Genomic DNA, 120,149 nt, shown 5'->3' with positions numbered 1-120,149 from the left:
AAAAACCTTATGGCTAAACCAAACTATTAGGAGGGGAAAATAATGGGGAGATTGTGGGAACTTTGGAGGTTATAACAGCACATTTATCCTTTGTTTAAGTTTAACTACTAAAGATTCATAAGATCTTTTAAGCATATGGCCAAATTACTAAATGCCATTCAAACTCCGTGCCACAACAGAGTGATTTTCTAATGAATCCATTAATTTATCTTATATATATTATATCATATATTTTTTTGTCCTAAATGACACTTCACTACAAATCTACTTCTGAACAACAGAGCTTTGTCAGATTTCTGTCTGTGCCCAACTGTAAGACTCCAATAAACGGTACTGCAGTAAATCAGCATCATAAAACGCCTCAACACGGCGTGATTGATTGTGAGGAGCAGGATTCTTTGAATAGTCCCCAAGCGGGTTTAAATTGAGGGGAGTTTGTTTGTAAAATGCAGTTTGGTAATGGAGGGGACTGAGGGCTGGTACCCCCTGTGGAGAGTTTAGGTTAACACAAACATCTGTAGGAAGAGGGCAATTAGAAAGGGGCAGAGTGTTGCACAGGAAACAGGGAGCCCTACATTTAAAAAGTAAACTATAATTTGTATGCATAAAACCACTCACTGTAAACAAAATGAATCCAACTGGCAGCATCACTGAAGACCTTTGTGTACGAAGAAGAGCCCTCTTCTGTGCAAATACGTAGGCGACAAATGGTGAGAAAATCTACAGATGAAAACAACCTCATCTATAAGGAACACCCATTTTCCAACCGAGGGCAATGAACACAGCCAAGGATGGATCACACAGCCTGAGGTCTGTGTGATCTCTCCTCGACAGTCTGCTGTCTCAGCTGCGAACCCAGATCTTAAAGGAACAGCAGGGCTTTAGTTTAAAGCCCCAAACCACATTTAAATCTCAAAGCTGATGATAGTAGTGTGTCCAAATGTCCACTTTAAATCTCCTGAAGGCCAGTTTTCCTCTTTTACTTCTCAGGGTCATTATCAAGGCTTTGGTATACCATCCAGACTTGACCACGTTTATCACGGCACCATGGCACCCTTTGTAAAAACATGAAAAAGGCTTAAAATATTGTTACTGCAGCACCCTAAGCTCATCATCAAAATTTAGGAAAAATCTGTGTCTAATATTTTTATTGAAAAGCCAAAGAAAATACTACAATACACGCATTACTTTTAACAGTCACAAGTTGCTACGCTTTTTTACACAAACAACACATAATTACAACCTAACAAACGTACAGTAACAAAACAAAACCAAATAGCTGAAAAGAAGTAGTCCTACCCACCCCACCCTTGAACCCATGGTGCTATCTGTCGGTTAAATCAAACTTGCCTCATCACACCCACATTTATCACAGATTGGTGAAATCTCGGGGAATATTTTATGCAGCCGTGCTTTTAAATAGCTTTTAAATAATACGATATTTTAAACTGAATTTAAAAGTGATGTGCATTTATAGAATCAAAATGTTGCTCCAAACATCATTATGAATTTCTACCCCAAGTTATTTTTCCCATGCAGACTTTACTTTAGACATGTCAATTTGTGAAATAGTTAACTATATTTCATATATGAATGAAACAGAATTTTTCCCAGTCAAACAGTCCACTAAACATTGATCTAACTTGTCTGGCATTGTAGTTTCAAAAGCTTCAATGTGGGATCTTGCAAAATTCCTTATTTGCAGAAATCCCTAGTCTGCAAATAGTATTTGTCTTTACGCTGCTGAAATGAAGAAAAATCGCCTTGCATATACAAATGACCAACATTTTTGTAAGAATGTGAAATCGATAACCTTAGGGAGTAAATGATGGGTTAGCCGCAATAGATGCAAACGACAAATCTCTTAATTTAAATACCTCCCCTTTCTGCCTCCAAATTCGAATAGTATTGTGAATTATTGGATTTTAGTATTTCTGTTTAAGCAATAGGACTCATTGCAACTGCCCCGAGATCATAAGGTGCATAGTCTTCCCGCTCCCAATCCAGCTAGCTCCTCACTATAGTAGAGTCATCCAACCGTTGAACTATGAACTATATATCGTATGTTAGTAGCAAAATAATAGTACTTAAATTCTGGTAAAGCCAGTCTGCCATAAAGTTTTGTTTTACACAGGTGAATATTTTTTTATTTGGGAAAAATCTAACCATTAATCTGATCCAACACTGATTTAATGGGGATAAAAATCATTCAAATGTTAGGAAAAAAAGGCAAAAATTGTTGGTCCCCCCAATACCTAAATAAATGCAACTGAAGCATTTGTTTAATTTATACCTTTTTTAATGTAATCGGTGCCTAGGAACCTCTCAGTGATACCCTATGACTTTGTTTCCCTGGGGTATAAACATGACGTGACACGGAGGCCAATTTCTTTTAGTCACTGGCCACAAGGCTAGACGAGGGCCCATATTTATCTTCCCATAATGCACAGTGAGGAGGAAAGAGAGGTAAAAAATATTCTTCAAAGATCATTGTTATAGAGAACTGCAACAAATAGTGGTATCCTGGGGTCACCATGTTTCCATAACAACCATTTGTTGATATCTATGTGCAAACTGGTTGTCTGAGTGTGATGCAAGGGGAAAAAAAAGTTATTTCTGTCCTAACTGTACAGCGGGGGCTTACTGGAACTGGGTGCCTTGGTCAAAACACCAAGTTGGAGTGCTATGAAAGGATGAATATGTGGAAAAACACATCACCGTTAAGTATGGTGAAGGATCTGTCATGTTGTGGGCCTGTTCTCCTTCCAAAGGCCATGGGAACCATTTAAGAGGGCATGGCAACATAGACTCTTTGAGATGCCAAAAGATTTGGAACAAAAAATCTTGAAAACTGAAAATGGGTCTTCAATAAAATAATGATCTAAACTATGTGGACAGCTCAATTAAGAAAGGATTCAGCATACAGAACTTAACCTTCTTCCATGACACATCCCCCAAACCTAAATCCTGAATAAAACCCACTGGGGGGGCTGACAATAGGAGAACATAGTACTAGGACCAAGTACTCTGGATGAATTAGAGACTTTCTAACAGTAGTTCCTTTTTTGCCTACTAAATAAATGTACTGTTTAAAGTTTGGATTTTTCTAAAGAAAAATCAGTGTGACATTATTATCCTATAATAAAAGACTTATTTTAAGGCTTTTTACACATCTTTACCAAGGGCACTGTAAAAGGTTGTCTGAGAAAATTGTTTATCCAACGAAGAGCCTTTAGCATTGATTATTTATGGAAAAGAATCTATACTCATCTTTACTCCCTCAGGAATATGCTGTTTTAATGACAACATGTAGAGATTTCATCTTTAATCATTTTTTCTTAGAAGTTAAAAAGATTGACCTTCACATAGTGCCATGACGTAAACCTTATTTTCTCCACAGGAGGGCAGTAGGGAGCATTTACTGCCAGGAGTGAAGTTGGCACATAAAAGATGAGACTATAGAGTGGTTGTAATTTTAATAAGTGTCACAAGCACAACTCTCACCAAACATCACATTTTCACTGTTTATTTATTTCAAGTCATCCACTTAATAAATAGAAACAATTCAAACACCAGACTGAAATGGGAGTGAAATAGCTTGGGTCAACTAGACTGAAGACAGGCACTTAAAGAAAAATAAAGATTAGTGTGCATTATCTAGTAGGATTACAGTGAGTTCTTTTTTTTTTAATAACACCAGCAGGTGGCTGCTTAGAATTACACTGGAAGTACAGATACAAGAAAACTCAGATCTAAAAGGATATAAAACATACAAACTCACAACAAAAGGATCTGCAAATAATCAAAAAGCAAAAGAAAACAAAGATCGCCTGAAGAATCAATAAAATATTAGCATGCATCTGAAGCAAGTGACTATGCTCAGTGTTTTATCTTTATTGCAAGGCTGTTGGTGACTTTTACTGTTGTTTAGTCAAAAACGCATACAAGTTCAACACTTATCTTTTTCAATTAATATGCTGCAAAGCACACAAACCATGGCATACTAAAATGTAGTCTGGAAACGAAGCTGTTTCAGCCTCTGATTTTGTTCCTAATACCAACGAGATGTGGAAGAAAGAACACTGTACATATAAGATGTGAGTGGTTACATCTGTATCCTAAAGTCAAGCCCACATAAATACCAGAAAACAAAGAGGTCAGTGGCAGATTTTCAAGCAAGAATACATTTGGCTGCAAACATTTACTTCTTACTGTTTTATCCAGTGTTGGTATAATTAGTGTGAAAATGACCTGGAGAGTCAAGGATCTGCAGATTTGAAGAAAAAAAACAAAACAACAGAAAGCCAGTCCAAAGTTTAAACAACCTTCTCAGTCACTTACGAAAAAGCTTGCATTGTTAAAAGCTCCCTTATTTCATTGGCAAAAAGTCGTTTATAAAAATCTCTGGGCTGTGTGTGTTAAAATAAAGCTCTGATGTTGAATTTTATTCAGAACAAGTCAAATATGTAGTTTGGATTTGACAGCATCCAGAGTGCAGGAGTTTAGGTGAACACTAGGTTGCCTTTGGCAGACGAGAGCAGCTCAGCGGTGTCCCTGGTTGCACGCAGATGGATCGCTCTGAAGATGAGCTTGTGTTACGGCTTTGTTTAGTAAAGCCTGGATTCGAAGGGTTTCCTGTTTATTCAAGGGGTCAATGTCCATCAAGAGTTGAAGGCTTTCAAGTCCAGCTTAAAGGAGGTCAGACCTCACTCACTGGCAGATCAGCATCATCAAAGTCCAGATGTGTTAGGGGAACCTGGGGCTCGAAGCTGCTCCGACGTCTCCATGGTGACTCCTCAGAGTTCGCCATGTTGACCGCAGGAGGTTGGGAGGTCACTTTGCGAGGCGTGTCCCCTGCTGGGACAGGCGTGCTGGTGTGTGGCTGTGAATGGGGCGTGGCAGCAGGCTCATGAAGTGCTCGCTGTCCCACGCTAGGCTGCGAGCGTGTGCTGCACGTGACAATATCCCCCCGCTCTGGGTAGCATGGTGGCACGGCAGATATGGGCGAGCGAGGGACGGGGGGACCCGCTGGGCTGCGGTAAAACGTGGAACGGTTGCTGTGTTCCTGCAGTGGGAGAGAGCGGGGTAGAGGGGTGTGGGGGAAAGAGGCCAGCTGCTATTAGTGACAAAAGTACATTTCTGGGGAATGTAGTTAATTTAAAAAGATTGGATTTAGCACCGGCATGTGGAGACTGAAGCAGCTTGAAGGTTGTAGAAGCTGAAGAGTGTGGAAATAAGACTGGAGATAGTGGTGGTAGTAGTGGTAGCAGGAATAGGAGTGTCAGCGGGTTTAGATTACAAAAGAAATGTAAAACAGAGAGCCTTTGGAAGCACTGTTTGGTTGTTGCTTAATATTTCACAGCTTTTCATTGTCAGTTTTCAGTCTCTGAAAAATAAACAGAAGCAGGAGAAGAAAGAAAACACAGCAGAGACGGTGAAAGCTGAGAAGTAGTTGCCACTGAGCAGCTGGTGAAGGCTTAGTTAGACAAACATGGCGGCGTTAGAGCACCACAAGACCGCAGTGTTGGCATCTGGCACCTCTGAGCGTCCATAATTTAAACAGAACTTTGTCTCATACAATACTGCCTCTCCAAGCTTAGACGTTTACTGATCTATTAATAGAGCGGCAGAAAAATTCGTTGTTATCCCTGGGAAAGATGTGTAAAAAGATTTAAATTCATCTTTTATTGCAATATCATTATCTTAGATGCACAATATTGGGAAGATCCTTAAAGTAAAGCACATTTATTCTGTGTGGGAAAAAAAACTTAAGAAACTGCTTTTACTAAAGTCTGAATTTGCACAATTATTAGTGCCTATTATTAGTAACAACTGATTTAAAATAAATATGACTGAAACATTTCTTATTGATTTATCCTTTACTTTATAAAGTCAATTAGTGTTTTTAGCAACTTTTAATAAGTAATCCAAGATGGTGAGTGGGGTAAAAAAGCATTTCCAAAGCTCACAGCAGTGAAGAAAGTCATGTTAGTGTCACCAAGTCTCGGTAACAACCATCAGACTTTCTACATGCCAGCTGGTTGATTGGGGGTGATGGCAAAGACACACCGTCTCAATTTAAACATCACATACATGGAGTTTACCAAAGTTTAGCAAGAACAAGAGTGGGGATTTTTTAAAACATGGGATTTTTCCATTTATTGAATAAGGATGGACTTGTTAGTATGAGAATCTGCTGTTGCGATGCATGATTAAGTTATATTAAATGTATTTACACATCTTTACCAGGCATGTCAACAAATTCTTCCAGCAACATTTATCAAGAGAATCCTTATACTGATCCAAAAGCAGTTTAAGCTCAATATTTCAGGTGAGTTCATGAAAATTCTCACAAATTAAAACAGTAAAGACATGAAACGCAGCTCTGGTTAAGACATTTAACCACATGTTAACATCTATAATGACCCCGAGTCTGTAGATTCAGCGATTACAGTTTAATATGCGGCACTTAAAATGTTAAACATTTAGCACACAAAGGCAGAGGGAGTCAACAGGTAAAACACGCATCTCGCTATCACGTGTGTGAGATAGAGGAAAGTAAAAACATACAGGCAGCGCACAGGAGGGAAGAGGAGAGACAAGCAGGATGTCACACATCTAAGACAGGTACACAGCTGCAGCAGACTGCAGAGAGAACAAGGCATGGAGGGGAAGAGAAGGTGTGAATGACAGAAACAGTATTTACAGCCAAGCTGCTGGGAAACTTCAGACAGTCACTGTGCTCTGTGTTTGTGCAAGGTTTGTACATATACAGTATGCAGCCATTTAAACATCACTAGAAAAAGGTGAAGACAGACAAGAAAAGCCTGGATGTCTGGATTTAGCAGTGAGTGGTTTTTTTTTTGCCTTTGTTCACCCATTTGATCTCTTGTTTTTCTCATGCAATGCCTGCATATCACTCACAAGTTACAAATAAACGTTTTAAATGAAACGCATGATTGTGTATCCAGGGTAAACTGTGGTGTCTTTTAAAAAAAAGGAAACCGTTCAAATGTTTCAGTGAAGCATGTATGTTTGTTCTACAGTGTTGCTATTGTGCATGCACAAAATTTCATATTGCTCAACTTTGTTCATGATGATATATTTACGTTCTCTAATTAAGCTTTACACAGACGATCCAAAACGTATAGCAGACCTTTATGGGAGTTTAGCAAAAAATAAATAAATAAATAAAAAGAGAAAAGAGGTAAGTGAAAAAGCCTTAAGGAAAAGAGGATATAGTGAGAGGGCTTGCTGAGTTATCAGCCATATTTAGGTTGTGGTTGGAATTTACTGAGCCGTGAAAAAGGATTGGACTCCTCACAGATTTCCTCTGGTTTGGTCTTTCTGTCACACTTACATTTTTCACATAAACAAATTGTAATTTCTGAGAAAGAAAACTAGATATAAAAAAGATTTAAAATGATTTCATTTAGCTTTCAAAATCAGTCCACAGCCTATGTGGGAAAATTAACTGCCTCCTAAACCTAATAACTGGCTTTGCCTCCCAACTACCTTTGAGCTTTTGCAGTCTCTGGCAATGAGTCTTTTACATTTCTGTGGAGGAATCTTTGCGCACTCTTCTTTGCATTGTTTTAATTCAACCACAAGCATGAAAGGCCTGTTTAAGGTCATGCCACAGCATCTTAATCCTAACCCTTTGACTAGACCACTCCAAAACCTTCATTTTGTCTTTTTCTTTTCAGAGGTGAACTTACCAGTGTGCTTTGGTCATTGTCCTGCTGCAGAACGTAAGGTCACAAACCTATGGCCAGAGACTAACTCAGTTCCATCCATTATAGCAACTCATCTGAGTCCTGAAGTTGTAAAGCAGCCATAGATACAGCCAGAAATGCCATTCCTGTGTCACCGATCGACTAAATATTTCCACAAGTCCTTAAGGCAAAGGTGAGGACAGCCTTTGGGTCCTTTTTTGGTCAGCAGTGTTTTTGCCTTGAAATTCTCTAATGAATGCCCAGTCTCTGTTTAATCTGGAACAGTGACCTTAACCGAGGCAAATCAGGCCTGCAGGGCTACAGATGTTCTGAGTTTTTTGTAACCTCCTAGATGAGTCACTAATGTGCTCTGGGAGTAATTTTGTTAGGTTATCCACTCCTGGAAAGGTTCACCACTGTTTTTTCAGTAATGGTTTTTGTGACTGAGTCCCAAAGCCTTAGAAATGGCTCTGTAATCCTTTCCAGATATTTAAACAGTTTCTCATGAACTTCTTTAGATCAGAGCTTGATGCGTTGCTTTCTAAGATCTTCAACTAACCCTTCAACTGTTGTCAGACAGGTTTTATTTCAGTGGTTTCATGATTCTAAAGGTCTGGTGGTAATCGGGCCTGGGTTTGGGTTGTGGAACTGAACCACAAAGTGTGATTAATAACAGTTAGTGTATGAGGCTATTTCAAAAAGGGGAACAACTGCTTTTTAACACAGGGCCATGTTGGTTTGGATAGCTTTCTCCCTTAATAAACAAAATCATTTAGAAATTGATTTTTGTATTTATTTGGGTTATCTTTGTCTGATATTGAAATTTGTTTTGTGAACTGAAGCATTTAAGTGTGATGAACAAAGAAGACATTTCTAAGGGAGTAAATACCTTTTCACAGCAATATACAAGTTTAAAAAAAAATAAGAGCACTAGATCTGCATTTAGATCTCAGCTGCTCTTAAAGGAGCCATTTTCACACATTCGATGCAGTCCTAAAACATTCTCGAAATGTTCTAATGTGGTGCTACGTGCAATCAGAGATGTCCACAACCTTTGCTCCAGAGTCTCTTGGTCGTAAAATATCAGGAAGATGAGTGGCTGAAAAAATATGCAGATATAGCTGCAAATTTTCCAAAGCACTGACTGTGAATGCTGGTCAAACCTGTAACTTCACATTCTTTTTTCTTCCATAAATGTCTTACTATTGTGAATCCATTTTATAAAATGTTTGCTTATTTTAAGTTAATAGAAAAACCTTTATCTGTCTACCCCTAATTCAAAACCAGGATATTGATTAATATCATCAGGGTTGTTATCTGACTTATATGCTTCTTGGATCTTGCGTTTGCGCCGTTGTGCTCTGGCCAGATGTTCTCCATGTATCCTTTCACATTGTGTAAGCAGAAATCTCCTACTGTGTGTCTAAACAGCAGCAGTAGAAAAAAAAAAAAGGGCTAACCTTCAGGGAAATTCAGTTGAACAAATCTTGTGTTCGATGTGTGAAAAGGGCAAATATCTACAACCAAAGCGCCAGCCAGTGAAAGGGGGGAGAAAATAAAAGGTACTGGAAAGGTGAACTTATAGTTTGTAAGGGGAATTTAGACGAGCTGACATACGTGCTGCTGCACTCCCCGATTCGAGATGTATACCTCTGTATACAGGGGTTCGACAGCCGTCTGGCCTGCCGCATCTGCAACAACATAGTGCACAGCAGGATTAGAGCAGACGGGCGGGGTCCCGATGCGACAGGACGGAGGTAGAGAAATTGAGGCAAAGTAAGAAAAACGAAAAAGAAGACAGTCAGAAAAGAGACAAGAGGAACAACAGCGAGAGAAAAACAGAGGTGTTCAGAGAGATGTGGTGCACAGAATGATTCCAGTGTAACCAGAAGGTACCAACCGAGGTAAGCAGAGGTGTCTTTACTTCTCGTGACCTTCCAGCTTTAGCTGCTATTTTTTGTGTCTCCTTACAAAAACATACAGAACAGACCAAAGGTTTGGACACACCTTCTCATTCAAAGAGTTTTCTTTATTTTCATGACTATGAATATTGTAGCTTCACACTGAAGGCATCAAAACTATGAATTAACACATGTGGAATTATATACTGAATTATATACTGAACAAAAAAGTATGAAACAACTGAAAATATGTCTTATATTCTAGCTTCTTCAAAGTAGCCACCTTTTGCTTTGATTACTGCTCCACACACTCTTGGCATTCTGTTGATGAGCTTCAAGAGGTAGTCACCTGAAATGGTTTTCCAACAGTCTTGAAGGAATTCCCAGAGATATTTAGCACTTGTTGGCCCTTTTGCCTTCACTCTGCAGTCCAGCTCACCCCAAACCATCTCGATTGGGTTCAGGTCCGGTGACTATGGAGGCCAGGTCATCTGGTGCAGCACCCCATCACTCTCCTTCTTGGTCAAATAGCCCTTAAACAGCCTGGAGGTGTGTTTGGGGTCATTGTCCTCCTCCTCCATGCTTCACAGTGAGAACCAGGCATGTAGAGTCCATCCATTCACCTCTTCTGCGCCGCACAAAGACACGGTGGTTGGAACCAAAGATCTTAAACTTGGACTCATCAGACCAAAGCACAGATTTCCACTGGTCTAATGTCCATTCCTTGTGTTCTTTAGCCCAAACAAGTCTCTTCTGCTTGTTGCCTGTCCTCAGCAGTGGTTTCCTAGCAGCTATTTTACCATGAAGGCCTGATTCACACAGTCTCCTCTTAACAGTTGTTCTACAGATGTGTTTGCTGCTAGAACTCTGTGTGGCATTGACCTGTTCTCTAATCTGAGCTGCTGTTAACCTGCGATTTCTGAGGCTGGTGACTCGGATGAACTTATCGTCCGCAGCAGAGGTCACTCTTGGTCTTCTTTTCCTGGGGCGGTCCTCATGTGAGCCAGTTTCTTTGTAGCGCTTGATGGTTTTTGCGACTGCACTTGGGGACACTTTTAAAGTTTTCCCAATTGTTCGGACTGACTGACCTTCATTTCTTAAAGTAATGATGGCCACTCATTTTTTCTTTACTTAGCTGCTTTTTTCTTGTCATAATACAAATTCTAACAGTCTATTCAGTAGGACTATCAGCTGTGTATTGTATCCACCTCCTGCACAACACAACTGATGGTCCCAACCCCATTTATAAGGCTTGAAATCCCACTTATTAAACCTGACAGGGCACACCTGTGAAGTGAAAACCATTTCAGGTGACTACCTCTTGAAGCTCATCAACAGAATGCCAAGAGTGTGCGGAGCAGTAATCAAAGCAAAAGGTGGCAACTTTGAAGAACCTAGAATATAAGATATATTTTCAGTTGTTTCATACTTTTTTGTTCAGTACATAATTCCACATGTTTTAATTCATAGTTTTGATGCCTTCAGTGTGAAGCTACAATATTCATAGTCATGAAAATAAAGAAAACTCTTTGAATGAGAAGGTGTCCAAACTTTTGGTCTGTACTGTACAAAATACAAAAGAAGGTAGTTCTGTGTTGTTTGTATTCAGCTGAGGACCTGCAGTACAATCTGTCCGTATCCCAGACCCTTAGTGGCATGCTTCGTCTGCTGATGGTTTAATGGATGTAAAATTTTAAAAGAAAACTTGAGTTAAATAATATGGATATGATTTGTTGTCGGTGATGAGGATGTGTGGTTAAAAATGAAGAATAGGCTTTGCAAGCTTCCAGGAACCCACTGCAAACGTAACTCTTTAATCATCCTCATTTTCTGGTCTATTTTTAAAAACAAAGCACTTTGCAACACTGTTCATACTCTAAATCTTTTCCCTATTTACAAACACAAACTATTGTATTTTCTTAGGATTTTATGTAACTGAGCCACAATAAGTAGAACATTTGTTGTTTGTTTTTTTTTAAGAAGAAACGTCTTCTGAAAACTTTAGGAAGAATTTCTATCCATCCCTCCCAAGTAAATACTTTGTAGAACCACCTTTCTCCAAACATTTGGTGCAAAGGGGCCTCTTAGCTGCTTCTCTGAGTAATGCTCACCTTGCCAGTCTGTAAGGTTAGGTGGACGGCTATGTCTCAGTTAAGTTTGTGGTTGTACCCACTCGATATCTAATTGTAAAAATTGAAAGCCTGGGATAATGTTTTATATTGTAATCTTGTGTTAAACATCTCAGTAACTTTATCCTTGACCTGCTGACCTGTTTACTCACTGCATTCTCTCACAACCCTCTGAGGCCTTTACAGCTGTGGTTAGACTATGAATAACTCACACACAGGTGCTCTATTTACTAATTAGGCGACATCTGATGGCATTTTGGATTTTATTTAGGGGTCTCAGATATAAAGGAGCTAAGTGCATAAGCATGCCACGAATGTCTGAACGAATTTAAGACCATGTATACTTTTCCTTTCACTTCACAGTTAGGTGCTACTTCGTCTCACACCATCCCACGAAATCCAATATAATACAGCGAAGCTTGTAGCTGTAGCTGCAGAACATGTAAAAGGTTAAGGGTTATAATTACTTCTGCAAGGTACAGTATGCTGCCAGGGTACACGTATACAGACCGATACTTACTTTCAGCTCACCTGTTTTTAGACTGTAGAACTGCTTCCTAATATGCATTAAATTAAGTTTATCAAGAAGACACAGGTTCATTAACTGTGTTTTTGCTTGTGTGAAATTAACAGGTAATACTAAAGAAATTCCACTAAAAAAGCCAGAGATTTTAACATGTGCTCATTCTTCCTACCACTAGATGTCAGTGTAATTCTCAGGTTCTGCATGTGTTCATGTGCCACTGTGAATGATACTTACTGTGGCAGCTGACCTCCCAGGTCCCCGCTGGGCTACTATGGCCCCTGAGACAGCCTTTATCCAGCTGTGCATCTCCTCTGGACTGTCCGCCTAGTGGAGATGTAAAAAAAACATGAAGTGTGGCAAAATAAAGCGTGAGAGGTAGAAATCATCTGGGGAGAGTTGATTAGATGTGGAATTTGTAGTCGGTAAAAACACAGACAGAGCTGTTAGTGAGGTCTTGTGAGCTTAACAAGCTAAAATCTTTTCATGATCAAAGAAAACATACCTGGATATAAAACGTCCTTGATGTTGTGACGACTTCAAACAGGTTATCTCTCATCATGATGTCACTACAGCAAAGTCAAAAACAAGATAAATCATTTTTACCTCATCTACAGCTGATAGAAATCTAACTTTATCGAGCACAAAGAAGTTTATTGTACAACAGGAAAATGTCAGGGCATGTTGAATACCTCTGTTTGCACTCTTGGACTTTGTGAATCTCCTTCAGTGGGATCATTCTCAGAGGCTCTTTCTCCTAAAGACAGTCAAACAAAGAGAACAAATATTATTTGCTTGTAGATAACAAAAGCATCATTGCTAAAAATCAATCCAAGTTTGGTTTCTGTTCGACAAGAAAAATATCCAAACCTTCGTCGAAGGAAAAGCTTTCAAAGGGCTAAACAAAAATGATCATGAGAGAGAGCGTCTATGTTCTTCAGGATGTTGACAGCGAAATACACAGATACATTTGTCAAATAGAGGCCGACACTGACAAGGACAGGGTATGGGACGTGCAGGTTGTCCTGAGGACAGTGTGTGTGTGTGTGTTCCTGTCTTGGCATCACAGTGAGAACCATTTTCCTGATTTCACCATCAAATTGAGGAACGTTTGTACCAAAGTGAGGACATTTTGCTGGTCCTCACGACCTATTTTGCTAACGGTTAGGTTTAGGACTAAGGTGTGAATTGACTTTAGGTTAAGGTTATGATTAGGTATGCACTGGTAATGGTTAGGTTTAGGGTTATTGTCAGGGTTAGGGCATAGAAAAGGGTTGAAAATAACTGAAAATCAATGGACGTCAATGGGAGCCAACACATGGTCCTCACTACATATAGCAAAACAAGTGTGTGTGTGTGAGTGAGAGTAAAAGTGGCTGGGGCTAGCAAGGCATGACAGGACGTGAAGAGAAGACAGTGAATTCCTTAGACTGGGAATAAAACAAGCTGAAACTTGGGACTGTGAGTGCGGCTACTCCGCCTGCCACAGTGAGGTAGAAACTATTCCATATTTAACCTTTTTTTTTTTTAAGATTTTCATTGTAACTTAAAGTTAATTACCAAATCTGACTTGAAGTAGCTCATTGCATTTTCTTCAAGGAGGAAGTAACGACGCTTCCAGTTCCTCATCTGGGAAGAAAGGAGAAAACATGTTGAGTCTATTAGCATGGTCTCCAAGAGGATAGAGAAAAGTGATCTTGTCCATTTGCATAGTTGGCAAACAAACGTTTCCATATAAATATGAGATGCACCGTCTCTGCCTGCAAAGCAGATGCTTTATTAATTTAAAACAAAAAAATATTACAAAATTGATACATTTCCAAATCCAAACACAACTTTTCTGCACAGCTTAAATGTAGGATTAAACTGGCGACATCAACAGGTTGTAGGAAATCGTTTCTTTTTAAACAGCTTCCCACAAATCAGGCTAAAAAACTGGTCAACAGCCCATTACTTGGACCTACCTAATATATGCACGCACTGATTTGATGAAAAAGAGGCACGCCTGCTGAACCATGGCAGCTTTAGAGAGTTTACATTCTTTCAACAACTAAAATGTTTACCACTAACTAATCCCGCATTTCTGAATAAGGTAACACATTTTAATTAATCACATTATACTTTGAATGTCAACGTTTCCCTATGACCATAATAGTGTTACATATTTCAGCTTAATCTGGCAGAAAAATAATGTTCAGAAAGATGTAAAATAAAGACGTGAAGGGTTGTATCTGAAGGGTAACAGAAGATTAAATAAAAACTATTGGAGATGCCTACCACGGCTCCTTGCTTCACACAGTAGCCTGACTTGATGACGCTGTGTTCCTGAGCCGGCCTGCACAGGAAGTATGGCAGCTGACTGTGGGAGCGTTGCAAGGCCTCACGCTCTGATCTGTTTGCGCTGTCACCAGCTTCATGCTGGAAGGTCAAAAATGTACAGGATGCTGAAATTTAAAGTAAACTCTGCGACACAAACACAATCTTTATAAGATGGAATTTGGAGAAAAGGATCAAGTCCTTGACCAAAATATGTGTAAACTTAAATAAAAATATAATCAAAAGAAGAGTTTTACAGGGCTAAATTAGGAGTGAGATGATAGTTGAAAGAAAAAAACATGTTTATTAACCAACCTTATATCCTTATTTGGGAAAATGACAAAATCTCAAAATGTTCTTTGCACAAAATGTGTGCTTACGAAGATTTATCTGTTTACAGATAACTTTATTTATTTTATCTTTTATTTACTCCCTACTCATGTTTTTTCCCCCCTTTATTCTTAGGCAAATGACCTGGTAAAACAAAACAAATTATATTTCACGGTTATAAAGCAGGATTTATCTGAGCAGTTACCTTTAATACATTTATTTTTCCAGTTAGAGAGATAATGAATGGTGGAAAGCTTTGCTCAGCCGAATGGGGTTGATCAATCAGATCAGACCGGTGATCAGTTTAGTGGATTTATATGCTACTATAAATGATATTATTGAACATAAATAATCAGTCTCATAATCTATCCCATCATTGATCAAACATTGGTCTGAAAGATGCATCATTTACTAATGTTATTGAGTGAGTCATTTAAAGAAGTCTAGTTGTTGTTTCCACTGTTCATTTACACAACGGTGCACATTTTCTCTGAAAATGGCACAATTTGAGAAGGGGTTCCAGACTGTGATGGTTTGACAACGTCCCGGTTAGAAGACAGGGCTTGCACCCTTTAGGTTCATCTGAGTTGAGAGCGTTTGTCAAAGAAAAGGAAAGGCAGGAATTCAGTGTTTAAGAAGCACATCCAAAGAACATCATGTAAAAGAGGCTCTCATTATCAGCTAAATCAGTCATTCAAAAGAAACTTTGACATGTATTCAAGGCCAGTCAGACACGACCCCTTTCGAGTGCAACACTTTCATTAACATTGGGGAAGATGTAGGAAAATGTTCAGTGTTTGTTTAGGCCAACTATAAAGTCCAGCAAGGACATTGTCAAGCTATGCGAAAAGAAGCTCTTGTGGGTGAAAAGTCAAATCTGGGTGTTTGTTATCGCTACATAACAACACACGTGTAATTCTGAAGCTCAGAGAAACCTTTTTTAAACATAGAAAATAAATCACATATTTTACTTTGTGATTCTCATGTTTACCATGAAAATTTGCAAACCATTTCATTTTAGGACATGTATGTAACACATTGTATGGTTGAGCTGATGTTTACCTGGGTTTGGGTAATGATGGGGACTCCTCCAATTATATCTGTCCTATAGGAGACTTGTTTCTTGGACCCAACAACGTCTGGCAAAACCTTCTGGTTTTCTGAATTCTGCTGGTTTTCGGACGACTTTGGCACCTGAAGAAAGAAAAAAACATGCTGAAAAAGACACAAATGCTGTACAGACAGGTGGTTTGTAGTAATTAGCTGCAGGTCAAACTATACTATGTTCCTCCATAGTTTAGGTAGAGTACATAAATTTGCATATGCAAAATATGCCCATAGTGTAACACATTTTATATCCATTTCCTCTCTGCCGGGCTAGGATTTGATGGAGAACAATGGAAGCAGTCCATTATCCCAGAACCCAGGAAAACAATACAGCATCCTGTTAGTCATATGTTTATTCACTTCTAATTCCTTAACAGTCCCTTTTAATCAGTTCAAACAGAACAGGAAGAAAAAAAATAAAATAAAATATGAGCCAGAAAGAACAGATTCATACAGGAAAAGCTGTAGGTTTTGTGTGTTTGTGTGACTCACAGTGATCTTGGTCGCTTTATTGAGAGCGTTGACCCAATCCACAAGGTCCTGCTGATCATTGGCCTGAAGGAAGAACTTCCTCATCCCAGCATTGATGACTAACAGATCATAAAACAGCAGTGGGAACAATAGAAAAGGCAAAATCAACTTCAGGCCCAACTCCTTTGTCACAGTCAGAGCACATTACTGAGACACCACCACCTTGGCCACTTGCCACTTTGCCTTTCTTGCACAATAATGAATGTCAGGACAGAGGTGCTGCCACAGGTGTCTCTGATAATGAAAACAAACTGAACTGGGAGTTTCCTACACAGCACCAACAAGATTTTATTAAATCGTCAAAAAATGAGTAAGAACCCACAGCTTACAAGAACTAAATATCCTCACATGATCACACTCAAAAGAAAATGAGGGAAAAACAGCTTAATTCTAAAAAATTGTTATTCAGAAGCTGACAGGCCGAGGTTTAGACGCTGAGAGAACTCCTTTCTCTCTGCCATGAATCCTTCAGTTCTGCTATTCAAAGCTTCCTTGTGTCTTCTGTGTCCTTTCCACGCCTTTGTGATAAATTACATTATAGCTAGGCTGGTATACCTGTTAACAGTGAGCTGTAAAAGGCACAAGGCAAACTCTTTGGCACAATTAAGATCATTCATCCTAGTTGTGTGTGTGTGGCCTAGCTCAGAGCAGAAGGACTCTTCTGTCTGTGGCGAATAGAAGATGGGTGGAAAGAGTGATAGTGTGCGTGTTCTTGAGTGCAACTGGGTGCATGTGGCTCTAGTGCAAAGCGCTTCGAGTGGTCGGTAAGACTGGAGAAGTGCAATATCAATTCAGTCCATTTACGCTCTAAGGATGTTTTCAGCAGAGGTGTTTAGTCCGTTTAAAACAAACTCTGGTTTGCGTCCCCGCATTGTGTAGATGTGAACACAGCAATATCACTAGGGTGCGGACCAAAACAACAGAACTCTAGAGCGGTTCATTTGTGGTGTGAATGGGATCCGATCTCGATCCGACACAGCTCCCAGGTAATCGCTGTAAACCAAACGCCTTCCAAATCCTTCTATGAGTACATTTGGTACTCCGGCCCCGGACACATCTGACCAATAAACTGAATGTTCTCAGGTGGGTTGTAGTGACAGGTTTCACTTCGGTTGGACTCTTCTCTGTGTGAAAAGAAACTGGACCACCAGAAAAAGTTACAAGTTAATAAACTCATCAACAGCTATGGCCCAAAGTAAACAAACTATAGGGGTGAAAACGCCCTAAATAAATCTGTCTGCTACCATTTATATAACCAGGATCATAAAGTTATACAGTGTTAACCTTTTCACGTATGAGAAGGTGTTTTGGTCTTTAAAGCACTGGGATGACAAATCTGGAAAAAGAGGCGTCAGATCTTAGCTGTAAAACTATGCATACTGGTAGGAAACCCTGTTAAGCATCAAAGGTCATACAAGTACTCTAAACCAATACAAGACACCATCAGTTTCAAAGACCCCTGTTCTCGGATTTCTATCAATACAATATACTGTGATACATGCACTAGCTAACTTTTTTTAACACTACTAGGTGCCTGGAGAAGGGGATGCAGCAGGACTCGCAGATATCAAAATGTGCTGCACAAATGGCCTTTTCAAAATAACTTCATGCATCTCCAAGTCAAGCCCCAATTAAGATGCTGGCATCCTGCAGAAACCATAACAAGGCATTTGGTGCACACAGCTGGACAATATCTATTCACACAGCAACATCAACACAGTTGGCCACTCGTCACACTAATATTTCCTGTGACTAAATGGAATTAGAGGAGGGGGGGAAGTAAACAATAAAAGAAAGGGAAGTTTATCCTAGAGAACCCGATGATGGTTATTATTTATGCAACTCTTCTCACTTTCACGAAGCCCTCAAAGGCGTGTGGAGTCAAGGAAAGATCAAGATCATTCCTTGTTGAAAGATATTTTCTATGGGATGGGAAGACAACTCAAAGCACATGTCCTTGCGTAATGTTAAACTTAAAAATATAGGTTAATGAAAAAAGACTGGTGTATTATAAGTATTTTAAGATTAAATCCATAGTAATCTAATAAAAACTATTATGAAAAAAGCAATGCTTAAATTTAATTTAGCTTTAATAAAATAACAAGAGCAAAAGAAATGTGACTTTTTACAACATAGTCATATATAGTATACAATAGATTATATTCTTAAATGTTTCCATTATACTTATATTTAAGTCATCCACCCCTTTTAAAAGCTATAGTCTGTTGTGCAGCACTCACCAATTGCTTGTTCACACTGAACTGACTGAGCTAGTGTATCGTTTGTGTGTGTGTGTGTTTCAAACACAACCCTGCCATTGCACAATCAGAGGACAAACAATAACTGTTATGTCTGGAGCCATTATATTCCACCATGCTGGCTCTAACTTAAAAACACATATTGATGGAGCTCTGATTACCTCCACTGCAGCCTTAGACACAAATCAACAGTATTGTGCTGACACAAGGAAAATTTTAAACGTTTTTCCATTTGTCTTTGGAGGCTTTCAAGATGTATAAAGACAACATTTGCTAGTTTACAGTAAAAACTCTGCACAGTATAAAACTAAAATAAGTTACACTACAAGCATCACTAAAATCTGAAACTAAAAACCATTGCAAAAAGCTTAAGATCATCTCCTGCATTTCTTTGTTCAGCAATCAAACAACAGTGAACAAAGTCTTCCTCTTAAGTTTCGATGAAGTATGAGGGGAAAAGTACTTGTTCAAGTAAGTAGCAGAGAAGTAAATACTACAGTTCTTGTACTGACTATTTACAGAGGGATTCTGGGGGATACAAGTTATTTGAAACTATGTTGGTTGCAATATACAGGTCCTTCTCAAAATATTAGCATATTGTGATAAAGTTCATTATTTTCCATAATGTCATGATGAAAATTTAACATTCATATATTTTAGATTCATTGCACACTAACTGAAATATTTCAGGTCTTTTATTGTCTTAATACGGATGATTTTGTTTGGCATACAGCTCATGAAAACCCAAAATTCCTATCTCACAAAATTAGCATATTTCATCCGACCAATAAAAGAAAAGTGTTTTTAATACAAAAAACGTCAACCTTCAAATAATCATGTACAGTTATGCACTCAATACTTGGTCGGGAATCCTTTTGCAGAAATGACTGCTTCAATGCGGCGTGGCATGGAGGCAATCAGCCTGTGGCACTGCTGAGGTCTTATGGAGGCCCAGGATGCTTCGATAGCGGCCTTTAGCTCATCCAGAGTGTTGGGTCTTGAGTCTCTCAACGTTCTCTTCACAATATCCCACAGATTCTCTATGGGGTTCAGGTCAGGAGAGTTGGCAGGCCAATTGAGCACAGTGATACCATGGTCAGTAAACCATTTACCAGTGGTTTTGGCACTGTGAGCAGGTGCCAGGTCGTGCTGAAAAATGAAATCTTCATTTCCATAAAGCTTTTCAGCAGATGGAAGCATGAAGTGCTCCAAAATCTCCTGATAGCTAGCTGCATTGACCCTGCCCTTGATAAAACACAGTGGACCAACACCAGCAGCTGACACGGCACCCCAGACCATCACTGACTGTGGGTACTTGACACTGGACGTCTGGCATTTTGGCATTTCCTTCTCCCCAGTCTTCCTTCAGACTCTGGCACCTTGATTTCCGAATGACATGCAGAATTTGCTTTCATCCGAAAAAAGTACTTTGGACCACTGAGCAACAGTCCAGTGCTGCTTCTCTGTAGCCCAGGTCAGGCGCTTCTGCCGCTGTTTCTGGTTCAAAAGTGGCTTGACCTGGGGAATGCGGCACCTGTAGCCCATTTCCTGCACACGCCTGTGCACGGTGGCTCTGGATGTTTCTACTCCAGACTCAGTCCACTGCTTCCGCAGGTCCCCCAAGGTCTGGAATCGGCCCTTCTCCACAATCTTCCCTCAGGTCACCTCTTCTCGTTGTGTAGCGTTTTCTGCCACACTTTTTCCTTCCCACAGACTTCCCACTGAGGTGCCTTGATACAGTACTCTGGGAACAGCCTATTCGTTCAGAAATTTCTTTCTGTGTCTTACCCTCTTGCTTGAGGGTGTCAATAGTGGCCTTCTGGACAGCAGTCAGGTCGGCAGTCTTACCCATGATTGGGGTTTTGAGTGATGAACCAGGCTGGGAGTTTTAAAGGCCTCAGGAATCTTTTGCAAGTGTTTGGAGTCAACTCGTTGATTCAGATGATTAGGTTCATAGCTCGTTTAGAGACCCTTTTAATGATATGCTAATTTTGTGAGATAGGAATTTTGGGTTTTCATGAGCTGTATGCCAAAATCATCCGTATTAAGACAATAAAAGACCTGAAATATTTCAGTTAGTGTGCAATGAATCTAAAATATATGAATGTTAAATTTTCATCATGACATTATGGAAAATAATGAACTTTATCACAATATGCTAATATTTTGAGAAGGACCTGTAATATCAGTTTTATTTTACATGTTGTCAACAAGACTTTGAACCAAACAAGGCGACAGAGAAAGATACATCTAAATAATGATAAATAGGAAGATGTGACTGTTCAGTTGCTAACTTACCAAAGCAAAACTCTGCTTTAGGCCTCAGCTTAGTGGCATCGCTGACCTAAAGAGGGATTAAACACAAATGTTTTACCTTCATACTTAACTAAATACCACATATTGAAACAATATCAGTGATATCACATCAGTGAAGTGTAAAGCAAGTTGCTGAGATGCCATTTTCTTTACCTTAGAGATGTAGGTGAGCTTGAGTGAACCAACACAGTCTGTACCAACGGGGAGGTTCTATGGAATAAAAGCAAAAAGGGAAATATATGCGTTAAACCAAAGTGCAAAGACACAAAACTATTGTTGGTTATAGGGATGTCACAATCTGATCACAAGTGTCTGAACAGATTATCCGGAGTCCCTGACAAAACTCAGCTCCTAACAATTGTTTTTGGTCTCTTGTCGAGCATCTACCATGGCAAGTGTTTAAATGTCAAGGCCTATTTTCATACAAAGCTTGCAAAACTATTAAAGTTTGCAATGATTATTTTATTAATCAAATATTGGTTACCTGGAAATAATCTAAGCCCTTTTTCATCCATTACTATGTCTGTCACAGTGAGAGGGAGGCTTCAGTGGCTGGAACTACACTGAAATACAGTATGTTACCCTGGTGTAGATTCTCGTCATCAATGACAATCCAATGTGCTTAGGTAGTCCAGCATACCTATACTAGACGCTGTGGGAATGGACAGGAAAGGTCTCCAAGAAGACAAGCAGCTACAAGACAGGACCAACTTCACCCCAAACCAGATTGGCACTCTGTTGGTTCTCTGTCTCTCCACCACATATGTTAAAAACAAAGTTTTACAGACAACAGCATGGATGTGCCATAGGATCCCTGGTGTAACCATTGAGCCAGTCTCCACATGGAGGAAGTGGAAAGCAGAGTGCTGAACTCCTACAAAGGAACAACATCTAGCCACTGGTTTAGACATGTGGACGATACCCAGGTTAAAATGCAAGCCTAAGAAGTCTGTAAAGAACACATCAGCTCAGTGGACAACATTATCAGGTTTATGAGGGAGGATGCCAGAGATAGCAAGCTACTACTGTATTTTGGACTGGTTCACATTAAGAAAGATGGAAGTCTCACCAGTGAAGCCTATCGAAAACCAACACACATGGACCAGTACCTACTATTTTAATCTCACCAGCTGCTGAAACATAAACTGTCAGTCATCAGAACTCTGTAGCATCGAGCCGGACAGATCCCCACAAGGACAGAAGTGAAGGAAGAAGAAGCAGAAGAACATTGTCACTCCATATGTGGCTAGAGTATCCGAGAAGCTAAGAAGGATATTTTTCAAGTCCAGTGCATTTTGGCCTCCATAGCCTGATAGCCAGAATAAAACATATATTGCTGTCAGAAAAATGAAGATTTTGAAAAACAGGAGAGGCTGCAGCGTCTAGAAGGTCAGTGGAGTTAAATAAAATATTAATGAAATGTATTTAGAAATGCATTTAGGCTGATATCGGTATCACTGTTGCCGTTATAGCCACTAAAAGATATTGCTCACAGTATGCACGACTATGCTCTGCCCTTAAGTTTCTTGGCACTACACACAACTGCACAAGCGGCTCATTGCTTCAGTTATATCCTGTGGTTTACCTCTTTCATTCAGTTTAAAGCCAAAGTAATCCTAATTGGGCGACATTGTATTTTTTTGGCAACTAGTTCCTCTGTTTTTGGACATTTGTGTTCTAAATTGGCAAATCAGTCCGTGCATGTGTACCTTGCTCCGTCTACAAAAAAGTCCTACCGTCACCTGGGAAAATATATCACCGACCAACATTTGTTGGACCGACGAATAACGGTTGGAAAAATGTTACATATCGCCTAACCTTATTAAACACCCCACAATCCACCATGAAACGCACACAAACGGCAGCAAGATAGAAATAAACGTTGGTTATTCATCTCAGCCCAGTTTTACTTATTGGACCGATACTGATATTTTAAAAATGTATGTGGTACATCCCTAAATGTGGTGTTATTGTGCTGCACTTTGAAACATACAGTTAAAACCAAAATTATTCATACCCCTGGCTGATTTAGGTTTTAAGTAATATAAAAGTGAGGTTTTGGACAGAGTCCTGATTTGAATGAGATGGAGAATCTCTGCAGGGAGCGAAAGCCAAGGGTGATGGTGAACAGTTGGAGCTCATCATTTAGGATAAATTGTCAAAATCCCAGTGGAAACTGGTGAACAATTATAAGAAGTGATTGATAACTGTCATTTTTCACAGATTATTAAAAAAGATATAATTATTTTGACCCACCATTTTGGTAATTTGATTTATCCAAATAAAGTATCAGACTACAATTCTGTATCAGCTGATGCCTGTTATTTTATTTTAATTGTTGAGGTTAAAGTTTTAGCTGAAAGTAAGTACTGTATAAAGAAGGACGAACTGCATAAACGGTTTTGTTATGCACAGCTTTACTTTGGTTGCACTCCATTACCATTGTTTTCATTGCATTGCTGTGTTGCTGAAACAAGAAGAAGCAGATTCAACAGCATTAAAATTTTAACTTCTGTCAACTATAAAAAGAGAAGGACTTCATTATTTAGCATTTCTCATGCACTGCATCATTTATGAATACGTTGCATGACACAACTCTGACAAATACAGCAAATCAAAATCAGCATGAGCACAGAAAAAAAACCAGGAGTGTGAGTAAAATAAGAGTTTCTCCAACCCTCATCCTAAATGATTTACAGCAGTGTCGGTCAACAGCTAAAAGCCAGACACACTGTTTGCCCTGAGTTACTCCTGGGCCTGAAATATGTGCTTCCCAATTCTGTCAGCTAGATTTACATAATTACATGTTCTTTTATCCTCGTGAGGCTGCCTGGCAATGAAACATTTACTATACTTAATTCTGTGCTCATGATGAATGAGAGAGGCTAGCTTTAGGTTACTTTAGTTACGTGATTGCTGATCATCTCTACAGATAAATGACAAATGGCATTCAAGTGCTTAAAAATGACCAATGCTGCATCACCATGTACAACGGCATGAAGAATTCCTCATTTCTTTTCACCATACTTATATCTACAAGATAAAAGCTAAAGAGCTAAGCTAACACCAATAGCTGCAGTTACCTGAGGGTTATCCATGAACCACACCAAGCTCCCCTGCTGTGTGTCCAGAATGAAGTACCGTCGCAGGAACTTGCCACTGTTCTCATTCTCCTCAATGTCCAGGAAGCCACAGATGCGGTTCTGTCGGTCCACATAAGGCATCTCGCCGTCGGGACATTCCCCGGCCTAACGAGGCCGGGAGTGGAGGAAGATGTGAGGGGGTGACTGGGATCGAGAAGAATTCCTTCAGGACATACAGAAAAGAGTGGAAGGAGAGATTTGTGAGGTGGGAGAGATGGAAAAGAGGCTTTTCAGTTGTCTCTGTGGCGAGTATTTCTCCCTCCTTCGTCTTGCATCTACTGTGGTCTAGCTGCCACCTGAAGCTCAGATCATGTGACACAAACCACAGCCTGCCTTCACCCTTTTATATCAGCCTAACCCACTCTCTCGTCGCATTTTTACTTTCCTTTGCTCCTTTTTTTTTCCTGTAACACATACTCAACACTGTCACTCTCTCTCATACTTCCTCCCCCTAGTTGCTTGCTCTCTTTTTTTCCCCTTTTCCTTTGCAGTCAGCTCCTTTTTCACTTTCTGAGCTCTCTCTCCTCCTGACTGCTCACTCATCTGATTTGGCAAGCCTCTGTCCAACCCCTTCTATCTCCACCCTCCTACAGCTCAGCACTCACTTAAGCATAGAGGGAATAGGCAATCCGTAACCTGGTTAGCCACATCCCTGAAACTTTCTGCATTCTGTTAATCAACAAAAATTGGTCAATGATTAGGAAAGACTCGGCATCTATGCGTGCCAATGTTCACATCTCAATGTCAAAGCCTGCGTGGGTGGTTGCAGAGTCACTGTGGACATATTGTCAGGCTGTTTAATCTGTTGTCTTCTTGGACCAGGCCTAAAATATGGAACCGATGTGCGTCGGTGGAAAGCAGAAGACAAAGGGGTTCTTTCTCCACAACATTATGTGCACTGTGTGGGTGGACAGGGGGCAGAGAGGGGACAAAAGGCTTAGTTGTTATGCATGGACTTTGGGCTGTGAGCATCTCAGTAAGTCCCTGCATGCAGTCCCATTTGACACACAGGCATGAGAAAGAGGCAGCAGTAAGAAGCATCTATCTCAGCACAAAACAAATACTGATCGTCTCAAGAGAAGCAGCCTAGCTGAGTCTAGTGGTTCTGTAAATGAGGTGTGCACAAATCCAGCTGCAAGCGTGGATTTGAGATATGATCCTAAAGATAATGAAATAGTAACAAAACCAAGACCACTATTTAGACTACAGTGATTAGAGTGAACGGATAATAAAGGCTAAGTTTTTACATTTAACTTATTTTCTATAATGGTGCATACTAATAGAACTCAGAAGTCGGATTTGAAGGGTTCTCCGTCAGAAATTCATAAAGAACGCTCCTTGAAGTTGGTATTCCCACCTGGAAAGTCAGACCTTACCGAGCAGCCATTAGTTCAATAAGCAGTATGGCTGCCACTTGTGTAGAGTAATTTACTAAATATGACTATATATCAAATCAGTGTGTGCTGTATCGCAATAGCAAAGGACTGCTTGGACCCAATATTTTCTACAATACTATAAATCATGTATGAGGCATTCACACTTTGTAAATAGATACAATATTTGGCCAGTTGGGTGGACTTTTAACTGCCCGTAAAGCCCACACAGGATGTATAACTGAAATGCTAGAGCTCAGGGAGAGTGGTGGGCACATTGTGTAATTGTAACTAAACAAAAGTGGCTGTTAAATGTAACATATTTGTAATGCATATCATTGCAATTTTTCTAGCAATAGTATCCCAATAAAATATATTTCTAATATTGTGAAGCTCTAATCCTAATGCTGGGTTAATGTGGCTGTAGTAAAGCACTTAGAGTGGCCGGTATGACTGGAAAAGCACTATATACATTTTTACCATTTACTTGTAAAATTAGTAAATGATATATTCAGCTTATATCACGTGGTCCCCAAATTACCAGTAAAGCAGCACAGCAAGAAATCTGAACTCACAACTTTACCTGACAGAACAGGTTCTCTCTCTGGCTACTGGTTGAATACTTTTTTCCACATTATAAGCCTGGCTTGTGATCATTTTTGTGTGAACATGGCAGGCGATCCAGACACGTTTCTGTGTCTGGATCGCCTGCCATGTTCACACAAAAATGGGACTTCACTGGGACTTAAAAATGATCTTAATGGAACACACTGATGATGACCATACCGATTTTATCACAACCCGGCTAAAAATGATCACAGAAGTTCTGTTAACAAAATTTGGTTTTTCCTGTTCGCCTTCTTCCTCCTCTGCTTCCTCGTGTTAACTTGTTGCCAAATCTTTCTAAAATCCATACCAACTGATGCAGCCACACTTAACACAGGGGAAATAATGGGAACACTGTGAATATTGAAAAGAAAGTGACGAGTGAGGGAAATGCAGGTTATTTGCATTTGGTATCATAACTGCAATATTCAACAATATTAGTGTTTTTCTCATATTGTGTAATCGATTTAAACTGTCTATTATGAGGGAAATATTTGATTGTGGCAGCATTGATGTATATTGCGATAATATCGACTATGGCTAACCAATACCGGCAATCCCCAATGAGCTTTAGCATCTCAGCGCTAAAGATATTCGCCCAAACATTCTTTGTGAGCATTAAGGGCAGATAGAGTCTATTCAGCTGGCCGATCATATGTATCGAAATGCAGAACAATAAAACCCAGGTGGTTGAAATAGATCGTCGTACCATATACTGCATTCATTGGACAATAGAAGATTGGAAAAACGTTGCCTGGTCTGATGAGTCTCAATTTCTGCTGTGACATTCGGATGGTAGGGTCAGAATTTGGTAACAACAACATGGCAGGACGGTGGTTGGTGTAATGTAAAGCACGAATCATCTCAGACTGGTTTCTTGAACATGACAATGAATTCACTGAACTTAAATGGCTTCCACAGTCACCAGATATCAATCCAATAGAGCACCTTTGGGATGTGGTGGAACGGGAGATTCACATCATGGATGTGCAGCCGACAAATCTGCAGCATCTGTGTGATGCTCTCATGTCAATATGGACCAAACTCTCTGAGGAATGTTTCCAGTACCTTGTTGAATCTATGCCACGAAGGATTAAGGCAGTTCTGAAGGCAAAAGGGGGTCCAACCCGGTACTAGTAAGGTATTCCTCATGAAGTGGCCGGTGAGTGTAGCTGTGCACTTTGACTGGCAAATGACTCCAAAATTGGTATCTTATTCAACTTCTTTTATTAGTTTGGGTAGACCTTAGATTGGCCAGGTTTAAAAACTGCAGTTGATTGACCAGTGATTCAAACATATTCAATGTGAATTAATCCACAATAAATATGGCTTCCTTAAAATACAATTTGTAATTTGTGAAACCTTTACTCATTTTTTTTAGAACATTTTATTGCTTTGTTGAAGTTCAGAAGTTCTCTTTTCCTCTTCTCTTTTCCAATGGTTGTAATCAGTCTGGCAGAGAGAGGTAGGTACCCCCAATCCTTGTGTTTTTTAGCATAACAATGGCCACCAGTGGACAAACTTTATCAGTGTATTATTTTACTTAGTACCCCTACACATAGCCCATTCTAAAATGGCCAAACTCTAACACTCAGTAGTTTATTCTAACCTCCCCAACAACCCCACACCATTCCAAACTCTTTATGAAGTGCCTTGAGACAACATGTGTTGTGAATTTGCGCTATATAAATAAAACTGAATTGAATTGAATTCAAGTAGTCCTGTGCGATTGCGACATTGCAAACAATGATATTGCAATAACGTTACTGATTCAATACATTTTGCAGCTCTAATTTAAACTGAGCCGTTTTTATCATCAACAGCTGGTACACAACCGACATACAGCTTCTGCCTCTCCTTTGCAGCAGCTTTACCTGAACAATGATTGCTGACTATCCAAACAGCAAGCTGTGCTGGAAGGTAAAGCCTCCTGTAAAATGGCAAGTATCTCTGGGGAAGATTGTTTCTTTGGAGGTACTATATCTATGAGGCAGACAACCAAAAAAAGCCAAAGGTCTTAAAATAATTTAACGTCTTTTTATTTAAAGTCCATACCCTGTCAACTCTAGTTTATCACCAAACAAATATATAGCAATAAGAACAGAAACATGAATTTTGTCTGTTACTTTGTTATATAGGAAAGTACCACTTAACATCTTAGCTTAATTTTTTATCTAAACTGCTGCAGACTTGCCTAATACTTGGTTTTCATTAAGTAAAGACAAAATATGATCATATGGTTATTGCACTGCAATACTGAATATGATAATGAGTATTTTCCTTGTATATTTTACTATAGTGCCAACCGTAGTCACAACACAGGTCTGCGTGTGGCTCCCCTAGTAAGGAAAGTAAACGCGGCTTTAGCTCTTACGCTCCTTGTCTTTTGATTCCTCCTCTAGGTTTGGGTCTGTAAAGTGGTCGTTCCACTTTTAGGTTTAAGGTTAAAATATTTTTGTTGCTGTTGTTTTATAAGGCTGAAAGCTGTGGATGGCTCCGGTAACTCCAAACTATACCAAACAGTTGCTCAGAGAATCTGTAAGACACTTTAATAATGTTTCTCTTCTACTATCCCCCAGTCGTTGGAAGTGTATAATGTAAGTTAAATACTTCAGTACATAACATAACATGTTCAACTTTGACTTTTTTTAGGAACTAAAAACATTCTAGTACCAACCTCACATTTTAACTCTTTCATTCGAAGAACAAGTTTCATTTTCCACAGCCAGTGTGTCAGTTTGGAGTTTTTTGTACAAATCTTTCTCAGTATATCCACACAAACATCCCCCAAAATCACCAGCCTATTTTTTTAGAGCCACTTTAAGACTCAGTGCTCATAACACTTTGAACAACTGGTTGTTGGGTTCCATGAGCCCCACTTGAGGTGTAGGCGGTCCTTTCCTCTGTCTGACCCAAGAAAGACTTGGTGGTTCTATAGCGGCAGTTTTTCAGGGTCGGTGTTTTGTGGCGGTGGAAACAAAAGCACCAGCACCAGTTTAGCAATGAAACCGGTTTGGTGGAAACCCCCTCCCCCTTTGTTTCCTTTACAGTCTTTCAGTTTCTATCTTGCATACCATCATTAAATGAGTCTTTTCAAGTTCAAAGCATAGCTACTGACCTGACCTTGAAACCTTATTGCAATTTTGCTTCTGTTTAAACTTCAGCGTAATGAGCACTGTACTGTATATGCTGTGTGGACATGTCAGGAAGTAACCATGTAAGCTAAATTTGTTTGTGACGAATGCATGGCATTTAGAGTTAAACACCCGACCTAACACTCCATCCAATCAGTTTGCTGCAATTATGACATTGTGCACCCCAAACGCTGGAATAACAAATTCATGTAAAACCTGTAATTATGTATTTTTATTAATGCATGTAAAAAATACTGTAACTTTGAATTTCCTTCAGACGAAGACCAAGATTGGTCCGCAAGTTGTGATTTCAGATGGGGGCCGCTTACAAGACTTTAACAGAAGGCATCATCAAAGGCTACCAAAGCCTTACCAGTGAAAACAATACATTTTTAATACAATAAAAATATTTTATAGATTTGTATTACCTGTCAAATAACTGCATGAATTTCCAATTTCCCAAAAAAGTACTAGTTATAATGAAAAAAATTACAATAATTAGTGTTGCAAATCATTCCTTAAACCTGCTCTGCAGTAAGTGATGGGATATTATTAGAAATTAACCAATCAAGCTAACCCTGCCGATATCAACTCCTATTTTAAAATGTTCTGCAGGTTCCTCGATAGATTTTAGAAGTTTTTAACCCAACAGGAATTACTTTCCCTATTTATGTCTAAAACAAATAGGGTAATAAAATGACACATAATTCATTACTGTGTTCACTGACGAAAATTGAGGTTCTTAGCTTTGATGCATTTAATACATATGAAAACAACAACTATTTAATTTGATAAAGAATATATTATATAGTTAAAAACTTAATTGGTAGTAAGATCTTATCTGGCAATACCATTGATCAACAGCCTCTAAAAGTATAGTACAAAAGTAGTGTACAAAAAAGTTTAGTTTTTTTTCTTCACGCACTGAAAACAAAACAAACGGTGTATTCTTCTTTGTGTGTTTTTGGGTTGGTGGTGCTTCACACAGAGCACAAGAATCAAGCTAATCAGCTGATCCTGGAACACTATATGGTGGGTGAATGACTGTTGACACATTTCAACATCGTTTCTAAATAATTCGACTTGTGTCGCAGTTGTAACTTGCGCTGCTTTGACTCTGATGATCCCCAAGCCACTACTGATGCTACAGTGATCATTAAAGCTGAGGCAAACCGTGACGATAACACGGATCACCTTAAGAACTTTAACTGGAATGACCTGTTCATATTTCTGTTCGATTTTTCCATCTGACTGGTTTCTGTACATATTTGCCACATGAGGCGACTGTGGCTCAGTAGGTAGAGTAGTCATTCAGGAAGCAGAAGGTTGTGGGTTCAATTCCAGATTCCCCTTGTCACATGTTAAAGTGCCCCTGGCCAAACCACTCAACCCCAAGTTGTATGACTGTGTGCGCGTTAGGGAGTGCAACTGGGTTAATGTGGCTGTAGTAAAGCACTTAGAGTGGCCGGTATGACTGGAAAAGCACTATATACATTTTTACCATTTACTTGTAAAATTAGTAAATGATATATTCAGCTTATATCACGTGGTCCCCAAATTACCAGTAAAGCAGCACAGCAAGGAATCTGAACTCACAACTTTACCTGACAGAACAGGTTCTCTCTCTGGCTACTGGTTGAATACTTTTTTCCACATTATAAGCCTGGCTTGTGATCATTTTTGTGTGAACATGGCAGGCGATCCAGACACGTTTCTGTGTCTGGATCGCCTGCCATGTTCACACAAAAATGGGACTTCACTGGGACTTAAAAATTATCTTAATGGAACACACTGATGATGACCATACCGATTTTATCACAACCCGGCTAAAAATGATCACAGAAGTTCTGTTAACAAAATTTGGTTTTTCCTGTTCGCCTTCTTCCTCCTCTGCTTCCTCGTGTTAACTTGTTGCCAAATCTTTCTAAAATCCATACCAACTGATGCAGCCACACTTAACACAGGTAAACACCTCAGAAGGAAAGATTTTATTAAAAACTATAGATTTACCGTTCAGTTTTGTGGCCAATATCCAATCCTATTTTGGTAAAATATCAAACTGTCAATACCAATTTAAGCCAATTCTGAGATATCTTTAAAAACTCTTAATATAGAAAGAAATAAGGCCATTCAAAATATTCTTTCTAGCTATCTTGCCCTGAGCAGTCATTGATTAACTAATAGGAGCACCACATGTGAGGGAGCAGTTGCCGATTTGAATTTTATTTTAAAAGAAAGACAAAATGACTATGGAGTTGACATTTTAAACTGGCTTCAGCATCATATAATAATGATTATCGTTGCTGGTTTGACTAATATTAAAGAAAAATCAATCTTGATGAGTAAATCCTAGAGAATGTGATCCTTTTCTTAACTATGCACCTTCATGAGGCATTCTTTACACCTTATCTGTGCTGCCATCACTCTGTGAGCTTTAGCATTTTGGGCAAAGTCATTTGTGTCTGATGTGAGGATCTGCTGCCGTGACACTCTGTCCAACTGGCTAAATATTACAATAGCATGTAAAATGCACGTTCATAAGACTTGGAATATAATACGCAACAATTATTGCCCTCCAAACGGTCCTGTACGATTTGAATATTGTACACTCCGCAGACAGAGCAGAAACTAGTCAGAACTAGTGCCAACCTACTCTGTTGACTCTAATTGATCACCAAAGAAGATATGATGCAAAATGACCAGAAACCCAGAATAGGGCTGCTGAATACATTAGCACGGACCAGATCCTTGTCTACACTGCCAAGAATGTTTTTTTTAAAGTACGAGATCCGTGTTTCACTGTAAAACATCTATTTTAGAATAAAATAGACTAATCCTTTATTTGTCACTCTGTCTATATGCAGCAAAGTGACAAGCAAATGCACACAGACACATACGGTAAAATAAGCATCAATAACTATAGAATAACCACTTAAATAATCAAACGTACATACTTTATAAGTGATATAGACACTTATAAGTATTATATTGTCTACCCTTTTGCATTACAGAGAAGGGACACTTATAAATTATATATTTTTCTGAATTTGTGCCAGACTGCTTTATACTTATTGGTTTTGCCTTAATTAAGACAATTAAAAAAAATTGTCAAATTGTAATTGTTTATATCTTTCTTCTGTTTATTAGAAAAAATGCATGCTGCTGTATTCACAATGGTATCGGATGTCGATTCTTTTTCTTAGCATTTGCAGCGAGTTTGACATTATGGTACTACACGACCCGAGTAGCGATATGATAAAAAGCAAAGAAAGCTGCGGATGCAACAGGGGTCCAGGTGGCACACAGACCCGAGATACTGTATGATCTGTGAAAGAAGTTGCTTGGCAGAATCTGATGCAGATGTTGCTGAAAATGATACACAACATTTGCAAGCCACGGCCCATTGGTCTCGCAATCTCAACAGCACGCTGTGAAAGCACAAAAGGCCCGTGATCTCCAACACTCATCTTTAAAAGGTCTATGAGATATCCAATACGTTGCCAACATTTCCTAATGCTCCATGTTCCATGACAGATTTTGAAAGTGCAAATGGATAAAACAGAGTGACATATCTCGACATGAAAGTACATTTTCGTTTTAAATAGCTTCTTAGATCTTTGTGCTTCCTTTACCTTATTGTTTTAACACATCAATGATACTGAAAATAGCTAACTTCGAGTTGTGTCTTAATAACAGCATCCACACTGAACAGGGTTGTTCTCAACGTCGCCAAGGTGCTTTACTGATTTGGAAAAAGATCTGATTTTTGTTTATTTAACTTGCCCGTCACAACTGATCCGACTGGAAAAAAAAAGGTCCAATTCATGCCACTAGCCTAGACTTCTAGGCAGATCTCTAAGAAACAAAAATCAAGAAAAATACAAAAGAGCATACTCAACGAGAGTACTGAAAATAACTTGTATCAATTACTGACTACAGCATAAGAACCCGATTATTTATCACGGTACATGTTTACTTGGCATCAGAATGCCATTCAGAAAAACAAAAACACTGAAGAACAGATGAAGATGAGACTATTTACTGTAAAGGCCTCGCCCTCTGGAGGTCCTACTGCAGGAGTGGGACAGGTGGTTTCAGTTTAACCTTCTGCCCATAAACCGACTTTTAATGAAGTAAAAAAGACCAGCAGGTCTGATAACCACTACACAGTCCGTTTTAGATGAAAACAGAGAGTTCGTGACCAAGTGAGGATAATCTGAATGTAAAAGTTAAAACGTGTTTTAACAGACTCTACCCACAAATTCACCAACCCAACCAGATGAAATAGCATTAGAAAGAGACTCAGCTAGTCTTAGTCAACATTTGACAATTTAGATTACCACAACACGTTGAATGGTTATGCTAACAACGAAATTGACCGACAGGTATAGTTCGGGTTAGCTTAGCACTCTTAAAGTACGTCAAATGACTCACCAAATACCTCATGTACTGTGAATATCCCAGCTAAAACTACCGTGAATCTGCTGAGGCAACTACGGCTTGCGTTAACACAGCTAACAGAGATGACTGGGATTAGCCAGCTTTGTAAAATGTTAACGGCATATTCACAAGAAAAAGCACTCAAAACGGTTAATTTAGTGGCTTTCCTCATGATGAAAAACAAAGTTTACCTCCCAGTGTTCAACTTCCTACCAAGCGGACGCCGTCCCGTCCCGGGTTTGTTTAGTCTGTCCTCTGCGCCGCAGCCCCATCTCAGATCCAGAAGACAACAGTCATACTGCTGAGGGAGGATAAACAAAGATCGTCTGTGGCGAGGATTGAACCCTGGGATTACAAAAACGTCGATGGGTTTGACTGCGTTGGATTTAAACTATGACGGGAATGTGTTTAACTGAAACTGAATCTGCCTATAAGAGTGATTTATTACTGTCTATAACGACCTTGTTGAATATTATGTTCTCCAAGATTCAGTCAGAATTCCAAGAAGGAGAGAGGAAGGTTTCTCAACAACAAGACCTCAAAATCAATTCACTGTGTTTGAAACATAGTGGCAGCTGCCTAATAAACTGTAATTTGCACTGCTGGCTATTTGTGTCATTACATTTTGCACTGAGGTAAATACTTGTACAACCTCAAGTTATAAGTTAGTATAAGTATAATTCAGGTTGTGAGTACATTTTATTTATATCACTCTTTTCAAATATATAATTCCCAAACTCCGTCACAAAGACAAAGCATGTAAACTAAAACATGATTAGATACAAACATGATTAAAAAGGCAAAAAAACTAATAGCATGATGCAGCCAAATGAAAACAAATACAATCATATTTTAAAAAGATCATTTTATTAGGGCGATATCATAGTATTTGTGAACATGTGGCACTTGTACAACAGGTTGAGAACCATGACCCTATATGATTGGATTGATTTGTTTAAAATAAGTTAAATAAATTGGATCTGTTCGTCTCGAGATAACATTAGTTGGAACTACAGTATATAAATCTATGGAAGTAAATTGAGCACAGTTGTTCAACTCATAATACAGTGCTTCTGTTGTTGGTGTTGTTGGTGTCTTGTGTATATATATATATCTTTTGTTTTGTGTTTAGTTTCCTTTTAGATTTGTTGTGATACTATAGCATTTTTAATGTGCAAAATAAAAACTAAAAATAAGCGCACAGAAAGGTACTTTAAAAAGGGATTGGAGTGAGATATCTTCACCCATAACCTCTTCGAGCAGCAATATGATGGACTCCATGTTAAAAGGAATGGCAAACTTCGTAACAGAATGGCAGGTTAGCGACACCTAGCGTTTAAATTGTGAAGCCACGTTGATTTGCCTATTTTCTATCATTTTGCATTCACTTTCTGTACTTTTATCAACATTTTTAGATTCATCAGGTTAACTAGCATGTCTTATGTAATTTGCACTGGGTATAAAGTTATGATCTGATAATTCAGCTATGAGGGCTTAAGGAAATTTCCCAGCACCAGTTCTTAAATATTACCGTATCAAACTGCAGTCTTAAAAACCACAAGACAAAGCAGAACAAATTATTTTATTTATTCACAGGAACAAAGAAGGTAGGTAAAATTGATTTGCAGAAGATGAGTAGGCGGGGTCGGCTGTGTTAGCTACATGTTCATGAAGAGAAGTTTCACTCTGCTGCACCTCTCCTTGCGGGCTGGCGGAGGACGCGACCATGGAGGATGCGGAAGGGGACACCTACCCAGAGATGAAGCGCTTTGCCCACCTGCTGCCCGTCCCCAGGCACCGCTCCCAAAGTGACATCTCAGGGTTTCGCTCCAGAGTGTTGTTCAGGCTCCGTGGAGCCCGCTCAGGTAGGAGACGCGACTGCCTGACCCCTCATTGAAATACAAGCTATAAGCCTTACTTGTTATGATAGACAACAAATTGTATTTGGGTGCATATGTTTAAACAGACACATTTCTGTAATAGTTAGCATTACACTTTCTTCACATTTGGTTTTGCAAGCAGTTTTTTTTTGTTTTTTTTTAGATAGCAACTTCAAATGTCTATTAAAGCAGCACACCTTGCATTTAAGGCACATCCATTTTAAAGCTTGTGTGCTCTCTTGTTTTCATAACTTATAATTAGGGTATTACAGGTAATTAAACTTTAACCAACTTACTGAAAGATGTCACTGATGGGTGCTGGGGAATTGTGTGTATGTGTGGAAACAAGCAGCAGAGTAAAACCATGCAGGGTCCAGTGGGAGGGTATCAAAATGGCTTCAAAAAGACAGGCCGAATGCACCAGCCATGGTGTTAACCACCTATTTGTCCTCAGCCTCTCTTTTAGATGTCAGTGTGACAGTTTTGCAGTCTTCTGCCAATGGCTGTAGAGCGCACACCTGTTTATATACTGTGTCAGTGGTTTAAACCACTTCCTATAAAAAGTCTCCACTAGCCTAATCCTGCAGCAGCGCATCCATTTACCAGCATTACTAGTGGGGCGATTTCATGATAATTCACTGGTTATCTTATGAGATCTTCCATGTTCTCCTGTCTGATTAATCCGGTATAGCATTGCTGTCATGTAGAAGTTTTGCTATCTCTGCATGTCTTACACAGGAAGTATTGAGTGTTTATGTTGTAGCAGTAATTGCAGGAAATGGTTGCAGAGTGGAGCATTTAGAAAACTGGAAGTCCAAAGCTGTTTACTACTCCTAGCTTTTGAATGTTATAGTTTGAACTTCTAAAACCAATAAGCCCAAATAGAGTTTCAGATGCCTCATATTAATATCTTCAGACACAGTCCCATGAAATTTACTTTTATATGACCAAAATTTGATTTGATCTTAATTTAAAATGTTGACCTCCGTCTTAAAATTTTGTCATAATTTAAAAACACTGAGTCTTGTTTGAACAACAGAAGGGGGAGCTATTTCCCCATTATACTCAGTGATGCTTTTGGAATGATGTTCACTAAATTCAGGTGCGTTTCAGTAAGTTAGAACATCATCCAAAAGTCAGTTTAATACATTATGACTTATGACACTACAGTGTGGTGTGGAGGCAATCTGAGGTGTTAGAGAAGCTCAGGTTGCTATCATAATGGCTTTTAGCTCATCTTCATTGTTGGCAGACGAGCATTTTTTTGCATCTCCCCCTTGACAATAATTCATAGATTCTCTGTGGGGTTTAGATACAGTGGGTTTGCAGTCCAATCAAGCACAGTGATACCAGGGTCATTAAAGCAGGTATTGATACTCTTGGCAGTATGGGCAGGTGTCAAGTCCCGCTGTAAAATGAAGTCAGCATATCAGACCTTAAATACTGTGGTTCTGTCTCACCAATTGTCTTCCAGACTTTAGAAATTTGAATTCAAAATATGCTTTCATTTGAAAATAGGACTCTGGACCACTGAGCAACAGTGCTGTCTTTTATTATTCTGGGGAGCTGCTTCTGACATTATCCCTGGTTCAACAGTGACAAAACACAAAAAACTGACAGTTGCTTTCCAGGCACTTGGAATCTCTCCCAAACTCTTGAATGCATTTCCTTCCACTCAACTTTCCATAAATGCATTTACAGAAAGCTCTTTGTGCACAGCCAGCTTCTTGGCGTCTTACAGTTACTTATTTGTTCTTACCAACACTGTGGAAGGTGTTAATAATTGTTTGCTGGACAAGTGTTCCTAATGACTGTGCAGGCCATAACATTAGAACAATATAATTTTTCTGTATTCAAATTAATTGTTTTAATATTAGTATGTAAAAGATATGAGGAACTAGGTTTGGGTTTTTTATTGGTTTTAAGTCATGATCATCAAAATAAACAGAAATGTAGGTTTCACTGTTTTAAATCAAATCCTGAAATGATTTTTTGCTAATATTCTAATGAATACCTGTATATAGGTTGAATATGTGCACAGAGAATTATCCTTAAAATACCCTCACTACAGCACTTTCTAAATTCACGGTTCTCTTATTTAAAAGAAAAATATAGGAATATCATCAACTTTGAACAAAAGTGATTTATGGAGGCCAATAAATCCCCTAAATAACTTGAAGGTAAAAGCTCTTTGGCTAATTTTATGAGCCATTGTTTGAAATTGCTGCACTCAAGAAAAGCCATATTCATTCTCTTCTGAAGGCTAAACAAGATAAAGCCAGCAATTTTAATTGTTATTCTGTGTGCATTAGAAAATCTGAGCTCACATTAATTTTCAGGTTTTCAGTTATGATAATCAATTAGGCAGAGGCACCCCTGTGCTGCTCTTTGGTAATAGCACATTGTCCTCCAGATGGATACTTTCCTTAGGCTTCCATCTCTTGTTAATTACAGGGAAATAAAATGCGGAAACAGATAAATGAAGGAAGTGGATGGAAAGACAAGAGAAATAGGAACAAAAAGACCAAAAAGTGTAACAAAAAAGGAAGATTGAAGCAAGTAAAACAGCAGAAACAAAGAATAAAGGAAAAACAATAAAGCCAAGCAAAAAAAAGGATGCATGGATGTGGTGATTAAGTAGGAGGAGGAGAAGGCTGTAGAAAAGACAAAACGGAGCACTAGGAGCTCTGTTCCTTTCGGGTATCCTTCTCAAAATACAGTTGATTATAGCCCCTTTGAGTCGGCAATCACTACTTGTTAAAACATTGTGTTGCGCAGATAGCAGCTTTTTACCCCTCACTTCCCACACAGTCTATCCTTAGCCTCTGTTGTGGCTTCTGTTAAAGTATCAGAAATAAAACCCAGCTCTGAAACAGAAACGTTAAACCACAAAGATTCAAACACATTTAGCTCATAGCCCAACCTGAAATCCTTCATCACTTTAAATATTGTAGCACTCTTAAACATTTATATCAGGTATATAGTTGAAACCAGGTTTTAATATAGAGTCTGTCATTAAATAAAAGTCAGCATTTCCTTTTTGAGATCAGTTACATGTACTAAAATCATTTTTATTTGCTAAATATCAGAAAAATAAGAGAATGAATGTTTTATTCATTTGGGAATGCACCATATGTCATGGCTTTGTAAATGTCTGACTTCCTTGTGTGACATCATTGAAAGATTAAAAGTGATCAGCCAAGATACCAGGGGAACTGTGGACCTCCAAAAGTCTAGTTTAACCTTTGCCTACAAATTCTAGAAGTCTGAACATTTCACATCTATCCGTTCAAAAAATTATATGCAAGTATAAACACCATGTCTAGCCATCACACCGTTCAGGTATGAGTAGTGTTCTGTGTCCCAGACGTGTGTTTTAGTTCAAAATGTTCAAATACAAATATGATACCAAAGGAACAGACCTTGTGAATCCGCAGGTAAATGAGTCCTTCACCAACATGGGCTGAAAGGCCACTCAGGAAGGAAAAGGTTCTTGCACCAAACCTTTGTACATTTGGAGGAAAAAGTGGGAAGCTTGCAAGCCTGCAAACTTCATTCTTACTCTGATGTGGGTGGCATCATCATGTTGTGGTGGTGCCTTGTTTTAGGACTGGTGTTCTTCACAAACGGATGGCATCATGAAAAAGAACATTGTTTCATTGTTGTTTGTAAGAAAGCAACATCAGTCATGAAGATAAAGTTTGGGCACAAATCAGTCCTCCATATGGAAAATGACCTTAAGCACACCATTACAAAGTGACCAAAGGACAACAAAGTCTGTGTTTTGGAGTGGCCGTCACAAAATTTCAGTCCGCTGTTAAATTTATGGGCAGAGTTGAAAAGGTGTGTGTGAGCAAGGCGGCTTGGAAACCTGGCTCATTTACATCAATTCTGTAAGGAGGAATAGGCCGAAATTCCAGTAAACTATTGTGAGAATCTTGTGGAGAAAGACCCAAAATGTTTGATCTCAGTTAAACAGTTTTAGGGGAAGTCAGAAGGTTACAAGATATGTAACCCTCTGACTTTGAAGAATTAAACATCCTCTAAAAAAGGATTTCTCAGAGCACAGTGTGTGGTATACTACCCTTGTATGGAGGCCTCAGTCCTCAATGCGGTTGTCCCGGGTTCGAGTCCTGACCCCGGAGACCTATGCTGCATGTCTTCCCCCTTTCCTTCACCCTTCATGCCTACTTTTGAAAAATAACAAAAATAAATGCCACTAGTGCTGGAAAAGATTTCTCTCATAGAAATAAGCTTGGTAATCCCAGTTGACCTAATTATGCTGTATCTGACCCAGTTCCTGGTAACAATTGAACTTTTTGAAAGGTGGGAAAGAACATTATACCAACATGGTCAAACATGGTGGTGGTAGTGTGATGTGTGGGGTTCTTTTGCCTTTTCAGGACTTGGGCCACTTATCGTAATTGATGAAACCATTATTTGTTTACCAGTAAATCTTGAAGGAGAATGTCCTATTGCTATCTGTATTTTTTTCTTCAATGGCTTAATTAAGAAGCTGTGACATCCTTAAACAGGTCATTTATGCTCCAAAATCCTCCAGTGTGATTAAATTAAAACAATTTTGTGATGAAGAGTAGGCCAAAGTTTCTCCACAGTCATGCCATTTTGTTACAAACACTTGGTTTAAGGGTGAAATTACTTTTTCAGATAGGCCCAGGGAGATTTGGACAACTTTTACCATTAAAAACTGGAGACATCAACTGAAAACTGTATTTTGTTTTTTAGCAGAAAAAGAAGCATTTTGTATTTTGCTATGTGCTTATTTAAACATTTGGGTCCTATTGTGATAGGAAATACAATGAAAAAGGGTTTAAAATTGTGGGTTCAAAAGATTAAGTAATCACCTTAATGTTTATTTAGTCTCGGTCTGTTTTTAGGTAGACTGTGTACATTTTCATGTGAAAAACTGAAAGAAGACTATCTTTTTAATTACCAGCTGATCTTGGGAGGTACTGGCGTTTTCTAGATTTTATTGGTCCTATCAGATCCCTTTGTGTGTGTCTGTGTTGGTGGGTGCTGATGACATTGATGAGCCAGTTGTTTCTTCTCACTCGTCGTGAGTCGGTTCGTTGAAATGCTTAAAAAGTCAAAGTCTCACTTGCGCCATCTTCCCCTCAATCTGTCTATCAGTAACTCTGTGGTTACTTACTAAGCCTTTAACTCTATTAATATTTGTAAAAACGCCTCAGCAGCAAATGAGCAGGATGTTAACTCTACTCTGCTCAGCCCCTATAATGATGTGCTCATATAGTAAGTGCGTGTTTGTGTGTAATGGAAATGTCTGACATAGTGGGTTGATTTGACAAGACAGATAAGACAACAGCTGCTTTGTTGTCATATTAGTTGACATATTAGGAAATCAGTGAAGAGTGAAAAAGAGAAAAATAATTCAAGTAGGAAAACTGGATGCCACAGTATAAGGAGCAAATTACATTGACTGATGAAAGGGAAGTAGCTCCAAACTTTGCTGCATATAGCTGCTCTTATGCAGTCAATAACATAATGGTGGTGTGGACATTATGTCTGTCTTACTTTAAATGGTGTAACAGTGTTCACATCAGCTCTCTATCACACACACATATACAAACACACACAAAACTTATTTTTTAATCTCTAAAACTAAAAGTTAACCCCCCCCAAAGTCACTTTTGGGGTGTTTGCATATCGTTTGGCCCCTGTACTTACAGGGAGTTCCAATAAGTTGGGAATGTCTCACTCAGGTTTTGAATGTACCACTGTATTGTGCTGTACTGTGGACATCTACAGTGGTGTGATGAAGCATCTGCTACATTACTGATTTCTTCTGTTTTTTTATTTTTTGTCAGACTAAAAGTATTCAAATCATCAAACAAATGTTAATGTCATAAAAAGATAACCCCTGTAAATAGAAACTCAAATAATGATTTAAATTATTAAGGGAAACAACTATCCAACCAATCAGGGATTATGTTAAAATATTTTGCCCCCATGTTAGATGATGGGTTAACTCTGAATAACCAAATTTTTTGATTTGTGTATGTATACACGTACACAAATCAGGCATGTGTGTGTGGCAGTTTCACTAGCCACACACAAAGGCCTGATCACGGGAAGATGTAGAATCAGGAAGTCACTGAAACAGAACCTGTTTGTCTGCATGAACCCAGCTAAAAGATCTCAATAGGCCAACATATCATTACCTGATCAAAAAAAATAATCAAGAAGAGGTGAGAAAGAAAGTTGTTAGACTAGTTTTAGATCATCCTTTTGTTCCTTGATCTACACATTTATTTTGTCTCTGTTTTCTACATTTCACCAGTTTATGTTCTCTAAGGTGTTGCCATTTTAGTTTATTCTTGTGTTCTTTGTGCATTTTGAATTATCTCTGTGTACCTCCATTCAGGTTAATTAGTCTCCCTCCCTTGGCTCCCTGATTTCACTCTGCCTCAGCTGTTCCACACTTCCCCCTTGATTACTCACACCTGCATTTTTTTCGTCATTCTCCACACTTCCCTCAGTATACAAACTCTCTGGTGGTCATTACTCATTGCTGGTTTCTTCCATTGGACTGCCATAAGTTTTGTTTTTCTGTTTCTCTGCCCGTTGCTGCCTGTGTTCCTAGACCTGTTCTCTCTGTTCTCCTTTGTTTTTTTTTATTAAAGATTAAACTTTGGTCCTTCACAAACCGACACTAACATGTCAGATAATTTCTTCAGCAGAACTGAATTAAAAATATATATTTTTAACTAAAACATACTTAACCTATGTTTTAGCTTGAAACCCTAAGCCGATATCCCAGGTCAAACCCATAACCCAAACCTGTGGTGTTGAATGAATCCACGATGGGATCATGAATATTTAAGCAAAAATAGTCCCAATGGTGTTGTATTTCACCCAACAGTTTTTGTGTCAGAAGGAAAATTGAAAGCAACCATCTATCTGTTCCTCTGACTATGGTCTGTTACATATGCTTTGAGGCTTATGTCTCTCTCAAGAGTCTCTGAGCACTGATTAGTTGGTGTTTGGATTTGTGCAGATGTTGTGTATATCTAATATGTGTTCAGTATGTGCTTCGTTTATTTTTGTCATGGAGGGTGCCGTAGTCTTTAGATATGGTCTTATGGTGTTACTAAGCAACAATCAGACTGAAAAAATATGAAAGAGGTTTTGTTTACGGAGTAAACTGCCAGCTAATGTGCTTCAGCAAGATACCTCTGTTGTCACATCTGATTTAATTTCAATGAGGAAACAACTCGACAGAAACCATCTCAACAAAATTTCAACTCCTGATCGGTGCATTTTCACTATTACATTTAGAAGGTTCTTGGACACCTTAATTAATAAAGTCAATACAAAGCTAACAGCACTGTTCTGCAAATTTAATCTTGAGTTGAGACCTTCAATGTTAAGATCTTTAAATAAACACAAAAAACATAAAACAAAATACAAACTTTCATATAATTGGACAAGTGTAGCTTATTGAGTTGACTGCTACAAAATATAATTTCAAAGGCATAGATCCTATCACTCTGGGTTAGATGTTCTTTTTGAAATGAAGAATCGTATCTTATTAAAAAAACGTATGTTTTGAAGCAGTTTGAAAGAAGAAAGCTGATCTTTTATAACAAAGCAAATTCAGCCAGAGTATTTTTTTTGTTTCATCAAAACAAAATGAAACATCCCAATAAAAGATGCTTAAAGTAGTGCATTATTGTGATGTGGAAGAAAAATGATATGTGTCTTTTAAAAGATTTTAACAAAATCTGAAAAGTGTGTGTGCATTTGTATTTGGCACCTGAGTCGATACCAGCATGTCCTGCAGTTACAGCTGTTTTGGCTTACATCTCTACTAGCTTTGCACATCCAGAGTTCAAAGCAGACTCTGATTTAGCCTATTTGTCTTTGCAAAACAGCTCAAGCTCCGATTGGATTGTGTGCATCTTTAAACAGCAAATTTTAATTTAATTCTAAATTTGACTTATGTCTGGACTTCAAGTGGAATATTCTAAGGTGAATTTCCACAAGTTGTTCTATTATGCTGTAAGTTTAGGGTCATTGTTCTGCTGAATGATAAACTTCCTTCCCAATCTCAAGTGTTTTGTAGCCTCTAACAGGTTTTCTGACAGGATCGCCCTGTATTTGGCTCCATCCATCTTCATATCAACTGAGCAGCTTCCCCGTCCTGCTAAACAAAAGCATCCCCATGTCATGTTTGGTTGATGAAGGACCCAAGTGCAGATTAAACTGGCAGCAAAGCTCTTTGATGAAAACATGGAAAAACTTTCAGAAGGTGTGGAACAAGGAGGTCAGGATGTAATGTGAGCAATCGGGTGAAAAAAAAAGCATCTCTACAACTCTATGCCTGCCATGTCTGCTTTGTTCCTTAGTTCATGGTGCTGTTTGTTCACAAAAATAGGATACCTTTGCAGAACAGCTGCATTTATACGAATACTAAATTACACACAGTTGGATTCTGTTTACTCATTATGGGGTGATTGGTTATAAGAGATTATATTTTGTGGAGTATTTTTTTTGTTTTTTATTGTGGATTTTTAATTGTGAAGAAAATTTAAAACTATGTATCATTTTCCTTCCACTTCATAATTTTGTACTACTTTCTGCTGGTCTATCATATAAAATCCCAAATGGTATACAATGAAGTTGGAATGTGACAAGAAAATAACATTAACGTTTCGTTGCACCTCTCCCTATTCTTTCTATGTCACTTTGTAATTTCATAGGATACAGTGGAACAAAAATATATAAAGTTGGAGACATGCGGAAGTAGGAAAATTCTTGACAGTCAGGGAGATGGACAGAGATGCAGGATGAGACAGATCGCCACGGCGGGAAGGAGAGAATGAAGACCTGAGATGGAAACAAACATTAACTTTTAATGCTCTTCATGAGAGCAAGTGGATGGAAGAGCAGGCACACAGTGGCTGGAAACAGTAAGGGAGGGAGGGAAGAGTGATAAAGGAGGGAAGTGCAGAGAGGCAGAGGGAGGGGAGAGAACACAAGAGACTAAGGAGATAGAGAGGGAGGAGGGGGAGTTAGTGGAAGGTGGCAGAGAGGTTGTGTGTGTCGAGAAGAGGAAAGGAAAGGATCAGCTCAAACTCCTGTTCATATTCCCCCCCAAGATCAAAACATGGAACATGGTGAGTTTCCTCCTTGTATTATAAAAAAAAATATGTGTACTTCCTTGTCTGGCTGTGAGTCTATGTAGTGTCTCTGACTTTATGACTGTTTCAAACTTATGCACATAAGAGCTGAGATTCTACACTTCTTTTATTTCCTGTCACATACTTCATTTACAACTTATCTGCCAGTGATTGCTTTACTTGTGAGAAACAGCCAGAGTGGTCCAGGGCTGGAGTTGCTGATTGTTTAGCATTAGAAGCTGTTGTAAAAGATCACTTGACTGAGTGGCAGTCATCTGCCTGAAGTGTGTTTTTCTTGCCTTTTTCCACAACATGCAGTATATTCTGGGCTCACTTCAAAAGCAACACACAGTCATGGAAAACGTACAGCGAAACAGCACACTTTAGTTATAATTAACATTCCCATACTAATGCTTCCACTAGATCACCTAATTGCATTCAATTCTTCTTCACCAGCCTTCTGTTGCGTTGCGAGAGCCAGATTTGCAGATGACACTTCTAATCACCAGAAAGAAACAGTGGTTGTGTGCTTCACTTCAAATTACTGTGCTTTATAAGTGTGTAAACACTTAGATTATTAACAATCAAGGGGAAAAAAAAACAATGGCACCTGATTTTAACAGAGGGAAGGAAACTTGTTATGATTAATAACGCCTAATAGGGTTAGCGTCTGTACCCAAATCTGGTACATCAGTGCATCGGTTAGAGTTTCATTCAGCCAGAGTAGAGCTGCTTGCTAAATCAGGCCGGCATTATCTGATATACTTTAATTACTGTTTACTGAGGTTGACACAGCATTATCAGTGTGTTTAATAGGAAAAATCTCTGCTGTTGATTTTAAAGGGCGAATGGTCCACACTTGCATTTATCCCAACTATAATTTCAAGTGTGCATCCTCACCTTTTTATGCACTCATGCAGCACTCTTTCGTATGAAATTAGAATATACAGTGGATTCAATGTATTACTTTCTATACTTATTCATCAATAAGCATAGTCATAACTACCGCAATAATGCTATTTAATACAGAAATTTGCAACAGAAATCATTTTTGAACTAGAAGGAAGCTTTAATTACCTGAATAGAATACCTGAATATCTGTGTGAAGAGTTCTGTGTTTTGTCACAGAGGCATGCGTTTGCCACAAAACAAATTATGATTGCAAATTTGTGACTCATTTTGCAAGGCAAAGCAGCCATTGTGATCGTTTCTGCACACATTTGTGCCTGACTTTGCTATGAACTCTGTGTTGTACAGTGCTGTGAAAAAACCTGAGGGTGAAAAACTTGGAGCCGCATTGCAGATTTCTCCTGTTTTTGCCACACTGAAATGTTTTAGACCATGGAAAATGTTTAATATCAGGCAAAGATAACCTGAGAAAGCACATTTTCTACATCAAATGATGACTTTATTGATAATGGGCTGCACGGTGGCACAGTTGGTAGCACTGTTGCCTTGCAGCAAGAAGGTCCTGGGTTTGACTCCAGGCCAGGGGTCTTTCTGCTTGAAGTTTACAAGTTCTCACTGGGTACTCCAGCTTCTTCCCACAGTCCAAAGACATGCCTGTTAGGTTAATCGGTCTCTCTAAATTGCCCTTAGGTGTGTGGATGAGTGTGTGCATGGTTGTTTGTGTGTTGACCCCCCTATAGACTCCTGGAGATAGGCACCAGCTTCCCCACGACCCACTATGGAATAAGCGGCATAGAATTGACTGACAATTCAAAATCAGCCTGGCCCTTCGTTAAAACTAATCGGAGTTCAAGTTCACGAGCTACAGACCTAATTATTGTCAAACCTGTACAATGAACAAATTACTTGAACAGAACCTGCCTGACTAAATGAAGTAGGCTAAAATATCTGAAAAAGCAACACATCATGCTCCGATCAAAGGAAATTCAAGAACAGATGAGAAACAAAGTCATCTACATATATTAATCTTGTCAGAAAACAATGTTATGATGCCCAGGACTTCTTAAAAACATGTTGTGGGCTGATGAGACCGAAGTACAACTTTCTTAAAGGTGTGTGTACAGTCACATCAGAAAAAGAAGATCATGATGGTGGTAGTGTGATGGTCCGGCACTGCTTGAGGACCTGGATGACTTGACCCAATTCATCAGGCCATGAATTCTGCTTTCTACCAGAAAATCCAGAAGAATGTCCAGGCATCACTTTGTGATCTTCAATACATGCACAGTTGGGTTATGCAGTAGAACAATAATCTGAAGGCCACCAGCCTACACTCTGAATGCCTACAACAAAAAGAATGTTTTGATGTGGCCTAGTAAAAGTCCAGACTTAAATCCTATTGACATGTTCTGGCATGACCTTAAACAGGCTACTCATGTTCAAAATCCCTGCAATGTGGCCCGAAATAAAACAATTCAAAGAGGAGAGGGACAAAAGTCCCCCAGATTGATGTAAAAGCCTCATTTCCAGTGATCACAACACTTATGGCAGTTTTTGAAATAAGGGTGGCACAACCAGTTATTAGGGGTGAGAGGCGAATACATTTTTCCACAAGGTCAGACTGGTTTGGATAAGGTCCCTAAATAAATTCCTCTAAATTTCCCTAAATAAATGATATCATCATTTGAAAAATGCATTTTTTATTAAATTGGTTTAAAAATCAGTGACATTTAATTGTGACACAAAAGCAGAAACAGATTGAATCTGTCATGGGGCACAGCACAATGTTGTCTTCATGTGTTTTATGTCGTCTTTTTGTGTCAGAGTAATTTGAACTTTTATCTGCCTGTGTATTTATGATGATTTACCAGCTCGATTAGTCTATATAATACACTGTTAGGAACGTTTAAAAAAAAAAAAGACTATATACAATGGCTGACAGCCCCTTCACTTCTGCAGACAAAAAGTTAGAAACAAAGCCACACCTTCATCTTCAGTTATGCCACAAAAGCAGCTGCGTTTGTAAGATACCGCTCCTTAATGCCCGCAGGCTTTAATATTTAGATAATAGAGAGGTAAGTCCTGCTCTGGTGAAACAACATAACATCAAATTCATCCGCCTGTTGGACAGGTAGACATTGCCACTTCCTTTTTTTAAATAAAGATACATAGTTTCTTTGTGCATCCTGTCAACCTGTATTGTTTTAGATTGACTGTTTAACTGAAAGTGTTTACATGTACTGATTTTTTTTTACAGCAGGTTTTATTGCACTTATAACCATGGATTTAAAATGTGAAATTCAAAACATTGTGTAAAAGATTTTGAGGCTTACTTTGCTGAACAAGAACGTGGTGTAGCACCTGAGTAGAAGCCAACACAACCATCATCAACTACTGGTGGTCTTCTTGAAAACAAACCATGTTTAGGCTTGAAAAGGCCTCACAACACAGCTAAGTAAACATGGCGGACATGCTCATGACAGCTGTTCCTGCGACTAATAATGGCTATCTTGTAAATGTGTGCAACTTTGACCGGATAAAGTGGGAGCATCCAGGTGCAGAAGTAAAAGATATGTGTTTACTCCTCATGTTTGGCTTTTACAGCCTCATGTCTCACAGCCTAATAATATTTTCATTTGTGCTATATTTGTGCATTTTCCTTCTACCATGACTTTTTTTTTTTATGTTTTCTATTAACCATACTGCATAGTGCAAAGCTTTTTTCATGCAAGGGCAGCTCTGTGTCTCTCAAGCTTGCTTTGTTCTGCCTGCCTTGTCTGGCAGGATGTCAACTATTGATTTATTCAGACAACATTTTAGCAGTGATGGCAGCTTATGGGTTGCGCCGAACAGAATACAACAAACAGGAGATCGGATTTCAGGCAAGCTGACTGGAAAATGTGAAGAGGAAAAGAAACAGAAGTCATTATTTACCTTGTCCTTATATTAAAATACTGCACTGATAAGGTCAACTAAAAATGGATGAAGGTGTATGAACTTTTAAGCAGGGAGATAAAGGTTTATTTTCGAAACTGAGAGTGTGCAGAGTTGGAGGGTGCCCAATAACAAAAATCGCTTGTTTAGCCAGTTGCCTAAACAAAAGCACATGCAACCAAACAATTTGTGTTGCATTGCATTGCAAGTTTTACTTATATCTTTTTGATGTTACCATCACAATCTTTAATGTTTGTTTTTTATCGGGATTCTATGTCATACACCAACAAAGCACAGTGCAAAATAAATGTGAAGTGGAAGAAAATTTGATGTGGCTTTTAAATTTTTTGCACATTTACATAGTGAAATTTACTCATTGTTCCTTGCTAAAGAACTCCAGCTCAGTCTGTTTGAATGAAGAGGGTCTGTAAACATCGCATTTCCAAGTCTTTCCATTGATTCTTAACTGGATTTAGGTGTGGACTTTAACTGGGCCATTTTAACACATGAATATGCCTTGATCTAAACTAATGAAATCCCATTGTAGCTCCGGATGTATGTTAATTGTCATTGTGCTTCTTTATTGAGGATCCCCACAGCATAATGCTACCACTCCCTTGACTCTTGTCGTGTTTACTCTTTGCTTCTTGCCAGAGTGCTTCTCTGCAGAGTGCATGACTAACAGCTGTCTCCCACATATTCCCACCTAAGATGTTGATGTTTCCAGTTTGCCCAGCCTGACTTTCACTATATTCTATTTAGGGGCATCAGAGAGGATGAAAATGAACACAAACTAAAGACACACTTAAGTGGACTGAACTTACATTGTGTTTGCCTTAGTCAGCTCGGCTACTCAAACTGCTAGACTACACCAGAAACATTCAGCCAACTGTTCGCACAGCACATATATGTTTATACATGTCAATAGGCAACTTGGGGTGAAGTCCCTGGCCCAAGGGCACATCAACTTGCAATAAGGAAGGAAGTTGGAATGAAACCCACAAACTTCTGAATGCAAGAGGTCTGCTGTTCCCTTTGAGCTGCAGCTGCCACATTTTAATTTGTAAAGGGAAAAAAAGCGTATTTTTGCTTCTACCTGACAATTTTGCCCGAAAAATAACTATTTTTAATTCAACAGTTGAATCCCTTTACAAGGCAGTGTATTTAATAATTCAGTATTTGGTTATAACCCACTCCACTGCATTAGGTAATCATGGCTATATTAATTGAGGTTGACTTGTTAGACAAAAGAAGTAAACTAATCTTTATGGATAAATGTGGTAAAGGCTTTGATCCAATGAAAAAATGCTGCAGCAGATGAATTCATCAAAATTTTAAAGAGTGAAATGATATCTCCTTTCCTGTTTTGCACAGCTACTCCCATATTGATCTCATTGATGTATCATAGAGAGCAGTTTTCCTTCTGGGGCTTGACTGGTACTAATATTGTAGGGATGCAATGAAAATCTTATTCTAGTTGCTGTCTAAAAATTAGGGTTACAAAATAGTCTTCGCAGAGTATTAGTGGCAGCATCAATGCCAAATACAAAAGCATGGCTTGCTAATTATAACCGGTCCTAGGGCATACAAAAAATGCCATTTTTCTTCAGGCCTTTTTTAAGTACACCATATACCTTTTAAAGTCATTATTTAATTTGATGGACTTCTGCACATATATGACAGCATTTGATTGAGACTCTTTCTCTCTAGTTTGCCTTTGCTCAACTGAGACTCTGGTTTTTGCCGACTCACACTTTACTGTTTTGACAGTTTGGAGTCTGAATCATGATCCCAACGTGTCGATCTCTGAACATGTACTCTTGAAAGGTCACTCAGTTTGTAATATCTCATACTCAAGCCATTTTCGGACAAGCAGGGAGAATGCAAAACAGGACAAACAAGTATTTGGAGTATGTTTTTCTGTTTTTGACGTGTTGTGAAAGTACACACATGTAAGGCTGCATTGGGGATATTGGAATATACAGTGGAAGACACCAAGTTTAATAAATAAGTCAGAGAGTGGAGAAAGCCTCTGAAAAAAATAGCACTTAAACAATTATTATCTTTTGTTCTGCTGAGGTTACTACTTAATATTTGATGACTCTCTTCCTTCCATTTGGCCCCACTTCCCGGGTACCTCTACGGTCTCTCCTTCAGCTGATATGGTCTTTGAACAGTCAGGTTGCTTCAGTTGATCTCTGTTATTTAGTACCAGGAAACTTAGAACCAACTTCCTGAAAAAGCATTTTTCTGATACACAGATTATGATACAGTTAATGTGCATTTCTCCAACTTTGAATCAAGTATAGTTGTTCCGGTTCTTGCAGGTTGCACAGATTACAAGTAAAAGCATCATATCGATCCAGGCTAAATCTAGAGGGAGCTTAGTTCTGTAGCTGATCAGATCGTCACAAAGGCAGAAAGCATTACAGACACAGAATAACCATGTGTACAGTGCAGTCACGTCTACAGTAAGGTTATCAAGCTAATTTTGACGGACTTGTGAAACTAGACTTGGCCTTATGTTCCCTCTTCTTTTGAACATGGCAACTTTGTTTTGACATTGACATCGGCTGTCACAATGTCAAGAATGAAATCTTATCACCAGACCAGTTCAGTGGCCTTATCAGTCTGACTGAACTGCATTACCTGAAGGGTGGTCTTATAAGAAGGTTGCCACAAAAAAAGTTTTCAATGCTGTCATAATTTTGCCATATTTTTTGTGTTTTGGGCTGGGTCGCATATGTCTGTTATTGCATTAATGGCAAATATTAGTTATTATTTTGTTTGTTTTATTTTTTTAAGGAACATATGGAGTGTGAACTGTACAGTAGATGAGAAAATGATGTTGCAGAAACTATGTCATTAGGAGCAAGTTTGTTTTGTGGAACCTCGAAACACACTAGTTTGAATACAAAACATAATAAGAGAGGTACAGTTTCCTAAAAACATCACTCCCCTTGAAATGTTCCATGTTATGCATGGTTCCAATCACAAACTTCTATGTATTTTATTCAGATTTTATCACGATAGACCAACACAAAGTAGTACATTACTGTGAAGCGAAGTGTTTTATGGAAAAACTATTGTAAAATGAAATGATTGCAAAATATCTCAAACTGGGCTGCATGGTGGTGCAGTTGGTAGCACTGTTGCCTTGCAGCAAGAAGGTCCTGGGTTCGATTCCCCACCAGGGGTTCTTTCTGCATGGAGTTTGCATGTTCTCCCTGTGCATGTGTGGGTTCTCACTGGGTACTCCTGCTTCCTCCCACAGTCCAAAGACATGCCTGTTAGGTTAATTGGTCACTCTAAATTGACCTTAGGTGTATGAATGAGTGTGTGCATGGTTGTTTGTGTGTTGCCCTGTGATGGACTGGCGACCTGTCCAGGGTGTACCCTGCCTCTCGCCCATAGACTGCTGGAGATAGGCACCAGCTCCCCCGCGACCCACTATGGAATAAGCGGTAGAAAATGACTGACTATCTCAAACTGATCTGTAAGATTGATTGGTGAACATTTGTAAACACCAATTTTCAAGTTCTGCAACAGATTCTTAATTGGATTTGAGTCGGGACTTTCGCTGAGCCATTCTAACACATACATCCCTAATCTAAACCAATCTATTATAGTTCTGGCAATGTTTAGTGTGGTTGTTCTGCAGGAGAGTTTCCAGGATTGCCCTGTATTTAGCTTCATCTAGCTTCCCTGCTGAAGAAAAGCAAAATGCTGCACCCACATGTCACAGAGAGGAGTTTTCCTCTTTACATAGTGGTTTGCATCTAGACCAAAAAGTAAATTCTTGGATTTTCAACTGGCCCGAGCACCTTCTTCTTCATGCTAGCGGTCTCATACATGGCCTAAGGCAAATTATAAATGGGACTTCCTGTGGTTGTCTTTCAACAATAGCTTTTTCCTTTCCACTCTTCCATAAAGACCAGATTTGCTGTATGCACAACTAATGTCTGAGCTACAGATCAGCTCCTCCAGAGTGACCATGGGCATCTTGGCTGCTCCTTTAATTTATGATCTCCTTGCCTGGCCTGTGAGTTTAGGTGGACGGCCATGTCTTGGTACATTTGCGGTTGTGCAATACTTTTAATTTCCAGATGACTGATTGATATTTGGGCTGCACGGTGGTGCAGCTGGTAGCACTGTTGCATTGCAGCAAGAAGGTCCTGGGTTCAATTCCCAGCCAGGGGTCTTTCTGCATGGAGTTTGCATGTTCTCCCCATGAATGCGTGGGCTCTCACCAGGTACTCTGGCTTCCTCCCACAGTCCAAAGACATGCCTGTTAGGTTAATTGGTCTCTCTAAATTGCCCTTAGGTGTATGAATGAGTGTGTGCATGGTTGTTTGTGTGTTGCCCTGCGATGGACTGGCGATCTGTCCAGGGTGTACCCTGCCTCTCGCCCATAGACTGCTGGAGATAGGCACCAGCTCCCCCGTGACCCACTATGGAATAAGCGGTAGAAAATGACTGACTGATATTCATAGCTTAAGAAACAGTTTTTCTGCTTCTTGATGCTTCATGACACTGTATATGTACAGCACCATGAAGCATAATTTTGTATGTACATATACTGTACATACAAAACATAAAATAGATTAATAGGATTTCACACACACATGTATATGTGTGTGTGTATATATATATATATATATTTATTCAGCCTCCAATAAATTTTGCCTAACAGATGAAGTGGTATATGATAGCACATCACAGTCAATCCTAACGCAGTCATTTTGCTCTGTATGCACTCTAAGTACTTCCGTCCTCCTGTTCTGTCTTTATCCTCCCACCACAACCAGGACTTTCTGCATCCTGATTTATCCACTTCCACCTCATTCACTAATGACCTTCCTATAAGGCTATGTCTGTCTCCATTGCTCCTAAATTGAGTTTTTAACAGGGCCATGTTGTCAAACATGGAGATAAACCTAACTGTCAATGAAACTGTCACTCTAAGTGTATACCTAAAGTGCACATAAATAAAATAACGAATAATATATAAAAATCACTGAATAACTGCAGACAAGCCATGCGCGACTGTATAAAAAGTTGGTAAGCAGGGCTGCACAAACATTTTAATATCTTGTGCAAGATCTAGCTAAACTGCTTTATCTAGATTACCCATTTTATTCTGTGTAAATAAGCCAATGTTTGCAGTTCACAAGCTTTGAGTCTTTCCGTGGAAATCTGAGGCAAGAATGTGCTTTCTTATGTGATTACATAAAACCAATGACTTGGTTTTTCAATCTTTTATGACCTATGAGGCAAAAGATAGACACTACTGAGACTGGAAACGTTTTTGCACCGAGTCACATTATTATGTTCAATAACCTTTTTTTCTTTGTTGACTTGAAATCAATTGTTTCTTATGAACACTAGATGGCAGTCTTGGACTAAATTTCACTCTACGTTATCATCATGGAAATCAGACTGCCAGTTGGTGGGAAAGCAAGTCTGTACAGCCAATTTATAAAAGTTTATAGAGTTGTTTGATAAAAAGATTTATAATTTTGCAAGTAGATGTTAGGAAAAGTATGATTAGAATTACAGTAAAATGTGCATGAAGTCTACACAATGTCCCCTGATGACATGCAAATATAGTTGTGCATGTATTTGTCTGTGTTGATGTACTGATGGCTAACTCTTGTCGGGCGATGATCTGCAAGGTTTCAGCTGACACTCTGTTGACACTGATAGGTAAAGCTGTCCCTCATACGCACACAAACACATTTAAACTCTTTCCTGTCTTAAGTCAGAGGCAGAAATGCTTGGCTTGGTTCATGATAACAGCATTACTATAATTAACAAGATATTACTATGGTATCCTCGGTTCATGCTGCTAAATTGACTGATTTGTCTCCTGTATGACCCACAGCAGAGTTCACTGCCATACTCTATGCTCATACTAAATTCATAGCAGGCAGAACTTACAGTACTAACCCTCATCCAAAACCACTGACATTATCCAGATCTTAAGCTTTTTTAAGTACTACGGACTAACAAGTGACTAAGTGTCACCCTACAAACATATATGAAAGTTTTTGTGCAAACTCCACTATTATTCCTGTAAAACTGTATTTGTTGTGTCAGATGTGCCAGCTGTTATCAGAGACAATACTGTTATTGCTCTTTGAAAGACAATTCAAATCCATATAGAGATGGTCAGATTATGGTAGAGCAAAGTGTAAATATTCAACTACAAAATGTATCTATATTCAAATACCCAATCTGTGATCAGGACAACACATCTGATACCAGGTATTTACAGTTCAAAGAGAAACATAACCTTTCTAAATGTCTGACATTGAATCAGGCTAAACTCAGTTAGGATTATCAGTACTATTTCTATTGACTAAATGCCAGGATAATGAGATGTTGTAGATATTTTTATAACTTTATTTAAAGACAGAGGTTTACACACTATGTCTTTGAATAATTTGGTAGCTCAAATGGTGATGCATGGCTTTTAAATGTCCTATAGGTTAATTTACTACATATGAGTTAATTGGAGATCTGTGAATGTATTTTAAGGCCACACATCAAATACACTGCTCCCTTGTGTGACAAAATCAAAAGAAATCAGCCAACATAACAAAAAGAATATTCTGAACCTTCGCAAGCTTCGCAAGTCTGGTTCATCCTTGGGTACAATTTCCAGATGCCTGAGAGTGCCACGTTCCTCCATTCAGGCATTTACATTAACACTATGGGAATGTCCAGCCGTAACAACGTTAAGGGTGGAGACGGCTTTGATGTCCCAATAATGAACCAGTTTCAGTGCAAGATGTGCAGATCCACCCCAGAACAGAAGCTAAAGACCTGCTTAAGGTGCTAACTGAATCTAGTGAGAGATTGTCATTATCCACAGTAAAACAAGTCCTGCACCACATGGGCTGAATGGTCACTCAGTTATTAATCAATGCAACATAAAAATTATTACAATTTGCAAATGCACTCAGAGAGAAAGACTTTAATTCTTGAAAATGTAATGGTAAATGGTCTGTACTTTTACTTTTAAGGACTCCAAAGCTCTTTACACTACAATCATTCATCCACCCTTTCACACACACATTAACACACTGACAGCGGTAAGCTACATTGTAGGCACAACTACTCTGGGGCAGGTGCCACTGGGCCCTCTGACCACCATCAGCAGGCAAGGCGGGTGAAGTGTCTTGCCCAAGGACACAACGACTGAGACAGACGGAGCGAGGGTTTGAACTGGCAACCCACCGGTTACAGAACGGACCCCTACCACCTCAGCCACAGTTACCCATGTGTGTCCTACATTCAAATAAAAAAATAAAATTGAAATGTTAGGCCATAACGTCCATTGTCGCATTTGGAATAAGAAGGAAAAAACTTTCAAACCTGAGACCACCCTCCCAACTGTGAAGTACGGGCAGGGCAGCATCATGCTGTGTTGGTGTTTTGCTGCAGGAGGGACTGGTGCATTTCACACAATAGGAAAAACATTTAGCATTTAGCAAATAAAGATAATTTTGGAAATGTTTACTGCCTTAAAACAGGAAAGGTTTAGTCTGATTTAATGTCAGTAAATGAGAAAATATTCTTATACACAGTATACATAAACATCCAGTTTTAATTTAGTATGTTAGCAAATGTAATACTAATCCATTTATATGTGGGCAGGATTTTATTTTTGTAACATCAAATTTATCCGGCAGTGCCTTCACCAGGGATCAGTGAGTATGTTTTAGTCACAGCTAGATGACTTATAGGGGACGTTACAATCGAGTTACCGTTTGGCCAAAGAAAAAGTTTCTAACTGAAGCTCTAAGCATGACTGTAGACTATAGTTTTGCTTCAAAGTCTTATGCTGCCTTTCAGAAGCTCTCAGCAAGGATCTGTGCAACCGTCACGGACTCAGAATGAGATTAACCAAAACTGTGAAATGTGCTCCTACCTGAGCTTCTCTTCGAGAGGCATGGCATTGAATAATGAATGGAGTGTTTGCGTAACTTGCAAAATATTTAAATGTTTTTTTTCATAATCCTCTTTCTGGAGGGATACATTTAACTGGTAAATTAGCTTCTTAATCCAAGTGAACATTTGTTTATTAAAATATGACATTTATGAGAGTATAATGTGGATATATGCATATTTAAAATACAGAGCCTTGCGAAAGTAATTATACCTTGATGTTTTAACAGTTTTTGTAAGGTTACAACCACAAACCTCTCATGTTTTCTGGGGTGATTTATGTGGTTGACCAACCCAAGAAGCGCATAATTGTACAGTGAGAGGAAATTTATGTACAGCTTTCTGTTTTGGGTTTGCTTCACAAAAGAGACAAGCAGTGTTGTATGGTGTAGAGACATTGACACTGAGGAAGAGACAGGAGGCAGAGTCGGAGGTAGCAGAGATGAAGATGTTGAGGTTCTCTTTGGGAGTGACGAGGATGGAAAAGGATCGGGATCGAGTACATCAGAGGGACAACTCACGTTAGATGTGGTGGAAATAAAGCCAGAGAGGCCAGACTGAGATGGTTTAGACATGTAAAGAGGAGGGATAGTGAGTACATTGGTAGAAGGATGCTAAGGCTGGAACTGCCAGGCAGGAGGCCTAGAAGAAGACAAAATGAAAGAAGACATGAAGGCAGTGTGGGTGAGAGAAGAAGATGCAGAATATAGGGTTAGAGACAGATGACTTGCTGTGGTGACCTCTGCAAAGGAAAAGCCAAAAGAAAAAGAAGGAGAGCTTTACAAAAGAAGATCTAAAAACTGGTGTGATTTTTTTTTTTTTAACATCATGAGTCAGTACTTTGAAGAACAACCTTTTATAGCTGCAAGGCTTTTTTTGGTTATCTTTGGGTAGCTCAAGCGCAGTCAGTTTGGATGAAAAGCATCTCTGAATATTGATATTTTTTAAGTTTTTTAGATTTAGGTCTGGACTTTTATTCTAACATCGGACTATGCTTTAATGTAAACCATTCTATTGTATCTCCGGCTGTATGTTTAGTGTCATTGTGCTGCAGAAAGCTGAGCCTCTGCCTCAATCTCAAGTCATACTAACAGTTTTTTTTTTTCCAGGACTGCCCTGTATTTAGGTCCATCCATTTTTCCATCAACATTTCTAGCTTCCTTACTTGTTAACAGATTATCCAACCTCAGCTGTGGATCCCAGCAGCACCTTCAGGGTTGGATTCTTGGCTGCTTCTCTAATTAATACTCTTCTTTCCCATTCTGTCAGTTTAGGTCTGCACGACCTTATTTCTATTTTTAAGGTTTTAAAATAAAGTAAAACAGAACACTTCTGCAAAAAGGATGGATACAATTTTTTCTGTTTGTTGAAAATGGTTATACAGAAAGAAAGCACATGATGGCACATAGACCAAGCAAATGACAAGAAAAATAGTTCTCAAAAATGATTACTATTCGGTCATTTATAGTCAAAGTTATTCAGAGTGAGGACGGTCCAAAAAGCCTCAGGTTGCAGACCACTGGTTTAGGTGGTCATGTTAGGTTTATAGGTTTCATTTTTGCAGCATGGGCTACTCACTGATAAGTTCAAATCATTTTTAACCCAACCGTGCTTTTAACCTCTCCACGGCATTATCCCAACGTGTCTGCTGTGTTCCTTGGTCTTCATGAGGCTGTTTGCTCACTAATGGCCTCACAGAACGGCTGCATTTATGCTGAGGTTGCATTACTCAACAGTGGACTCTAGATGCTAATTGGGCGAATCCTGTAGGAAATTTAATTTTCTGGATGAAAGAGTAAATGGGATTCAATACAAACGTTGGTGGTGCTACAGCTCTCGTTAACTAAAGAAAAAAAAAACTGCACTAAATGTCTATAATGTAGAAGCAGTTGTTCAGATTTGTGCCTAAATCCAAAAGGAAACGGATTAATTTACTTCATTTTTTGCATTCGGGCCACCTTACAAGTAAAGTTACTGGTTAGTGTGGTAGTGTGGCAGTACAACCATGCTTCTGGGCTCGTTCAGGAGGTGTCAGACCTCAGCAGCCTCTCTAATCTGCATAGCGGAATGAGAAGCATTTTCCAGCCGCTCACAGGGCGACGAGGAGGGAGGAGACGTCACTACGTAGGGACCCACTCACTCACTCTGTTAGTTGGTGTATGAACCAAGTTTCCTGCGCCTCGGCCATCAGCGTCTTCTCTTGAGATGAACGGACAGAGTTTATGTGGGGATAGGAAGCCGTGATTGCGGGCTCGGGTGGGGGCGAAGACCCGGTCCGACCCGCAGCTGGAGCTGAATATGGGTCAAACTGCTGTGTCTGCCGTGTCTCAGTCAGCGAGCGGTGAGTGTGTTTTCTGCGTTTCGACGTGTGTGTGTGCGGGATGTCAGTCTGCCTTCCTCTTGTTTCTCTCTCACTCACAATCCGCTATCTTTATCCAGGAAGTCCGCTCTCTTTGTTTAACTTTTTTTTTTTTTATGTGTGTGTGTGTTTTTTTTTTTTTGACATGAAGAACTTCGTAACACTTTTATAAAGCGCTAAGCTAAACGCTTTTATGCTAATCTAGCTAACTGGATGTTCGTTAAATCAATTCTCGCATCTTTATACGCGGGGTGTGTGTTTGTAAATGTGTCGCTGGCTGTTACCCAGCTGTCATGAAACTAGTTAAACAGCCTGTAAACAAGCTGGCGGTGGAGATTTTATAACCCAGGGGCTGTTTATAGGGCTGCATTGTTGCCTCCGAGTGATGAAAACTTGATGAATTTTGCAGCCAGTTCTGGGTCTCGGATCAGCTCAAAGAGAGATTAGGTTATTTTCCAGTAAAGGTTCTAACTTAAATATATATATATATTTTTTTACCCTAATTCTTCTTCATTTCAACTCACATTTAAGAGTTGGCAACCAAAGGCGTTTTATAAATGGAAACTTGAGGGAAATTAAACACAAAAGTGTGTCGTTACTCAGTCAACAAGTGGGTTTGAGCTTTGAAAAAGGCGTAACAGGAAATTTCTAGACTTTGGTTGAGATTTGACAGTTGCAGAGCTCAATGTTTTGTCTTTAAATCTAAGAACTCATTGAGTTATAAATTAGGTTTGAGCTTAATTAATCTGATAAATATTTTCTTATTAATGATTTAAAAAAAAGTCAACTACACCTCTATCCTACACATTTGGTCTAATGAATGCGTTTTAAAAAACGTCTTAAATAGAAATACAACAAGTAATCTGACGGAAACTGGAACCAGTCAATTTTTCCTCTGTGTGGTGATCAGCTGTTTAAGTACTGAAACAAATCTTACATTTTTTCCTGCTTTTTAAAATGCATCACAACTAATATTTCCCACAAAAAGAAACATACCTGAATGTAAATTAGAATACCATCACAAAGTTGTCATCATCCCAAAGATACTTGGTAACGACGTGGCTGTTAGAGTTCTTTATCTGAACATATCAATGGAAGGTTTGGTGGAAGGCAAAAGTGTGGTGGTAAAAGGTGCAGAAGCATCAGGGGGAGCTGCAGCCAGAATCAGAGCTTTAAGAGCCACCTTACACAGATGTATCCAGGATGTGGGCCACAACTGTTGCATACCTTGTGTTAAAGTAAATTTTGTACTTCATTCTGAAATCTAGAGGAAGAGCGGAGAGGCAACGTTTCCACAGTCCTTGATGATTTGGGGAACAACGTTGGTCCACTGTGTCACTATGTCAGTGCAGCTGCCTTCCAGGACATTTTAGAGTACTTCCTGCTTCCCTCTGCTTAGAAGAATTTATGAGAGATGCTGACTTAATTTTCCAGCTTGACTTGGCACCAGTTGACACTGGCCAAACTACCAATACCTGGTTTAATGGCCATAGTATCACTGAGCTTGATTGGCCAGCAGACTTCCCTGACTCACAAGACTCGACAATACAGACAAGTTGAAGGCCGTTATTAAATCTGTCTGGGTTCTTTAACCCCTAAAGCAGAGCTACAGGCTGATCCCCTTCATGTCACTCTACATTCTTGTAATAATTCATGCAAAAGGAGCCCGGATCAAATATTGAGTGCATACAGTACATGTTAACACCTATCACTTGGCCAACGTTTCTTTATTAAAAAGCTTCTTTTGTTGGTCTTATTCTAATTTTTTGAGAAACTAAATTTTGGGTTTTCATTTAGCTGTGTACCATAATGATCAAAATTAACAGAAGTACATTCAATTCAATTCAAAAATACTTTATTAATCCCAAAGGGAAATGAAATGTTGTAGCTACAGGAAATACTGTTTAATATCATATTGGTATTTGGATCTATTCACATGCAGCAGTATGCTTTGATCGATAGAGATTATCTTGTACTTTATTCATTTTCAGTTTGATTCAAAAAATATTTTGAATTAGTCAAAATGTTGATTAACAGCTCAGACTAAGTAAAACGTGAAATCAGTATTGGACAGGAAAAGCCTGATCAGTGTTTTGTCATTTTTTAAAACTCAAGTCTTAAAAGAATTACAATCTAGATCTACTGGTTAATGTTAGAAATGCACCAATCAGTTGGTGACTAATTGGAATCGGCTCATTTTTCATTGATTGACTCGAATGCTGATTACCAGGTCAAATACAAAAAAAAAATTCATATTTTCTTTTTCCTCTGTATTAAATAAACATCCTTAGTTTTTCTTCTATAATCATGTCAGCCAATGGCATTAAGTAGGAGGCACTTTTGTTCTAGTTGAAAAATCAGGTAAAGGTTGAGAGACATGCGCTTTGATCCATAAACGTGGATGTTTTTGTAATTCCTTCTTTTTTTTTTGTTGGATTCAAAACTACTACCTTGATCAAAAAACCTCCAGCACATTTTCTGTTTTATGTGTTACAGAAAATGGAATCGCTCAAAATTGGCTGATCAGACCTCATTGAAAAATCGTTACCATCCAGAAAAAGCCTGATCTCTGCTTAATGTTCTTGGAGACAAATGATCACTTGCCACAATGTGTACGTTTTTCAAAGCCACAGGGCCTGTTTGAATAATAATGGTCAGAGGCTCCAAAACAAACCTTAAAAAGTCTCACAAGAAAAACCGTTTTACGAAACGTAATTTGGGGACAAAACGCACCTCCATCAGCCGGTTTTGAGGTTATGTAGAGCAATCAGAACGTGGTTCTGGTGGTATGAGATGCATGTTTCTTTCAAACCACAGTAACAACCAATTAGAGACAATTTTGGATTTGGTTGTTATTCTTTAATATCAGACAGCAGTGGTTGTGTTTCTCCAGTTGAAGTAGAAACACCATGTGATTTGTCTTAGGAGGTAAAGTGATCTAGACAGGATATTTTTTTTTTTGTGGAAGTTTTACAGTTTAGAGCAATCCTTTCTTTAATTGGATACTTATAAATATGCATTAAATAACCAGTGCTTGTTTACAAATTTATGAAAGGTCATAATGTTGTGCAAAAGGCAAATGTGCTGACTGGTTTTATAAGTAATACAACTGTTTGAATTTACTTAAAGCTTAAATTGATGTAATTTTTTGCTCTTTAAACATACAGGGATGATTTTCATAGCTTCATACGTGTCTCTATAAAAACAAACTCTCTCTGTTGCACATGAATTTTAAACATGTCTAAGAAATGCATTAAGTTTCTGACGTTCTTTTTAACTAAGGTTTATATACTGGTTGGGATTGTTGCTGATTTAAAGCTTATCTCATCTTCACCAAATCAGGACAATCTAATTACCTTGAGTCCTGCTGCTGAACAGCCCCTCTGGATACTTGTTTTCACTTTTCCACCAGTACAGTGGATGTTCTGGCGAACTGCTAGGTAGCCACTCCCCTCTGCTGCATCTTCTCTGCTGGCTTCTCTGCTTGTTAGTGATGAGAACCAGGTGGACACAATCTCTGACCTGTCATTCCTGTTTGAAGAAGTGCCACAGCATGAGAAGCAAATAGTGCTGGTAGTACATGGAAATTGAGAACTGTGCGAAAGTTTTCTACAAACAGTGAAGGACAGCCGGTAAGCCTCACAATGCTGTCGCTGATTTCTTGAATCTCAGTGGAGCAGCATGTGGACTCTGATTGATTGTTGATAGTTTTAATATTATTGAAATCAAGCGTGTAAAAGGAAAAAAAAATACACTTGGTGTTTATTGGGTAAAGTAGAAAGTGGAAAAAAAAGATGAGACAAAAAAATTAAAAAGAAGAAAAAAAAAGAAAATGTTGATAAATATGCCAATTTATTTATTTGTATTGAATTTTACTATAAAATATTTGCTATTTATTGTATTTTGGGATTAACTGGTTAAAGGGGTGGAAATCTGTTTGATTATTTTACAATGTATTTGTCTTGTTGATTTCAAAATGTAATGGATGTATTTCTGTTTCTTTTGAGGTTTTTCACCTATGTGGCTAGAAGGCTAAAACACTATGGGTGACCATCATACAGACTAAAGATGGATCAGCTAAATTGAAGGCTCTTTGAGTGAAATCCGGTTAAGTTTCATGGTGGGGACTATCCCTTTCAAGTGGGGAATCGCACAGTAAATCAAACCTGACAAAACTTGACAGTGGATCAATGCAGAGTGATGGTCAACATTCCCAGCAAGACTGATGAAAAGCTTAGACACAAGTTAGAGTTTTAGTTGATTTTTGGTGGTGCGTCTCTGTCTGATTGACCCGTGATCATCTCCTCCAAGAGCTCGGATCTGCTTGGCAGGAAATGAGCTACTTTCTCCAAGGCAAGTTTTATTCAATTACTTGTGAACTTGATGTGCTGGTCCCTTAGATCTAGGAAGGGCGTGACGTGTGCTGTCTTGCGAAGGCTTCTTGTTTCCACAGCAGTAGGTTACCGCTCTACAGAGGAGAACATGGTGCCGGTAGTTGGTGATACTTTGGGTGACTCAGGATAGATTTTTTTTTTCCAGAAGCGTTGTTACCAGACACACCATGAAAATTAAACTCAAGGTTCTTCCTATAATACAGCAGTAGCACATTTGAATGAAGCACAAAATCTCCCTCATAACAACCCAGCTGTCAGTTTGGTAAGGATTCTCTCTGACAAGAGCAAATATGCTGCTTGTCTTGCAGGTAGTGACTGGAACGCTTCATATTTAGAGTACAGCATCATTCGACAGAGCTGCACAGTGCTGCGCTTTGCCATTGTCAAGAGTGTCTTAGAATCTGCTAATTATATCCAGCATAATTTTCACTGGATCAGATTCTGTTTCTTGCAAAGTTTCAGATTCATAAGAGTAAAACAATGAAGTGGAAACTTGTTTTTTACCTCTTTGGACAAGATTTAAAAATGTACCTAGATACAGTTTTGGCCTGTTAACAATAAAAAAAAATGACAACTTTAAACACTGTTAATGAACACAATCTAACTTTGTAAGTCTCATTTCTCTTAATTTTTGTTTGTTGTTTTGCTTTTCTGATACTCTTTCCCTAATGTTATTGAAGAAGCGATTTATTTGTGCCTGAAATGTTTGCTCCTTCAAGTCGTTCATCCTGAATGTATCACAGTCTGCGCGATCCGTGCCAAGTTACAAAAATTCGGAAGTGCACGTCTAGGCACGATTGCGTCACTGTGCGCAAATGTAAGCCCTTCAGAGTAAGAAGAGTGAGTCAGAGTAAATAACGGCTGGTTTCTGGAAAGGATTGCTGTATTAAAAAACCCTGCCTACAAACCAGGTACCTATAGTTTATAGGCATTTTAAAAACGGTGCAAGAGGTTAACCATTAGCCATTACTGACTCTAAAGTTGGCATCTGCTTTGGAGGAAACCAGAGATGGTGACTCCAGTTTGAGGCTCCAACATGAGTCACACTTACACTAAGTCCCAAAAACTTCAAATTCACACTTGATTTGTTGTAATTAAAAACATTTCGAACATTTTTTATATTTAGACTTCTGCATGCAAAAACTAATTTGGCCTGTTAGTACCCAAACTTATTGTATAGTATTAGTAGCTGAGATGGTAACATAGACTGGTGGGGACATGTCAGGGAAATGTGGGGTAATCATAATCGATACTGCTTTTACAATAGTATATAATTGCATGTTTTCCTGATATTGTGCAGATCTGTTCTCATCTAATGAGCTGGAAATGTTGTAAGATTCCCTGTAAACAGTTTAAATTCATGAAAATCACTTCCCATCTGTAAAAACATGTCTAATATCCTAACTTTACTGTTATTTTTCTTTTGTTACAGTGACCTTTCTTGTTTTTTGTAGTCTGTAGTAATGTTACCCTTGCGCTTTCAATCAGGTTATGGGAACACTTTGAGGTGGTAAGATACAGGAAGGGACACATGACTCAGGATGGAAACAAACTGGACCTTCCAGCTGTTAACACAGCATTCAGACTGTTTTTTAGCTTATTTTAACCAGCGTACACCCCCAGTGAAACCCCAGTCTGTTGCAACGATGAATATGCTCTGCATTGTTGCATTATGGATTATATAACAGTGCTGCGTGGTGCTTGAACATGCTGAATCTATATCACTATAGAAGCAGGAAGGATCATAGTGAAAGATTATTAACATAGAAAATGATTTTCCCTCTGCCTTCTGTCAGCAATCATGACTGCAGTAAAACACAGGCAAGCCACGGTGTGATGGTCCAAATCTTATATTGGTCCATACAAAGTCCAAGTTGCTTGCCCTAGGAGTATTAGAAGTTTTGGCGCACTGTGGTTCTCTGGCTTTTAGATTTGGAAGAAATGACCTAAGTGTTAAATCTGCAGCTAATGTTAGGTTGGGTTGCTCCTCCCCCCACTCATGTCCAATACCTCATTTTGCCTTCTTCATCTTCTTTTCCAGTTGCTTCCTGCCATCTTTATTTTGCCCCACCTCAGGGTTGAACTCCCTTCTTCTGTCCCCTATATTTGATATTCTCTGTAGGTTTTTGTCTCTTTGTGCAGCTCCATCCCTCTTCCTCTGTTTGTGACGTCTTCTTCTACTTCTTCTCTCCCTGGTGACTTGCAGTGAAGGAAGGAAACAAGCCTCTCCCTTTCCCCTCCTTCTCAACACACATCCCCGCTACAACGTCTGAGGGAAAACACACACTGGCTTCATTAAAATATATTGTTTTCAGGGGATAATATCCCATACAATTCTGAACAGACTGCCTTGAAAATTGTTTGATATTTTGCTCATTTTATTATGTGTCACTGCAAAAAAAAACATTGGTAGGGTATCTTTGCACAACAGATTTATTGCCTTATAGGTGGTAATGCAGTTGTGGAATACCTCAGAAAGATCTTGTCTGTGTCACAAGTTGTGTTTGAGCTCACCCGTTGCCACATCTGCTGTATATCCAAACCGTGACTCAGTATTTTAGCTTGGTCAATTGAAAATAAACCAGCTCCATGTAAAATCTGCAGTTTTAATGTGTTGTTAATGCCTTAGTACTGTGTGCTAAGTGTCATGAGCTTTCACAGTAGATGTATTCAAATGTCTTTTTAGAGTAAAATTTAGCTGGACAACTTTAAAAAAAACTAATAATAATGAGGCTTTAGCATATTGTTAGTCTCATTACAGTTGGATATAGTGACTGTATTTTAAAAATATTTCAGGGTTAAGTAATCCAAGAAGTACAGATCTTTAAAACAGATGTTGGCAGAGGAGCTACTGCCTTGCAGCACCCCCCACTCACAATGCCTTGCGAAAGGTTTAATTCCCCATTTCCGCCATTGCATGACAACCACAAACCTCAGTAAGTTTTATTAAGATTTTAATTCATAGGCCAACTGAAAGTATCACATACCTGGGACTTGGAAAGAAAATGTTGAATGGTTTTTAAAATAACAAGAAATTAAATGAAAAGTGGGATGTGCATTTGTGTTTAGTTCCCCCGAGTCAGCCCTTTGTCAAACCACCCTTTGCTGTACATACAACTAGAAATATTTTGGGGTGTCTGAGTAGGCTCTGTGTCTGTCAAAAATGGCAAAACATAGTCGCTCATCCTTGACCCCGTCGACGTATGCGCGGGCTCAAAGCGTACGTCTGCCGGACATGTCGGCACAAAGAACAGTTTTTACGACCGAGTACGCTGTGTCACGCAATAAACTGCTCGGTAAGAAAAGTCTCCACATCAAACTGTTTTATATATGACACACTGCTCTGAGCAGCCAGTCACAAGTACGTGCAGCATCACTAGTACTTTTTGCTGCACTGACAGGTGTTTCCCCTTCTTCGTTCCTAGTCTGGTTTAATGACCAGACTAGGAACACCTTCTTTTCGTTTGTTTTTCCAAAGCTACACGGCCAATTTGCTCTGCCTCCCCGTCCAATTACGTCATGGCAGAAAGTGTGAGAAATCTATAAATTTATCACCAAAAATGTAGGAAATATGTACGCTCTACTATGAAGCCTCAAACGTCCAAGGACAGTGCGCGTGAAGTCCCCGCAGAGTCTGCGCTGCTCACAGTACGCCCGACCATGTTAAGTCCTTTAATCTTTCAGTTGTAGTTCTGGCTGGATGTTTAGCATTGTTGTCCTGTTGGAAGGTGAACCTCCAACACTGTATCTCAAGTCTTCTGCGTCCTCCAACGGGTTCCCTCTAGCTTTGCCTACAGTATTTAGCTCCATCCATCTTCTCTGAAATGCTCTGAAATTCCTACTCGTAAAAGGCTTTGCCCACAGTATGATGCTACCACCCACTTGTGGGGATGGTGTGTTCAGGGTGATGATCAGGGTTAGGTTTTCGCCACAGATGACATATTGCATGTTGAAGACAAACGTCCATTTTGGTCCCATCTGACCAGAGCACCCTCTGTCACATATTAGCTGCATCTCCTTAAACCACTTGTGGCAAATGTGATTTCTTGTGGGTTTATTCTTGCTAATGTTCTGTAAGCCAGAATGTGGAACGCACAACTACTAGTTGTCCTATCAACAGATTCTCCCACCCGAGCTGTGGATCTCTGCGGGTCCTCCAGAATTATCAGCCTACTTCTCTAGTTAATGCGCTCTTTCCTTGGCAGGTTAGTTTAGGTGGATGGCCGTGACTTGGTAGATTTGTAGTTCTGCCATATTTCTTCTGTTTCTAGATGTTGGATTGAACAGTGTTCCCTCATATGTCCTAAGCTTGATTATTTTGAAAATGTGTTGGTCTATGACATACAATCCAGATAAAATGCAAATTAAGTTTGTAGTCATGTGAAAAATGTGGACACATTCAAGGCATTATTACTCTTTCAATGTAAGTGAGAAATAAGTAGAATGGATTTATGTAGCACTTTTCACAGATATAAAATCACTAAAATAGTAAGTGCTTTACAACATAAAAGGCAAACAAATTAGTTAAAAAATAGCACATCACCATAGAAAACCCTTATTCAGTTCAAAGTCTTCAGCTTCTTTTTAAAATAATCAGCAGAACATAAACAATGCAAAGAAAGGCATCAGTTTCCATAATTTGGGAAAGACTAGTCCTAAAGTATGTAGGGGTAACAACTAAAAGCTGTTGACCTGAACACCTGAAGGTGCTGGTAAGGATGTGAAATCAGGTGAGAGATGTAAGAGGAGCTTTAAAAGTAAAGGCCAAGAGTTTAGAATGAACTATAAAATAAATGGCCAACCAGTCAGGTGATGCTAAATCGCAGGTAAAAAGCCAAGCAGCAGCATTCTGAGTTGCGTGGAGATGGTTGAGCTCCCTCATTCAAATAGAAAGGCTATTACAATAGTCTAAATGAGAAGAAATAAAAGCATAAATAGTCATTTTAGCTATAGCGTTTGATGCAGTTTTCTTAACTTAGGCATTTTTGTGAACATGCCTCTGTGTTTGAAAATATTAAAACATTGCCACATTAAAGTCAGTTGGAAGTAAATTATGTAGCAGCTTATTTTCTAGACTTCAAGTTCAGAGAATGTTTTCGTCTGAACTGCCCAGGGAAGCCCATGGAGTGTTAAGTTATATTTTATGTGCTGCATGTGTGTCAGCAGTTTGGACTTTAGTTTTCATATATTGCTTCATGATGACTCGGTCTGTGATCGTCCTCTTTTTTTCTTTTTCTTTTTTTAAGCACGCTTTTGTAGTAATGCTGTATCCTGTTTTATATAAGAGGATGTAAGAATTATGAAAACGGATAAAGCAGTAAATCAGTTATTAGCATCAAAAGTAACAACATCGAACTCTAAATATATTTAGTATGGATGTTTTATAGTTTATGCTTTACTATCAGCTCTAAATCCAAATGCCTATCTTGGGATTATAAAGAAAACTTGAGCTTTGAACTATGATTTCTTTTATGCTTTCTGTTCCTGTTAACTTGAGTCAAGAGAACAAAGTATTGTTTCACTTCTGTGCCCTGTTTTTCTGTATTTCCCCTCTGTCTACCCAGCAAGTGATAAGTCCATTGTTCCTTCTTGGTCTTGGCCCACGAGAGGTTTTGTAGTTGGCCTTATGGTGATTATGGGTACTGTTAGTGATTTTCCCATCATTAGTTGCACAAAGCAGCTGCTAAACTGCACCTACTGTTAGTGATTTGATATCAACACAGGAACCGGAAATGTGTGTTGGTGTGCAGCAAGAGGCCTAAATAGCAATCCTGCCACACTGGGACTTTTTTAATAAATGCATTGCAGTAAGAATAAAGGTTGAGTTTATATAGTATTTTTTTTCTCTGGCTGTCTAAAGATTTTAACTGTGCAGATCATCAAACAAGTTTTAATATCGGACACAACCTGTGAAAATGAGCAAAAAACAGATTTCAATTGAAAATTCCATTTAATAAGGGAACAAAGCTATCCAAATCAACCTGATCATAAGTGAAAATCTAATTTTGCCTGTTGTTAAATCACAAATATACTGTCATTAACCAGATTTTGTAGAAAGCAGAGTTTAGTTTTACTTGCTAAGCCCAGGTCTGTTTACTGTAAGATTTGTCGAATCAAAACATTACTTGAATAGAACCTGTCTAACAACATAAGGTTGGCTGAAAGCTTAAAAAACCCACACATTATGGTCTCATCTAAATGCATGAAGGCAGTTGTTGTTGCCAAGGGTAGCAAAACCAGTTATTAGGTTTAGGGGTAAATAATTTGTCTCATCCGACCTGGTTGGTTTAGATAGCCTTTTTCCCTTAATAAAATAAATTGTCTTTTGTAAAAAGCGTTTGTTTGATGATCTGAAAACTTAAGTGTAACAAACAAAAATGGAAAAGATTTGTTTTACTTCTTCATAGCACTGTATAAACAGTGCATTCGACCTTGGCCGACTAATCAGACTGTGGCAGTTCTTATAACGATGTGTCAAAAGATGTAAAATAAATCAAATGAAGCATTTATTGCAATATTTTATTGTTATTCAGTGGGGAAATAATCTCTACAATAAGAAGTTTTTTGCTGTCTCATTTCCTTCCATTAAATATGATGGAGGACATTGATTAAGCTAAACGTTTTTCCAACAAGCACTGTGGGTAGGTCTGTTTTAAAACAAGGGATGACTATTTTGAAAGCACCTTGTGAGCTGTGTTAACTATGGCGGAAGATCTGTGATGCTGTGGGCCTGTTATTGACTCTTTCAGCAGGATAATGATCCAAATAAGGGTCCAACTAGCACAGAACCTGTCCACCAAGGTTAGCCTCTAGCTGTCTGATTGACAGGAGGCTGTGTTGTCACGCATCTCACTCTTACCTTGTGCACAGCAACTCTGTGCTGCTCACAGTTGACCCCCTAGTTGTCAGCTAGGCATGCTAGGGCGATGCTGATGGCTGAGTTGTAAGAATGACAAAATATTGGCCTAATTTATTAGCTAATTAATGCATTGGCCTACCTCTAAACAAGACGTGTCTAAATGTACCCTGTGACCTCATTGTGTGAAAATTTATGTTATTCAACTTTTGCTGGAAATTAGGGTTTTAAAAATTTAAAACAATGAGCTGATCCATCTTAACTGATCCCCATCAACCCGCTGAGTTCCTGCTCTGCATATCGGTTGCTTCCGGCCACTAGCAACTAATATTGACATCAACAATCTGCCACTGCTCATATAAGCCAACCAATCAGCATACGATTGATTTGTATATGAGCTGCTGAGAACAGGGTATGGATTTCCCTCAGCAGAGGGGCTGAAATGAGATAATAAAACAGCTTGACATGATCTGACATCGTATAAGATTTGAAATCTGATGGGTTTTTTTTGGTGGATGTCCAGTCATCCAAAATTTAAACTAGTATAATGCTTAAAATTGAATTTAGCTTAAATGTTGTTGTTTTTTCTTGGAATAGCAACATGTTATCCTGACAAAATGATTTTTGAAGTAACTACAGGAAGCATGTGCAACGAAACAGATGGAAAATGCATCAAACATAAGTGTTTTTTTTTCCAGCAGAGTAAAGTGCATGTGTGCAGCTCCTATTACCTCAAAAGAGACAGGCTTCAGGGATAAAATAGATCCATAGGTGCCCGGTCTAATCTGAGCTTCTAGTAGCAGTGGGTTGAAGGGAGAGGAAGCTAATCAGTTGCCTATGTGTAGCAGCAATGAGCAGATTGTAATAGCTGACTATTTTTTTTGTCTTTTTGGAGTGTGCACTTGCAGCTGAGAAAAAAGCAATGTATGCTAAGAAAACCTCTGGGTTTGTCTTATCCCTTCAATGGACATTGATGTTTTGTGTGTTGCTTAAAGAGAATAATCTTTCTAATTGAAATGCTTTCAAATGCATGTTAATTTTTTTTTTCTAATTGTACCGAAGCTGAACGTAATCACCCAGTGTTCTGTGATCAGCTATGACCAGTGGTAGACTGGTTACATACTCAAAAATCTGTTTTTCCAGTTCATTAAAATCTATCAAAACTAAAAAAGAAACTTAATACACCTATGTTTTATGTTTAGTAAAAATCAGAAAGGTTAGGGTACATATGTTTAATGCATAAACATGGCTAATCTTCAATTCCTCATTTTCTGGACTTAACACTGATTCCTCTGTCAAGGAACTTGCAGCTTGTATGTTTAAAATAAAAAGAAAATGGAAAAAATCCCAGATCGGTGCATTTAGTGTCCTGAATTGAAAATACTTAGATGTTGACTTAGACCTCCTGGAGTTTCTCTACCCTCAGGTTAAACCTTCTAGGCTGCTTCTCCTGGATAAACATGCTTCTCTGAATAAGCATTTGAAAGTGACCATTTAATCTTGCACAAATTGAGCAGTAGCTACTCTAAAATCATGTCTTTGCTCTCTTGCTCTATGTTTACATTGATACCTATTAAAATCGTAAGAGCTTTCATGGACTTATCTGCGTTTCTTTTGTCTTATTTTGTTGTGAACTAAACCTTAATATGCTGGAACATGTGAAGGATCTGTGTTGGTCTAAGGTTGTTTTATTTCATCTCATGATCTGAAGCAGATTAGATTTATGTCTTGATCCTCCATGCCTTCAAACTAGCAGCAGCTTTACTTTTTCTGAGCTTTAAATTCTATCCTATTGTGGATGGTTTCAATCTTTATATGCGGGTCTCCTATGAAGATTGCATTATTGATGTCAAGCATTGTATGAACAGATCTAAATCAATAATGAGCAGAACTTTAAAAGCTTCATATACAAAGGAGTTAAGCGTGTTAGCGATGGGTTTCCCTGTTGATGTTTATATATTTGTGTTCTTGTATATTTTAGTTGATGGCCTGGAGAAATCATCTGTGACCAGTTGTGACGTGGTGGTGGACAACGCCTCCAATACCCAGAATGCCCATGGGTCGCGACCGCAGCGAGGCAAGCTGTCGACGTTGGGAAAGCTGTTCAAACCATGGAAGTGGAGGAAGAAGAAAACCAGCGACAAGTTCCAGGATCTCTCCAAAGGTAGGATTTGTGAAAATGCGCAGCTGTAAGTGTTTTTGACTCTGTGCTAATAAATTGACTGCTGACTTGTTTTCTCCGATCAAAAGTCTGGACAGTGTCACAGATTTTACCTTTGAATTTGTGGGGAACATTAAGCATGCATTGCACCGCTGTAACTCCCAGAAGAGCTTTAAAAGGAAACATCTGCATGGTTTGTTTGTAATTCTTTCTAGTTTATTCCTGAGCTGCTGGTCAGGAAATAAAAAGAGACATAAATAAATGGAAACACAATAGGCTCTGTTTTCCATATTGATTGGTGTAATATTTTGCTTTCTGTTTTTTTTCTGTGCAGATTTGAGGCTTGTTTCCAGGATCTTTTACTAGGAAAGAATCCTTATGTTTCTACCCCTATTATTGTTTGACTGATACACGGATTTCGTATTGTAGATCTTTGTGACGTATGAGGAGACGCTGAGACACACGTTGGACAGAGGATATAAGCCTAACAATGTCTGACTGCAGCCTAAAGTATACAATTGCTGTATATACAGTTATTGGCTTTGCAATGTAACGTTTTCTTATCATGAGTTCAGTTTTTCTTTAACTGTGTGCATGACAACTGTGATGTTGTCATGCATTACTGCAGATTTTAGCGATGTGTGTATATGTTGTTGCTCTACAGATGAAGCATACTTTGGCTTTTTGACTACTAATGTGTCCTTACAAAGGTGACAAGGTGATCTTTTCTAAGGTTGAATCATAAACTTTGTTTTCTCTTCACATTGAGTTGGAAGATTAGGTTCTATCAACCTCATGGAACTTTGGAACAATTATTATTCTGTTTATTTTCTTACATTTTAGCTGCTTTTCTTATGTCGGTGCCCAAATAACCTTTGACCATTCCCTTTTCTAATTTTATTATTTTCTGACATATCATAAAATAAGTTTAGGACTTGTTATTTGAGATGCAGAAATCAGAAATTGTTTTAGTGGAAACTTCAACCTGTACAGTTACTCTTATGGGACAAAAATCTTTTTTGTATGATCTGGTATTTAAATGGTGCCAAGTTACAACAGGATGATTGGTTTGAGACAGCAGTGGTGATTTCAGAATAACATTTTTAGAGGTTCCTGTGTACATTATTGCCTTTACCAAAAGAAACTCCTAAAAGGAGAGCATATTATATTTCTCTACCGAGTTCCATATCCATCTTGATCTTTTTCATATTTCAGTTCTAGAGAGGAAAATCTCCACCAGACAAACAAGGGAGGAGCTCATCAGGAAAGGGGTCCTTATTCCTGAACAAGGTTCGTCTCATTTCTTCATGTGTTTGTTTATATTAGCCTGCACATCTGCGAGCAGTATTGCCTCGCAGCAAGAGTCCCTGGTTAAAATCCCAAAAGGACCTTTCTGTTTGGTGTTCTCCCAGTGGATGGATTAGTTCCCCCCCCCACACACCAAGTTCTCCAGCTTCATCCTGCAGGTTAAAATCATGCCTGTTTGGTCCATTTTCCACTATAAATTGCCCTTAGGTGTGAAAGTGTGTGTGGGCATGGTAGTTTTTCTGGTGGGTCTTTGTTGTCCTGGTTACTGGCCAGTGACCTGTCCAGGGTGTGCCCCACCTCTTGCCTGGAGATAGGCACCAGACCCTCCTTGACGCTGTAACGCTCCTGCAGGTATAAAAGATGAATGAATTGTTTATACACACGCCATATCAGTAAAATCATGGTTGTGTTGAAGAAAAGCAGAAAACAAACTCTTTTTTTTTTTTTATTACAGACTTTCTTATTGTTGGTAGTTTATAGGTCAACATAAAAAGGTATGGTACAAATATGAAGGTTTTATTTGAAACATTATTTGTTTTGAAAATTACTGGAGTTAACTACATGCTTTTCTGTCTTGAGGCATGTCACACTGTTAGAAAGTAAAGTTTTTCCCACACACCACCCTTGGATTTAACTATACTGCAAGCTTAATACAGCCAAAACTTCCAGTATTAATTTCATAATGCATGATTATTACAAACCTGTGTTATATGTTGTATGTTTAAATTTTAACTGCTATCTTTTTGTAAAATGTTTTGACTAGTCATTTAGTTTTTTCATTTTGAATAACAGTCTTTATATGTGTAAAATCTGCAAACCGTGACTTAGGGAAAAAAAAGTTTTATACAGGAGTGTTTTTGCATACTGTAACTTCGTTCAGTGTCACCGTATTTGCTCGTTGTTTTTGAAATTAATGCACATCTGTGACAGCAGCATACATTCCTTCTTTCTCAGATGAACCGATCAGTAGTGAAAATCTGAACGGCCATGCGTCATCCAGTTTGACTCCAGAGGAAGTCAAAGTGGACATTGAGTCTCCTAAAGCCCTTGTTGAGGAACCTACCACTGAGGATAAAACAGGTGGTCTGTTTTCTTCTTTTTCTCAGTTTCTGTTTTAAATTGTTGTCCTGCTCTAACCTGTAGGGGAATTTCCATCTGCACTTCTCTATTTGTTGAAGATTCAGACTTGACAGGACTCCAGTTTCTCCTTGTTTTCAGCCAACTTTTCACTGCAGTTTATATTATAGGAAATACTTTTCTCATTCTCAGATTAAATAAGCCTGGCTATGGGTTGTACTGTACTTATTACCTGTTTAATAAGTAAAGGTGCACCAGTCAGATGTCCAATATCTGATTAGCGATTTTTACACAGCTGTGATCTGCCAATACTGATTTTAGTCAATACTGACTTCTTTATAAGAACTATAAATAACAACAAAATACTTCTTTTTCTACTTTCTGGGTAAATTGAACGCTCTTAACAACAAAATTGACTATAAAATAATTATTATTTTTCAAAGACAGCCCAAACATCTCCAACTTCATTTTGAAACAACTCTGATGCTAAGAAGTTGCTGACTTGAGTCTTCTTTCTCCACAGTGAAGAATATCTTTGTCAGCACATTCTCGTAGCTTTTAAGTGTCATGTGAAAAAGATCAATCAGTCACCAATTTTTGCCGGTCAGGGATAAAATCAGCCGATTCCGGTCACCAGACTATTTCTTGCCGCATTTCCACTTATAGGGAGATGGCATGAGGATGCTAAAATCAGCTAGGTAAAACATTATTGGGCCATTGTTATTATAGCTCATATGTGCCCACAGTACATAAGTACTAAAACTAGTTATATAGCTGTTTAATTTCTGTTTTTCAGAATTTTTGTTTCAGCTTTTTTACAGGCTTTGAATTGCATTTGGATATGTGTCCGTTTTCTTGCTGACATTGACCTCTGAGGAATCAATGAGCAAGTCTAATGTGTTCAAACAGATAATGCCATTACATAAGCCTGCAGCAGGGATCCACAGTCCGAGCAGTGCAGTATGTCCTCCTAATGCTTCCCACTCCCTTAGGCCTTTGCTCTTCAGGCTGATGCTGCTTAAGTGTTGTGTTGTTTCCATCTCAATTGTGTTAGCATTGAACTTGTAGCAATTTGTCGATAGTCAAAAAGCCAAAGGGAGCGAATTTGGCAAATAAAGCAGCAGATGGAGTAAAACTGGAAGCTGGGAAAGTAATGCACAAAGGTCATCTATCACAGCCTTTTTAATAACACCACCTCAATCTTACTCTATTTTTCACAGTCTGTTGTTGCCTGCATTGCATCGTTATACAACAATGTGCTCCTCTTTTCTTGCTTCACTCTCTTTTTAATTATATAAATTCTGCACTTTTTCCTTCCTGCTTGTTCTAAACTACTAAGAGAGGTGCGTTACTAAACCCCCTTCCCGGACAAACCAGGTGCGACCTCGAGATGCTCCAGCTAAAAAACAGCAAAGTACCGCTGTGCCCATTGCTTCCAGAGCTGCTGGTGGCACCACCAACACCACCACCACCACTGCAACAAGACACAAAGAAGGTGCCCCAGGAGCTAAAAAGACAGCTAAAACCACAGGCAAGAACGGCACAACCACGCTGGATAAAGCTAACCCACGGCACACTAACACCATAAGTCGAGGGGTTGGTAAGTTAGGCTGACTGAGACTGAAGCCTGTGGTCCCTTGAGTTTTGCTGCCTCCCTGCATGGAAAGTGTTTATGTCCCTGAAGAATTACCAACTAAGAAATGGTGCCTTCTATAACTCAATCTACACCTGTTAACCATGTGTACACATCTTCGTGTACTTCGTGTCTTGCAAAAGTACTTGTACCCCTTCAATGTTTTACCATTTTGTCACCCTACAACCACAAACTTCACTATATTTTACTGGGATTTTATGTGATAGACCAGCACAAAGTAACTGTCCATTGTTAATTAGAAGGAAAATGAGAACGTTACAACCATTTGCCTTCAGAAAACACCTAATTAGTAAAGATAATCCACCCATGGGCAATTTAATCTCAGGATAAATCCAGCTGTTCCCCTGAGGCCTTAGACGTTTGTTAGTGAACATTAGTGAATATCATCTTGAAGACACCAGAAACATCAAAAATGCAGTTAAGTAGAGGTTTAAAGCAGGGTCAGGTTTAAACAATATCTCAACATCTCACACGGTATTTTTCAATCCATTGTCTGAAAATGGGAAGCGTATGGCACAACTGCAAACTATTAGGACAAGACGATCCACTAAGCTGACAGGCCAAGCAAGTAGAGCATAAATACAATAAAAAGCTAGGGACTCTGGAAGAGCTGCAGGGATCCACTGCTCAGGTGGCGGAATATGTAAACAGAACAACTATTAGTCATGCAATCCACAAATCTGGCCTTCGTAAGAGAAGAGATCCCATGAGAAGTCTCTATTAAATTTTTCAAAAGTCATGTAGAGATCAGAGAAAGAAGGTCATATGGCACCAAGCGTTTTGACCTATGTGCCTTGTGGAGGAAAAGTAAAACTACACAAAAGCTTGAAGACACCATCTCTTTAGTGAAGCATAGTGGTGACGGCATCATGCTGTGGGGATGTTTTTCTTCAACGAGGACAGGAAAGCTTGTCAGAGAAATATATACAGTGCCTTGCGAAGTATTCGGCCCACTTGAACTGGTCGACCTCTTGCCACATTTAAGGCTTCAAACATAAAGATATAAAATTCAAATTTTTTGTGAAGAATCAACAAGTGGGACACAATCGTGAAGTGGAATGAAATTTATTGGATATGTAAAACGTTTTTAACAAATAAAAAAACTGAAAAGTGGGGCGTGCAACATTATTCGGCCCCTTTACTTTCAGTGCAGCAAAGTCACTCCAGAAGTTCACTGAGGATCTCTGAATGATCCAATGTTGTCCCAAATGACTGATGATGATAAATAGAGTCCACCTGTGTGTAATCAAGTCTCCGTATAAATGCAATTGCTCTGTGATAGTCTCAGGGTTCTGTTCAAAGCGCAGAGAGCATCATGAAGACCAAGGAACACACCAGGCAGGTCTGAGATACTGTTGTGGAGAAGTTTAAAGCCGGATTTGGATACAAAAAGATTTCCCAAGCTTTAAACATCCCAAGGAGCACTGTGCAAGCAATCATATTGAAATAGAAGGAGTATCAGACTACTGCAAATCTACCAAGACCCGGCCGTCCCTCTAAACTTTCATCTTGAACAAGGAGAAGACTGATCAGAGATGCAGCCAAGAGAACCATGATCACTCTGGATGAACTGCAGAGATCTACAGCTGAGGTGGGAGAGTCTGCCCAAAGGACAACAATCAGTCATACACTGCACAAATCTGGCCTTTATGGAAGAGTGGCAAGAAGAAAGCCATTTCTCAAAGATATCCATAAAAAGTCTTGTTTAAAGTTTGCCACAAACCACCTGGGAGACACACCAAACATGTGGAAGAAGGTGCTCTGGTCAGATGAAACCAAAATCGAACTGGCCACAATGCAAAACGATATGTTTGGTGTTAAAGCAACACAGCCCATCACCTGAACACACCATCCCCACTGTCAACATGGTGGTGGCAGCATCATGGTTTGGGCTTGCTTTTCGTCAGCAGGGACAGGGAAGATGGTCAAAATTGATGGGAAGATGGATGGGGCCAAATACAGGACCATTCTGGAAGAAAACCTGTTGGAGTCTGCAAGAAACCTGAGACTGGGACGGAGATTTATCTTCCAACAAGACAATGATCCAAAACATAAAGCCAAATCTACAATGGAATGGTTCACAAATAAACGTATCCAGGTGTTGGAATGGCCAAGTCAAAGTCCAGACCTGAATCCAATCAAGAATCTGTGGAAAGAGCTGAAGACTGCTGTTCACGAACGCTCTCCATCCAACCTCACTGAGCTCGAGCTGTTTTGCAAGGAAGAATGGGCAAGAATTTCAGTCTCTCGATGTGCAAAACTGATAGAGACCTACGCCAAGCGACTTGCAGCTGTAATTACAGCAAAGGGTGGCGCTACAAAGAATTAACGCAAGGGGGCCGAATAATATTGCATGCCCCACTTTTCAGTTTTTATTTGTTAAACTAGTTTGACACATCCAATAAATTTCATTCCACTTCACGATTGTGTTCCACTTGTTGATTTGTCACGAAAAATTTGAATTTCATGTCTTTATGTTTGAAGCCTGAAATGCGGCAAGAGGTTGAAAAGTTCAAGGGGGCCGAGTACTTTTGCTAGGCACTGTATGGAGCTAAATCCAGGGAAATACTAAATAGAAACCAGTAAGAGGCTGTGTTGGTGCGCATTGTTTTGTTTTGGTTTTTGCTTTAAAACGGTCTTCTGTGATGGTACCTGGAGCTCTCTCACCAGAGAAGAACTCATGAACATCAGGGCTACTACACCAGAGGAGGTATTTCCCACTTTTCTGCCTACTGCTCTGGAATTTTTGGACATTCTGGTCAAAGGTGCACTCACCTTTGTTCACGCGGTGAAACGCCGGAAGAGAGGGAAACGGGCTGGGGTGCTGGTACGTCTTCGCCAGCGTGGACTACGAACACCATTACCTGGAATATTTCTCTCTAACGTGCGCTCACTTCCCAACAAAATTGAGGAACTACAACTGCTGTTGGGGAAAAACAGAGACTTTTATGCATCTGCAGTTTTGTGCTTCACGGAGACGTGGCTGTGTGGATTAATACCGGACTCTGCGGTGCAGCTGGCAGGATTCCAGCTCTACAGAGCGGACAGAGACACGGAACTCTCCGGCAAAGCGAAAGGTGGAGGAATCTGTTTTTACCTCAACAGTGGTTGGTGCAACGACGTGACAGTGATTCAGCAGCACTGTTCTCCAGACCTGGAATCCTTCATCATAAACTGTAAGCCTTTCTATTCCCCCAGTGAGTTCGCTTCGTTCATCCTGGTCGGTGTTTACATCCCGCCGCAAACTAACGTGCAGGTCGCACAGCACATGCTCGCCGACCAGATACTGAGTGTGGAGCGGACCAACCCGGACTCCTTAGTAATCGTCGTTGGCAACTTTAACAAAGGTAATCTCACCCACGAACTCCCCAAATATAGACAGTTTATAAAATGTCCGACCAGAGAGGACAACATTCTGGATCACTGTTACACCACCATCAGAGACGCTTATCACGCCGTCCCACGTGCTGCACTTGGCCAATCTGACCACATCATTGTCCACCTGATTCCTGCATACAGGTCCTTCTCAAAATATTAGCATATTGTGATAAAGTTCATTATTTTCCATAATGTCATGATGAAAATTTAACATTCATATATCTTAGATTCATTGCACACTAACTGAAATATTTCAGGTCTTTTATTGTCTTAATACGGATGATTTTGGCATACAGCTCATGAAAACCCAAAATTCCTATCTCACAAAATTAGCATATCATTAAAAGGGTCTCTAAACGAGCTATGAACCTAATCATCTGAATCAAAGAGTTGACTCCAAACACCTGCAAAAGATTCCTGAGGCCTTTAAAACTCCCAGCCTGGTTCATCACTCAAAACCCCAATCATGGGTAAGACTGCCGACCTGACTGCTGTCCAGAAGGCCACTATTGACACCCTCAAGCAAGAGGGTAAGACACAGAAATAAATTTCTGAACGAATAGGCTGTTCCCAGAGTACTGTATCAAGGCACCTCAGTGGGAAGTCTGTGGGAAGAAAAAAGTGTGGCAGAAAACGCTGCACAACGAGAAGAGGTGACCTGAGGGAAGATTGTGGAGAAGGGCCGATTCCAGACCTTGGGGGACCTGTGGAAGCAGTGGACTGAGTCTGGAGTAGAAACATCCAGAGCCACCGTGCACAGGCGTGTGCAGGAAATGGGCTACAGGTGCCGCATTTCCCAGGTCAAGCCACTTTTGAACCAGAAACAGCGGCAGAAGCGCCTGACCTGGGCTACAGACAAGCAGCACTGGACTGTTGCTCAGTGGTCCAAAGTACTTTTTCGGATGAAAGCAAATTTCTGCATGTCATTCAGAAATCAAGGTGCCAGAGTCTGGAGGAAGACTGGGGAGAAGGAAATGCCAAAATGCCAGAAGTCCAGTGTCAAGTACCCACAGTCAGTGATGGTCTGGGGTGCCGTGTAAGCTGCTGGTGTTGGTCCACTGTGTTTTATCAAGGGCAGGGTCAATGCAGCTAGCTATCAGGAGATTTTGGAGCACTTCATGCTTCCATCTGCTGAAAAGCTTTATGGAGATGAAGATTTCATTTTTCAGCACGACCTGGCACCTGCTCACAGTGCCAAAACCACTGGTAAATGGTTTACTGACCATGGTATCACTGTGCTCAATTGGCCTGCCAACTCTCCTGACCTGAACCCCATAGAGAATCTGTGGGATATTGTGAAGAGAACGTTGAGAGACTCAAGACCCAACACTCTGGATGAGCTAAAGGCCGCTATCGAAGCATCCTGGGCCTCCATAAGACATCAGCAGTGCCACAGGCTGATTGCCTCCATGCCACGCCACATTGAAGCAGTCATTTCTGCAAAAGGATTCCCGACCAAGTATTGAGTGCATAATTGTACATGATTATTTGAAGGTTGACGTTTTTTGTATTAAAAACACTTTTCTTTTATTGGTCGGATGAAATATGCTAATTTTGTGAGATAGGAATTTTGGGTTTTCATGAGCTGTATGCCAAAATCATCCGTATTAAGAAAATAAAAGACCTGAAATATTTCAGTTAGTGTGCAATGAATCTAAAATATATGAATGTTAAATTTTCATCATGACATTATGGAAAATAATTAACTTTATCACAATATGCTAATATTTTGAGAAGGACCTGTACAAGCAGAAACTAAAGCTCTGCAAACCTGTTGTGAGGACGACAAGGAAGTGGAGCAGTGAGGCTGTGGAGAATCTCCAGGCGTGTTTAGGCTGTACAGACTGGGATGTGTTCAGGACTTCTACCAACAGTCTGGACGAGTACACAGAGGCTGTGACTTCCTACATCAGCTTCTGTGAGGATAGCTGTGTACCATCATGCACCAGGGTGAGTTACAACAACGACAAACCCTGGTTCACAGCTAAACTGAGAAGGTTAAGACTGGATAAGGAAGAGGCCTTCAGTAGTGGGGACAAAGACATATACAGAGAGGCAAAGTACAAGTTTGGCAAGGCAGTGAAAGAGGCCAAACGACTGTACTCTGAGAAGCTCCAAAACCAGTTCTCAGCCAACGACTCTGCGTCTGTCTGGAAAGGGCTCAAGCAAATCACCAACTACAAGCCGAAAGCCCCCCACTCCATCAACGACCGACGCCTCGCCAACGACCTGAACGAGTTCTACTGCCGCTTTGAAAGACAAAGGGACAGTCCTGCAACCATCCCACACGACACCCCCCAACAACTGCAGCCACAATCCACCACCCCCACCTGCCCAACCTCAAGAGGCGCCTTGGCACCTCCAACCCCCACCCTGAAGTTCCCCCCCACCAGCCCCCTACCCACGCCGAGGACGGCTCTTTCCATCCAGGAGAGGGACGTCAACAAACTCTTCAGGAGACAGAACCCCCGGAAAGCTGCTGGTCCGGATTCTGTCTCACCAGCCAGCCTGAAGCACTGCGCTGATCAGCTGTCTCCAGTCTTCACAGACATTTTTAACACCTCACTGGAGACATGTCATGTGCCAGCCTGCTTCAAGTCCTCCACCATCGTCCCTGTTCCCAAGAAGCCAAGGACCACAGGGCTTAATGACTTCAGACCCGTCGCCCTGACCTCTGTGGTGATGAAGTCCTTTGAGCGCCTTGTGCTCTCACACCTAAAAGACATCACCGACCCCCTCCTGGACCCCCTGCAATTTGCCTACAGAGCCAACAGGTCTGTAGATGATGCAGTCAACCTAGCCCTTCACTTCATCCTCCGGCACCTGGACTCCACAGGAACCTACGCCAGGATCCTGTTTGTGGATTTCAGCTCTGCCTTCAACACCATCGTCCCAGTTCTGCTACAGGAGAAGCTCTCCCAGCTGAGTGTGCCCGACTCCACCTGCAGATGGATCACTGACTTCCTGTCTGACAGGAAGCAGCGCGTGAGGCTGGGGAAGCACGTCTCTGACTCCCTGACCATCAGCACCGGTTCCCCCCAGGGCTGTGTTCTCTCTCCTCTGCTCTTCTTCCTGTACACCAACAGCTGCACCTCCAGTCACCAGTCTGTCAAGCTTCTGAAGTTTGCGGACGACACCACCCTGATCGGACTCATCTCTGATGGTGACGAGTCCGCGTACAGATGGGAGGTGGACCATCTGTTGGACTGGGGCAGCCAGAACAACCTTGAGCTCAACGCTCTAAAGACAGTGGAGATGGTTGTGGACTTCAGGCAGAACCCAGCCCCACCTGCCCCCATCACCCTCTGTGACTCCACAATTGACACTGTGGAATCTTTCCGCTTCCTGGGAACCATCATCTCCCAGGATCTCAAGTGGGAGCCAAACATCAGCTCCCTCATCAAGAAAGCCCAGCAGAGGATGTTCTTCCTGCGGCAGCTGAAGAAATTCAACCTGCCAGAGACTATGATGGTGCACTTCTACACAGCCATCATTGAATCCATCCTCACCTCCTCCATCACCATCTGGTACGCCGCTGCTACAGCCAAGGATAAGGGCAGGCTGCAGCGTGTCATTCGGTCTGCTGAGAAGGTGATTGGCTGCAGTCTACTGTCGCTCCAGGAACTGTACACCTCCAGGACCCTGAAGCAGGCAGGGAAAATTCTGGCTGATCCCTCCCACCCCGGTCACAGACTCTTTGAGACTCTCCCCTCTGGCAGGAGGCTGCGGTCCATCCGGACCAAAACCTCACGCCACAAGAACAGTTTCTTCCCATCTGCCACCAGCCAGGTTAACAAAGCCCATAAACCACCCTGACACTCTCCCTTTCCCCCACACCCCCCCTTTTTTGCTGACAGGACACCTGTAAACTGTAACTCTATGCGTTACATTAACGCTCAGCTTGGACTCCTGCTTTACTTGCACAATGATCACCTGCACTGTTGTATTGCTCTTGCATCTTATACTGCTCTATATTTACTCTCACTCACTTAAAACTGTGCACATATATTTATATTATATTGTAGATATGTTTATACTGTTTAATTTGTACTGTATTGCACCGACTACGGCAAAACAAATTCCTTGTATGTCCAAAAACGTACTTGGCAATAAAGCTTTTCTGATTCTGAAACAAATTGTAATTCATGTATGCTTTTCTGGTGATTTATTTTACAATTACAAATGCACATCTATATGCTTGTCTGTCACATGAAATCCCAGAAAAACACAGGTTTGTGGTCGTATTATGAAAAACTGTGATGTATTGAAGGTGTATGAATACTGTGAAGGCTTTGTGTAAGTCAGATCAAGTGGCAATAAAAGCTGGTTTTCTAGCAGTGACTGCATGTTTCTACTAATAGAAGGGTTTACCAGTCTTTCAACTGTAGAAGTGTATCGTTTATGGTCTCTGTTTTCTGCAAAAGCAGAAGTAGAGGTTTGTGTGTAGCTCTGGAAACACTTCTATGGTACAATAAGCATATGCATGCATGTGTGTGTGTGTGTGGATAGAAAGAGGGCAGGGGTCTGATGCACTTATTTGCTGAAATTGTGAGAGCACATTTATCACACCTCATCCACTGTCATGGAGTCCACAGCAGAGTAAACATTTCTCTAGTTGTCTCTGTAGAATTTTAGGCAAGGCAGGTTTATTAATGTTGCACATTTCAATAGCAAGACGATTCAAAGTGCTGTTTTTATCGAAGCAACTGCACAGAAGTGGTTTTATTTGTCTGAAATTCAAATATTTTAAGTTCATTCTTCTTTGGCTTCTTGTGCTTGCACACAGAGACACCATGCAAGCATTTGAAAAGCTGCTTTATTCCATATCACCTTAGGTGTTATGTTTGTTTAAAAAGATGTGTTTATTCATTTTTAAACCTAAAACATTATGGCTGGAAGTATGGCTTTAAAAAGCACTCACTGTGTCTGGTTGAGCGTGTTATAAAAAGCACACACAGGATCCTTTATAACTTGGATCAGCTCCTTCATGTGTGAATATTCGGGTTTGGACTGTTAGGTACACTGTTTGCTAGTGTGGAGTCACAATGCAAGGGGTATGATCCACGCTAAAGCATTTGTTTTCTGTCTGAGAAGATGTTATCTTTAAACGATCAGATATCTACATGGTGCCTGCTGATGTGGCTGGTTTGACACACTCAGAACCCAAAAAGCTACCAGTTTACTGTGGTTTTGCCATTTTGACCAGTCAAGGCCTTTTGAGACACACATGAGCTACGGTAAATATTTTCAGACAAAAAGATGAAAATTAAATAGCAGCTCATATTGGCTACATTTTGGAACTTTTGTCTCTGGTTCAGACTTTTCTGTGCCCTTTTCCTGCCTTCTCAGAGACCTCTCCGGGTGATTCGCTTTCCTCCGGCAGTTCAAAGACTCACATGCATTTTTGATTTGTATGTACATCTGTCTCCGTCTTGTACGGGCCCTGAGAAATGCCAACATCCTTTACAAAATGAACATTGCATTAACTACTATATAGATTTTGGACAGATTGTGACAAGATGTTTCAGCACTCTATGGAGAATAAGACATGCATCACAGTCTTCTTTTAAATACCTTAATAGCATGCAATTTAAACACGTTTTCCCTTGCCTTCATTTGATTAAGAAACAACTAAGTAGCAACATAAGAGTTCATCAACACCTCATCTTCCATCAGTCTGAGATCAGATCGCAGATGTAACATCAGATGTCTTATGTTCATTTTATTGCAATGCCAGAGTAAGTGACTGGAGCATGGAGTAAAGCACTGCTGCCTCCCTAAAGACCTGTAGGCCATTGATGCATTCCTTACCTAACTAGTGGTGAACTGGTTGCGTGCTTCACTGACACCATTTAGTTCTTTAAATCAACATATGAAATGTTCGTAAGCAATCATAATTCAGATACATTTGCGAATTGGCATCTCATGTGGGCTTAATCAGGTTAGTTTTCAAATTTTGTTTGTACATGTGTTGTTATTATTGGTGCTTTTCCTCCAGGGTGGATGGTTCTGTGGTTTTGTGACGTCGGAGCAACCACCCTATAACCCTTTTTGTAAATAAAGCATGTTTACAAAGCAAAAAAGGTGCAGAGGAGCTCCCAAATAGCGCTGCAAAAATGCCTTTTGAATTACACATTTCTTTAGCTCCAGTCCTTGCATTAAGTGTTTATTTTCTCCCTCCACGGCTGAAACTCTACTTGTCAGTGGCCATCAATCAAACACAAACTGCAGCATACCTCTCCAGTTCTGCCATTTGTAATATTTTCTCTTGAGATATTTTTTTTTCCTTTTTATAAATACAATAATACTAATGCATGGCTGTACATTATTAGCATTTTCATTTCAAAAACAGTCTTGTAAGTAATCTTTATTCGACTTGAGAATGACCTGTAACCTATATTGATGCAGCTGTACTCCAACTCTTGAAAGCTTGTATTCACAACCTGCTTGGCTGAGCAAACCCCAGCAATTAATTTCCGCCTTTCCTAAACTGACTGGATGTTTTTTTGTTTTTTTTAATTCTTAGCTAAATCATCAAATCCAAAGAAGACAGGAGGCGCAAGTAAAGTCACCACCACCACCTCCACTCCTCGTTCTCGGTTGTCCAAGGATGTTTCGCCCCGGTCTGAAGGGACATCTGCGAAGCCCAGCAGGAAATCAGATGCCCCAGCTTCTTCATCTGAACCTCAGAAAGCCTCCACAGAGACTCCTAATCAGCCTGGGGAGTTAAAATCAACCCCACCTTCCGCAGACAACAAGCCTCCTTCATGCAAAACCTCTGGAAGCAAGGCAGGTGGTCTTCAGGCTGCTTGTAAACCTGATCTAGAGCCTAAATCAGCTCTAAATGACATTGCTTCAAGCAAAGAGACTCACAAGGTTGTTGCTCCTGAAACCACAGACCAGTCCTCTCATATCAACCAGACTACAGAGGACACCTCCTTCACAGGAAGAGAGAAAGACAGAAGCAGCTCACAGGTGGAGAAACGTGAACGGACAGAAGGGGAGGAAGAAGATGTGAAAAAGCAAGGAGAAACCGATTGTGGTAAAGACAACAGCTCAAGGTAAACCCTTGTGAAGCCTTATATATGTCAGTTTTTGTATTTGTGACTGTAGAGTCCTGTAGTACTGTAGTCCATATATGGACTATGGATATTTTCCTGCAGCTGATGGTAGGAAGTCCTAATCCCTTTTCTCACCTATACATGGTGTGTTTCCACATTATGCTTATTTATGCACAAATAACCCTAACAGTTCAAGAAAGATTTCTTTTCACTGATCTAAACTGATGGGTTTTGCAATAAGAATATTATTTAGGGAAGCAAGCAGGAGGTCCATAGTAACTCTGCAGGAGCTGCAGAGATTCACAAATTAGTGGGAGAATGTCAACAGGACAAACATGCATTTGACAAATCTGGCTTTCATGGAAGAGTGACAAGAAGAAAAGCATTTGTAAAGGACAACCATAAAAAGTCCAATTTATATGTTTCACAAGCTATAACAAAAGGACATAACATAAGGGGAAGGTGCTCTGGTGAGATGAGACGTTAGATTACACCTTTTGGCCTACATGCAAAATGCTATATGGTAAAAAGCTAACTCTGCATATGAAACATGGTGCTGGGAAGATCCTCCTGTGAGGATGCATTTTTTTCTTTTTAGCAAGAAGAATGAAGTTAGTCAGAGTTATGGGGGAAGTGAATAAAGCTAAATACAGGCCAATCCTGCTAGAGTTTGCAAAACACTTACGACTGAAGCAGAGGTTAACTTTGTAGCAGGCCAACAATCCTGAACATGCAGTCAGAGCTACAGTGGAATAGTTCAGATAAAAGCATATTCATGTATTGGAATGGCCTAGTTAAAGTCCTGGAATCAATTGTTGCAAGACTTGAAAGATGATGCTCAGAGACACTTCTTTGCAAATGAAAAACGTGTTTTAGTCAAAACATTTTAGTCAGCAAAAGATGGTTCTGTAAAGTATTGCCTCAGGAGAGCAGAATACATGTGCAAACCACACTGTCATGTACCCAAAGGGAATGAATTATTTTGCAAAGAACTTTTAATTAATTGTTCAACTAATGAATTGTCTGTACTTAAGAACCCATGTTCTAGAAGTCTGCTCAAACCGCCGTCATTGACTTGTACAGGTCAGCAGAGGGCGACTCAGACAAGCAGCCGCGCCTGAGTGTGAAAACGGATCAGGCTCAGGTGACGGTGATCCCCGATAGGCCCAGAGACAGCCAGGCTAGTGATTCTGATTCGGATGGACCAATTCTCTACCGGGGCGATGATGACGAAGAGGATGACGAAGATGAATACACAAACAGTATGATGTTCATTTAGTTAAATATATATGTCAGCACCACTGCTTGAAAACTTCAGCAAGTTGGTGGCCTAAACATCAGAGAGAGGATCAAATGTGACCCGAAAACGGGCAGGTTATCATGTTAGGAACACTTGGTTTGTTCTTGTTTTTTAAAGTTTTCTACATTTTTTTTTCTTTTTTTTTAGTTAAATCATGATCAGACTCACCAGTTAACTGGCTTTTTATTTTTTTTTATTGTACTAGAACTGAAAAATACAGATTTATAAATTTTTCTCATTAGCCATTTGGTAATATTTGGTGTTTTTACATTATCAAGTAATATAAATGCATAAATAATGAGTCTCTCAAAGAAGCCTTTGAGTTTAGATTTATTTCTTTATTTTTCTATATTAATTGTTAATATCAGGTTTTATCTCAACTCAAGTTTTTTTTTTTTTTTTTTGATCCCTTGAGAATTCAATTTGTCGATCTCCATTGCTTTGTCAGACTCTCTGGCCAGCAAGATCCGCCGACGAGACACCCTGAACATTAAGCTGGGCAACCGACCCAGCAAGGAAGAGCTGGAGGCGAAAAACATTTTGCCAAGAAGCTCATTGACGGAGAGACACGAGCTCCGCCAGCAGATAGGCTCCAAATTAGTCAGGTACCAACAACAACAGTGGTGTGAAACTGTGGGTAGGTGCTACTTGTCATAGATTTGGCTGCGCTGTGGGACAATAACAGATTTGTAATTATTTAATAGTGTAGACGTGGGTGGTGTAATCGTACAAATGATACACAGTAAAGCATTGAAAATGATGGCAAACGCCACTGGATTTTTTATAATTAACAGAAGGTGTTAAATACATTTTAAATGTGTTAGAACTATATTAATTTCCCTTTCTGAGGTCAGGGAAATGTACCAAGGCAACCTATAACCCTTTTGTAAAATGGATATGTGGGAATAATCCTTTTGTTTTAGACGCCTGAGCCAAAGGCCCACCACAGAGGAGCTGGAGCAGAGAAACATCCTCAAACGTAAGTTTATAAAATGCTTTCCTAATCTTCATCATGTGAAGATTAGTGTAGGGTTTAGGCCTATTATTGTTACAATTGGGCTTTTACAAACACATATCAGGCAAGCATAGCTCCAAATCTACAGAGAAGTCTTGGTTGTTGGAAGTGTTTTTGTCCATTCATAGTAGTTACTTCAGAGGTTCAGCTCAACACGTACATTTGAGCATTTAAGAAGACGTTTAGGGCTACTTTGCAATGTTTAGCTGGTGTAGAGAAACTCAGCTTTCACAGATGATGAGCACAAAATGGGAGTTGGCTGACAGATAAAGTCCTGTAATTTCATTATGTAATCTTATTGTGTTGTAATAAACAAATTGAATCTTTGGGGTGGGAAAAATAGGCATCTTGAAAATGCTAATGCACTTCCTCTGCTTGCCTTGTCAAACGAAAACATGGGTTGTCATCATCACTTTCTCATAGTGATGAATGAATGAATGAATGAATGAACGTGTGAGCTCATTGAGGAGAGGTGTTCCAGTTCAGCTTTACTTTTATGGATGGAGGCAGTCATTTTTCAGCCATCTTCCTAGACACTAAGCAAGCCTTAAATCCTCCAACTGAAGATGACCTAGATTATTTTGCATGCATAAATAGGTGTTTCCTGTTTGAAGGGACATATTTTTCATATGGAGTTGTGTACCTTACAGTAGTTCATTTGCTGTAATGTCTGGCTGTTAATTACTTCTTCCCAAACAAGATTTGTTTCTAACACTTTTCGGTAGTTGTGCACAATAACATAATCTTGAGGCTCTTATAAAGTTTAACATGTTTTAGAGTTTAGTTGCACCTTTTCACCCATCTCTCCACAACAGTTGCAGTCTTGTTTATGTACTGCCTCTCGAAGAGCCCTGCACGAGCATATTTATTTGACAGATTTCATCCAAATGATCATTAGAGTTCCTCTTTTATTTTTGTTTATGTACAGTTAACTAAACTCTACTGTACTTAAAGCCACATGTGTATTTTGATGTTGGAAGTCTCACACTGAGTAAAAGCAGAAGCTTACTGAAGATATGATGGGAGTGAAATTATTCTGCTTACTCTCTGCACGCAGAAAAAAATGAAGCTGAGGAAAAAGAAGCCAAGCAAGAGATTAAAAGGAGACTCACCAGAAAGGTACTGTAAACACTGAGTACGAACGCACACAAACACACACAAACACACACACACTTGTGTTTTTCTATCCCTATGGGAACTTTGCATTGACTTCCATTCATTTTTCATTTAGTTATATGGCCTAACCCTGACCTTAACCTTAAACCTAACCATTACTAGTACATACCTAACCCTAAACTCACCCTAAACTTAATTGACAACTTAGTCCTAAACCTAACCCAGCAGCATTTTTCCCTATGGGGACCAGGCTTTGGTCCCCACAATGTAGTGTGTTTTCAGAAAATGTGCCTCGTCATGTAACAAAGACAAACACACACACACACACACACACACACATTGCAATCCTTTGGATTTTTCTTTGATCCATGTAAGGAGGCAGGAAGATCAGCACATGTAGGGTTTTATAGATTGATGTGAAGCTGTGAAGTTAGATCTTTCAATTTTTCTCTCCCCTAAAGACATCACTTTTATTTTTATAAAATCTATTTTTAATACTAAATGTATTTTCATATTAACTCTGTTTGTCTGTGTGTGTATAGCTGAGCGTGAGACCTACAGTGGCAGAGCTCATTGCTCGGAGGATTCTGCGGTTTAACGAGTATGTGGAGGTGACAGACGCTAAAGATTATGATCGCCGGGCTGACAAACCATGGACACGGCTTACTCCTGCTGACAAGGTACCGCTATTCATTTACTTTTTTTTTTTTTTTTTTTACTTTGGTCATTACAATTTTTCTATTTATTTTGTCTTAAAAGTGAAAATATGATATCTTGTAAATGGGTGCCTTTTAATAAATTTAGGTGTGAAGAATTTGAACCAGTAAATCTACTTACATCTGTTTGCTTTACAAAGAAATATGAAGCATACCTGTAGGCACAACAACACAAGGGATAGTTTCTGATTTGTCTTGTGAACAAAATAAAATACTTAAGTTGTGTTAATTTATTTAACGCAACTGTTTCATCTAAACAAGAGCAGTGAAAACTGTCTCTTAACATGATGTGCGTGTTGGATATTTTAATCACAGTTCAGTGTATGTGTCAAGTCTGCCCTCTGCTGCTGAGGTTTGGAAAGATAAACCACATGCAAAGTTCATAAATTGGGTCACAATGAACACTAATCAGAGCGTGCAACTGATTATAAGAGATTAGAATCAAATGCAAAAGCATTTCCAGGATTAAGCCGTAGTTTTAGCTGTAGTGAAAAGCAATGCAAAGGGTAATGCAAATGTGATGAGAAGCAATGCAAAGGTCTAGGTAAAATAATGTGCCACAGAAAGGTTTTACAGCATATATTGTATGCATTATAAGTTTTCCCAATATTTGCTGTAACCTTTCTGCGGCATGCTTTGTTTGATTTGTTGCACTGATGTCTTTTCGGACGCTATAGTGCACGGAGTAGCAGATCAGAGCCTGGTTTACTGCCTGGCTAATGTTAGTAATTTCAGGTTGTTTGTCTATGCAATAATACATGGGCTAACATTAGCTGGGTATTTGCATTTCAGAAAACCCACAGTTTTAAATCAAGTGTAACCTGTCAGCTGCCTCGATGTTGGTATAAGGTGTATTTTATTGTTTTACTTGCCTGATTCTGACTGCAGTGCGTTGCTAGGCTGAGTGTCAGAGTGGGAGGAGGAGGCAGCGCTTCAAAGACGAGGCAATCTGTTACTTTTACACGATGAATCCAAAAGTGTTTAACCATGTTGGTCTCGCATCCTAATTTGCATGATATAATCTTGTTGCAAGTGTTGCAATGAGCCGACTGGTCATTTCTTTTATTGAAGTTAAGCCACACTTTCAATCTCCGCCGCATACTGCTCTTGGTTGCACGCACACTTCCTGCAGATTCTTCTTTGTTGGTATTCAGCGGCTTCTTCTTTCCGTCGGCTGACTGGGTATCGAAATTATTTGAACCATTCTAGGAGAATGTTAGTCGAGGTTCCAACCGATCCTCAAGATATAAAAATGGCTGAAACAGGCTTGAAATAAAAGCCACAAACAGGAATGCATCTAGTTATTTAATGATTTCCTAAAACTGTTTCTTAACGATAGATCACAGGAGTGTCTGCCCTTTTCAAATTATCTTTGTAAATGAGCCCCACGATTCTTCTCAAGTCTCTCACTTAAACCATGTTGGCTTAGTTATATTTTCCATAACTTTGCAGCAATAAGGTTAGCAGATATACAGCTCCCTTCACAAATATTTAAATATAATAAGCTTTAAAATAAATGTCAGTCATTGGGGTGGCATAATCTCACACTGAAAAACTTTGAAAATCCACCCTTTATTTGGTCAATTCCACTGAAAACACACTTCATATTAAGAAATGTTTATTTTTACATACAATCCTACCCACTTCAGTTAATGTAACCCCTGCTGTTAATACCAGTTACAATCCCCTTTTACCAATCGGGCAGCACTTTGATCATTCTTCTTTGCACAGTCTCTCTAGAACAAGGGTCAGCAACCCTAAGAGCCATTTTTGCCTTCAGTCCAGCTAAACATCTTTTTTAGAGCCACAAAAGCAACATGACTGTTCAAAACAAAATAACTTATTTTTATAATACCTGCCGTAGGACAATTGTTTAGATTTTTAAATCAAAGAACAACAATGTTATTTAATTTCTTTACTAATTTTTCTTCAATGGGACATTACATTTGAATGGAAAATATCAGAAATAGCACATCATTTGCAATCTATTAAAATATATGACTTGGTAAAAAAGAATATACCTCCTACACTATTAGAATCATTCTTTGGGGGAATGTTATGCATGTACTGCTTGAAAATGCCCAGAAAAACTTCCATTTTAAATTACCTTTACATTTTAAAGCATTCTTAAGCAATTCTTTATTTTATTGTTTTGTTTTTTTTGTTTGAGGCATTAAGAAGCAACAGTGGAGGGTCTAAAGAGCCACATGTGGCCCCGGAGCCACAGGTTGCAGAGCCCTCCTAGAGCCTGGGTCCATTCACAGGTTCTCTTCTATTCTGCTCACCTCACTGATTTTCTACAGGATTTAGGTCTCTGGACTGAGATTGCAGTAGAGTTTGATCTTCTTGCCTTTGAATAATTTCTGTGTTGATTTGGCCACATGCTTTGGATCATTACCCAACTGAAAGACCCAACAATGTACAATTCTTCATTTTACTGCAGAAGCTACTTGATTTTTATTTGAAATCGCCTCATTTTTGAAGGAGTCGATTATACCATGCACTCTAACAAGGTTCCCATGGCATTTGGAAGAGAACCAGGCCTACGGCACCACAGAACCTCCACCATACCTGACAATGGGCATAACGTGTTAATTTACATATGTGTCCTTTATTTAACACCTGACCAACAAGGAATGTTTATTGCCGAACAGCTCAGGCTTAGACCCATCCGACCAAAGTACACTGTTCCAGTGCCGGCAGTATTTAGCAAACTTCCCACATGTATTTGCTGCGGTTTGACAGAAGGGACTTTTAAATTCATACCTCGCCAACAATCAGCTGTTCAATGGTTGTTATAGAAACTTGTTGACCTTGTGATGCCACTTTTTGCTCCAGTTCTCTGTTGTGATTTTGTTTTTTGTTTACCTTCCATACCATGCTGCTCACAGTGTGTGGTCATCAACCCACATCTGTCTTACTGGAAAAAAACCTAAACCTAGCCTAGTGGCTAAAAGAAATGCCCTATTGTGAAACGGAAACAGGAGTTATTATGGGTTATTAATAAAAACGTTTCTCGAAACCACTCATCGTTTAAAAAATAAAAGTAAAGAATAAATTGTAAAAATGCCGAAATTTATTTGCCAACAAGTCAGTTATTTGAAAAAAAAAAAAAAAAAAGCATCATTTTTCATGAACTATTTCTAAACACGTTTTTTTCCCCACACAAGGAAAATAAATGTACTTAAATTAAAGTTTGGATGTTTTAAAAATCTTTGCGGCAGATTATGATACTGCAGTGAAACTTGATCTTTTTAAGGCTTTATAAAACTAATTTACCAGTGGTGCCAGTAATTATGAGAGGTTTTGTATTAGAGCTTATCTATACACATGTTTAAAGTTAAGTTGATTTGATTATGTCAAAAAGCCTTAATATATGTCACTAGTTTTTTTTCATTAAGTTCAATGAAAGGATCAATAAATAAAGAACATTTTCATTGATACTAAACTAATACAGAGCCTAAATAATGCTAAAAGGAACAAAACACTTTGTCACTATAAAAGGTGCACTATAAATGTGTGTGAATCTCTGATGCAGCCTCGCTTCAACTCTTTAACCTTTTTTAAAGTGACTGGAGTTATTCTGGTCGTTAGTTTAAAGGAAAAACATCTGAAAAGTGCTTTTTTCTGAGTCCGGTCTGTGATTCAGGTATCCTTTTTAGGATTTAAAGATTTTCTCATCCTCGCCTGTTTGTGCTCTGTCCCCCAGGCTGCTATACGTAAGGAGCTGAATGAGTTTAAGAGCCGAGAGATGGAGGTTCATGAGGACAGCAAACAGTTTACAAGGTACCCCTGCAGTCAATGCGCTCCAACATTTAACCCGACTCTGAAGCCTCATCAGTCATTTAGCTCAGTAAATCTTGAAGTCTTGCTGTTTATTAACTCTCGCTGATCAATACATGTTATTCTGTTCTCCTAAAGCGTTTCCCACTATCCTTGTTAAAGTCACGGTGGGTCAGCTTCAGTTCATTACCCGCCAGCTCTGATTACCTGTAGACTTCAGGTCTTTCTCTCTAATGTTATTAGACCTGTGCAGTATTAGGTTTGTGAACAAAACTAAAACTCTAGGTACAAATAAATACATCTTTTAGACATCACCAAAAATACATTTGTTTGCTAAAATAACCAGATAATCTAATCTTTACAAAGTATACGGTTTTTCATACTTTTTGTGTTATTTTAACAAAGGTTCCACCAACCTTGTCCTCAAAATATCAAATAGAACAAATTTCCACTTCTTTATTTTACATCTGAAGTTTTGCCACATTTTATGTAGAGAGCAATGTTTTACTGTAATCTGACTAGGCAGCAGCAAATGCCAAGTGGGTTCAGACTAACAAATCATTATTCCCCCTCTGACTGGAGCGATTACCTGCTTAAATAGTTTTATTTCCTTGAAAAGTCTGTGTCCCAGTGTCCCAGACAGTTCATAATGATGAAAAAGATTCTACCAAGTTCAAGGCAAATTAAAAAAGAAAGCACTACATCCCTACCAGGGCCTTTTCCAAGAGTACATTCCTACCATAGTACTTTGTTTCAACTCTGGTAAATGCAGTCCAAATGGAGGGGATGAGTAACGGCTCCAGGTACAAAATCTGAAAAGTAGGGCAGTATAGAAAAATGTTTGTTTCCAGACTTAACTTCTTATTATCTAAAGGATACAATTTTTTACTAACCTTTATTTCCTATAAAATAAATGACAGTTTGTGTTGGTTTTCATTTACCAGATCACCTTCATCTTTGGTTTACTCTTCAGAACTTGAGTTTTTGTCCAAGTCGTTGATCATCTTTTTTGAGTTATTAACAGATAAACGCACCATCATTCAAAAATGATAAAGGGTCCATTTAACTGTTTTTTCACCCTCTAGATTCTGTCACATCTGGGTTTTAAACTGTACCCAAGACTGTTGATTGAGTAGTTAAGATCAGATGCCAAAGGAAGCATTAAAATTACTTTCTATTTTTCAATTTTCTGAAATTAAGCTAGTCACAAACTACGTAACAATGTAGAAAGAAACAGACCCGATGTTTCTCCACATTTTATAGATTTTAAGTAATGCGTGTCAGAAGCCAGCTTTAGCACTGATGTTTTATTGTCTGACAAATAGGAAAATATTTTTACTGAAACATAAATAATGTTACTCAAATTGACAAAAATATTAAGGAAATTTAGTCTTAAAAAGTGTAAGATGTTAAATTGGAATATTTATTGGAACCTTGATACGTTAATTGGTCAGGTTTTTGAAAAGAATATGAATAGTTTCATGTGATGATTTGCTGTTTGCCTGTTTTCGGTTTTAATAAACGTGGCTCTTTGTTTGTTTGTTTGTTTGTTTGTTTATTTTCAGGTTCCATCGACCATAAGCGCTCCCACAGCTCTCAGTTCTCTCCCCATCGTCTACATCCACACCTCAGTTCTCTTTGAACCCTGTTGACCTCTTTGAAACGGACATTTTGGCCTATCAAAGCAGGGAAAGCCTAGTTTTCATTTATAAAATAAACCATCTAAATTTAGATGAGCCAGGGTGTTCTTGGTCAGAGGATAGTGGGATGTGTATAAAAACTGTACTTTCATCACTCAACTTGGCTTCTCCTGCTTAAGCATTCAAAAAGTCATCTGTGAAAAAGGATCTGTTGCTCCTGGTGATGTTTGTCTTTCATGACAGCTACAGGTGTGTCTCAAGGCCTGGGCCATGTTGAGGCACCTATGAAATATTTGCACATATCTATAGTGAGAACAGTGCTGTGTATAGCTAGCTAAATAGGACCTCTTATTTATTGTAGAGTATCTGAACCATTGGGTATTTTTATTGGTTTTTTTTTTGTTGACTTCAGGTCTTGTAATGAGCAACGTTGCCTTTGTAACAGACTGTGGCTCCAGAGTGGTGGGCTTGTTCAGTTGCTCAGTTATGCCATAATCTTACAAATGCCCATACATGGGCATCCTCCTGGAAGAGGAAATAGTGATGATTGGGGGGTTTCAGGATGATGTCAGTGCCTGTGGGACAGATTGTACACAAAAGGCAGTTTGTTCTGCTCTGATGTGCCTCAAAGTGAAATTCCAGTTTTTAGACATGTTCCAAACATTGCCACTAGAGGACATCATATCATAGAATTTCCAGACAGAGATTCTGATGTGTTTGTGGATGTCGAGTATCCTCCACTTGTTACATTTAAAACTGCTGAAGCTTTCAAAGAAGTGGACACCCAAGGCCTAAATAGTCAAGTGTAAATTAAATTGGCCTGCTCAAAGTGACTTCTGCTTCCTCAGCGTATCTGATGGTGCACAGTGATCATTTAACATCGTATATCCCGTGCCGAGCTGTCAGGTGCAGACCAATGATCGCAACATGCTTGGTTTGCTGTTTTGAGGATGTACAGTTTCTATTGCAGTTTTTCATTTAAGCTTTCTTGCTGGGGCGTTTCACTCAGAGGCCAAATAAAAAGCAGGAATTTTATTCTAGATTGCCTTTCAATGGGAAATGTTAGGTTTTTGTTTGGAGGGCTATATATGATGCAGGCTTTAAACTTTGCCAATGAAAGTTAAGTTTACCAGAGTTACTACCTAGATTTCAAGTGTGAGTATTATTTTATCATTTTGCAGGTGTGGATACATTTGCTCTTTACTATGAATTTCTAAAACTTAAGTGCGGTTTTTCGATTGTGTCATATTTCAACGACACCCTTTATTTTTGATATGTCACATAGCAACTTCACTTCAACATTCTAGTCATCAGTATTTTGGCTCTTGAGTTTCTGGCTTAGAACCCACACATAAATACACACTATTTTTTAAAAATAAAGGACCATTTCACCACTTTTTTGACCTTTAGACTACTTTAAATCAAGGTTTTAAACTCAAACTGGAGCGCTTAAAGTGAACATTATTTGAGGTGGTTTAGATCCGAAACAAAGCTTTGAAAACAGCCGTAATAGTTTTTGTGTTGTTTTTTCAGTTCTAAACAGAATAACGTATTAAAGGTGACAAGATGAACTTTAAAGATTCAGGCCTAAGTAGACATATCTAAGAATCCTAGATTTTGAACATGAACTGATATGAAACAGCAAAATAGCCTTTTAACTTGTTGCTGAATCAGAATCCCTTATTTGTGACTGATTTGCAGTCAAATATCCATAATTGTTTAAAAACACAAGTGTTTACCAAAGCTCCATTCCTCCTTTACACATTGCCTTAACATGCATCTTGATATTTTTTCCTTTTATTGAAGAACTCTATATCTGCAATGTATGGAGAACTCTTTTGGAGTTTTATTCTTCTTTTAAGGTGTGTGTTTGTAGATTTATGTGACAATAACTTGGTTTGAATACTTATGTTTGTTTTGATAGGTTTGTGTGTAACTTCAGCATTTATGAGATTCAGTTAAGATGAAACCTAAGTTGTCGAGATGCGTGTTAATGCAGTGATTTATGTGATGAAGATCTTTCTGTGTGAATGCCAAAACCTCTTGCGTGAGCTTTTCTCCCTGACCTCATTGGTCTAAAGAGATTTCTGACGATGGGCCATTTATTTATTTTTTATTTAATTGAAGCCTGGACCTTTACAACACTCGTCCTGGGTTTAAAAGGTAACAGAGTAAAAAGAGTCTCTCGGTTTTCTGTGGTTGGAAAATGAAACCATGTACAGAAATGGAGCAGTATTCTTTCATGTCTGTCAGTATGCTTTACGCAGGTGTTATCAAGCATGTGCTTACAATGAAATCTATGACACTTTAATATAAATATTTTACCTTATTTTATCCCCATCATTTTAAATTTTGAAAAACTGCTTAAATATAAATATTATTTGTAGGCAACTCATAAAAAATCTGATGTTTTTTATGAGACCAAACATCCCACTTTCTAATGAATTTAGTCAATTCCTTAGACTTTTACAGCTTTTTATAAAGCCACATTGAGGCCAATGTTTGATTTATTTCTTTACACTTTCCATACATTGTTTTGGAGGCACATCAAACTATATATAATTATATTAAGCTTTAAATAATTCAAACATATTTAAGTATAAAGACATTTAAAGTAAATCTGTGAATGTTGATGAGTTAAAGTAGTTTTGGGTAGTTTAACGTTAAATACACCAACAACACGTAGTGTACTCCTCTGTCCAGGAGTATTCAGAAGCACAGGAAAACTTAAATTAGATCTAAACGAATCATTTAAAATTCTTCTTTAAAAGGTCCACAATAGTCATGGTTTAGTTGATATTTTACATAAAATAGATTATTTTCATTAAAGATGCTGGACTATAAAAGGTCATGTAAAACCTAACTGATTATTTTAATGTTATTTATCACATAATGCTAAATATACTAAGAGGCTTTCGAGATTAAGATAATAAAATGAACTCCCAACACTTGAACACTTAATAGCAGCTTGTAATAAATCAAAACACCAGTCAACTTCCACCAGTTTATGACTTATTAGGAGAACATTCCAGATTAGCGTCACGATCAGACTGAAACGTTTTTGATTTGAGGAACGTATTCTTTTCATGGACATATTGATCACTGTAATGTTCCAGATATTAGCTGTCTTAGTCAGATAAATTGGTTCTTTTTAAAGCTCAGACCCAGTTAGATATGTCCTATTATTTGACATGTCATCATTAAATATGGTTGTAATAATCTCCCACTATATATCCAGATACAGCTACTGTTACATCTTTAATGTGTATAGTGTTTTTGTATATAAAGAGTCATGAAAAAAGGTACTGTTTGTCATTTTTTGTCTCTCTTCATGTTGCTTTTTCCTGCTGTTATGATGAAAGATTCTTGTTTGAATTGGAACATTTGCATGCAGAGTACATCATAGCAGAGATCACATATTAGGTTCAAGCATACAGTAGTCTTTCAATATTGTACTCAATAAATCGAGGTAAACTTGTGGGGCCTCTCTGAAAGAAAACCTCTAATAAACCTGAGGCTCTGCTGAGGTGTTCAGGTAGCTCGGGTTGTTTTAATAGTAGCCTCCGACTGGTCTGCATTATGCATAGATCCTCTGTGGGGTTTAGGTCAGGTCGGTTTGTTGGCCAATCAAACAGTCACATCAGGGTGATTAAACCATGTGCTAGTACTTTTGGCAGCTGTTGGAAAATGAAATCAGCATTTTCAAAAAGCTTGTCAGCTGAGAAAACAATGAACTGCTTAAAAATAGCTGTGCTGATTTTGGGCTGGATAAAAGACAGTAGACCAACACCAGCAGATGAAATGGCTCCAATTTCCATACACTGAATGGGCTTTCTTTCACACATTTTTCTTCCACTCAACTTTCCATTTATTTGCTTGGCTCTATAGAGCCAGCTTCTTTTTAGACTAACACTCTTTGTGAAAAGGTACGCAATTGTTGAGGCCAATATATTTCTCTATTAAAAATCTTTTTTTTTTATGGTATGCAATGTTGTAATTTTCTGAAAAACTTTTTATTTCATGATGACACAATTTTACTTGGGATTTGATTACTGAAATAAATTAAACTTTTGGATGATGTTCTAATCTGCTGCCCAAATGTGCATTTTCTATCTTTCTGACAGACTTATTTTAGGGTTTTAAACAGAATATGGATCTAATGGAGTTCAGCGCCAACTCTGAGATCCACATTGTGTTTAAACAGCAGCAGAAGAAAAACACAAATGGAGATAGAAGAAGACAAAGGCAGAGAGGAGAGATGGGCAAAAATGTAAATTACTACAGAGGCAGACAGTTCCTAAAAGAACCTCTCTTATGATTAATTTGGTTGCTTCATAATGGAAAAGAAAACTTTAATCTCTCTTCAGATTCAAGATTTTTGCATGTTTGAAAAATCACATCTTTTTACAATTTGTATTTGCAGAAAAAGTATAGAAAGTTGTAAAATCCTCCCACACCACAGACACATGCACAATCTTAGCTCTAATTAAGTTTCCTACTTCTTATAGAAGGGCAGCTTTTCCCTGCACCCTGCCTCAATGGTGTAGGTCATAATTTAAGCCTACTGCTCAGCTAGAGACGAGCAGACAGACGCCATCGCTCTTAAGCTCCCTGAGGTTACAAGAAATGTAATTGTCATACTGCTCATAATACAGCCACACCGTTTCTTATATTCGCTATGTCAAAAAATGTGTATGTTTATGAAAGATTATTGTTAAAGGAGTGGAGCCTTTTTGGTTTATTACAGATATTTGATAAGTATGGTGAAAATATTTATTTTTAAAAGTGTTGCAAATAGTTTGGAATTCAGTAAAACCGGATTTATTAATAAAGGTGATTTTCAGTTTGGTTTTTGCCACACTGCATTTAACATCCTCCACATACACCCTATTATATTCAATCTTCTGATGCTGGTATACAAAAGGCCTTATTTCCTTCCGAGAGACTCCACGTTGTAATTTAGCTTAGAAAGTTTCAAAAATAGGCCCAGACTGCTGAATTTGTGAGGCGTTATATTTAATAATTTGAGTCCTGGATCTTTGCACTATTTGGCTGAGCTAATGTGTATTGAAAGGTGAAGAAAGGCATGAGCAGCCAAACAAAAAGCCTCTAAACAGCATTAATGCAGACAGCCAAAGAAATGGTGTTATGTGTCACTTATAAAAGCAAACACGAGAGGTTACCAAGGCAGTTTCGTTTTAAGACATTTTAAAGGGCACATGCAATTAGAGGTGAGAATGAGCTGCCATGCACCATTAAATAATCACGGGATGATGTGCTGAAAGATATGCTTTTACTCATCTGAAATACTGTGCCTAATGGAAGAAGGTTTTAGAAAACCCCAATGACCTCCCGAGGACTGCCCTGTGATTGGGCACCATGACGTCAATATCACAATGAGTCCACAGCTTGTGGGCGCCGATTCTGATGGATGCTGTGGTGATTGTAGAGGGAGGCTGCACTCATATTGACAATGAAATCACAGCTGACAGAAAGCGGGGAAAAATTGTTTACAGATTTGACATGAATAAAATGACTGCCTCTCAGACAAAGAGGTTACAAATTATGAGTCAATAAAGAGACAATAGGAACAGTGGAGAATTTGATTGTTTCTGCCTATAATTTTCTTTTTTGGAGGTTGGAACATCAACTAGGTGGTACCTAAAAATATGAAAAGTTGTTCATTTAGGACTATACAAGTGCAAGCCATTGACAATTTGTTCTATTAACCTTTTCATACTCTGTTCTCTCCCTTTGCTAACTAAATATATACACTGCTCAAAAAACTAAAGGGAACACTCAAATAACACATCCTAGATCTGAATGAATGAAATATTCTCATTGAATACTTTGTTCTGTACAAAGTTGAATGTGCTGACAACAAAATCAGACAAAAATCATCAATGGAAATCAAATTTATTAACCAATGGAGGCCTTGATTTGGAGTCACACACACAAAGTGGAAAAACACACTACAGGCTGATCCAACTTTGATGTAATGTCCTTAAAACAAGTCAAAATGAGGCTCAGTATTGTGTGTGGCCTCCACGTGTCTGTATGACCTCCCTACAACGCCTGGACATGCTCCTGATGAGACGGCGGATGGTCTACTGAGGGATCTCCTCCCAGACCTGGACTAAAACATCCGCCAACTCCTGGACAGTCTGTGGTGCAACGTGACGTTGGTGGATGGAGCGAGACATGATGTCCCAGATGTGCTCAATCAGATTCAGGTCTGGGGAACGGGCGGGCCAGTTCATAGCTTCAATGTCTTCATCTTGCAGGAACTGCTGACACACTCCAGCCACATGAGGTCTAGCATTTTCCTGCATTAGGAGGAACCCAGGACCAGGATGAAGAATGTTGCAGGCAGCAGATCGCTCTCCACGGTGTCTCCAGACTCACATCTGTCACATGTCCTCAGTATGAACCTGCTTTCATCTGTGAAGAGCACAGGGCGCCAGTGGCGAATTTGCCAATCTTGGTGCCAAGCGTCCTGCACGGTGTTGGGCTGTGAGCACAACCCCCATTTGTGGACATCAGGCCCTCATACCATCCTCATGGAGACGGTTTCTAACCGTTTGTGCAGACACATGCACATTTGTGGCCTGCTGGAGGTCATTTTGCAGGGCTCTGGCAGGGCTCCTCTTGTTCCTCCTTGCACAAAGGCGGAGGTAGCGGTCCTGCTGCTGGGTTGTTGCCCTCCTACGGCCTCCTCCACGTCTCCTGGTGTACTGGCCTGTCTCCTGGTAGCGCCTCCAGGCTCTGGACACTACGCTGACAGACACAGCAAACCTTCTTGCCACAGCTCGCATTGGTGTGCCATCCTGGATGAGCTGCACTACCTGAGCCACTTGTGTGGGTTGTAGAGTCCGTCTCATGCTACCACGAGTGTGAAAGCACCACCAACATTCAAAAGTGACCAAACCATCAGCAAGAAAGCATAGGTACTGAAAAGTGGTCTGTGGTCCCCACCTGCAGAACCACTCCTTTATTGAGTGTGTCTTGCTAATCGCCAAAGATTTCCCCCTGTTGTCTTTTTCATTTGCACAACGGCTGTGAAATTGATTGTCAATCAGTGTTGCTTCCTAAGTGGACAGTTTGATTTCACAGAAGTTTGATTTACTTGGAGTTATATTGTGTTGTTTAAGTGTTCCCTTTATTTTTTTGAGCAGTGTATATATATTTTGTGGCATTTCACAGTACATGGACAACGAGGGAAGGGGGGAGGACATGCAGCACAGACCTCAGGGTCGGGAATCGAACCACGGACGCCTGCGTCGAGGACTCAGCTTTTGTGCACACGATCTGCTGCTACATCACACACAATGCCTCTATGCTAAGTAACCTTTGGATGTCCAAAAACATTTAAAGTTGAATGGTATATAATATTTACTCATAGCTGGTCAAGTCAAGTCAAGTTTATTTATATAGTGCTTTTCAGCAACAAGGCACTCAAGGCGCTGTACATACGGGTCCTGAGAGTCAGAAACTCCTGGACATAGAAGCTTTTTTTTTAAATTACATTCAACAACATTTGGAGGGCTGCATGGTGGAGCAGTTGGTAGCACTGTTGCCTTGCAGCAAAAAGGTCCCAAGTTCGATTCCCAGCCAGGGGTCTTTCTGCATGGAGTTTGCATGTTCTCCCCGTCTATGCGTGGGTTCTCACCGGGTACTCCAGATTCCTCCCACATTCCAAAGACATGCCTGTTAGGTTAATTGGTCTCTCTAAATTACCCTTAGGTGTATGAATGAGTGTGTGCATGGTTGTTTGTGTGTTGCCCTGTGACGGACTGCCGATCTGTCCAGGATGTACCCTGCCTCTCGCCCATAGACTGCTGGAAATGGGCACCAACTCCCCTGCGACCCACTATGGAATAAGTGGTATATATATGTATATAAGCGGTATATATTTACATATATATATATATGTATATACATATATATAAGTGGTATATATATATATATATATATATATGGAATAGCCTTACACCTACTGGCAGCCTGGGCAAGCAGAGCATTACTCAGAGAAGTCACCGAGAAGTTTAACCCTGGAGAAACCGCAGAGATCCACAGCCAAGGTGGAAGAATCTGACAGAACAACTATAAGTCATGCAAGTAAGCCATTAGTTACCATCAGTTTGCTGCAAGCCATGTTGGGGACGCAGCATACATGGGGAAGAAGGTGCTCTCATAAGATGAAAGCAAAACTGAACTTTTTGGCTCATATGCAAAACAATGTTGCAAAATACTGACAACCTGAACACACCATATCTTCCACTTCAAAACTGCGCACTGCTTTTAAAAAATCCCATTAAAATGTTAAATACAAATATTTTATATGAATATTTTTCTTCAGCGAAACAATGGTTCCTGAAAATGCATGCAAATGTGGGTTAATTTATTTGTTGTACTTATTTATATTAGTATTCTCTTATGCATTAAAGAATCTAATGAAATAAGCAAAACCCTCACCTTAATGTTAATAAATTAATGTGGCTTTAAGTCAATAAACAATTCATGTTAAAGAGTGGGATTGTTAAGGTGACGCAGCCATTGCTGACTGCTACCTGGGAGCATCCTCTCTTAGATTTTGTCCAAACTTATTAAACTGAACACGAGTGAGAGGTGGCTCTGTCTGTAAGCCTGTAGAAACTCCTAGTGCTCTGTAGCAAAGTGCTGTTCAGAGCTGCAATGTGAACGCAGATGCAGGTAGAACATGCCACAGTAACATCCATTAAAATAACACAATGCTTCCTTTCCTAAAGCTGTTAATTAGTTCATACTATTTCTTTTGACCTAAAACTAGTCATCATCAGTCATTTTCTACCGTTTCTTCCATAGTGGGTCACGGGGAAGCTGGTGCCTATCTCCAGCAGTCTATGGGCGAGAGGCAGAGTATACCCTGGACAGGTCGCCAGTCCATTGCAGGGCAACACACAAACAACCAAGCACACACTCATTCACGTCTAAAGTCAATTTAGAGAAATCAATTAACCAAACAGTCATGTTTTTGGACTGTGGGAGGAAGCCGGAGTACCTGGAGAGAACCCACGCATGCACAGGGAGAACATGCAAACTCCATGCAGAAAGACGGGAGGAACTTAAAACTAACTTAGAGAAAATTTTATTTATTTGTCTTTCTCCAGTAAACTAAAGGCTTTGTAAGCATTAAGATTGTTACTAAACTCATTAATTTTTTGTGTCATACCCCTTTCTCTTTTTTCTCTACCCCTTGTCATTTTTGTCTCATTACAGTTTTAGAAACTTGTCTTTTGTTCCCTTGGGTTACTTTCTTTTTAATTAGATAGATAACTGATGTAACAATGGGTAATATTCCATTATCCCCACTCTGTTAGAGCAAATCTGCCCTGACACAGTAAAGGCTACCAGACAAATCCTTGTATTTACATAAGCTTTCAGGACAATATACATGATGTGCCTAATGACTCTAACTACATGTTTCTTCCAACCCCATCAAAATGGCAAGCATTAACAATTCTTCTTTGTCAAAAATTTGACATAGTGTAAGTTCAAGCACTGTGGCACAATCCTCCTTACAGTTGCTACTAGCAACCGAGCTTTGACTGAAACCAACTGCTGGTAGCAGAAATAATACGCTTGCATCTCTCCTAGTGGCCATTTGTCTCAGCACAGCACTCACAACCTCCAGTCACTGGATTAGTCAGTAATAAAAACAAGCATTCAAACATTTATCATACTGTATCTGTCACATTTTGGCATTTTTAATGAAGAAACATCTGCTAAAACAATGTGAATGGATCAGTTTACACTGTGGCTACAGGGTCCTCCTAAGTGCACTGCTAATGTTCCAAATCTTTTCTATAGACAACCATGAGTTATGCAGCAACAGTTGACTGACATTGCAATTTTAATTTTACGATTTAAAGGCACATATGCAGATATTTTTTCTACCCAACATGAATAATATTGTAGATGTGGCGTCCTGCTTAAAAAAAGTTTATCTTTTTTAAGCCAATTGAATAAAAGAATAAAAAAAAAACATATATTATTTAAGGCCAATAAGCTAAACAGAGTAACTTTTATGGTTTTTACCATTGTAGTCGCTCTATTTTACACCAGTCTAATGTGAATAATTCCTCATTTTACTAATCAAACTGGTTTTAACTGTTGTATAATTCAGTTGCATACACTACTAAGGGCAATCACGGGCTTGTTTTGATGTCTTGGCAGCAGGAGCAAAAGATTTGGGCCGGAACCCAAGATTTGATGCTTGGTTTCAACCGATCACAATTTCAGGGAACCAAACGGAAAAAGCTGTTCTGGCGTGAATTGTGAGTGGTTGAGGATTTCATTACCAACTTTCGCCTCTTTTCTGGTTTATTCCACGTCTAATGTGAGTATGTTTCGTATTTAAAAACCGATATGACTTTAAAACTAGTATTTATAAACTAGAGTAGCTGAGATTGAAAGTTTTGACAGCTAACACCGAGTAGCTTTGCTAACGTTAGCATGCAGACAAAACGCGCCGAGAACGATTCTGTTTTGTTTTATAGGCTGTAAAGAGACAGTATGCTAACAAGAGGAGATAAGACGGTGTTTTGATACATATAAAAACACTAATTTAAGTTACTTCGTTATAGGCAGCAAACAAAAGCACACTTCTCTGAATATGCTAATATGAAAGATGTAATTATTTGAACTAAAATACATCCCAAAATACAAGCTGACCAATTTTATGCTATATGCATAGACATGGACAGGGTTGTGAATAAATTAAACTTAAAAAAAGTCCTAGATGCCCGTTGTTCAACCAGTGTGCAGCATAATTCAAAGAAGGTGGTCTTTGTACAGGTCCTTCTCAAAATATTAGCATATTGTGATAAAGTTTATTATTTTCCATAATGTAATGATGAAAATTTAACATTCATATATTTTAGATTCATTGCACACTAACTGAAATATTTCAGGTCTTTTATTGTCTTAATATGGATGATTTTGGCATACAGCTCATGAAAACCCAAAATTCCTATCTCACAAAATTAGCATATCATTAAAAGGGTCTCTAAACGAGCTATGAACCTAATCATCTGAATCAACGAGTTAACTCTAAACACCTGCAAAAGATTCCTGAGGCCTTTAAAACTCCCAGCCTGGTTCATCACTCAAAACCCCAATCATGGGTAAGACTGCCGACCTGACTGCTGTCCAGAAGGCCACTATTGACACCCTCAAGCAAGAGGGTAAGACACAGAAAGAAATTTCTGAACGAATAGGCTGTTCCCAGAGTGCTGTATCAAGGCACCTCAGTGGGAAGTCTGTGGGAAGGAAAAAGTGTGGCAGAAAACGGTGCACAACGAGAAGAGGTGACCGGACCCTGAGGAAGATTGTGGAGAAGGGCCGATTCCAGACCTTGGGGGACCTGCGGAAGCAGTGGACTGAGTCTGGAGTAGAAACATCCAGAGCCACCGTGCACAGGCGTGTGCAGGAAATGGGCTACAGGTGCCACATTCCCCAGGTCAAGCCACTTTTGAACCAGAAACAGCGGCAGAAGCGCCTGACCTGGGCTACAGAGAAGCAGCACTGGACTGTTGCTCAGTGGTCCAAAGTACTTTTTTCGGATGAAAGCAAATTCTGCATGTCATTCGGAAATCAAGGTGCCAGAGTCTGGAGGAAGACTGGGGAGAAGGAAATGCCACAATGCCAGAAGTCCAGTGTCAAGTACCCACAGTCAGTGATGGTCTGGGGTGCCGTGTCAGCTGCTGGTGTTGGTCCACTGTGTTTTATCAAGGGCAGGGTCAATGCAGCTAGCTATCAGGAGATTTTGGAGCACTTCATGCTTCCATCTGCTGAAAAGCTTTATGGAGATGAAGATTTCATTTTTCAGCACGACCTGGCACCTGCTCACAGTGCCAAAACCACTGGTAAATGGTTTACTGACCATGGTATCACTGTGCTCAATTGGCCTGCCAACTCTCCTGACCTGAACCCCATAGAGAATCTGTGGGATATTGTGAAGAGAACGTTGAGAGACTCAAGACCCAACACTCTGGATGAGCTAAAGGCCGCTAACGAAGCATCCTGGGCCTCCATAAGACCTCAGCAGTGCCACAGGCTGATTGCCTCCATGCCACGCCGCATTGAAGCAGTCATTTCTGCCAAAGGATTCCCGACCAAGTATTGAGTGCATAACTGTACATGATTATTTGAAGGTTGACGTTTTTTGTATTAAAAACACTTTTCTTTTATTGGTCGGATGAAATATGCTAATTTTGTGAGATAGGAATTTTGGGTTTTCATGAGCTGTATGCCACAATCATCCGTATTAAGACAATAAAAGACCTGAAATATTTCAGTTAGTCTGCAATGAATCTAAAATATATGAATGTTAAATTTTCATCATTACATTATGGAAAATAATTAACTTTATCACAATATGCTAATATTTTGAGAAGGACCTGTATAGTTTGTGCACACAAGTCACACTGTTGTGTTTAATCAACGCCTTGGACTCAAGATTGTTGTAGTATAGATCTTTTTTAACTATGTGTCTGACCTGGGGACCTGAAATCTCCCACCTCCTTCAGATTTACACAGATCTCCGTTCATCTATGTTGTGTATAATAGTGATAATATAATTTGAAACATGTTTCAGCTTTTTTTAGCACGTGTAGCTACTTTGCTAAAAAGTGTAATGCTTAGTCAGATATCGTATACCAATCTTAATATGGAAGCAACTGTTTACAGTGGGAGATAAAAGTAGCAGATGTGTTTTAATTAAATTGGCTCTAGGTGTTTTTGGTTTGTTTTTGCATTTATTTAGAACTCCTATTAGGAACCAGCCTTGTAATTGGGTTGATAAATCAATTATAGCTTTTTCTTTTTATTAGGTGCACCGACTCAGTTATTTTAATGACACTTAAGTCAAACTACCTTTAAAAAACATAGTCTGAATGGTTTTACTCTACCCACTTAGTGTTAAGTATGGCTGTTCTACAGCCCCTACTGTCTGGTGACTTTACAGTAATTTTGTGATGCCAGATTAAATAAAGTCATGTATTATTTTAATAATAGAAATCTCTTAAAGCCAGTCACTCTTTTGTTATGCTGTTTGTCCTACAAGTTACCTTCCAACATTTCTAATTTTTGATGTTTGAATTAACAAGGCAGTTTGTTTTGTTAAAGGAACATACAACGATAGAAAGTTCTGCAGTCTAGCTTCAATAATAATTGCAATTTGCATGTAGCTTTTTGCTGCCAACAATAAAGTAAAATGGGGAAAAGCAGTGACTGACTTTATGATGAAGCTGACAATGTCAGGCATTTTTGGTCTGAAAGAGCTTTTTTACCTGAAGGTTTCTGTACCAGCTGAGGGAACTCTGGCTGTATCTTTTGTATTGGCAAGTGAAAAAGAATTAAGAACCAGTTGCTCCACATGCAGTTATATTTAAAAACGAATGGTAACATTTGTAAGGATATTCTTTTCTATAAGGTTATTGTCTGCTTATTCATCAGAATTAGGGTTAGCAACTTTTTTATCCTTTCTTTTTTAGACACTCTTGGGCTGATCTCAGCAAGAATGACGGACCGGTACAACATCCACAGTCAGCTGGAACATCTTCAGTCCAAGTACATTGGTACAGGACATGCTGACACCAGCAAGTGGGAATGGCTGGTTAACCAGCACCGTGACTCTTACTGCTCCTACATGGGGCACTTCGACCTGCTCAACTACTTCTCTGTTGCCGAGAACGAGAGCAAAGCACGTGTTCGCTTCAACTTGATGGAGAAGATGCTGCAGCCTTGTGGACCACCAGCAGACAAACCTGATGATGCTTAAAGTACCTTGGAATGAGCTGTGGGTGCTTCTTCTTTTTTTTGTTTTTTTGTTTTTTTTAAATCACAGCTTAATTGAGTTAATGGACATTAAGATGTTTTCTGCAACAAAATTGTATGACCCACTTTAACAACAGAAAATGAATATTATGTTGGCCTAGGGATGCTTTCCCCCCAACACAGCTTATGGAAAAGAGGAAGAGATAGGACTACTTAAAGACTTTGACCAGAAAAGTTGAGGGAAAAACACATTTCTGTGTCTCCAGACTGTCTGGGAGACTGTTGTTTAAGTGATTGAGATGTCTTATTGATGTATGGTTTTGCTTGTTGGATTAAACTCAAATTAAGGTTTCTATTTTGAACTTGTTTTTTTATTTGATGATTAATTTGATTCAACATGTACCTTAGGCATTATTTTGCAATATGAAAACATAGAGACTTTAACTTTTGGCCTTTAATTTTTCTATAATAATTTAATTGAATCATTTAAATAACAGAGGAGGAAAAGAAAAGTCAAGATTTGACTTGCCGATTATGGATAAGAATTAAAGAAAAATGTGTCTGTTCTGATCACCTGCCAATCAACTGTTGCAGAAGTATTTGAAATATGACATTACTTTGTGTCATCTAAAGTAGAAAATCCCTGTCGAAGCCTGATTGCATAAGTGAGTTATAGTTGGATGTTTAAAAATCATCATCCATGTATGTGTTGGCGTAGACGGTGGATAATGGTTCAAATAACATGATGGCTAATGAGTTTATGCTCAACAAGCTGGTGAACTTCGAAGTGGGTTAGTTTACATGTCTGTGAATAGGGTTGCTCAAATGGAAGTGTCGCAAAGCACAGATGCTTTATTGATTTTGGTTTTCTTTCAGTTTGTGTGTGCTGCTCTTTGGTTTCAGCGTATCTTGCTCCTGGTTTATATGGTACACTACAGTTGCAACTCAGTAAATTTAAATATCAGTGAAACAAATATTTCTGGGAAATAATTCAAAAGGTGAAACTCAACCCGTAGATTCATTACACAAAGAGTGATGTTTCAAAACATTTACTTCTGTTTATTTGAACGACTTTTGTCTTTTTGGCAAGTAAACTCAAAATTCAGTTTCTTGCGAAATGAGAATATTGCATAATGTTGGGGTTTAAACGGTCAGGAAGAAAACTGACCTGACAGCTGTGCAGCAGTCACTTGCATCCTTCACAACGTAGGGAATCCACACAAGGTCGTCTCTAAAAAAAAAAATGGCTGTACCCAATTAAATTACAGAAATGTTGAGTGGAAGGAAAAAGTATAAAAAGATGCACAAGCGACAAGGACCAATTTATGAGGAGTGGACTACAGTTGGAGTCACCACACCACGTATCTGCGACATGGGCTACAGCTGTCACGTTCCTTGTGTTAAGCCACACCTGAACCACATCAACAGCAGATGTCTTTTACTTGGGAAAAACAAGATGAGATGGGAGTGTTGCTCAGTGGTCCAAAGTCCTGTTGATGGGTAAATATAAATTCTGCCTTTCATTTGGAATTCAAACTTCCTGTCTGACCTTAACCTCACAGAGTACCTGCAGAGTATTGTTAAGAGGAACATGAGAGGCACCAGACCCAACTATGCAAACAAACCAAAGGATCCAATATAAGCTATGCAGGCATTAAAAATACATTTTATTGATCTTATGTAGTATTCAAATTTTATGAGGAACTGAAATTGCATTCATAAACATTGACTATTCTAATTTAGAGATCCAGCTGTTTCAGCCTCAGAGTAGGACATATGAACTAACGAGCTCATGCATAAAGCCGAGCTAAAGTTCAACATCTATTTGGCCTGGCAGTCAAGAAAATGCTGCACACCTACGCAGCCGCTCATGCATGCATCTGTGTGGAGCTGCCCACGCACACTGCGTCTGCTGAGATCATTTGTGCATGACTTTGGATCGTCATGCTGTGTTTTGGTTTGTCTGCCTGTCAACATATCAGGCTAGAGACAACCCTCCCAATACAATAAAACATTTTAACTGGTTACATGTCAAACTACAAATTAACATCTTAAGCAATGGTAAAGATTTAAAGGCAGCACAGGACACGACATGAGTAGTGTAGGTTTAAAGTGGTTCTATTTGTGACATTTTATAAACTGCCCGGGAAGCTGAGGTTTGAGTAGATGTCGGACTGATTTTAGGCTGAAGTGGGCTGTGGGACGGTGAGGTATGTGAAAGGAAAACATCAGAAAGCTTTATTTGCTGACTCAAAACATGCCACCACAAAGAAACAACCATTTTGGTTGAGAGTGTTTACATGCAGGATGACTCATTCCTGGATCGGGACACAGGTCAGCAGGCTCTTAAGGAAAATTCTTATGCTTTGCATCTTGTCGGCGGTGTGTGGTTGGTTGGTGTCAGCCTCTGCTGTTTTCGTGGTGGGGTAAGTCTCTGCCATCTGTCCCTGCTGTGAGGCCGTGACAGTCGGAGACGCTGATGCCAAGTCAGACGTGAAACCGGCCAAAATCCACTCGCATAAACACAAAAAGACGTACAAGAGTCCAGGAAGCTGCTCTCTGAGATACAAACCCAGAAGTAAATGTCTCTCCAGGTTCTTCAAATGGGTCTGACAAACATTTTTAATAGTATTTACAGTGAAACTCATTGGATGAAATCTCCACTGCATGTGTTTTGTTTTTCTTTTGTACAGTATGAAATGTTTGGAAGACGATGCTTTCACCTGTTTTATTACGGGTTTTTTCTCAACTGCAATATTTTTACTGACAAAGACCATGCCATAACAATGTCAGGTTTAAAACTTTTATAGAAAATAATTGTGAATGCCTTAGGAGAACAGGATGGATGAGCCTGGATGATGAGAATTATCCTGGGAGACCTGCTGCTGAGGGCTCTGTAGATGGAGAATTAGAATAGCGGTTCTGAATCAGGACACCAGTTCCCTGAGCAAGACAAGGACCCCCCAGATGCTGCCTAGTACTAAGTAGAAGAAGTAGTTCCAATAGTGGATGGGGGGTAGGGTAAAAGAGGTAGGGATGTGAGGTTTAGGTGACAAAGATTTGGACAAAGTCCCAGTTTTAGTCTGTGAGGCAGACACCACGTCTACCGTTGAGACCAGGTTTAACACTTTCCTTTTCGATAAAGCTTATAGTTAGAATCACTTAGGTTATCCTGACCACCTCCAATTTTGCGTTATTTGCTGTTATTTCAGCTTTTAACGTTCTCTCTGTTTTCTTGTCTCTTCCTAGAAGCCTGGCCGGTCTCTGTAGTTAGCTGTCACGTCTTCCTGAAAGAGGGCATCAACTGAGCTACTGCTGACAACAACCTAATGCTCTCCTTCTACGTATGATACACTTGACCCTGTCTTTCAGTCTTTAACACTGAGATGGACATTAAGATTAACATTAAGATGGACTGTAATGTTAAACTTCTTGCCCATGGCACCATTCCTGCAAGTGAAAACAAAACTTCTTATGTCTTTCTTCTTGCTGCTCTTCCATAACGGCCAGATTTGTGATGTGCACAACTAATAGCTGTCCTGTCTGCAGATTATCCCACCTGAGATTGAAATTTATGCAGCTCCTCCAGAATAACAATGGGATTCTTGGTTTTTTTACTGGATTAATGCTCTCCTTGCCCAGAATGTGAGTTTAGGTCAGGGATTACCATCTCCAGTCCTGGAGAGCTACTGTCCTGCAACTTTTAGATGAATCCCTGCTCCAACATACATTTTTCACAGAAGTGCCCCTGATGAGAATAACTGAGTGTGAAGGATGAAGTGATTAATATGTTCTTTCTCTGTAGAAATCTGCATGGATTATATTCGTATTAGAACATGCTGGTAGAAAACCTCTGGGCAAGAATTCCAAATGTGTGCAAATCAGATGTTATTACCACGAACAGAAAGGACCCAGAAGATTAAATATGGCTTTATTAGTATCCATCATTTGTACCACAGTTTTCATGTAAAACTGGAAGTTGGGGGTGGGTGATGAAAGAATGTCTGCTATGGCATTCTTTTTCTCACTTTAATTTCAGCACGCACTAAAACCTTTTTCTTTCTCCCAGTTTGTTGCCCTCTGCTACAGCAGCAATTTTATGTATTGTTTTGCTGTCGAAGTCTCTATCTGTTTATGGCCAAGTGGAAACAGTGTCTGTGCCCATGCAATTACAGGTCCTTCTCAAAATATTAGCATATTGTGATAAAGTTCATTATTTTCCATAATGTCATGATGAAAATTTAACATTCATATATTTTAGATTCATTGCACACTAACTGAAATATTTCAGGTCTTTTATTGTCTTAATACGGATGATTTTGGCATACAGCTCATGAAAACCCGAAATTCCTATCTCACAAAATTAGCATATTTCATCCGACCAATAAAAGAAAAGTGTTTTTGATACAAAAAACGTCAACCTTCAAATAATCATGTACAGTTATGCACTCAATACTTGGTCGGGAATCCTTTTGCAGAAATGACTGCTTCAATGCGGCGTGGCATGGAGGCAATCAGCCTGTGGCACTGCTGAGGTCTTATGGAGGCCCAGGATGCTTCGTTAGCGGCCTTTAGCTCATCCAGAGTGTTGGGTCTTGAGTCTCTCAACGTTCTCTTCACAATATCCCACAGATTCTCTATGGGGTTCAGGTCAGGAGAGTTGGCAGGCCAATTGAGCACAGTGATACCATGGTCAGTAAACCATTTACCAGTGGTTTTGGCACTGTGAGCAGGTGCCAGGTTGTGCTGAAAAATGTAATCTTCATCTCCATAAAGCTTTTCAGCAGATGGAAGCATGAAGTGCTCCAAAATCTCCTGATAGCTAGCTGCATTGACCCTACCCTTGATAAAACACAGTGGACCAACACCAGCAGCTGACACGGCACCCCAGACCATCACTGACTGTGGGTACTTGACACTGGACTTCTGGCATTTTGGCATTTCCTTCTCCCCAGTCTTCCTCCAGACTCTGGCACCTTGATTTCCGAATGACATGCAGAATTTGCTTTCATCCGAAAAAAGTACTTTGGACCACTGAGCAACAGTCCAGTGCTGCTTCTCTGTAGCCCAGGTCAGGCGCTTCTGCCGCTGTTTCTGGTTCAAAAGTGGCTTGACCTGGGGAATGCGGCACCTGTAGCCCATTTCCTGCACACGCCTGTGCACGGTGGCTCTGGATGTTTCTACTCCAGACTCAGTCCACTGCTTCCGCAGGTCCCCCAAGGTCTGGAATCGGCCCTTCTACACAATCTTCCTCAGGGTCCGGTCACCTCTTCTCGTTGTGCAGCGTTTTCTGCCACACTTTTTCCTTCCCACAGACTTCCCACTGAGGTGCCTTGATACAGCACTCTGGGAACAGCCTATTCGTTCAGAAATGTATTTCTGTGTCTTACCCTCTTGCTTGAGGGTGTCAATAGTGGCCTTCTGGACAGCAGTCAGGTCGGTAGTCTTACCCATGATTGGGGTTTTGAGTGATGAACCAGGCTGGGAGTTTTAAAGGCCTCAGGAATCTTTTGCAGGTGTTTAGAGTTAACTCGTTGATTCAGATGATTAGGTTCATAGCTCGTTTAGAGACCCTTTTAATAATATGCTAATTTTGTGAGATAGGAATTTTGGGTTTTCATGAGCTGTATGCCAAAATCATCCGTATTAAGACAATAAAAGACCTGAAATATTTCAGTTAGTGTGCAATGAATTTAAAATATATGAATGTTAAATTTTCATCATGACATAATGGAAAATAATGAACTTCATCACAATATGCTAATATTTTGAGAAGGACCTGTAATTCCGGATGATTTAGTCAAATTGTGAACACGCATAACGTTGGAAGATAAATAGAGAACACTCGTGCACCTTTATGTCTTTGTTCACAAAGGCTGTTTAGGTCAAACATCAACTCAAAGTTTTACATGTGGATGCTTGGTAGTACTTACATAAAACATGGAAAGTAATCAGATTAAAAACAGGAATCTGATTTTTTTTACTCTGGACAGTCATTTGAGCATAATTTGAAGCTATATATAGTTTGTGCTTGTAAATCAAGGATTGTAACCCTGAAACAAAATTAAGGTCTGTGGTTGTAATGTCCTTCACTGTCCAACCACCTTGAGGGACTGACATGAGTATCCTGCCGAAATTTACAACTGCACAGAGGACAGAGGAGTTTTACATGTAGTTTACCACTTATCTGTGATCAGAGGTTCGCAAACTGCACAAAACTAAATTACAAATGCAAATCTTTTCTACAGACACAAAATTAACATGAGCACACTAAAGTGAGACTGATATGAGATATATGAGGAGAGCTGTAATAAAACCTCTTACATTATGCTACTGCTTTATATTTTGATCACGCATGTTCACAGTGCTGAATTTTAAATATCTCATATGCATAGGATAGAATACAAATATCCATTATTGTCCAGCTGGGGGAAAATTCGTGTGTACCAGCAGCAAAGTGAAAGGCAATTGGAAGCATGCAGACACACAAAGGTTAAAAACTATAAAAAAAACCCAAAAGAAATAAGAGACTGTACAGTGGGGGAAAATTTACAACATAAGAAAAAAAAAGAAATACTGACAGTACTCTGCTAGGCCATATTCATTAGTTTGTTTCTTTAATATTCTGCTGCAAAATGTTGAGAAGTGATAAGTTCTGTAACCATTAAAATAAACATGATACAAAACAGTACTTGTCCTCCTCGATCATGTTTACATGGCTTTTAGCAGTGTGTTTCTGGGCTGTGGGTTGTAAGTTGAAACATGTTAACTGTGGTTATAATGTGTCATTTGTGCGCCACAGACAAAACAGGTGAAAGTACACACCAAATGTTTTTTTACATCCAGTTTACTTTGATTCCATAATATACTTGTTGTTTTAAAGGTAAAGAAAAAACACAAAAAAAAAAAAAAAATCAAACATACCATTAGGAAAAAGGTTGTAAGAATCGAGTAAAAATAGTTATTGTGCAGTTAATAAACTGGGATGGTTTAACTGCTCAAAAATGTACCGTACATATAATCATTAATTTGAGCTTTTAATGATTGATTTAAACTGTTCTTTCTTAAGGTGAACTGATGAAGTGATGATATCCAGCAGAAGTTGGGAGGGTGGGGTTAAAAGAACATGACAAACTACTTAAAACCTTGCACTCAACTCTTGTTGAATAAATCACTAAAGTTATGTGAAAGAACAACTCAACTCCATTAAAAAATAACCCATAATTAATGTCACTTATGCCCATATGCATAAATGAAGTTCTGACTGGAACTATGTCTATTTGTATTGAAGGAAAACATCTCTGCAATGAAAATGTGTGACAGGATTTCTCAAACAAAACCAGCATTCAAGAAAATTAGAAAATAAAAGTAAGAATATCTCTCTCTCAAATGTCGTAATAATTTCTTTAAATTTGTAAATGGTGAATGGCCTGAACCCTAAAGACCCCAAAGCGGTTTACACCACAATCAGTCATTCACCCATTCATCCACACATTGGTGAGCTACAATGTAGCCACAGCAGGCAAGTCGGGTGACGTTTCTTGCCCAAGAACACAACAATTGAATTGTTGTGTTCTTGGGCCACATTGTATTTCAGTCAGAAACATTAGCTGGATTATCAATCAATATATAATTGCCAAATTTTGTGGACAAACCAATCATGCAAACAAATCTCTAGCTTCATACGTCGTCCGCTTAAATGTTACATAATGCAGAAACTCAAAGTTCATGTCAACTTGTGTATGAATGAAAGAAATGCCCTTGCAGCTACACGTTTAAATGTAGAAATCAGAAAGTTCAACAGTGCACACTGGGTAGTTTATTTCGATTTTTTATCCTCTCCAACAACTCTTTCTGCAGATAAGAAAAGTGAATAACAGGTTTTAGACCTACAGGAGAAAAGGTCACACATTTATGAAATGAATTGAAGGGTCTGTGGGCTTTGAAGGGTGATTACGTGTGTGTGTGTGTGTGAGCACTGCCAGTAACCAAACAGATGCAGTTCTATCTCTCTCTTGCAGAGCTGTACCTGTGGTGAAATAGTAGTCGCACAGGTGCAATAATGAAACTTTGATAGCCTATCTTTTAGTGAGCAGTGGTGGAAACGGCACAGCCAAGCACTGGCAAGAGTGCAGGGTAATGAAATCGGATGGATGGATGGGAATATTAACTGACAGGATGGCGTCTTTGCCCCACCGTCCTGCTGTAATAGTGTAGTAAGAAAAAAATGGAGTAAGCGATATTTCCTGTGATTTAAATACACGCTGTACCACCAGCCCTGGAGATAGACAGAGAGAGTGAATTAAACTGCCGCCTGAAGGCCTTTTACTGCGATGGATGATTGCTCGGATGATAAACTGAGATAGCCTACTGGTCAGCATTAATATACATATGGGAATGGTGGGACTCAAGGAGGCGTTCCTCTCATTTAGTTAATGGCACAAGTTTGACCAGCTGGCTTCTCACTGTTTATTTTCTGACTGTGACTTTATTACCACCCTCACTGCTGCGATTCCCTATCAACTTCTCACCTTCCATCTTGCTAGCACAATTTTATGTTCGTCTCAGTTAGATGGTGGGGTTCAGCATGCCATTTATCAAGTGAAACAGCCTGAGGACTTACTGCTCAGTGACAGTGCTGAGTTGCAGTGGTGTTAGGGCATCGCTAAATCAGATTTGGCAGAGTTGTGAAGAAAACATCTCAGTTTGTTCTGCCTCTGCTGTTTAGGAGAAAAGCTCAAATTTCTTTCTTATATGATCTTATGGTCTTAGATCAGATGTGAGCCTATTTTTATATGTGGCATTGAAAAGACATTTCCAGTACCTTCATTATTTTGTCTATTTTAATAGAGCAGTCAGATGAGAACAACACGAACAGTTTGAAATAAAGTCAAACAACCCGGTCGCATTGCTGCCTAACTGCCTTTGGCTTCAATGGCATATGACAATGTGTTATTTAGGTGACTGATGTTCTGGCTATCCTCCCTATGGATGCAATACTGTAGCATTTGTGAATCCAGCACAACCAACCTGCCATAGATTGAGATCACGCTGCATTGAGGGCTTACCCAACATTGGTGAAATGGCAATGAAATTTGTGAAAAATCCTGTGTAAAAGTCTTACCAATGACTCAGTAATAACTGTACTTAAGTCACTTACCTCAGCATGTTAAATGCTTGTCTTTGCTATAGCAGGGGCCAGGGGAGTCCAAGCCATCTTCCGAATCATTCAGAATATAACTATCTGACCACTTGGGGGTGCTCAGGGACTGTTTATAGAGCATCATGTTTTTGCCAAAAGAAGGTCAAATTGTCATTAATAAGAAGAATAAATGTTACGGTGACAAAAAATAACTCTCTGGATTTTTTGGTTGTAACTGATTTTGCAGGCTTCATCTTAATACACACCTATTAAAGGGCGAAATGTGGCCCTGTTATTTTCTTTTCAACAACTTACACTGCCCAATGCTTTAAGTCATGAAGCCCAGAGATCCTTTTTGAATCTATTTTATTCAAACACGTCAACACTTCTGATACAGCTACCCACGGCTGCAGTCTAATAATCTGTACGGTCTTGGCACACACTGCATCCAATTTGTGTTTAAGACTTGAAACACGGGCTGCACGGTGGAGCAGTTGGTAGCACTGTTGCCCTGTAGCAAGACGGTCCTGGGTTCAATTCCCAACCGTGGTTTTTCTGCATGGAGTTTGCATGTTCTCCCTGTGCATTAGTGGATTATTTGCGGGTACTCTGGTTTTTTTCCACAGTCCACAACTGTAACATGACTGTTAGATTAACTGGTCTTTCTAAATTGCCCTTCATTGTTTGTCCTGTGTGACCCTGTGATGGACTG

At 39.3% G+C, this 120,149-nt stretch overlaps 3 protein-coding genes across 19 annotated transcripts; 2 read left to right on the top strand and 1 right to left on the bottom strand.

Moving 5' to 3' along the window:
* Positions 1–3,510: 3,510 nt before the first annotated feature.
* On the bottom strand, positions 3,511–34,170 carry LOC124859170 (pleckstrin homology domain-containing family A member 1-like). 13 transcript variants are annotated; one of them, XM_047351767.1, is made up of 16 exons: positions 34,014–34,170; positions 24,210–24,432; positions 21,280–21,336; positions 21,109–21,154; positions 16,514–16,611; positions 15,977–16,108; positions 14,546–14,686; positions 13,829–13,897; positions 12,961–13,025; positions 12,774–12,837; positions 12,506–12,595; positions 9,616–9,681; positions 9,333–9,406; positions 6,571–6,645; positions 5,180–5,239; positions 4,692–5,065 (listed from the first exon to the last, which is right to left on the bottom strand). In XM_047351767.1, the coding sequence occupies exons 2-16, from the start codon at positions 24,348–24,350 to the stop codon at positions 4,834–4,836; spliced, it is 1,410 nt and encodes a 469-aa protein (XP_047207723.1). In that variant the 5' UTR covers positions 24,351–24,432; positions 34,014–34,170; the 3' UTR covers positions 4,692–4,833. The 13 variants fall into 13 exon arrangements, 9 of the variants coding, with proteins under 9 accessions (XP_047207729.1, XP_047207732.1, XP_047207723.1 ...); XR_007036024.1 differs by having other exon boundaries at positions 4,977–5,065; positions 5,180–5,386; positions 12,774–12,840; XM_047351771.1 differs by lacking the exon at positions 6,571–6,645 and having other exon boundaries at positions 12,774–12,840.
* A 1,368-nt stretch (positions 34,171–35,538) lies between these two features.
* On the top strand, positions 35,539–99,782 carry phactr2 (phosphatase and actin regulator 2). Of its 4 annotated transcripts, none has more exons than XM_047351980.1 (13): positions 35,539–35,687; positions 72,250–72,432; positions 73,645–73,719; positions 74,692–74,817; positions 76,154–76,414; positions 86,373–86,907; positions 87,991–88,169; positions 88,656–88,812; positions 89,131–89,186; positions 90,280–90,341; positions 90,881–91,018; positions 94,764–94,840; positions 96,403–99,782. In XM_047351980.1, the coding sequence occupies exons 1-13, from the start codon at positions 35,549–35,551 to the stop codon at positions 96,416–96,418; spliced, it is 2,004 nt and encodes a 667-aa protein (XP_047207936.1). In that variant the 5' UTR covers positions 35,539–35,548; the 3' UTR covers positions 96,419–99,782. The 4 variants fall into 4 exon arrangements, with proteins under 4 accessions (XP_047207936.1, XP_047207939.1, XP_047207938.1 ...); XM_047351982.1 differs by lacking the exon at positions 35,539–35,687 and adding an exon at positions 44,772–44,860; XM_047351981.1 differs by lacking the exon at positions 35,539–35,687 and adding an exon at positions 58,752–59,000.
* Positions 99,783–106,666: 6,884 nt separating this feature from the next.
* Positions 106,667–110,650, top strand: sf3b5 (splicing factor 3b, subunit 5). 2 transcript variants are annotated; one of them, XM_047352014.1, is made up of 2 exons: positions 106,667–106,793; positions 110,013–110,650. In XM_047352014.1, exon 2 carries the CDS (start codon positions 110,039–110,041, stop codon positions 110,297–110,299), a length of 261 nt encoding a protein of 86 aa, XP_047207970.1. In that variant the 5' UTR covers positions 106,667–106,793; positions 110,013–110,038; the 3' UTR covers positions 110,300–110,650. The 2 variants fall into 2 exon arrangements, with proteins under 2 accessions (XP_047207970.1, XP_047207969.1); XM_047352013.1 differs by having other exon boundaries at positions 106,700–106,855.
* The last annotated feature ends 9,499 nt before the right edge of the window (positions 110,651–120,149 follow it).

This window comes from Girardinichthys multiradiatus, chromosome 22 (assembly GCF_021462225.1).
Source record: "Girardinichthys multiradiatus isolate DD_20200921_A chromosome 22, DD_fGirMul_XY1, whole genome shotgun sequence".
Taxonomy (NCBI): domain Eukaryota; kingdom Metazoa; phylum Chordata; class Actinopteri; order Cyprinodontiformes; family Goodeidae; genus Girardinichthys; species Girardinichthys multiradiatus.
The sequence above is the reverse complement of the archived record's forward strand: the minus strand, read 5'-3'. Positions and strand labels throughout refer to the sequence as shown.

Coding starts and splice junctions, on each gene's coding strand:
- LOC124859170 (XM_047351767.1), bottom strand. CDS start 24,350: ATGCCTTATGTGGACCGACAGAACCGCATCTGTGGCTTCCTGGACATT. Junction 16,612..21,108: donor TAAAGCAGAGTTTTGCTTTG/GTAAGTTAGCAA, acceptor ATGATCTGTTAG/TCATCAATGCTGGGATGAGG. Junction 12,596..12,773: donor CAAGGACGTTTTATATCCAG/GTATGTTTTCTT, acceptor CATCTCCACTAG/GCGGACAGTCCAGAGGAGAT.
- phactr2 (XM_047351980.1), top strand. CDS start 35,549: ATGGAGGATGCGGAAGGGGACACCTACCCAGAGATGAAGCGCTTTGCC. Junction 35,688..72,249: donor GCTCCGTGGAGCCCGCTCAG/GTAGGAGACGCG, acceptor TGTATATTTTAG/TTGATGGCCTGGAGAAATCA. Junction 74,818..76,153: donor TACCACTGAGGATAAAACAG/GTGGTCTGTTTT, acceptor TAAACTACTAAG/AGAGGTGCGTTACTAAACCC.
- sf3b5 (XM_047352014.1), top strand. CDS start 110,039: ATGACGGACCGGTACAACATCCACAGTCAGCTGGAACATCTTCAGTCC.